This window comes from Mesocricetus auratus, unplaced genomic scaffold (genome assembly GCF_017639785.1).
Source record: "Mesocricetus auratus isolate SY011 unplaced genomic scaffold, BCM_Maur_2.0 Super-Scaffold_100014, whole genome shotgun sequence".
In the NCBI taxonomy this organism is placed as follows: Eukaryota; Metazoa; Chordata; class Mammalia; order Rodentia; family Cricetidae; genus Mesocricetus; species Mesocricetus auratus.
The window spans coordinates 4888510-5031784 of NW_024429197.1; the positions used below are offsets into that span (position 1 = coordinate 4888510).

The following is a 143275-nucleotide window of genomic DNA, read 5'->3' on the forward strand; positions in this document are numbered from 1 at the left end:
GCTACTGTCTAGAGGTTGAAGGTCCCTGTGAGAACACAGATGGTGCCAGGCTGCAGGAACTGCTCCAAAGGAGATGAGGATGACGAAGGCAGAGCTTGAGAAAAGCATCCACTTGGCCTGACACACACAAGTGAGGACATGCTATTGCCAGAGACATGCAGTGACATTAGAGGTCAGCAGTCCCCACATATAACCAGTGAAGGGGCCAGAGCTCACATTTAACCTTGAGAGGCAGAGGTCTAACCAGGGTTATTTAAGTGAGGTCTGAGGGACTTTGAGTAACAGGTGTTCCCTAAGTCAAAGTTGGCTTTTAAGGCTGTGACTGCTCTGTTGGTGACAAGTGTGACCAGTCCTCACTACCTGACCAGCTTTCCTCCACCCCTGCTAAGTCCTCAGTCAAAGTCAAAAGGTAGCAGCCATGGGGAGAGCAAGCTTGAAGGTCAACTGCAGAAAGGACCTGAGGAAGGTGGAATGAACTAGGGCATCTCACCACTGAGGATCCAGATCCTCTGCTGTTACCTTCTTGCTGTGTCCTGTGCCTCAACTGTGACTTCATGGTACCACATCACAGCTAGGCAGCATGGCTGCCAGCATATGAGTCCCTGTGACCCAGGCTATGTGCGCTGGGGCTGCTTGGGTCCCTTCAACCAAAAACTCAGCTGCCGTGTGCTGTAAATGGGACACTGTGGCTCTAATAAGGCACCCTCGGAGATGTGGTATTTCCATTGTGCAAGACACAGGGAAGGTAGCTACACAGCGAAGGAAAGAGTGTGGCCACAGCAGAGGGAGCATTGTGGGTAAAATCCCAGGAGCACAAAACAACTCGAGTCCAGAACTCTCATCATTTTGTGTGAGTAAAGGGCTGACATGGATTGGACAGGGGCCAGGTCTGGGAGAAAAGATTAAGCAGATAGCAAAAGGCCTTGAATTTTCTGTGAGGAAGTGAAACTTTGCGAGAAATCTATGGAATAGCCATTGAAGGGTTTAGGACTGGTTGAGAAAGAGGGGGCAATTGGAGGTGATCATCACCAGACAGTACATAGATCTAGTTACGGCTTGGAAACTAGATTGGGACCAATTAGACTGGAGGAGGAGAGACCAAGCAGGAAGCTGTTAGGAGGCTAGAGTTGATGCCAGGAGAAGTGGGGAGATGTAACTAAGCAATATGGGGCAGCAAGCTCTGTAAAAGGTAGTGAGTGTGTCAGTGAGCTCTCACCAGGAAGGGCTGCCTACCAAATCACTCCAAATCCAGTGACTACACAAGTCTCTAGGTCAGGTAAGCACAGTGGAGAGTGGCTGGACTCTGCTGGGTGGTTGGCTATGCTGCCCCGGGCTTGACTGGAGAAGCCAGACCTCTCAACATGCCCTCGGCCAGCCGACCTCAGCTGGGCTTGGCTGGTGTGGCTTAGTCCTGCTTAGTTTAGCTCTCACCCTCTTCCTGGGACCAGGAGGCCAATCTGGGTATGTTCTTTTGACAGCGGGATCAGACGCATGAGGCAGCAAACCGAATCAGGCATGAGCTCCATGAGGCTTTAGCTGTGACATATGCACCCGTAGTCCATTGGTTGTCACTGTCGCTGAGTTCAAGATAAAGGGGCTGGAGGCACCTTTTACCTTTAGATGAACTGTTAAGTTTCATGATGAAGATCATGGCTGCAGGAAGAGGTGAATAATTAGAGCCTTTTGTGCAATTTCCTGGCACAGATAAGGTATTTGATGAGGTCTCTCTGTCCCCTAAATGTGACTCTCGTCTGTTCAACCGCCTGCAAGTTTGAGTCTTGGACCCTGCAGTCCCCACAGTCATATTCAATGGACCCCCTCAGTAACCATCCCAGAACACAGCCTGTAAGGGACATGGTCTGTGCTGTCAGATCCATTCTCAGAGTGTTTTGCAAGAGCCCTTGACCATTACCCTAGACTACACACACATATACATGCACACACATACATTCAGATACATATGCACAAACAGATGCACACAATACACACAGAGACACATACACACAGACACACAGAAACACACACACACACACACACACACACACATGCACGCACTGTGGGCGCTGGTGCCCTACCAGACCTGCCATGGATCCTCTACCTGCCTGCCCTGGCCCACCAAGATGCCTCCCCAAGGACTAGTTTGTCTCATTGAGTCTCTGTTGATCACACATTCCCCAGACTCCCTTCCTTTGTGTGGGCAGAGAAAAGCGCATGGCTTCCAGTCTTGAAAGGAGAGGGTGGGTGGGGGAAAGAGGTGTGTGTTCCCAGGCAGATGGAATTCTCTTTGGGGTTCCCCACTTCTCCTCTGCACTTACCACCTCCCTTGCTGCCCCGCCAGGCTACTGCCTTGGTTTATTGGGAACCGAGACTGAGAGGAAGGGAGCATGAACTCCCCATACCCTCCCTGTCCTACTGGGTGGCCAGGAGAAGGTGCCTCCCCACTTGGCATCTCCGTGTTCACACCTATAAAACAGTAGCATTTGTGGAAGGAACATTTGGTGTTTAGCAAACACTCATATGGTGCATACTAAGTGTCCTGCTATCTTAAGTGCTTTTCAAATATTAACAGCGGGAAGATTGTTGCACAGAGAGGGTAGGCCAGTCCCCTAAGGCACACAGCTAGAGAATGTCGGTGTCAACAGTCCCCAGCAGTCCAGCACCAGGTCACTCTTAACCTGGTGTGTATGTTATTACCTTGCCTTCCATCCTCAATGAATTTCTATAGCACAGTGACACATAGTACGGGCCCCCTGGTGTCCTGCTTGTTGTGTGTCTTTCTTTAATTACTCTGAATGGATATTGTGGGTTGAACTGTGTCACCTGCCTCACAGAAAGGGATGTTTAAGTCCCAACCTCTGGTCCCTGTGAATGTGACTTTGCTTGGACATTAGTCCTATACACACATCATCAGATAAGATAACGCCGCGTAAGATACGCACACCCGCCTTGGGATGGCTGAGTAGGCAGGAGGATGGTGGGTTTGCATGCTAGAGTAACCATTTCAAAACTGATATTTCTTTTTCCTTTAGAACTTTGTATATGTCCATCCCTGGCTGTGAGTGAAGGCACACCAGCACCAACCTCAGCATACACGCAGAGGTCACAGGTCAACCACTGCTGTTGGTTCTTGTCTCCTACCTTGTTTGAGGTAGGCTGTCTTGTTTGCCAACGTATATACCAGTTATCTGGCATGCAAGCTTGTGGGGGTTCTCCTGTCTCTGCCTCTTGTTTCATCGTGGGTTCACGGGAATTATAGAAGTGCCCTACTAAGTCCAGTGGGTTCTAGAGATCCAAATTCATATCCTTACACTGGCACAGTGTCTTAGTTACTCTACTAGTGCTGTGATAAGACACTGTGTCCTGGTTAAGGTTTCTATTGCTGTGATGAAACACCATGACCCAAAAAAGCAAGTTGGGAAGGAAAGGGTTCATTTGGCTTACACTTCCAAAGCACTGTTCCTCATTGAAGCAAGTCAGGACAGGAACTCGGACAGGGCAGGTGTAAGTGGAGTTTTCCTGACCTGACTGCCTGCTCCCAAATAACTGACACAGAGGCTTAATATTATTTATAAATGCTCAGTCAATAGCTCAGGATTGTTGCTAGTTAATTCTTCCACTTAAATTAACTCATATTTCTTATCTGTGCTTTGACAGGTGGCCCATGACTTATTATCTCATTTTATACACATCCTGCTTCCTCTGGGCTTGGCTGATGTCTCCTTCTCTCCACCCCCTCTTCCCTCCAGTATCCTCAGTTTGATTGTCCTGCCAAACTATGTCCTGCTCCGATATAGGCCAGTCAGCTTCTTTATTAACCAATGAGAGTGATGCATACTCACAGTGTACAGAAGGATTATTCCACAGCAGGCAGGATCCTGGAGACAGGAGCGAATGCAGAGGCCATGGAGGAGTGCTGCCTTACCGGCTTGCTCAGCCTAATTTCTTATAGAATCCAGGACTACCAGTCCAGTGATGGAATCAGCCCACAATGGGTTGGGCCCTCCCCCATCAATTACGAATTAACAAAATGTCTTACAGCCAGATCTTATGGAGGCACCTTATAGAAGAAAGAGCATATTGGGGCTCACAGTGCCAGAGCCATGACATGGCAGCAGGCAGGCACGCATGACACTGGATCGGTAGCTGAGAGTTCCCACCCTGATCCACAAACAGGAGGTAGAGAGGGAGCTAACTGGGATTGGCTTGGGCTTTTGAAACTTCAAAGCTCACCCCTGTGACACCCATTCCCCAACAAGGCCACACCTCCTAAACCTTCCCAAACAGTTTCCCCAACTGGGGACCAAGCATTCTAATATGTGAGCCAATGGGGACCATTTTCACCCAGACCACCACACAGCAACTGTTTTGCCCACTGAGACACCTTCCCAACCTAGATATAATTTTTAAATGTTTTTATTGCCATAATAGTGAATTTTATTATGACATATTCACACGTGTACATGATGTATTGTGATGATATTCACTCCCATTACCTTCTCTTGTTCCTGCTTCCTGTTGATACCTTTCCTCTTCTCAAGTGTGCCCCCACCTTGCTATCTTCTCTCTCTCTCTCTCTCTCTCTCTCTCTCTCTCTCTCTCTCTCTGTGTGTGTGTGTGTGTGTGTGTGTGTGTGTAAGTGGTCCCGAGAGTTTTACTAGGGTTGCTTACAGGATCATGCACACCTCACCAGGGACTGTAGCACTGGAGAAAATGCAACAGAGATCTCGACTTTCATGGGGGCTGAGAAGTGCAGGGTTTGGGGGTTGGGTGGGTGGAGTAGAGTTATAGGTTACTATGTTCCCTAAGCCCTGGTCCCAGGGAACCAGGACTTCTGTACTAGTGTTTCATGAGTATTCTAGGCTGCTGGAGGCCATATGTCATTGCTGCCAGGACACTGGATTTGGGGACTGAGTTTGACTCCCTTTCTTGACTGGGAATGCGGGTCAGATTTCTCCTCTCACCTTCTCATGTTTGTCCTATACTGGATGAGGGTTCAACAGGTTGGCTTTAGGGCTTGGATTTTAGATTTCTGCTTGTCTGGTCATGGGGATTCTAGATCTACCTGGCCTGATCTTAACAAGCCCTAGGCTCTCCGAGTCACCCAAATTTCTACCATAAAGGTTCCACTTCTTGAAGCTGCCTAGGAATTTTCCCTATGATTGACCTGGCCCTGGGTAGCCAGTGATAGCCTGGGACTCACCAAAGACAATGACAGATCTGCTTACTGCCTGGGACCACAGTACCCAGGGCCATCTGCTTGCCTGCATCATGGCCTTTTGGGGGAAAAACAGAGTGACAGCTTGTATCAGTTATCTCACAAATGGACTTGCTGAGGAACAACATTGGGATCTGGGGGAGGCTAGCTCCAGAGTCAGGACCCTGGGAGCTCTGTCCAGCATTGAATTGCCTCAAGGTGAGGTGACTTATTCCCCCTGGGAGGGGCTGCCCAAAAGCCTGACATCCCTAGAAGCCAGACATTTGCTATCAGCCCCTGCAGGAGTTAGCCAAGCCTGCTAAGTGGCCTCCTGTTTCCTCCTGTGCTCAGGAGAAGGGGGAAGGGAGGGCGCAGGGTGGGGGAAGGCTGCACAGCCGTGTGAGCCTGGGGTGATTGTCATGGTTACGCTCTGACAAAACAAATGGCTCTGCTTCCTGCAGGCCACCTAAACAGCCATCGCAATGTTGGCATTGATCAAGCTAGCTGCCAGGGCAGCCAGGGACTGGGCTTGGGTGCCAGAGCCCAGCTTGGGAGCCTTCTCCAGTAGCTTGGGGCACAGGGAGGCAGCTGCTGCGACTGTGGGGAGAGGAAGTGTCCGCCCTCACACATGTTGCTTCTGGGACAAGGTAAGGGTTGGTGCAACCAGTGCCCTGCATTGCAAGGGCAGGGGACTCATCCTAAGTGCAAGGGTGTGCATGAGTGTGTGTGCACGGGGCATTTGTGTGAAAGTGACTGTGTGCTCGCTCTGTGGGGAGGGGCTCAGGAGGTTCCAGCATCAGAAGTGAGGATGTAACCACATGTTGCTCCCATGCTTCTCTCTCTCTCTCTCTCTCTCTCTCTCTCTCTCTCTCTCTCTCTCTCTCTCTCTCTCTCCTCCCTCCCTCTCTCTCTCACCCCCCTTCCTTCCCTCCCTCTGTCTCTTCTCCCTTTCCTTCCTTAGTGTCTGTTTTCTGTGTGTAATTCTCTCGGCGTCTCCTCCCTGTGTCTCTGTCTCTTTTCACTGTCTCTCTTTATCTCTCTGTCTCAGCCTCTCATCTCTGCCACCTCTTTCCACCGTCTCCCTGTCCCCATCATTTCTAATCTGTCCTCTAGGGCTCCAGGGCAGTCAGTGCTCTGCAGGCTGCCCACCCTCACTGCCAAGCTCCAGGCTCATGCCTGCTGCCCTCTGGGTGCCTGGCGTGTGACTGTCTCCACAGCTGCTGGCTGAGTGTGCGTTCTTCTCTGAGCTCTCACGTCCTGGGATCCTGGAGGTAAGAAGGTTCTGAACAGAGAGGGCGAATCCTTGGGTAGTGAGAGGTGGTGGGGGCCGGGGGACTTGGCACTGTGAATGGTGATTTCTGCTAACATGTCAAGCCCCTGCTGGAAGTCCCCTCATGTCTCCTGCTGCAGCTCCGGAGGTCCTAGGAAGTCCTAGTATTTTATTCTGATGTTCCTGTCCCAGCCGGTGACACAGGAGACTGGGGAGTTGGGGTGGGGGAGCAGAACCATCTAGCCCCTCCTCCACTCTGAAGAGCAACAGGCACCTCTCTCTCTCTCTCTCTCTCTCTCTCTCTCTCTCTCTCTCTCTTTCTCTTTTTCTCTCTCTCAACATCACTTTCTCTGCTGGGACTTAAGCCTGTTTTCTGTGCCCACCCATCTAAACCAAGCAAGTCACAGAAACTGGGCAGAGGCCAAAGGGCACAGGCTGACCTGCGGTTCTCTCATTTGGAGGAGGGGCACTCAAGGGCACAGAACTCCTGTGGTTAACTGGGGTCAGACTGGGATCTGAGTCCAGGGATACATGATGTATGTGGATTATGTCCTGGTTTGAAATATAGAGGCACACTTCTGGAGGGAGATGTCCCTGGAAGCAGTGATATGATGTGCATGGAGCAAGCCACATGAGTAGATCCTGGGGGTCCTGGAACATGTATAGTAACATGTTCACGTTTCAGGAGTGCACATGCAACGTGCTCTTTAAGCAGTGACATGAAGGGAATTAAGCGTGTGTGTGTGTGTGTGTGTGTGTGTGTGTGTGTGTGTGTGTGTGTGTGTATTAAGATTGTTGAGCCTGTGGGTTAAGCCTGACCATGCAGTGACTGGGCAGGGCCCCCACGGTCTGACAGATGAATGCAATGTTCTTCAGCTTTGGGATGCAGTGCTTGGACCCCTTCTAACCCAGCTCAGGTGGTAGTCCATGGCTCAGGGCAGTATGAGAGCTGTGTCCCCTGGGTAACCTGTGGACCCCACTGCTTTTCTGCCTTAAGACAGGCCAAGCTGCCTGGCGCAGGGGTGGCTTGGGCTGGGAGCATCCTTCTACCGTAGCTTTAGGAGTTGGGAAGCTCGGGGACCTGTGGCCTCCTAACATAACCACTATCCCAAAACCTGCTCTCTGGATACTCCCTAGTCATTGGCAATCAGGCTGCGGTTCAAATGTCCAGGCTAGGGAGAGACGCACCTGGATGGCAACACTATGCCCTAGTCAGAGGGATCGGGTGCCCACTGAGATACCCTTCCCAACTAACCTGGACAGCTTTAGAGTGTGGCTTTCTGCCTCTCACAACTCTCCTCCCAGAGAGCAGCTCCTCTGCCTGGCTGTTCTCTCATGGCCAGACAGGTGCTGTTGACTGTAGCCCTAGGGAGGCCATGCGTATAGATACCCTGAGGAAAAGAATCCGAGGAAGGGGCACCTGGGGACACTGAGTAAAGACCATGCCTTGGGCTTCTCCACAGTTCAGGTTTTGCTGCATGCTGTGGTTTTTCACATGGCTTCCCTGCTGATTCCTCTCACGGACTTAGCTTCAGAACGTAATGGCCAAGCCCTGTAGACTCTCTTGCTCTCACGGGCTCCCTACATTCTGGCAGCAGAGGGGGTGGGTGTAGAAATGGGTCAGCAGAGTCAGTGGACCACACACGCCCCCCCACGGTGGAGAGAGGGGTACACACGTCTTTTGGTCTTGTTAACTACCCCCAGCTTCTCTCCGTAGCCTCCGGGGCACTTACCTAGCGCTAGAGCTGACACTTGTGACTCTGCATGCCTGAGTTCTTTACAGAAAGGGGATTGGGGTCAAGTGTGTTCAATGAGGGGTCAAGGGTGCTCAGACAGGGACTAAGGGTTCCCAAAGGAGATGCTGTTAGTGCAGAGGTGTGAGGAAGCCACAGAGGCAAGTGGCCACGTGGAAAAAGAGAGGCAGCGAAGCGTCTTTTCTATGGCTGGGATGTATAGATCAGAGGAGAAGGAACAGAAAACTCAAGAGTGTTGAGTCAGTTTGCGCCATCAGGGAGGGCAGGGTGGGAAAAGGGACAGGAATGAGAGTCCCTGAGTCGTTGGATGCCACCTGATGCCAGGTACTTGACTGGGTGTTGGGTTTCTGTTCTCGAGGAAATGAGGACTCGAGTTGGAGAGGGCGGTAATCTATTTCCTAAGCTTATGTCAACCAGTTCCCACAAGAAGGCTCTTGAGTTTGAGCCCTGGGAGCTGGTCAAGAAGCAAGCGATGAGGGGCCTAGACAATCCAGGGCGCAGAAGCCATTGTGTAGATTCATGAGTGGTCTGCTTGACCATTGCAGTTGGACGAAGGTGAGCGTGTGTGTGCACGCACGAGAGAGAGACAGAGAGAGAGAGAGAGGAGAGAGAGAGAGAGAGAGAGAGAGAGAGAGAGAGAGAGAGAGAGAGAGAGAGAGAGAGACAGAGAGAGAGAGAGAGAGAGAGAGAGAGAGAGAGAGAGAGAGAGAGAGAGAGGGAGAGAGAGAGCAGAGAGTTGGCAATGGGAGACAGCTTGAGATAAGAGCTTGAGGGATGGTCACCTCCAGTCCTTTGCCTCCCTGGCCCAGGGAATGAACTTGAAAGAGAGAGAGAAGAAGAAGCTGGAGAGGAGACCAATGGCTAGTGTGCACCTTCACTGTTCTAGACCCTTACCCTAGTGTCTGATTTCATCCCCATTTTGCAGATGTTAAAAGGGCATCTTGGGGAACCCCAAATAGCCAGAGAACCAAGGGCACAGTGCAGATGGCAAAGCCATTTTATTAGAGTGGGGCTAGAGGTGGGGCTGGTGGCCCAGCATCTCCTTAGCAGGTGCTGGGTATTTGAGAGAAGTGACAATAAGACGGGGCTTCATGCTACTTCTAGAGATGTTCAGACCACTCCACCTACAGCAGCTCTTAGATGCAGCTCAGCAAACCTCTGAGGAGGAATCTAGATGGGTTTCATGGGGGCAAAGGGGGGAGTACTTAAAAGAGCCCAGCAGGGCAGGTAGCTTTATAGAAACTCAGATTTGGTTAGAATGACTGAGTGTCAAGGAATAAGGCTAGGCCACAGCACAGAGTCAGAACTAATGGCAGGGCTGGGAATGAGCATACATACACACATACATACATACATACATACATACATACATACATACATACATTCATACATACATGAACCTGCTGGAAGAATCTATGGGATAAGACTTCTGGAGTGCTCCATGGGCTCTGGAGAAAGCAGGAGGATCTTGGTCTGGTATCCAATCTGAAGCCCATTGCTAAGTGATGGGCTGTGAAGTCTTCCTCTTCCTGTGACTACACTGGGAACCAGACTCCTGACTGGAGACTTCTCCCAGAGGCTCTTCTTGTGAGACGGTGTCAGAAAGAAGGTTAGAGAGGGGATCTAGAGACCAGCCTGGAATGGGGCTGGGCAGGCACAGCTATGGAGAAGGGGTGGTCTATCGGGTTCACACTGTACCCCCACTACTTTGTTCAGGCACCCGTGCAGCCTCTGCATAATCTATTGCCTGAGACTGCACACTTGCCAGAGTCTAGGCTTAAACTCATCCCCATCAGGGCCTGGGATGGAGGCTCACAAACTCAAGGGCCCAAAATTTGATACCTAGAACCTGCTTTAAAAAGCCAGGTGTCATGGAAGATGCTTGTAACCCCAGCTCTGGAGGAGCTGAGACAGTGGATCGGTAGGGCTTGCTGGCCAGGTAGTCTTGCCTAATTGATGAACTCCAGGTCAGTGAAAGACCCTGTCTCAAAAGGAGGTAGATGGTGTTCCTAAGGATGAACCTAAGGTTGACCTCTGGCCTACACACACACACACACACACACACACACACACACACACACACACACACACACACAAAGTTCACATCACCGAAGAATACTAATGAGCCGAGTACTTTCAAATGCTCGGCACAAGCACCTGTCCTTGCTCAAGGCCCATGTCAGTCCCTCCCTGCCCATCAGTTGGCTCCTATGGAGGCTGCTGCATAGGAAAAGCAATGGCCATAGAAAGCCAAAGGATCACACCATGGAACCAACATCAATTCAATCGAGATTTAGAGGGGAAGGTGGGCCTTTTGTCCCACACAATGCCATAGACAAAGGAGAACCTGAACACTAGGCCAATGAATGACAGAAAAAGAGAAAATTGGTAACAGTGAAATATAGAAAGTCACAGTGAGCTAAACAGAGAATTCTCTAGAGAAGTCATGCCTATACAACTTGATACTTGATTTGTTCTTTGCTTTTAAAGTTGTTTGTTTTAGTATTTTTTGTTTTGTTTTGATTTTGTTTGTTGATTGGTTGGTTAGTTTGGTTTGGTTTTATGAGACAGTGTTGTTTTGTGTAGCCCTGGCTGTTCTATAACTTGCTCTGTAGACCAGGCTGGCCTCCAACTCAGAGATCCATCTGCCTCTGCCTCCTGAATGCTGGGATTAAAGGCGTGCACCAGCACCACCACCCAGCTTTATTGAAAGCTTTAATACACAATTATAATATTATTTTGACCTAATATAGGATTCTGTTTTCGAGTTTTTAATTTTAAAAAATCCCAACTGAAAACTTCCTTCACCATTTCTGATAAAAGCCAGTAGATGTTTTTCATGGATTCAAGTGTCCAACTCTGATCAGTTTTGGAGGGTGGGGGATGTGGAACCCTTCTGGAATCTGTGTTTTAACACTTGTGAGTTGAGTAAGTGAATGGGTGAGCAGGGAACTGTGAGCTGTTGCCAGAATCAGGAACTTCTGTGCATCAGATTGCTGGCTTCCACTCTGTCCACCACACCTCAGAGCCTCTTCATTTAATCAGCATTTAATGACCACCCACTGGATGCTAGCCACTCTCCTGAACACCGCTAAGAAAATAAAGGTTCTGTCTTCATGGAATTTATATCAGTAGGCCCACTGGTCAGTGTCCTCTTCAGCCACACCTTAGCCTCCTAGTATTGTGGCTTCTCTCCCTGACCATCATCTTAGCTTACAGACCGGAACATTCATGGCATCACTAGCCAGGTTTGATTGTTCTGCAGTAACAATAAGCACATGTTCATGCCACAAGCCCGAGCAGGTCACGTGCCATCGTGGAATGCCATCACTCCTATACATGTGCTTCCAAGATTGCTATGACAGGAAACAGGTCACCACGGAGCACACGCCGACTTTCAAAGCCTCTGGCCCAGAAATGAAGGATGTCACTTGCTCATGGGCAGAGGAAAAACACACCTCAGGTTTTCAAGGAGGCAGGGGCATGCAGCCTGCCCTGTCTCTATGATGAGGAGAGCCCAGATCTTCTCAGCAGCATGGAGATCACTGCAGGCTTAACCGAAAGAACTTGGATGCCTGTCAAAACACTCGGGTCATAGGGCAGAGTGGAGAGAGGAACCTTGAAATAGTCATTAGCGCCTCATAGCAACCCCAGTCACTGGCTCTCAGCTCTGGTCAGCAGATGAGACTCCCTGTGGCCAACAGAGTCCGACTCCAGCCCCTTGCGGGTCCAGGTTCAACAGGGCAGCAGGTTAACTAACCGGAGACTCATCTGAGCCCAGGCCCCTGACCCCTAAGATGGCAATGGTGGGGCTGCTGGCTTTTGTCTCTTGGCTCTTAGCATTCTAACGTTTATGGATGTGGAAGTGCCTTGATTACAAATTGCTTGAGGTATGAATGAACAGCAGTGCTTTTATGACTCACTATTGAATTTGAAAATGTTAATTGGTCACAGGCTAAAAGCTCCCCGGACAACTTTTAATTACATCATTTTTACTCTTTTAAGTCACCCAGTTAGCCCATGGTGACAAGATCACATGCAAGCACTTTCAGATGCCTGAATTTGGCTACCTTGGCCCCTGTCCTCCTACGGCCCCTACATAGGAAGAAGACACCAACATGCTTTCAAAAGTCAGCCAAAACTCTGGGTGTAGACATGCATATCTCCCAGCCTAGCCCTCAGAAGGATAAGGCAAGAGGGCTGATCATGAGTTCAAGGCCGGCCTGCACTATATAGTAAATACAAAAAGAAGTGAGCTGGTCACTGTGTGTAGTGTACCTCAGGCCTGTTGCATTTCCTTTGAACACTCTGGGCAGCAGGCTTGAGTTCTGTGCCCTTCCCACGGTCAGAAAGCAGGGGACTAGCCAAGTGAAATAATGAATCGTGTCACTGGGTAGCACACACCAGAGCCTGGCTTCAAGCTGAAATTCTATAGAGGATCTAAGACAAGAGCTTGTGACTCCCAGGCTGACCGCACAGGAACATCGGCAGCTGTCTCCTCTCTCGCCTAGGACTCTGCTTGGCTTAGTCTGCATTGCTAACACCTCCAGTTGGTACCTCTCAAAGAGAGAGTTTTCTCGTGTGGCTAAGGGATCCCACAGCTCTAGGTGTTGCTGTGACATCGTAGGAAACACAGCCAGGGTGCTGTCCCACATCATCACCTTTACTAACTCTCTGACCCAAATGGGTTTCTTAACTTCTCTTGCATTTACTCCAACCATCTCTAAGTCAAAACAAAGCCATGCTCACAGTTAGAGTCCTGATGAATCAGGTGGTAATCCATGCATGTGGATTAATGTGACGCTTGACCCCATAGTCATCTGAGGTTTGGGGGGCCTCTGAATCACAAATCCTACTTCCATAAGCCTAGCTGGTTGGCACCGAGGGCACTGAGCATCCAAAAGGCAGTAACTTTCTGAGGGTTCACACAAGCCCAAGGGTACAGCAAACCATTTCCCAGGTTGGTTCTCCTGAAGCTTGGTGCCAGTGCTACGTTGAGACCTCTCCCTCCCTTTCATTCAGCCACTCTCCCATAGAGGTCATGTGCCTAGTGCTGACTGCAGGAGGAGAGCAATGAGGCCGAGCTGCATGTCAGCTAGAAACCTTCATCCCACCCCATGACAGGAACCAGGTGACGAGGAATCCTGAAGGTACACCCAGAATCAAGTGAAACCTGAGAAAGAGCAAGCGGTCTGCAGGTTCACTGAATTGTCCACGAGACATGATTTCGTGGAAGGCAGCAAGCAAGCAGAGGGCTATGGTACAAACAGTAAGTTCCCGAACTTAGGTTCAAGTCCTGCCTCTACCACCACGTGGCTGTGTGACCTGGAGGCTTACTTAGCCTCTCTGGTATTGTTTTCTTGCCCTTTAAAGGGATGATCTGCCATATAGAGATCAAATGAGATTATGAAAGTCCTCCAGAAACTCGTCCCCAATCTGACGACCAGACTAAGTAGTAGACAAGCAGTATCCTTAAAAGGGCAGTGTGGTGGGGATGCAAGGCAGGGCATGGCTTCTGGCCTGACCTGTGCTGTGTCTCCAAAAGTCCCTCAGACCCAGGACTGCCCACTAAGGAAGAAAACACGGCATTCACTCCCCTATTAGATGCCGTCTTATCTAGGCACAGCTGGATGGGGGTCATCCTGTCCAGGTCACGGATTCACTATTCTGTAAACAAACATTGAAACGTGACATGGTTCAGAAAGTGACCACCCAAGCCAGAGCCCCACCATCCAAGGGTGTGTCATCTTTGGCAGGGGATGGAACCATTCCAGGTCTCAATCTTCTTGCTTGCCAAATGGAGGTACTAGAGTAGTAACCACGCTTGCTTCCCTGGCCTGGCCTAAGGATTACCCACACCTGCTCATAGAAAGTATTTAAGGTTATAGCTGGCATTGTGCTTGTGTATCATTTTTTAACAGTTTCAGGCATTATTCTGTATGCTGTAAGTGTAACAAAGACAATGACATCTCTGGTTCCTACCCCTAGGCCTCACACTTTTAGAAACAGGCAAAGACAGGCACTAACCCTCCAATCTCCATGGTCCAAGCTCTGCGCTGTGTGTGGCCCCGAGAGACTTGGTCAAGGCAGTTTGTGTGATAGCAGGAGTCCCAGTCTGGGGTCTGTACTAAGTAGGTGGCAGAGCTGGCACTCAGGCCTGGTGGCTTTTACTGCCTCTCCAGTCTTCTCTGCCACCCAGATGGCCTCCCTGTGTCACTTGAAGGGGCAGTGTGTGGTGGAGAGAGGCCTCACAGCTTGTCACTAACTGATCTAGGTTCTCAGAGGGAAGCTAAGACAATGAACATATTCTGATGCCAACACATGTAGCCCTAGGATGCCTGGGTACAGATCAGGGGTGATCAGGGTCACCAGGAAATGTCAGAAGCTCAGGGAACCAGGTAAAGTCTAAGTGGGCGGGGGAGTGAGTGGGATAGCATCTTAAGAAAAGTAATAAAGCTGTCAGTCACCAGCCACTGCTGGGGACCAAAGCTGAGTGAGCATCCTATGCACAGCCTCTCTCCTGCATCCTTGCTATTGCATGGAGGAGAGATACTAAATTTCAAAGACACTCCCAGCTGGGGAGAGGCAGACATGGAAACAGGAAGATTCCAGGAACAGAAATCAGCTCCCTTGTCTGTTTCTCTCATCGTGCTGAGATGTTTGGAGAGGGGCGCAGGTCAATGATCACTCCACGTTCTTTAGCACACTAGTGCAAAGGGCCACCTCTAAAGGGCAGCTTCAAACTGGCCCTTCCTCTGTCCATCATCTGTGCACTCCTCGGAAGGCGGGCAGGTGGGCGTGGCCTGTGCACTCCTCTGCAGGCAGGCAGGTAGGCCTAGGCTGGAGACAGGGACGAGGCTGAAAACTAGGTAAGAATCCATTTAGTGCCTTTCCACAGGGCTCCTGGGAGGGACACTGGCAGCTCAGGCACCGCAGAAGGGTGGCTTACACTGAATTTGTGGAGACAGAATCCAATTTTCCCAGCAACATGAGGCCTTGTTTGAAAAAAAACTACAGCACCGCAACCTCCCTGGGGCCTCAGGGAACAGGCCACCTGCCAGCCAGCAACATTTGCTTGTACTTAAGCCACGCCTCCAAGTAGCTAAGAATGTTGATGGAGATCTTCTTTCTCCTGGAGTTTTCAGATGCCACCTGCTCTGAATTTTCTCTACTACAGCCAAGACCTTAGTCTCACCCCTTGATAAGATAGTCTATCCTATTCACTCATCCACAAATAGAGTACATGGCATCCATTTATTGTGTTTGTTCTCTATGGGGTCTTGATATGTGATTCAGGCTGGCCTCGATCTATGGCCTTTCCTCTTTAGTCTCCAAAGAATTAGGATTACAGGCATGTGACACCACATCCTGCCCATTCACTGTTCAGGATCAACTACGGGTCCCACACTGAGCAGGAAGACAGTGATTGCTTTACTATTTAATTTGGTAGGTTGACATACAAAGTAATGGGCTGGCTGCATCCGGGCATCTTCACAAAGATGTGCTGGTATACTCTGTCCTCCTTGTTCCCCTCCCCCGTTGCCTCCAGTACATTCTCTCCACATCCAGCTTCCTCTGCTTTCATATCCCATAGGCATTCCATTATACTCTATTTCCCACCTCCATCAAGATCTCTTCCCGCCTCTCATAATCCCCTTTCTGGTTTCACAACCTCCACACGTGCATACAGACATACATGTAACTTTAAATCTAGGTTCTGCATATGTGGGAAGACCAGGCCTTTGTCTTTCTGAGTCTGGCTTATTTCACTTAACAGCAAGATTATTTTTTCCTACTCCACCCATTTTCCTACAAATGTCATGATTTCATTTTTCTTTATAAGCTGCATAACATCTGCAGTGATCATACACCAACATTTTACTTATCCACTCATTGTCGATGGACATTCAGGCTGGTGCCATTTCCCAGCTAGTACAAGTAATGTCCACAATCAACATGGGTGTGCAAGTATCTCTGTGATGTGTCAACTGGGAGTACTACAGGGGAATACCCAGGAATGGTGTGGCTGGGTTGCATGGTGCATAATTCCTTTTTTCTTGTTTTTTCCTTTTTTTCTTAAGGACACATTTATACTGACTTCCATAGTGGCTATGAGGGCTTATATTCCCAGGAGCCATGAAGGCTTCTTTTTCCACATCCTCCCCAGAATCTGCAGCCATTTTTCCTTTTGATGACAGTCATTCTGACTAGGGTGAGACAGTCTCAGAAGAGTTTTAATTTGCATTTCCCTGGTAACTAAGAGTGTTGAATGTGTCTTCAACTGTTTATTGGCCATTTGCGTTTCTCCTCATGAGAACTGTCTGTTCAGTTCATTAGCCTGTGTACTGATTGGCTCATTTAGTTTTTAGTGTTTATTTCTTCAGTTCTTTATATATCCTAGATATTAATTCTCCTGTCTGATGTGTAATTACCAAAGATGTTTTCCCTTCATGTAAGTTGTCTCTGCTGATTGTTTTGTGTAATTCTGTTGGTCAGTGCTTGCAATTAGTTCTTGTGCTGTTGGAATCCTGTCCAGAAAAGCCCTGCCTGTGCCTGTAGACAGACTCCCTGCATCCAGTTCTAGGGAAATAGGTCCTGGTTGGGTGACTGAGGAAGAGGACACAAAGTATGAGAACAAGGGCCATGTCTGTCTTGTCCCTGGATGTCCACTGGGCCTGGCACAGAATCTAGCCTTCATCGGGCAAGTCACATGTGTCTTCTGACAAAACACAGCACACCCAAATGAAATACAAGACAGGAGAATTGCTGGCTCTCTCTGCAGGAAGGACTTGGAGATGGGAACTTTTGAGCTGGGCCTTGAAAGCAGCTAAGACTCCCTCCAGGGCCCAAACCAGAAGACAGAGCTCAGAGTAACAGTGGGAGGTCTTGATGAGCTGCAGGAGGAGATAATGTAGTAGAGGTGGAGATCTGATACATGGATGTGTGATCCTGGAATTGGGACGCGTAGAGGATGGAAACCAGAATGTGAGAACTCTAGAATTCTAGAAGCTTGGTACAATTGACTCAGACTCTGGGAACATACCGACTGCGGTCCACTTTGATGGAAGGATTGGGTTGCCAGTCTGTGATTGGGACTTGAGCTCCCTAAAGAAGTGAAAGGACTTTCTAGAGGTAACAGAAGGAATGGAACCCCAAACTGAGGTAAGAGAGTGGCATTGAGCCCAGACTCAAGTGATGAGTTTGTACTCTGTCTAGTACAAGCCAGGCTGAACCCCCTCTGTCAAGGGACTCCAACCCTTTGGAACATGATCTGGAGTAGGGGGACCTGACCAGGTTGGGCTGTGAGGTTTCCAGAATGCCAAGATAGAGCCAAATGGCCATGTCTGAGACAGTAATGGTTTGAGTTGCTATCAGTTAAACAGATTTCATTTCTCAGCATGCGACCCTGATCAGAGACCTGATCGGCCAAGATCCCTGGCAGTGTCTCTACTCTGCAGATGTGGAGGAAGCTAAGACCCTAAGCGTTCACTCAGATCTTCAAGGCACGCAGTACCAGACCAGCAGAGCTGTTGGGCCTATTACTTTGTTAGCAGCTCTCTGGGCTCTAACCCCACAGCAGGGCTCCAGCACTGCTCTGAACACAGGCTTAGCCACACCTAGGAAATTCTTGTCTCTGTGCTTGCTTTATTCTTTGGACAGTGCAAGGAATCAAAGGGCCTGTATATATGCTGGGCATGTGCTCTACTTATATGCTATAGCCCCAGCCCTTTCTAAATCTCTTTTTACAATGCCAGAGTCCTCTAGCAAGAGGTGTGGGCACCCCTGGGTTCCAGGAGCCCTGATGTCAGTGATCCCCATCCTGCCTGTAAGAGTTGGAGATGCAGATTTCAGACGTCTTCTGACTGCTCCTTTCTGTCCCTGTTGTCTCTCCCACCCTCAGCACAAACTGAGAAGCAGCTCAGGACAGGGACAATGGGCTGGCGGGGGCTGGTGCCCTTCGAGGTTGGCCTCTGAAGAGCTGTGACATAATAGGTCTGAATTTGTGAAATGGTGCATAGATGTGAACCTAATAGTGTCAATGAGCACACAGGGCCTTTTAAGGTACCCTACGAGAGATCTTTCTCTGAACCAGGCCTGACAGAGGACACTAGGACAGAGGCAAAGAGTCACAGCTAATGCTCTTAGAGAACTCATCGGCTGAACATGATAGATGGGTTGTTGTCCTGCCTGATGAGATGTGATGGACAGGGGCCATGGGATGTGGAAGCCGTGGAAAGACAGCAGCAGATGGGCTGAGTGTCAAGAAAGGTTTCATGGGGTCCAAGGGGTGGCTCGGCCAGTACAGTGCTTACCATGTAATCATGAGAACCTGGTTTCGACTCCTGGAACCCATGTAGGAAAATGTGTAAGCATGCGGTGTACATTTGTAATGCCAGAACTGAGAGAGTGCAGACAGGTGGGTTCCTGGGTCTCACTGGCCAGCCAACCTAGTCAAATGGATAAGTACCAGGTAACAGTGGGAGGCCTTGTCTCAAAAAATAAGGTAGAAAGTGTCCTTGGGAACAATATCTGAGGTTGACTCTGGCTTCTACACACATGAACATGGACCTGCACACATACACTCCATACACATACACACACACACACACACACACACACTCCATACAGATACATATATACATATTCAATACAGATATGCATACATACACACACTTCAAACAGATACACACTCTCCCTCAAACACACATACACACCCTTCACACAGATACATACACATACACTCCATACAAATATACACACATTCTATACATATATACATAGTCCATGCATACACACACACTTACAGATACACACACTCCACAAAAATATACACACTCTCTATACAGACACACACACACTCCAAACAGAAACATACACACATTTACAGACACACACACATACATACATATATCACATATGCACATATACATATTCCATTACATACATACACACCATACAGATACACACACTTCATATAGATACATAAATGAACATGCACCACATACAGACTTCACACACACATGCACATATACATGGAGAGAGACACGAATAGAGGAAGGAACAGGAGAATAGGTCTTGCATGGTGAATGGGACTTTGAAAGGCAGAGAAGGTGGCAGCCATTATCCCAGAGAAAGGCTTCAGAGTGGCAGAAAACCCAGCCTGTTGGGCCCCAGTGAGATCAGAGTGTCTGAGGGAGGTTGATATACAGGACTTGGCTGGAGGTGACACTTGTCAGAGATGAGGGCCCAGGGGAAAAGCCTTGAAGAATGTGCAAGGAATTTGACTTGCCCCATTGGACAAAGGCAATGGAAGCCAATTCAGGAGAAACGTGTGTGTGTGTGTGTGTGTGTGTGTGTGTGTGTGTGCACTCACGTGTATGGTGATAAAGATGAGCCCAAAGAAAAGGGGCTGGGTTGAAGGACCACTGAGGAGCTTATAGAGGTGGTCCAGAGGACGGCAAGGAAGCAACAGGGTCAGGTAGCAGTGGAGACGTGAGATCACTCGGGTAGACACGCCAAGGCTTAGAGGCAGCCTAATACAGAATGCAGCTTCTCTCCATGGTTAAGCATGTGGGTTCCACAGTCCTGTTGCTTGGGCTCAGCTCCAAGCATCATCACTTTCCAGCTGTGCGATACTGAACAGGTGCTCTCGCCTCTCTGAACCTTTGTGTTTTGTCTATAAAAGAGGGATAGAAAGGGGCTGGCAAGGTGTCTCAGAGAATAAAAGACGGCCACGTCCAAACCGGACCACCTGAGTTTGACTCCTCACATCCACGTGGTGGGAGGAGAAACAGCTCCCTCGGGTTGTTCCCTGACTTCCACAGGCATGCTGCATCATGCGCGCGCGCGTGCACACACACACACTAAATAAATCATAATAAGAGATTTTAAGGAAAGAATAGCTGCCTCTAAGACATGCTGCCAAATTATATGTTCAAGGCGCTCGGAGTGGGTTTCATCCATTCACCGAGCATCTGCTGTGTGCCGACACTGTTCTCTAGGTAACAGATACAACAGCAAACAAGCTAAAACAGAATCCCACCCTTGTAGAGGCACACCCTCGAAGAGCACAGAGACACATCAGACAACATAAACAAAATATACATTTGAGCAGGTGTGTGTACTGACGAGGGGACTCCTCGGGGGAGTCTGGGAAGCTGTGAGTAGTACCACAGAGCAGTCACCAGTGCAGTCTGAAGCTGAAGGCCTTTGAATGAAGGCGGAGACAAAAGAGCAAAGGATGCTGGGTCAAGGCAAATGCTGGAGCAGATTCATTGTCCCCAGAGACGCTCATGGAGCCAGAAGGGCAGCCGAGCCGGAAAAAGAGGCTGAGCCAGAGGTCTCAGAATGTGTGAGTGGGACCTTGGACACAGAAAGCAATAGAAAGAGGGAATCGCCTGTAAGCACTGGGGCTCCTTCAGAGAGTGGCTTTTTTCCATGACACGAGTGGTATTCTCAGGACAGTAAGGGGGACATGAAAGGCATCCATCTCCCCCAGCCACGGAGGTGCCAGCCTAGGGATACAGCAGCCTATTCCGCAGAGAGTACAGGTTAGGTACATCCTAACCCAGGATGCGGAGTTCAGGAGCTGAATGGGCTGCAAGGAGTGGCGGCTGCAGTGGCACTATGGGAGACTCTGTGGTTCTGACCATGGCCAGGAGCTGGTCCTAGAATGACCAAGCATCCTCTCTATGAAATGACGGGCTGTTACCAAAGAGTGGGGCCTTGCTGCAGGAGGAAAGGGAGGCTTAGGGACTCCATGACACACACAGGAACGGAACGTCATGTCCTCGGCCTCAAGGGTTCCTCTGACACTGAGGAATCCAGTAGCCACTTCTCTCCCTCGGGAGGACCAAGGGCCAGTTTGGGATTATGATTGTGAATGAATTCAACATGGATATTTCCTCACTGCCTTATCGGTGGGAGGCTGGTTCAAGGGGTTTGGGATTTGGCAATGGGAAAACCAGTCTTTGGCCCTGCCCTGTGGAGGGCCAACAGATGCTAAAGGATAGCCAAAAAAAAAAAAACAAAAACAGTTATCTGTAATGTGCGGGTGACAAAGCCACAGAAAGCACAAAGAGGAAGCCAAGTGAGTCCTGGGGGAAAGGTGGAGGGAAGGGTTACAAGGTTAAAGAAAGCATTAAAAGGGAGGTTCTCTGATATGTGCCTGCCTAAGCGAAGGCCCGAAAGGTGAGCAAGCCATGTAGGCACCTAGAGACGACTGTTTCTAGGTGTGGGTGGGGACAGCTAGTGCAAAGGGCCTGAGGTAGAAGAGCTGGAGAGAGGAAACCAGTGGGGGAGGGGTGGGTCACGAGGAAAACCAGCTGGTGGGGCCTTAAGAGGCATGGAACACATCAGGGGATTTGAACCATGGCAGTCGCATGACTGGGTCCTTGCCTTCAAAGCATTGTTCTGACTGCTCCACTGAGAACAGACTGTACGGAGCCATGGGGCGGCCAGCTGTGGCAGTGACAAGAACGGGTCAGATTTGAGATGCGCAGCCTTACCATCTGTCCCTTGCACTTGCGTCTCTAGTCGCACCTGCCCTGCTCCCCCACAGAAACCCAGCACCAAGTGTCCCCCAATGTCCTTGCAGCAGCTGATAGTCACTCATTCATTTTTACTTTATAAATATTTATTGAGGCAGGCATAAATACAAACAATGTCCCGGCCAGGCAGAAGGCCGTCATTTGAGATTCAACGTTTCTAAGCCACCAGAGGCCACTTTTGATGCCCTAGAAAGCCACACAGAATTCATACAGGGAGCTCATCCAGCATGAGATCCAGAGAAAACCACACAGAATTCATACAGGGAGCTCATCCAACATGAGATCCGAGAAAAACCACACAGAATTCATACAGGGAGCTCATCCAGCATGAGATCCAGAGAAAACGGGTCTCGTGCCCGTGCCAGTCCCCTCATTCCATCTGTCATTCAGGGAACATGAAACAGCAAACAAATGACAGCTCACAACATCCCTTCTCTAAAACCCTGCTTTCTGCCTTTCTCAGGCTCTCTTAAAATTTTTGTTTGTTTTGAGACAGGGTGTCATTAGCCCTAGCTGGCCTAGAAGTTTCTGTGAAGGTCAGCTGGCCTTGAACTCAACAGAAGCCATGAGTACCCATGTGAAGTCAACTTTCTCCTTTTCATCTGTTTTAGGACCCATTCTTGGGAAATGGCGCCGCCCACTTTTAAGAGTGGGTCTTCCCCCACTTAAAATTAACCTAATCAACATATTGACTATCACACCTTGATGTTCTGAACCTCTAGCCCATACTGGGTCCCGTCTTCAGACCGAGCCAGGGTCTCTCACACACAGACCTGGAGATGTGTGGGTGGGTTTGTCCCTATCTCTCAGGATTGCCTAGAACTTGCTGCCCATTGGAGACCCAGGCTGAGAAAGGAGTGGGAAAAAAAGGACATCCAACATAACTGCTCTCCAATGACCCCAGGTTCCTTCTGGAAGAGCATCAGGCCAGACATGGCATCCATTGTACAGTACATCCTTCAGACACCACCAAACTCACACCTAGGACCAAACATTTCTCTCTCCAGGCTTCAGTGTCCTGTCAGCAAAAGCTTAACACCTTATCAGTTCTGCAGAGGAAACGAGACAATATATGTGCTTGGCGCATTGTCGTTGCTTAATAAATTCTCAGTCATTTGCTGTGTCTTCTTGACTCCCCAGTTTCATCTGCTACAAGATTATAAACTCTCTGAGATAAAGCCGTGCCTTATCTCCGTCTCCTTGGAGGCTGTAGAGGATCTGGAACACAGTAGAAACTTATCAGTGCTGGAAAACGTGCATGAATAAGGGCCCTTGGCATTTAAAATCTACCTCTCCGGGGAGCTTCTTTTTAAAATATATCTGCTATTTTCAAGCTATCGGACCTGTGTATGAGCACCCTACATACTTCCGTTCCTCATTTTTCTCACCTCTTCACTTCTGTTGGTCCCCTTTGTCCTCCCTTGACAATTTTGCTTTCCACTTTCACGATACGTGAGGGAGCATATACTCATACATACATATGATTGCACATATCAACATGAAATCTGGGGACCACAAGTAAAAGGAGACAGGACACCTGTCTTTCTGTAATGTTATTGTGCCTGGCTGCAACAAATGACGTGACTTCATTCTTGATGAATTTAGATTTTCCCACCATGTCACACACCACATTTTCCATATGACTGCCATTCTGATGGGTGAGAAGGACTGCCTCGGCATGGTTTTGACTTGCATTTCTCTGGCAGCTCGGGAGGTTTTGGCTATCTGTATTTTGCCTTTTGAGAACTGTTCATTTCCTTAAGTCATTTGTCAATGGACTCATTTTACTTCTTGTTTAGTTTTGAGTTCTGTGTATAGTCTATATGAGAACCCTCTCTGTCAGATGGATGGAGATTTTCCTCCCATTCTGTTGATCAACCCTCCACATAATTATTTCCTTTGCCATGCAGAAGCTTTTAAATCTCACAGGTCCCATTTGTCAATCATTGGCCTTACTGTGGGCCAGCATCAAGTGGGTCTCTTTAGAGTCAGTCTGGCCTTGGTTAGCAATCTCCCATCCACACCCACTTTCTGGGTGTGAGGCATAGAATGGGAGGAGTGGGCTGGACAAGAACCCTTGTCACACTCTACTCCAGAATGTGCCAAAACTTAAATCCAAGTTCATTGCACATCTGGGGCTGCTTTTTTGTTTCCCCCATCGGCATTCTGGACAGGAGCGAAGTTGGGAGCGGAGGAGGAGGAGGAGGAGGAGGAGGAGGAGGAGGAGGAGGAGGAGGAGGGAGGGCTGCCGATGGCACGGGATATAGGTCACTCAGGAAATGAAGTTCGTCATCTTTGTTTACCTCCTGCAAGAGGCCAGCCTCTGCTCTGGCCACCAGCAGTGTGCTCCCAGCTCTGCCTCCAGTTATCAGTCAGCCTGTCAGGAGATAAGCCTGGCCAAGTTGTCTGGGCTCCGCCACAAGGGAGAAGGTAATTAAAAAGATGACGCTGGCCGGGCCATGGGGGAGCACCTGACAAACTCACTGGGGGCAGCAATAGGACCCAGACCAGAAGCACGACCTTCCCTGAGGAGGGGCAGAGTAATCAACACTTAAATGGTGCCATGGGATGGAAAAGGGCAGCAGTCATGGAAGCTTTGCCTGGCTCAGACATAGAGAGGAAAACCCAGAGAACCCCCTCTGCCAACATGTACCCCACTCCCTTCGCTCCCCCCTCCCAGTCAGCAGCATCTGGCTATGTGGGAGGTCCTCAGAGACCCATCAGATCCTCAGATCCAGTTCCTGAAGACTCCATACCTGGAAGGTCTAGATGTTAAAAGGATGAAGCAATTTGTTATTCTTTTCACTCAGTTGGCCTTGGGAGGCCAAAAGAGAAAAAATTAGGTCCCACATCCATGTACAGAAAACAGTTACAAAATAACCTCATGGGACTAAAAGTGTTCAGGTGAACTGATTACAATATAACACCTGAGAAAAGATGCCCTAAGAGGGAGGGATGAAGGATGCTGGGCACAGATGGTCTGGCCTCTACCATTCAGCAGCAGGAGAAGGAGGAGGAGGAGGAGGACGAGGAGGAGGAGGAGGAGAAGGAGGATTTTGAGGACCAAGAGGAGGAGACGGAGGTTCCTAGATAAAAGATGGGAGTGGGTCCAGACTGCAGGCAGTGTGGCAAGCACATGGTTTGGGGGTGTTTGAATGGCACTGCTAAGGGGCGGTGGGGCTTGGGTGAGGAATGGACCCTGAACTAGTGTAAAGGGTTTAAGTTTGTGTTCAATGGACTTAGGTGGCCATTTGGTAGGTAAAAGAGGATGGCAAGGATGATGGGGACCTGCTCACTTTGTGTGCTGGAATGGGTCTGCTGGCCACTGGCTTCAGCTGGAAAAGCCTGCTGGCCACCGGCTTCAGCCAGGAAGAGTATATTCAATGCCAGTAAGAGATAAAGTCCAGGTAGAGGTGGTACCTTGGACCTGTGTGCTGGTCATAGAGCATGAAGACCATGGATAGAGTGAGTCAAGGGCTTTCCCTGAGAGATGTCCCAGACCTAGCCATGGGTTGGGTATGGGAGATGGCAAGAATGACCCACCTGAAGGATGACCACTGTCCTGATTTTGGTGTCTTGAGTGACTTAGACCCCTTAACAACCCGTGTTGACTGTAGCAAGTTGGTTTTCTGCAGCCAGAGGAAGGGGAGTTGGAGAGTTGTCCCAATCAATGCCTTCATTTTTCAGAAAGAAAAAAAGAGGTGATGCTCAGAGATGAGATTTACAGGGATGGGGTGAGAAGTGAACCCCTCCTTCCCACCCATGCACAGACCCTGGGGACACGTAAATCTAGACTGTGTAGTCAGTCACTTCAGCACTGACCCTGAGTGCCATCGGGTTTTATCTTTTCTACGTGTGGAATGTGATGTCAGTGATCAAGTCCCCTTCTCTCAGGTTGTTCACTAACTCTAAAGTCCCCAAGGTAAATGAAGGTCACGAAGCTCCGATTTTGAGGGCATTCGATTGAGATTAGGCTTGGAGGGTTATGGACTCTCCTCAGTGTACCAAACTACCTTGTCTCCTGCAGGCCCTGAGCTGAGGAGCCAACAGGATGCCTGGCTTGCTGAATTGCCTCACAGGGGCAGCCCTGCCTCTCACTGCATCTGATGTCACCTCCTACGTCAGTGGCTATGCCCTGGGCCTCACAGCCTCCCTTACCTATGGCAACCTGGAGGCTCAGCCCTTCCAAGGTAACCCCATGTGGATTTCCTGGAACCGCCTCCTCCACATCGAGCTCTTCCTTGTCCAGTGGTTCACTAGCCGGCTGACACTGGCCAAGTGTGTGACCTTTCTGTGTTGCTCCCTCATCTATAAAGTGGGATTTCCAGGTCTGCCTCACAGGTCTGAAAGTGAAGGAGCTGAAAGCCAAGGAGAGTCACGATCTGGGGTCTTTGAGGAGGTGTTGATGAAGAAACAATACCTGGGGAAGAGCTGCGTGGGTGGAAGTGTAGCTATGACTCATCACTGGAAAGTAGTCTGGGTAAAGGGCAGGGACTGGCTGCCACACATTCTCTTTCCCCCAAGCAGAGACTAGCAAAGGTTGGCCAGGGATTAACTGTGGGCAGGATTATCTCCCCTAATCCTTTTTTTTGTTTGTTTGTTTGCTTGTTTATTTGACTGGTTGGGTAGGGTTTTGTTTGGTTGGTAGTTTGGCTTTTTGTTTGTTTATTTGTTTTTGGTTTTTGTTTTTGACAGGACATTGCTGTATAGCTCTGGCTAGCCTGGTACTCACTATGTAATCCTAGCTGGCCACATACCCTCAGCAAGCCTCCCTCCTCACCTACTAAGTGCTGGTATGGCAGGCATACGCCACCACATCAACCTGGATCCCACTATTATTCAGGGTAATGGGGTCTCCTAATGGCTAACCCATTCTCCCCGCCCCTGTCCCCAAACTCTGCCGCTGCTTCAGTGCTGCCCTGGAGGCCAAGATTGCCTGAAAGAAACCCACATGGGAACTCTCTTCTTGGGGATTTGGGCTGAACAAACGACCTTGTTCTTCTGTCTGAGGGAGCCTTGAGTTGGAGACTGAAAACAGGGGCTACCTAGGAACCCTGAGGACAAAACTGAAAAGCTTCTAGGCAGCCCCTCAGCTGTCTTCTTTCAGGGGGGACAAGTGTTCCATTTTATAGATAAGGAGACTGAGGCTCTGGAGGACAGGAAGCCAGGGTTTGTGGAGGTCTCACTATGGTCCCAGCACTGAGCTGTTTCCATGTTAAAGAGATGAATTGAAACTCGGCATCACTCAAAAGCGGAACAGAAATGCAGAATCCCAGGCTCTGCCCAAACGAATTCAAACCTAAAGACCAGCAAGACCTCCAGGTGATTAGCATAGTCTTCACATTGAAGTTCGGCTCTAAAATGATAGCCAGGCATGTTGATGCCAGCTGGTAATCCCAGCTACTCCAGAGGCTAATGCAAAAAGATCAAAAATACAAGCTCTGGCTGGGCTGTATAGCAAGTTCAAAGCCAGCCTGGGCATGAGACCCTGTCACAAAATAAAAAGTAGCAAGAGGGGTGGGACTATAACTCAGCGGCCGATCGCCTGCTTAGCTTGTCCAATCCCTAGAACCTCAGGAAAAATAAGGATATAAAAATGTGTGACACCTACTGTGTGGTGCATCCTTTAGTAAATGGTACCATGAGGCTTGCTGTAGATGGGGATACTGGACTTAGAGGTGTGTGTCCTGTACAATGTAGCAGGGTTAGGAAACAAGAAAGGCCTGGGTCTGAACCCTTCTCTAGCTCTTCCATAGGCCCACCCGTTGACAGCGACAGTGGCAAGCCAGTCAGTAATCATGGACCAAATTCACCACCCAGACATGTCCTTTTAGGCCTAGACACAGCCTACACAACGGCCCAAGTTTTTATTTTCCTTGAAAACTGGACTTTCTGGCCCCAGAAGCTCACACATCCAAGAGTTAAGAGCTGGCAGGAGTTGGGCACAGATACACCTTTTCACACCGCCTGCTGTTACCCTCACCTGCCTGGTCCCCGCCCAGGTCTGCTGTGTCCCCTCAGGGGCAGTGAGTACAGTCCACAGATCCACATACAACCCTGGCAGAGCCAAGGTTGACCCCCTTCTGGGAGCTGGGCGTGTAGGATGGGGCTGAACTCCTGTGTCACTAGGCCACACTTCGCCAGGTCTCTTTGTGTATCCGATGGACGAGTACACCACAGTGGTTGGTTTTGAGGCAGTCATTGCTGACCGTGTTGTGACCATACAGATCAAAGACAAAGCCAAGCTGGACAGAAGCCACTTGGATATCCGATCTGCAACTGTCACAGGTAAGAAGTCCCCAGCTGAGCCAAAGCCTCAGGCGCATGGTAAGGCAACATGAGGCATGGTGAAGGGTCCTGAGCTGGAATTGTATGACTTTGAGCCCATCATGGACTTCTGTGGATCTCAGCTTCATTGTCTCTAAAGCAGGCCATTGTCCTTATTTTCACATTCAAGGTGCCATGAGGATCCAAAGAGGGCAGGGTCCAGATCATTCTGGCTCAGAGGATGTGTGGAATGAGTCACACCAGGGTCTGGCTCCTATCCTGTTTATCATGAGTGATGTGAGCTTAGATAAACAAACAAACAAACAAAACCAACACTTGTCTGAGGACTGGGGCCATAGCTTGATAGTAAGAGAACTTGCACAGGCATAAAGACCTGAGTTCATATCTCCAGTATCCAAATAGAAAGCCAGGTGTGCTGTCTGCACTTATGACCCCAGCCCTGGGTGGGAACGGGGACCAGGACAGAGACAGAGATGGGAATTTCTTTTTTTTTTTGTGGTTTTTTTTCGAGACAGGGTTTCTCTGTGGCTTTCCCCAGGGCTTGCTGATGAATCAGCTTAGCTGAAAATCCTCATGCTCCAAGTTCAAGAGTCCTGCCTCAGGGGAAGAGCTGAAAGCAAAATGGAGGGAGGCACTCGGTGTCCCCTCTGGCCTTGATGTACTCCTGAGTGTGTGTACCCTAGTCCAGAAGTACACGAGTGCTCAAACACACACACACACACACACACACACACACGCATGCACGCATGCACGCACGCGCGCACACACACACACACACCTGTAAAATGGAGTAAGTAATCAGACCCACTCCGTGCTAAACAGGGCATACCAAGAACTTATGCCACAGTAAAGTTCCTGCAAGCATAGCTGGTGATTCCTGCTGGTGAGGAAGCTGAGGCTCAGAAAGAGATGGCGGTAGACTCAAGGTCACACAGCATGTTAGTTGATGACCCCATACCAAGTAGCACATAATGTAAGCAAACCAGACCATTGGCTGTCAGATGAAACCGAAGGTGTTAACATGAGCATCTAGATGTACCCTGACTTTTAAATCAACATTCATGACGGCATCTTCTGCTCTGTGTGTGTGTGTGTGTGTGTGTGTGTGTGTGTCTTGTGATCTTTCATGACCCAGGAAAATTGCTAGAACCTTCCCAGGAATGACCATGATGGGCCATCAAAAGTGGCAGTGCTTGGAAAAGGTCCTGATGGCGTTAGAAGAGGGGGAGGGAGTGCTGACTGGGGACTAGGGAGGCTCTCACAAGGCAGGGATGATGGATGGGTAAGATTAGTCCAGTGGCACTTTGAGCCTTTCAGATCAAAGCAAAGCCGGTGAGCAGAAGCGGGAGTGCTCCGGCTGGTATCTGAGTGGGGTCTGTGGGGTGGCCATGTGATCCTCTGGAGGGTGCTCTCTGTGGCTCTGAGTCTTCTAATGGAAATCCGCAGCCTCCATTCAGACCCATGAGGGCACAGAACCCATCCAACGAGCTAATAATCTACTGAGCAGCTTAGGCAAGCTAACCCTTCATGGTGGGCCTCAGTTTCCCCATCAGCAAAAGAGGGCTGCTCAAGGCTACCTCAGAGCAAGGTTAGAGGGGGGGTCAGAGACAAGGTGGTCTGCACTGTCCCTGACGCCAACCTGGCACTTAGGGAACATTCCACAAGAGGGGGTTCCTATCACCCCTCATTCCTGCGCACCGGGAAAGGTGGCCTTGGATGAGGACCTGGAGCGGATTCTGTTCGTGGTCAACCTGGGGACCATTGCTCCCATGGAGAATGTCACCATCTTCATCAGCACCTCCTCGGAACTCCCCACGCTGCCCAGTGGGGCTGTGAGGGTCATCCTGCCGGCTATCTGTGCCCCGACCGTGCCTCAGTTCTGCTCCCACAGCTCTGGCTCCTCCAACCAACAGGCTCAAGGGTAAGGAGCCCCAGCCCAGACCACAATCAAGTCAGGGACAGCAGGAAGGAGACAGGGAGGGGCAGGGGAGGCTTTGGGGCCCTTTTACTTCCAGAGTTTCAGAACAGTCTGCCGGAAATACCCATTCTGGTACTGGCAGAAGCAAGGCTTCAGAATTTCAGGGCTATTTTTCAGTGCACTTTAGAGGGATTTTCCTGAGTACCTACTATGTGGTAAGCCCTATGTGGATAGAGAAGGGATGAAACAACATGATTCATGCCGTTTGGAAACTTATAGTGGTGGCACACGCCTTTAATCCCAGTACTTGGGAGACAGAGGCAGGCAGATCTCTGTGAGTTCCAGGACAGCCAGAACTGTTACACAGAAAAACTCTGGCTCAAAAAACAAACAAACAAACAAAAAAGAAACAAACAAACTTGGAGGGGAGCATACACTTTCAATCCCAGCATGTAGGAGGCAGGGGCAGGCAGATGAGTTCAAGGCCAGCCTAGCTTACATTGTGAGTTCCAGAACTGCATAGTGAGATCCTGTCCCCAAACAACAACAACAAAAATTTGAAGGGAAGAGATCATTATTATCATGCAACAGTCATGTGACTCTTTGTGCATGTGGCTTGAATGCATAACTAATTGTGTAAAAACTGTGCTTTGAGAGAAGTTCTTTGGGCTAAGAAGATGAAGAAGGGGTCCCACCCTGGGTATCCAGAGACCATGCCAGGCCTCATCCCACAGCCTAACGGTGAGGACAGAGCCCTAGGGATGAGCTGGCACAGGCAACAGGTGACAGGCTAGGCTAGCCCTGCAGACTCTGGATCTCCCCCATGCAGCAAAGAGCCACTAGTGCTTTCAGTGGGCAGTAGGGGGCTCTTCTGCAGTGCGGGAAGGGAGGGGAGTGCCATGGCCCAAGAGGTACCTGCTCTGAGACCTCTGTCTCAAGTGCTGTGTGTGGCGGGGGAGGGCAAAGAGGACAGGGTGGTGTGGCTATGTCTCATAGACAAGACCAGGGTTAAACAACAGCTGTCATCTTCCTCCTCCTCTTCCTCTCCTCCTCCCACTTCTCCTCTCCTCCTCCCTCCTCTTTCCTCCTCCATTCTCCCCTCCTCCTGAGCTGCTGGGGGTGGAACCCAGCCCCTTACACTTGCTATGAATGCTCTATACTGCTCAGGAAGCTATAGGAATGCATTCTAGAGGAGCGCTGGGGAAGAGGGTAGACAAAGATCCCGAGGCTGCAGCAGGTTTGACTGGCTATTACGGGACTGGAAAACTGCTATAGCAGAGTGAACAAGGAGGAGCCCACCTCACAGGGTGGTGGAACAGATCATGTAGATCTTGAAGACTCCAGGTGCAGGTGGCAAAGCTGCCCTGGGCAGGTACCATCAGCCCATGTGTCACTTTATCAGCACTGCCCATGGGGCTGCAGTGTGGATTTGAAAGGCAGGATCTTACTGGGATATTCTGGACTTTAGTAGACCAGAGGCCCCCGGTGAGCCAGCCTGTCATTGCACCTGGCAGAGTTGACAGTTACGCTCTTGAGATAGCTGTATCAATCCCCCAGGAGCCTCCCGGCTGCCCAAATCAGACACAAGGAAAATTAGAAAGCCGGGTGATACAGTGTTTGCCAGGGCATGGGAAAGAAGGGGCTCCCGCTCCCTGCTAGGAAAATGGCAATTTGACTACAAACCAGGAAATCCGTTTGACTATGATCAGCATGTGCCCTTTTCCTGGGGACCCAAAGAAATGTTCTTTACAAGGCCAAAGGAGACACAGCAAGGATATGAATGCTGGTGGTGATACTCATGAATGTAGAGAAGAAATGTACCCATGGTAATGGATGGCCCTATGTGGCTTTGAGTGACAGCCACGTGGACTGAGCTTAGAAACAGAATGAGTGAAAATCATCAAGGGGGTCACTGAGATGCATGATAGATCATAGACACAAGGCAGTGTTGACACAACAAGTCATTTCATACCAAAACCAGGCCAACCTAGGCTAGGATGCCAGCTCTGCCAAGTCCTAACCATAGACCCATGGGCGAGTTGCCCCTGTTTGCCAGGCCTCACATCCTCATGTGGGAAACATTGGGTTCTGATATCCTCCTCCTGGTTTGTGGTGAGAATGATGAGGGCTGAGGCACTGGGAACACATGCCTGGATCTTGACCCATCCCAGGTACTCCGCAGTGGTAGTTATAGCTTCTCTCTGTATTAAGGCCCTCCCTGGAGCCAGGCTGAATGAGATGATAGTGGTCCAGGATGGGAGGAGACTGAGCTGAGACTCGGTCTTCTTATGCTGGTTTGCCTCTGTCTGGGTTTCTTCCTCCTCCCCGTCCTCTTCCTCCTCCTCCCCATCCTCTTCCTCTTCCTCCCCTTCTTCCTCCTCTCCCTCCTTTTCTACCTCCCCCCTCCATCTTCCTCCTCCTCCACACACCTTTCTAGAAAAGACCCACACTGCTATGGCATCCAGACCACAGACTCCTGGAATGGACTGTGTCTGGCCACTCTCCTGGATACAGAGGTGACCAACCCAATGGAATATGAATTCAACTTTCAGCTGGAGATCCGTGGGCCATGTCTGCTCGCAGGTGAGAGAGAGCTACCCAGGCCCAGAAAGACAAAGAGGACTGGAGGAGATAGGGCTTCAGGCCCAAAGCCTCGAGAGAGATGGAGAGCGGCAAAAGTTCACAAAGACCACCCAACCCATATAGGAGTCAAACTGAACCACTCAGAGCTGGATGGGCAAGCTGTCCCAAGATAAACCTCTCCCCAGGACAACTTTCAAGTTAACCCACCCCTACCCTGTGACTTCCCTAGGGGAAATGACCTTTTGGAGAGTGGAAGGTTAGTTCGACCTTCTCCAGAAGGTCATGGCTAGAAAGCTGAGCTCTGGTTCCCTCCTGGAGAACATTCAACCCCTGCAGCCTAGCCACCAGCCCAGAGATTCTGTTGTACATTCTGGTTATGGGTCATTGTAAAATCCATTTTGCAGTTCCAACATGCAACCAGGGCTGAGAACTGAGGTTAGGTGGCTCTCCTCCAGGCCAGCTTGGGTTTTAAGGGTACAGGGCGTGATTTCTTATCAGTGAGTGTTTACTGCAATGTGGAGATCCACTCAGAGAGCACCACAAAAACAGCTCCATTCATGGAGCTTTGAGCTCTTTCTTAGCAGCACTGGGGTACACCCTGCACGCCAGGAGTGACCTAGATCCTGTGGTCAGGAAAGGAAGGACCACTGGGAACCATCTATGACACTGTCTACACTGTGGGGAAGTGAGGAGGGCATCCACACCCACACATGAAGACAGGAGTCCATGTTAGGGCCGGCCTGCCAATCATCTGTCTAGGTCTCACGTCCTCCCCACCCCCGAGCTCCTTTCTCTCTTGCACTCCTAAATCTGTCCTTCTTCTGCCCTGTCTTTCTGTGCTACTCAGGGGTGGAGAGTCCCACGCATGAAATCCGTGCAGATGCTGCCCCGTCTGCACACTCAGCCAAGAGCATCATCATCACCTTGGCCAACAAACACACCTTTGACCGGCCAGTGGAGATCCTTCTCCATCCCAGTGGTATGGTACCCATGAGGGGCTCTGCTGCCCTTGTGGAAGAATTGGGGTGTGGGGGAGGTGGCTGAAGAGACCAGATACTGGTCCCCAGGAAATCTGTCTCTTTCCAGCAAATTCCCAACCCCCATTATCATCTGCCTGGGAGGGCCTGAACCCCTATGTTGGCTGAGCAGAAGTTCTTGCTATGACACTTTATAAACTCTTGGAGTCATTCCTTGCTTCCTTTAAAACTCACAATATGTCTGTCCATGAAAAGAGGCCAAGGCATTTGGCCCAATCCCAGTCCATTTTACATGAGGGTAAACTGAGGGCCATGGAGGCTTCCTCCACTAAGGAGTCTTCCCCTGGCCCCTACTGCTTCACGCATCCAGAGATGCCACCCTCTTCTCCAATTAAGAACCCCCACCCACCCCGCATGAAGAATCACCCCTAGACTACAGCCCCACTGTGCCCTCACACCCAGGCAAATGCTGAGTGTCGATCTCGTCTGTGCAGAGCCCCACATGCCACACGTCCTGGTGGAGAAAGGCGACATGACCCTGGGGGAGTTTGACCAGCACTTGAAGGGAAAAGCAGATTTCATTAGGGGGACAAAGAAGAGTAGCAGTGCTGAGCAGAAGGTGAGCCACTGGTGGCAGAGCTGGGTGGCACTGGGGACTAGGTCTCTCTGAACCATTGAGACCTCTGAGCCTGATGTGGAGGGCATGACTCCCCTGAGGTTACATCCTAGGCTGCTGGCGGGATCTGGACAAGAAGTAAGAGGTGTTTCCTTCTGGGGTCCCAGATGCTACAGGGAAGGCAGGAACGAACTTCCTGATGACCCTATCCAGTCCCCCTGCCAGGTCAGCTTCTTCTAGTGTCTCCCAGCATTCCTAAGCTTGGCAAGACTTGCAGTTAGCTGCAGACACCATCTTGGTCTTATAGCTCCAAGCCACTCTGGCCCTACAGCTACCTCTTCACCTCCAGGACCTCCATCTGCTAACTGGCTCCTTGTTCTTCGTCTGTCTGGAGTCCTCACTATCTGCTACAGAATGGTTGAAAGAAGGGCCAGGAGAGCAAGTGAAAGGTCCTTTCCCTCTGCCCTTCCCCAACCCTGACACTGAAGGGTAAAGAGGCACTGACTGCAGGGGGCAGGAGAGAGGGGGCAGAAGCAACAGCCACGCATTGAGGTTCTCCCCTCCACACATGGTCCTCCATGTGGCATGTACCCTGGATGTCAAGTTTCAGCGTGATGACAAGTCTCTTTCTATCGGCTCCTTTGCTGATAAGCAGTCTGAGGTCTGGTGCCCAATATTATCTCTAGAGTTAGATCTGGGGGTGTCTGGCAACACTCCTGGAGCAGGGTGCAGTGCAACGGCACTTAACTGTCCCTCACCTTCTCTCTGCCCTTGCTGGTACAGAATAGATAGGAAAAGTGCTTGTGCCACTGTGGGAGACACCAGTGGAAACTCCTGCTGGGGCGGGGGGGGGGGGAGGGGAGGGGGCTGGAGGAGGTGTAGGGAGCTTAGCGTCATCATTATGATCACAGAGAAAGGTGGGGACACTGCCTTGCAGATGAATTTGCTGGAAACGGAAGTTGAGCTAGGTCTCAAAGATGATGGCAAGCATGGCTTGCCAGAGGTGCCGCCAAGCTCCCAGAGCAAATGATGGTGTGGAGAGGGTAACACCTCCCCCCGCCCAAGACTTAGTGATGGCTGTCCTGCCTGCCAGACCTTAAATCAATTAGCTCTGGGCCCACTGTGGCAAATGAGAATTAATTTGCTACCTTGGGTTAGTTATGCAAATAGCCTGTATTCCCTCGGAGTTCTGAGAATGACAGCGACTAAGAGGAAGCTGCTCGGAAGTGATGAGTTTATTGTAATTGGATAATGGCAACTTGAGGAGCCATTAGGGAATCTGGAGCCAAGCACCCATTCGTCCCTCTGAAAGGCAGAATCGGGTTGCTGGAAGGAGCTCCTGTGGCTGGCAGAAGTGGCTGTTTCTGCTTTGGGCTCTGTCATCCAATAAGCCAAGCTGGGTAGTGGCCTTTTGGCAAAGGGGGCTCTGCATCGAAGGGACAGTGGGACCCACAGGTGGGAATAAAGCAGGGACATTCAGAAGTGGAGCATCGCCTAGGAAGGATAGGTGATGAACTGTCAATAGCTAACCTTAGCAAAGAAAGGGCAGGACACAGAATGGAGGAGACAGAGGGCTTTTGCAAAGAGAGACAGAGACTGAAACAAACTAACCAAAAGTGCACAGAGAGGTCAGCAGCAGACAATGCCCACAAAGAGAGGGGCAGGAGTTGAAGAGAGAAAGATACAGTGTCTCTTTATTCATTCAGCAAACACTAAATGCCCAGCTGATGCCAGGCTCTTCCTTGGTACTAGAGAGACCGCCCTGGAAAGGTCACATTCCTTTCCTCAAGAAGCTTATATCCTAGCACAGGAAGACCAGCAGGTGAGCAAGATTGGCTGGGAGAAGAGTTGAGACCATGGGAGAAGTAGGACAGGATAACACGGTTGGCAGGAGCTCTTTAGCCAGGAGTCAAAGTTCCTGTCTGAGAACAAGATCTGGCGGCAGAAGGCCCATGGGGAGAGGAGCAGGCAGAGAGCAAAGACACCGGAACTGCAAGCCCAATAGCGGGATGTGGCTGAAACATTCAGAGCTGAGTAGCGGATGGACACCTGGGGCTTGATGATGCACAATGTAGACTCTACGCCTTAGAGTAGGGCGGAAGCTGGTGCTGGCTGCTGTGTGCACATGGACCACAGGGAAGACAAATGAGCCAGCAAGAGGTGTCTGTGGAGGCAAGCAAAAGCCAGCACCAAACGTAGACAATGCTACAGAGACCGCAAACAGGCCAAGTTCAGGTGTCTGTTAGGTAAGGAGTGTGAGCCCGTGCTGAAGAATGGGCTGGGGCATGGCGGGGGTAGGGGGGGAGGATCTGGAAGAGGGGAACACTGGGGACAACGGTTCCATCTCTGGTGTCAGCACAGGATGAGTGCTGAGGCTCACTGTTAAGATGGAGAAGGGACAAGGGGACAATGAGAAACACAAAGGGAGAGATGTGTGGATGCAGACATCCTGGGGTGGAGGTAGTAGGGATGGAGGAAATAGATCCAATTCAGAATCAGGTGAGTGGAGAGTCGGGAGAAGGGTTCTGCAGTGGCTTGTAGCCTGGGGCAGGCCCTAAGCCGGAATAAAAATAAAAGGACAGAGGACAAGGGCACTTGCCTGAAAAGCTAAGCTGAGTCCACAGAACCAACATGGTGGAAGGAGAAAACTGATTTCTGCAGGTTATCCTCTGACCTGCACATGCGCAGTCTTGTATGCACATGCGCACAACAGCAACAATACTAACAGTGCATCAGTGGAAAAACAAACGAGAGACTAAAGTGAGCTAGCAGAAGGTCGGCAATAAAGTGCCTGCCGTGTAAGCATGAAGCCTGAGTTTCCTCAGCAGCACCCACGTACAAGCCAGGCACACAGCGGTCACGGGCCTGTGATCCCAGCGCTGGGGAGGCAAAGACGGGGAATCCCTGTAACATGAGTTCTGGTAGGTCTTAATAATAAAATCCTGGAGTCAGATGTTAGGGGATGAAAGGTGAAAAATCAGAGAAGCAGAGCTGCCAGCCACTAGAGCTCTATGAAGAGACTGAAGAGAGCGAGCTCCTGTCTCATCCCGCCTATACTCCTCTCTCCACCCACCATCTCACTTCCTGTCCGTCTGTACAGACCTCCAGACCTCTATGATTAGCTCGTGGCTATCTCCGCCCTCTGATCTTCAGGCAAGCTTGTTTGTTAGATATCGCCACAGATCCCTGTGGTTTCCTGACGAGTCAGTCTACCTGAATGGGTGATATCCAAGTTCAGTGAGAGATCCTGTCTCAAAAGCTAAGGTGGAGGGCAATTGAGAAAGACACTCAAAGCTGATGTCTGGCCTCCACATGCAAGTGCACGCGCGCGCGCGCGCGCGCACACACACACACACACACACACACACACACACACACACGCACGCACACGCACACACAGAGAGAGAGACAGAGAGAGAGAGAGAATAGAAAATAGAAGCACTGAAGCCACTGTCCCTCCTGATCATCGCTGATCCATCTGACTGAACACTATGGGAATCATGGGAATCCCTGGAGACAAAAGGGACCAAGGTGCAGCTTAGTGGCTAGAGTGGAGGCAGAGGGTGGAGCAAAGGCTGAGTTCAGTTTGAGAGGCACCTGAATCCCCAGGGCAGGCGAGGGCAGCCACAGCAACAATAATGGCATTGACTCTGCCAGGAAGCCATCGTCACAGGCATAGCATCCTGTCCACGTGACAATTCCGCGGGGCATGCACACATGCTCGTTTCATGGATGAGGAAACTAAGCTAGAATATTCACGTGGAAGGGTAGGGAGGGTTTTCCAAACATGAAAACTGTGAAGGAGAAGAAACAATTTACCGGTAGGAGGGGTCAGTAAGCAGAGGGAACCAATCTCTTGACCAAGGTGAGCCAGAAAAGGACTTAACAGTTAGTCAGGAAGGAGTTCCTCCGTTTATGTGCTAATGTTACTCATCCTCAGCACCACTGTAAGAGGTCAATGTTTGCATCCCACTGTACATATGAGGAGACACCCAGAAGTGGGACTTACCTGATAACCACATGATTGGATGGTGTCAGGGCTGGAGTTCAAACTCAGAACATGCAAAGATGTGCCTATGCCGCTGCCTGTAATCTAGCAAGCACAGCAGTCAGGAACAGCCAGCCTGGAAGCTTTGGGCATGGAGTATAAGTTTGATCTAGCACATACTCCGTGAGTGAATGGGGCTGGGGGGCGGGGATTGTTGGCTAGCATGAGTCCCCAGGATTCCTCTATTGCTCAAGTGTTATGTGACTTTTTCTGGAGTAATGTGAACGAGTGTCTGTGCACCCAAGATAGGCCACCAACAATGGGCTAAAGAAGTGATTCCATCCCAAGTGTGAATTAGTGAACCAGTGAATACGGGTCACTCACAGGGGCATGGTTGACTCAAAGGCAGCTGCAACGGTAAACCAAACCCAGCATGAGCAATGATTCAAGGAAGCTGCATCTCTGGAGCTCCCTAGATAACTTGGGCACATTGAAGAGTCTCCTCTTCCCAGCAGTTAGTGCTGCCTCTAGAATCCCGGGCAAGTGCTTGTGAGTCCTGTAGGTTTCAGAAGCCCCCTGAGACTTGCGACTTGTGTTGATTTCCCAAGCCTTGTAAGTTTAATTTCCTTCCTGAGACTTAAGGAGCCTCCCTCCTGTGAGAGAACATGTTTTAGTTAGGAGGAAACAGCTACACCCCCACCAAATCTGAGAGTGTTCCCTTCTCCTCCAGACAGAAGTCATTCGGAAGCGTCTCCACAAAGACATTCCCCACCATTCCGTCATCATGCTCAACTTCTGTCCTGACCTCCAGTCTGTGCAGCCCAACCTGAGGAAGACCCATGGGGAGTTCATCTTCCTCATTGACAGGAGCAACAGCATGAGCCGGGCTAGCATCCAGTGTGTCAAGGTACTGTGTGCGGGACTCTGTCCCCAGGGCCAGGGCTCAAGCACATTAGCTGTGCTCCCCTCCACCTGGCTTCCAGAGGACTCTCTGTTCCAAGAAGCCACTTGTTCAAAATCAGTTTAAGAAGAGACACCTAAACTCAATTTTTTCCCAAAATAAATCCCTTGAAGTGAAGGGGACAGACATAGAGAAGCTGGCCATTTACAAGGCATGAGGTTCTTCATTTTCTGCTAACTTGTACTGCAAGCCCGCTCTGGGTTAAGCACTCTCCTAGGTCCTGAGTGGGAAGGAGCACACAGAGGGGGTGTGGGGAGGTTGTACATGTGCTGGGCCCCTGGGATGTGTGGTACTGGGCTAGGCCCTCAAAGTGTGTCTTGGTGTTTAATCCAATTGCCCTAAGAAGTCGCTCAAGTTGTCACTGTTGTCACATGAGAAAATGGTTCTTGAGAGTTGTAGTCACCTGCCCAAGATCACACAACTCACATAGTCTGTGATCAAACCGGTGGCTGCCTGACTGTTCCCCACCCCACCCCCATCCAGCATCACAGAGTCACTAGACATGGCTCCTGGAATATATTAGTAGAACCCAATAGAAACAATATTGGATTTGGCTCTGGGTAGGCAGTCAACTCAGTAAAGTGCTTGGAAGGACTTGAATTAGATTCCCAGAATTCATCTCTAAACTATGTTTTCATGTGTGGTGGTATGCACTTGTAATCTCAGCTCTGGGAGGCAGAGAAGGGTGGACCTGTGCACCTCACTGGTCAGTCAGCCTAGCTAGCCAGTTTTGTTTCAGTGACAGACCTTGAGAACAGCACCCCCAAGTTGTCATCTGTTCTCTGTGAGCATACACACACACACACACACACACACACACACACTAAAATAAAATCAAATCAGTTATTCTTTTTCCTAATGGCTAATGATGGGCAAAGCTCTGCATGTAGCCATCTTAGGAGAAAATAAATAAACTCAAAATGCCAACATAGTCAATGCTCTCACAGAGCTCAGTCAAGTGTGGCATGCTAACTTGATAGCCAGTCAGAAGGCCTGGGAGTTTGGCTTGGTTTCCCTGCTTAGGAAGACAGACAGACAGACAGACAGACAGACAGACAGACAGATAAATAAATAATGAGGAAGAATGTTAAGAGCCCTCCTCACCCACCACGAAGCCCCTCTTCCCTGCTGGGAAATCATTAAGCTTGTTACAGAGTTATCCAATGTTCCTTTGTATTGTGACTTCTGCAGCTGTCTGTCTTCCCATCTGGAGTTATTGAACTCATTAAGGGAAACAACCGTCTGGTCCTCAGCTGTCCCCACGTGGCCTAGCTCTGCACTTTCTCATAAAAACCCCTCAATATACTTATTGGATTGAGGAATGGGTTGTAGCTCAGGAGAAAGAGAGAAGGGGAACCAGAAAAGAGTGGGCTCTCCTGTCACTGGAGATTCCATCATTTCCCCCTTCGAGAGCCCCAGAGCAACAGACGAGAGCAAGGAGACGAGAACGTAGGTGGGACCCATAAGGCCGGCAAGCTCCTGGCCTCTTAAGTCCCTCTAGTCTTGAATAATGGCAGAGGCATCATAGATGAGAGCCGAGAGCCTTCTGGAAGCATCTTGACACATGCATGTGAGACCTGTGGAGACCCCCTACCCCTACAGGAGGTGGAGGCGAGTGGGGAGCTGTCCGGGGTCTGGAGTGCTGAAGTGTACTTCCAGACAGTGTGGCTCTATATGCCGTTCCACACCCACACTGAGATATTCCCTTGATCACCTAAGAGTGCCCCAGCATTATACACCTAAAATAGTATTTGAAAAGCATTTCCTATCCTGCCCTCTCATTTCTGGAGTAAAGAAACTGAATCCTTAAGGGGGTGAAATGCTTTTCCAAGTATCACAGGGCTGGTGGAGGGACTGGGGCCTTCCAGATCTGTGCCCATTTCTCACACACTGCTTATGAGGAGTGAGCCATGCCCTCTGGTGTTTACAAATCTCTCTTGTTTGAGTAAGTCATTTCTGCTGCATGGCATGGTCGAGGGAGCAATCCCAGGGTCCAGAATTGATTCTGTCACAATTGCTATGAGGCTTTGGACAAACCGATTCTCAAGTGTGGACTTCATTCATCCTTTCTATGAGGCGAGAAGAAAGGATTGATTCAGGGAGGGCAAATGTATGTCATGTGGCCCTCTGCTTCCTTCTCCTCGGCCCAGGGAGGCATCAGTAATTGATCCTGACCCTTCCCCAACACTCTCCAACCCCCGCTAAGCCTGGACTGAGTCTGTGTCCTCCTCACGCAAGCACTCCAGGGAGTTATTATCGTTAAAATGAAATTGTTTATGAGCAGGAATCCACTTCATTAGCTGAAGCCCTCTCCACCTTTACTGCTTCAGAAATCTCTTGACAGTGACTTTCTCTGGTCCATCCTTCAGTGCCCTCTCCCTGTGGTGCCTCCCCCTTGATTTTTTCTAGTTCCATTCTCTGGGCTCAAGGTCATCCCTTCACAAAAGGCTCTGTGCTGGTGCAATCCACTCAGCTAAGCATGACCCTTCCAGAGAAAGACAGAAATTACTCGGGGAAAGCCTTGCCAAGGATATGGTTGGTTGGGGCAGGGGGTGTGCTTGAGTCATTCATTATGGTCCATTGGGTAGAAGTTTTAGGGAAAGCAAGGCTTAGTCAGGGAGGAGGGAAGGAGTAGAAATCCAAGCAGCCCACGCCAAAGGGGAAAGTTCAGGCGATTTAATTTCCGGCAGCTGGTCCCAGTCTTCAGTCACCACTTGCTGCCAAAAGCAGGGCTTTAAAATTCTAATAGGTGTGAGTGGAGATGATCTGTACGGATCAGCAGAGTCTCCTGCCAGTAGGAATATGCATTAGTGGCTAATGAAAAAAAGCAGATATTGACTTCTTTCGTGGAGACACAAAATGTATTGACACAGGCAGTGCAGGGAGGCAGCAGGGACATTAATGGAAGCATTTAATGTGTTTGCAGAGGGGGACAGACAGAAGAGGGCTGCAGGGCTGGATGTTGTGGCAATTGCTGGAATCAACTGACAGTGTTTGCTTCCATATTCTAGAGTATTATGGTCTGTTTCCCTGAAACTATGCTGAGCAGCCAGAGGGTGGGGAGCATGAATACACTCTACGGGGTTAAAGTGGAGATGTTTCATTTCTGCCTCTGTGCTGAGGCATGGCCAGCACAAATGAAGACTTCAGCGCTGTATTGGGGGATTATTTTTCTTTTTTATAACATTTTATTCATTTTGCAGACATTCTGGGGTGTGTGTGGATACCAGGGGACAACTTGTGGGATTCATTTCTCTCCTTCCACCACGTGGATCTTAGGGATTGGCAGCAGGTGCCATCCTACTGGGTTTGTGAAAGCCAAAGCCACACACCCCAGTTTTACGACCCAGAACAATGCCTCAGCTCTCCTGAGCCTCCGCCCATTCTCCCCCAAACAGAGGCATTAGTGCTAATACAGAGCTCGCTGCATATTGTTTCCTCTGTGGCACGCTGAGGCTCAGGCAGACCCAAAGCCAAGTGAACAATGGGAAGGTGGGGTTTCCATTTCAAGTGCATCGCTGACCCACTGCGCTATACATAATTCATGCAACAGTGACTAAAGTTGGTTTGTTTTGTTTTGTTTGTTTTTTTGTTTTCCGAGACAGGGTTTCTCTGTGTAGCCTTGTATGTCCTGGAGCTCACTCGGTAGAACAGGCCGGTCTCGAACTCACAGAGATAAATGTGATTGTTAACTGAAATTTCTTTACACTATGGTAGCACGTAGTAGTAGCTAGGTATTGGTCATTGTGCTAGTGATCATTACGGTCACAGCTTCCTCCCACCATCACCTCCGCTGTTTTCCTTTCCTGCTTGCTTGCTTCCTTCCTATGTGTTGGTATAGAGTTGAGATATGTAGCCCAGTTTGGACTGGAAGTTCCTACATAGCCCAGGCTGACCAGTGACATGTACCACCATGCCCAGCTTCATTGGGTCCCCCTTTTCTCTCTCTCTCTGTGTCTTTCTATCTGTGTGGCATGTATGGGTATGGGCGTGGCATGTATGTGAGAATGTAAGTTCATGCACGCATGTAGAAACCAGAGCAGAACACTGGAGTTACAGACACCCACAGCTGCGCTCAGCTTGTTATTTGGGTGATGGGGATGTGAACTTTGGCCTTCATGTTTGCAGAGAAAATACTCTTAATCTCTCTAGCCCCACACGATTATATTTAGCACTTTTATCCAGGTCTCCTAGTGGTGCACAGTTCCAGAGGATGGGGATCTCCAATGTTCAGACTTAGGAGGCCAGGAGGCGCGATTGAATCCCGGCTGTACTGTTTACTAACTGGATACTTTCCACCAATCATTGCCCTCTCCGTGCCATCTTCTCATCTGTAGAGCAGGGATAACAACGGGGCTGCTGCTGGGGCTGCTGCAAGGCAACACACTTGAAGCACATCATTTGCATCTGACAAATGCTAGCCAGGAGACCTCCTAGGGGATCTGTAACTGGCTAGTGACAGGATGGTGCTGTTGCAGGAGCCTTGGATGAGGGCCAGATGCCATGAGATCAACAATGTGACCTCTCCTCAAGGTCCAGTTTGCTTTGGCAGAGGGAAATGGGCAGACCCTGCTCCTTTCACCTCTCAAAGTCAGCACGAGGTGATGGGGAACTCTGAGGTCACTGCAGAGTGGTTTCGATGAGTCAGGCCTGCTGCATGGATGAGGAGTCATATGCTGATAGCTTTGATGGGTCAGCCTCCGGTCAAGAGCGGCAGTTTTTATGATACATAAAGAAGGAGTGCTAGGTGCGATGGGTGACAGGTCCCTGTGGAGGTGGCTCCATGCTGGAAATGGCAGCACTGCTGTGTGGTGACATCGTGGCAGTAGCCCCTGCCTGAGCCCTGAGGATTCCTTTTCTTGCCTGGCAGGAGGCCACATTGGTGGCCCTTAAGAGCCTCATGCCAGCCTGCCTCTTCAATGTCGTTGGTTTTGGATCCACATTTAAGACAGTCTTTGCTTCCAGTCAGATCTACAATGAGGTAAGGAGAGAGAAAGTTTGGTCATGGGTGGGTGATGGGCAGTAGTGAGCAGAAGAAAAGAAAGGGAATAGTAAAGATGTCATGCTGGGGACAGCCTCAGACACTGCCTACCCAGGGAGAGCTCAGATCATCTGGGCCAGTAGATTAAAGCAAAGCCATGCTTGCTGGTGCCTCCAGAAGCCTTCTGCCTATTACAATAAAGTCTGTGAGAACATGGACATGGAGAGCAGGGACAGAGGACACAGTACACATCTGTCACGCCCATGGCCTGCCGTCCACCACCACCTTTATCTCTTGAAAACCATGGGTTCACCCAAGGCTGAACTACAGAAATGAATGATGACAGACAGAAGAACAATTACATGGCCAAGCGACTGAGGAAGTAGCTGAGGAAGTGGCTGCAGGGGTCCTTACAAGGCTAAGGCTTCGATGCTATTTGGAACAAAAGGAACTGGGGCATTCTACCAAGAGCTGAGAGGAGGGGGAAAGAGGGGGACATGTGAGGAAGGAGGAAGGGGGAGGGGCATCGTTGGCTACTTAACTAAAAGTAAAGGATGCACAGATTTTTAAAATAAGAAGAGAAATACATGTTGATCCAGAGGTGGTGACACATGTTTGATCCCAGCACTGGGACAGCCTCAGCTACATCGTGAGTTTGAGGCTAGCCTGGGCTGCTTGACACCCTGTCATGAACAAGCAAGAATAAGAATGCCTGTTGGTTGCTAAGTTTTAGATCTAGATAATCAAAAGGAAAAAATTTAATCTCCTGTGGATGACACCCATCTGACAAAAACAAAAACGATAAGGAGAATAAGTGTCGTTTCCAGATCAACTTCTGTAAATTTGCAGACATTTTCAAGACGGGGACTAGGTCTTCCATACTGTGACATGACCTACTTTCCTAGTCTATCATGAATATATTGTCATGCCAGAAAATTTCCATCTGTGACATCATTTTAATGACTGTCTGACCCACCACTTAGGCAGCCTGGCATTTATTTATGAAGCCTGGAAGCTGGCCTTTCCTCAGCCCCCATGCTTTTATACTTAGTCATTTTTGCTTATAGATTTCCCATGCATCTTTGCTTGTCCCCTGGGGATGAATTCAAAACTACATATCCATCATAAGTCTTGATATCGACAATATTGACCATTGCTGCTATTCTTTTTAAAAATAGGGTTTTGCATAGTCTAGGCTGATTCCAACTCACTATATAGTTAGGGATGATCTTAATGGATCTGGAGTGAATTACAGGCATGCCCCCACCACACCTTGTTTATATGGGGCTTGCCTATTTGCTAGGTGAGCACACTACCAAAAGAACCACACCCCAACCTCAGTATCCACCGTTCCTTCTAAGTCCCTCCAGACATGGATACAGAAAGAGAATCTTCCAGAGCCAGGGTCAGGAGATGGCATCCAGAGAGACTCAGCTCCTAATGCAATACCATCTATCTGATGCCAGTCCCCATAAAGTTAGTCCAGAAGATGGGGAATCTAAAGCCCAAACTGGGAAAACAAGCATCTCAAATTATCATGGGAGTATGTGCCAGAGTCAGATTCAGTGTTCATGTCTGAGGATGCCCAGTACTGTGTACTTTCCTCCATGTCCCCTGCTTCCCTTACCAGGCAGAGAGCTGTATTTGCGCTGAGGAGTCAAGAGCTCAGGATTCCAGGGGTGCTCGTATTTCTAAAGAAGAATCTAGAAAGGGCAATAATATTATTATTCTGCAAATGGTGACATTTTAGACATTGACGGAGGATGAATTACATCAGTGGCTGACTATTTTCCCTATGGGTGGGCAGGGGTGTGGCAGAACTAAGAGCCAGAGAACAGAGTTCATCCTAAGGGGGCCTCTTAGAGTCTCCATGCCACCTGGTGGACCTAGGACCTGTCTGCCCTGCCACGGCCCTTCCTTGCAGGAGAACTTGGCCATGGCATGTGACTGCATCCAAAGAACACGAGCTGACATGGGCAGTACCAACATCCTCTCCCCTCTCAAGTGGATCTTCCGGCAGCCAGTGCACCAAGGTCACCCAAGGCTCCTCTTCCTCATCACGGATGGGGCCGTGAGCAACACGGGGAAGGTTCTGGAGCTGGTGCGGAATCATGCCTCTTCTACCAGGTCAGTCCAGCATGCAGATCTAGGGTCGGATTGCCCCAGGCTGCCTGAGGTTGGGGGAACCCGAACCAAAACGAAATGTGCACTGTGTCAGAGGAAGAAGATGGTACCTACATTTCCCAGAATGCCTTGTTTCCGGGTTGCTGAGCAATGCTTTCCATGTTTGCCCCTTTTTCCCTCTCATAAGATGAGGAGAGGTGAATTGTCCACAGTTCAGCATGCAAGTCCAAGTGTAGCTTGAGGAGAGACTGCTGCCAGTGCTGACTGGGAGTTGATTGATTGTAGTGTGTGTGTGTGTGTGTGTGTGTGTGTGTGTGTGTGTGTGTGTGTGTGTGTGTTTTGTCCACGATAGCTCCTCCTCCTCCCCAGGTTTTTGCCTAAAGACAAAGTCATCTCTGATGGACCACACTCTGTCTCTTATCCCACTGGAGACAATGATACAGAGCTACCTCCCTGTCTCTGTCCTTCAGGTGCTACAGTTTTGGAATTGGACCCAGTGTGTGCTACCGACTGGTGAAAGGGCTGGCGTCTGTATCCAAGGGCAGTGCGGAGTTTCTGACGGAGGGGGAGCGGCTGCAACCAAAGGTACACAGGACCGCTGGCGTCTCCCAGGCCTGCAGCATCACCAGCCCAGATAGGCCGGAGGGTGAGGTTGAGATGCCACCCCAAATCTGAGCTCCATGCTGGGCCACACTTTGATCCCCTGGTTTTCTCTGTTATAAAATGCTAAGATGAAGGTGAGGGCAAAGATCTATTCCAAGAGTCTAAGGAGTTCAGAGGTCTGTCCACTGCTGGACCGGCTACCCCAAGCTTGCTGTGTCTTCCTCCCCTGGAGCTCACATTCTCACCATCTTTTTATCTCATCTCCCCACACCCTCCTCACACACCATCTACTCTGTCTGACCCTCCCTAACAGATGATCAAATCCTTGAAGAAGGCCATGGCTCCAGTGTTGACTGACGTGACCGTGGAGTGGGTGTTCCCTGACACCACAGAGGTCCTGATCTCACCTGTCAGCACCAGCTCCCTATTCCCTGGGGAACGGCTGATGGGATACGGCATTGTGTGTGATGCCTCCTTGTACATTTCCAACTCCAGATCCGTGAGTACCCCAGACATGGAGGAGATTGTGCCTCCTCACCCCACTCTCACGGTTGGTTTTTAAGGACTTACAAACTCAAAGCCTAAAGTGGCTAAGTATAAAATGAACTCAGTACGTTAGAAGGCAGGGCCGGGGGCGGGGCTCAGTCAGTAGAGTGTTTGTCATGCTAGCAAGAGGGCCTGAGTTCAATCCCATGCGTAGAAATGACAGGTATAGTGGCATGCGTTTGTCTTCAGGACTTTACATGCACGTGTACACATGTGCATCCACACACACAGGAACACACATGCTCACTTTCTTGTAAAGCAGACATGTATTTAAAAATAATAAAAATAAAAGAGAGAAGCCGTGAAGGGCAGCAACCATGACTGAACTCCTCCATAAGGCCAAAGGAGCATGGGGAACATGTCCAGCTACCTAGGGTTCGCCTGACTAAACTAGAAAGCCTCCATTCATTGTATTAAAATGGCTCTGTACTAAGACACAGGTCATGTATGGAATGTGTTTCTAAGAAGAGCTTGAATGCTGTTTGAAATGTCCAGAATTTTTAGTGTTTAATATGAACGTGTAATGGAAGGTGGGCTATTCAGCTGCACAGAGAAAGTTCTAAACAAAATACTGGCCTTGTTTTTTCATGGTCCATGTTGTATTTAATTTTAATTACACTTGGAGCCCTGAAAGACACTAGATTATCAATACACATTCCCACAGAGGGACCCAACTAAGTCATCAACTCATTCTCTTGGGCTGTTGAAATAGTGGAGGCAAGGCAAAGTGCCTGCCTCAGCCTCACAAGTGTGAGGAAGCAAATTTCACCCCAGAACCCACATGTTCAGGAAGCGGTATGGCTGCTCGTAATCCCAGAGTAGGAAGGTGGAGACAGGAGGCTCCGTCCCCAGGGCTTGCTCACCAGTTCTTGAGTCTATTGACAAACTCCAGGAGACTGAGACCCTGTCTCAAGGAGGTAGACAGTGATGAGTGATGCTAAGGATGACATCCAAGGTTGTCCTCTGGCTTCCACACACAGACCCACACACGTGCATTCTCATGTATGTGAGCAGACATACAAACATGCGCACATGCGCACACATCATTTTTCAAAATTCTGTTTTCTTCACCCATGAGACTGGCCATGTTGTCTCCTGCTACTGGCAGATGCTGGGTAAACAGCACCTTCATATGGAAGCCAATCTAGAAACAGCTTGTGAAATTAGAAATGCATGAATCTTGCAATCCAGAAATGCCACTCCTAAGTGCTGCCCCGGAGATGGAACAGCAATGTAATGGATTTATGATGACGGATCATATGGTGGTAAAGACAGACATGAAGCAAATGCTTCACATTGAAAGGTAGTGGAATGCTACATAGCCAGGTGTTAAGGACAATGGTTAGCAGGCAGAGTGTTTTAGCTACAACATTCAAGATATTGATAAATACATATGGTCTGGTTTTTGTAAAAGAAAACGTGACTTCCAAAATTGTGCATTGTGCTCTCTCTCTCTCTCTCTCTCTATCTCTCTCTCTCTCTCTCTCTCTCTCTCTCTGTGTGTGTGTGTGTGTGTGTGTGTGTGTGTGTGTGTGTGTGGTGAAGAGCAGAATAAAAGGACACATAGTTCATCTATTAGGAGACAAGAATGAAATTTAGAATTACATTTTTAAATTTTTTCAGTGGACAAAGTCAATGATTTTAAATATCACCATAATATAAGAATAAATCCTATTCTTATTCTTCCTCTCATTTTTGTTTTCGTATTATGTTGTTGAGACAGAATTGTACTTTGTAGCCCAGGCTTGCCTGGAGCTTGCTATGTGTCACAGGCTAGCCTTGTTCCCAAGTTCTGGGGTCACAGATGTGAGCCACAATACCCAGCTCCATGTTCACCATCTCTTGACCAGAGATTCACCTCAGTCCTCCAAACAAGCAAGCAAGCACTCCTTAGCTTTCTAGGTCCTCAGAAGTGAACTCCTGCCCAAACCACCACCACACACCCTTTGCTGCCCATGAAAGTCCTTGCTGAGTCTAACTTCGCTCTCACCCTTCTTCCCCCTCCTGTGTCCAGGACAAAAGGCGGAAGTACGGCATGCTGCACGCTCAGGGGTCCAGCAGCTCTGTTTTCTACCCCTCTCAGGATGAGGGACTTGGCCCAGGCAGTGGGAACTGCGCCAAAATCTTCAACCCGGGCCAGACCAAAGATGCCCAACCATGCAGTGGAGACTCCCCCACCCATCATGGTTGGTCCTCTGCTTTCTGTTCCATTTTCCATGGAAGCCATAGTGATTGCTACCTTATATCGAGCATTTGCCATGTGTTAAGCATTTGATAAAAACTAACTCTTGTTAGCAGACAAGGAGACAGAATCTATAGAATCTCGGCAACTGACTAAGCTTTGGATGCTAAAGGGGGGCGGTCAACCCAACCTATGTGCCTCTGTCGAGTTTAAGGCCATTTCCAAGAGCATTTACTGATTTTTTAACAAGTAGCGTAGTGTGTGTCAGGGGTGGGGGCAGTAGGGTGGCTCCCACCTGGCACCTGCCCTCCAAGATTCCCCCGTTAGACACAAAGGCACAATTGACCTTAACTCTGCTAAAGCAGAGGAACACCGACCCCCCCAACCGTCCCCATACCTGCCCAAGGTCATAGACAGCTGAGGCCTGGTTCTTAGCCGTGGGAAGGGAGAGGAGGTGCCTGCTAGCAGAAGCGCTCAGGCAAAGCCATGGAGGCATGGCACATAGAAAGCACTGGCCATTGGCTGCTCATCTATGGCAGTTTCCGCTGACCACACAGCATCTCTAAAAGGAGACCAGAGGGCGCTGGGGAGATGGCTCAGTGGGTGAAGTGCTTGTTGAGAAAGCATGAGTGTGGATTCCTAGCTAAAGCCAGTGCTGGGAGGTGGAGACAGGAGGATCCAGGGGCATGCTGGTAAATCTAGCTTATCAGTGAGCTTCAGTCAGTGAGAAATCCTGTTAAAAGAATACAATGGACTGCTCACCTCAGCAGCACATATACTAAGACTAAAATGATATGGAGGAGATTAGCATGGCCCCTGCACAAAGATGACGGGCAAATGCATAAAGCATTTCATGGTGTTGAATAAATTCAACATGAAATAAATGTGAATAAAAGTAAGATTGGGGCCAGGGAAATGGCTCGGTGAGCCAAGTGCTTACTACACCAGCAAGAGGGTCAGAGTTTGGATCCACAGAACCCATTGAAAATGAGTTGAATGGAAACAATTGAGGAAGATTCCTGACATCACACACACACACACACACACACACACACACACACACACACACACACACACACACTGGAGAGGCTAAAAGGGATAGTTGTGGGAAGATAGACCAGGACCAGACCTGGCAAGGCTCTGGATGCTAAGGGAAGCAAATGCACATATTTCTGTAAGAAAACAGGAAATTAAGTCATTTGAAAGTAGGGCAAGCACATGTTAGCCCCTTTCTTTCCCTACTACTCTCCACCCTGATAGCTCCTCTCTTACTACCCTTGCCCAGGTCTGGTTGTCTCCCGGAGACGGAGGGCCTACAGCACCAACCAGATCTCAACCCAGAAGGCCTGCCCAAGGGCCACCACAGCCAGTGACCCCACTGGGACTGCCAGGAGACACACACTGCGAAAAGCCAAGGTGCAGTACCTGGCCAATCAGAGCAGCCCGCAGAGCCAGCGTTGTCAGATTGACCTGCAGGTACCTAAGCAGGGTGGGGTGGGAGGGGCTGGGAGGGGCTTGGGTTGGCTATGGTTCACACATAACAACAAAGTTGGGTGTTTATCACACGAGAACATTGAGCATCAGGTAGAACTCAGGTCCAAATCCAGCTAATGCTAAGCCTCCCGATGATATTAGTTTTCATCTGAAGCGTATTTACTGATGACCCCTCAGACAGATCATCTCTGGCTTAGGAAGTTGCCCCTCCATCCTTAACTGAACCTTCTTCTGCCAGCTCCCAATGCCTTCCTAATCATGACACTCACTGGTCAGCATGCTTGCCCAGCCCCTGTACACAGTACTTCCCCATTGGCACAGGGTCTTGTCTTTAGGTTTTATGGTATCAGGGAGAGGAGGGGGCTTGGAGACCATCCACCCTCACTTGATACAGATGTGGCAACTGAAGGTTAGAGAAGTTGACTTAACTGGAACCACATGGCCAGTGGATTTGACCTGGAAGTCCCGGCCCTCAGGGTTCTTACTTCCCCTCCATCGATCCTGCCATGACTGGACAGTCACCGAAGGCAAAGGAAATAGGACTCAGAGCCACCACAGGAAAGGTCACCAGTGTCCTATGAGGTCAGCCCTCAACCACCCCAGCATTGCTGTTGTCAAGGCTCTGCCATAGAGGTTGGTCCTAGGCATGATAGAATGTCTCTGGGGTCAGCGGGATAAAGTCACCCAGCTGAGACCACTATGCTAAACCACATCATGACTTAATCATTTTCTTCAGGTCAGAAACCATGTAGATTCGCCCTAAGTATGCGGGTCAACGCAGCATCCCACCATCCCCAGCGTGCCTTCCCACTTCCCTGCCACATCCTCTCCCAATCTCCACATATGCGAGTGCCACACACCACCTGGCCCCTGGGGACTCTCCTCGCTTCTCCAAGGACCCTCAGTGTTCTTGGTATATGTCAGTTAGTCTTGGAGTCAGGCACTCTTCTCATACGTTTCTGAGCCCCTCTGAACCCCACCGCCTCATCTACAAGATGGGGAGAATGTATGTAGGTGGGCGGTCTGCCATCTACCAGCAGATATAGAGTTGGGGGTGAACTCCAGGTGGAGAAGGCTCCCAGGCTTTAGTGGATTCAAGATGCAGTCCTGGCCCAGTGTCTGGCTGTAGCCGGTGTTCTTCAATGTCACCTGCACTCACTGAGTGCCCCAGGCAAGCTAGCTACCTTTCTTCTTCACATCTTTCTCCATCTCTTTCCCCTCTCCCCCACCATCTCTCACCAGCTCTCCACTGTGGTGTGTGTGTGCGTGTGTGTGTGCGTGTGCGTGTGTGTGTGCGTGTGTGTGTGTGTGTGTGTGTGTGTGTGTGTGTGTGTGTGTGTGTGTGTGTGTAGATTCCCCAGAGACTCTGGCTGGGTGAATCTGAAAGCTAGCTTGAAGATGCCTCTGTTACCATGGAAACTGTAGCAGAATCCATTTCTCTCTGACCCAGTGTGGGTGATGGTAAGGTCAATGGAGGGGTCGGGGAGTTGCGACTGGGTACCTGCCCCCCCAGAAGCACCCTAAAAGTGGCCAGTCTCCTTTTCTTTCATGCCTTGAACTATATAGGTCCTTGACCTAGAGATAGGAAGGCATGTCTTCTATGGAAATCACACCCCAATACTTATTGATACATACTAAATAGTGTGGAGAGATCCCCAATGTTTGCTGATATCCCCCCAAATTACATTACACTGGTAAGTGATTTTGTCTCCTCATCTCGTTCCCCTGCCGGGTCAGGAATGTGGTCTAAGAAACTGGAAATTCATTTTAGCTTAATATTCTTCCATCACAAAAGTAATACAACAGTTCATTTGGGTATAAAGTACAAATAAAGTCTCCTTCCCCTACACCAACGCGCACTTGGTTCCGAGTATGTCTTTCTAGAAATACCATGCACATACACATATATATGGAACAAATGCATATTTTAATAGCTGCTTATGCAAATTATCCTCCAACATAGTGTCTTAATACTTTTTAAAATAATTTTTTGGCACATTTGTTTCCGATGTGTATACATGTGGGTGGGCAAGTGGGCGGGCATGCTCCTGCATCCTTGTGGAGGGTAGAGGACAATTATCTTTCCACCGTGTGGATCCAAGTGATCACACTCCAGATCTCAGGGTTGGTGGCTAGTACCTTTCCCAGCTGAGACATCTCACTGGCCCACTTAATGGCATCTGAATTCACGCTGACATACAGTAAAATCCCTCTAACAGTTCTCTGAGTCTGAAAATCATCAAGTTTACTCTTTGTCATAATTGAGATACAGATCTGTCATAATTTAATATTTAAGGTAATTGTTCTCAACTACCTTCTCACAGCGCTACAAAAAAAACTTTTATTCAGTATTGTGTGATACTTCATTGCCTGGATATACCATAACCTACTTTTTCTCCCCTACTGATGGAGATGTAGTTTCCAGAATTTTTTTAAGTCGTGGTGCCACTGTGTAGCTCTGACTGGCATGGAACTCACCGTATAGACCAAGCTAACTTCAGACTCACAGAGATCTGTTTCCCTTGCCTCCTAAGTGCTAGAATTAAAGGCATTGCTACCTCACCCAGCTAGTTACCTGAACTTTACTCAGATTATCAGTACTGCAACAAATACACATGGCTTGCACACAGACCTTGTGCCCCTACGGTTCCCATGGGGTTGAATTTGTAAGAGTAAAATCGCTGTCTCAGGTACCCATGGATTTCAACTGGTGATTGATAGACAGCCCATTGTCCCAGATTCTACCACTGCCATTACCCTTTACCACCCATAAGAGACCCTGAGACAATGAGACCAAACATTCAGGTACTTACCATTCTCTAATATGGAAAGATGTGACTTGCGTTAACTGCCATGGCTCAGAACATTTCTGCTTAGCTTATTGGCATGCTCAATACAAACGGCTTATGGATGAACGCCCCCACTATTCTAATTTTGTGTTTCCCCTCCAATTACATGGGAGATAATGTTTTTCTTTTCCGTTTAAGACCAGAAAAGGCATAATTGTTTATTGAGCACACTGGAAGAGGGCAAATGGGCTGGGCAGTAGGTACGGTGCCACCTTCCCCTTAGGGCAATGCTGCACGAGGTAAGGAGATGGGGTGTCTTCCTGTGTTTGGGAAACGTTTCCTTGTGTGTAGCTTCTGGGCATACAGTTTGTCATGAGGAGGAGGGCAGTCTGGATTGGCTGGCTGATGCTCCTGGGATCTTAGCACGAGGCACCATGGATGTGCCATGCAGTCGGTGTCTGCCATGCAAATCAGGGCAGCCCTGGTCCAAGGCTAAAGCCGAGTGGCGCTGGGCTGCAGTTCAGTGGGGTCGCGTCCCACCCGATCCTTGAGTCCCACAGGGTGGAAGAACTCCTTCCGTGTGTATCCTCTAACCACACGTGCCCAGTGGCACTGCTTTACACACACAAACACACGTGGTGAGGAAACTAAAATGCACTTTTTAACAAACACATGTTTTCACAGAAGTCAGGGTCCTGAATTCCCTAGAAACCCAAGTGATACTAAGAGAGTTTTCTTTAAAAAAAAAAAGAAGAACTCCACCTCACATGGCACAAGGGTATTTCCCATCTACCCCTTGGCTTTCGGATGCTTGTTTATACCAAGCCCAAAAACAGATAGATTAAATCATCAAAACAGACCAAAAAGCCTGTAAACAGCGCCGCGCACACATACAAGCTTTGTAAGGATAGTATAGCGAGTTGATAAACTGCAGAGAGCCCACTGTATTCAGCAAACAGTACTGAGATCTGCACCATTTGGAAAAGCAAAGTAAAAGCTGGTTCCCATCGCCTCACAGGAAAATAAATTGCATATGAATCAAAGACTTAAAACACACAAACAAAAATAACAAAACTTGTAGAAGATTTTTTGGGGGGTAGGAAAGACCTTTCAAGCACAGCATATGGGGAGACATAAGGGAAAGGGTTGGTAATTTTAACTACACACAAAAAAGGTTTTAAGCTTTATGCCAAAAAGGAAAGTGGGTTTTGGAATTCTCCATGGCACATGGTTCCCTGCGCCTTGGAGTTGACCCGTGGCCTGGGAGTTTTCTGCTTTCTGTTTCTCATGGGAGGTGAAGATTAAGTCATGAGTCCCTGGATCCCTGGGGGGGGGGCTGCCCTGGAAAGAACTGTGGAGCAGAGAAAGGGAGAGAGAGAGGAGAGAAAGTGGAAAGTGTTTCAGGGGCTGGAGAAGGAGGCTAGCCACCAGTCAATGGGCTTCACCTCCTCCTTCATTTTTCCTCTTCTTTCTTCCCCCTCCCTCATTCCATTCTCCTCCTCTTCCTCCCTCCTCCTACTCTCTTCTCATCCCCCCTTCTCTCCCGTTCTCTTGTCCTCCCCCTCCTCCTCATTCCCCTTCTTCCTCTCCATCCTCTCTTCTCTTTCTTCTCCTTCTCATCCCCTTTTCACCACCTCCTCCCTCTTCCCCTTCCCTTCCCTCCTCTTCCTTCTCCCATCTCCTTTCCCCTTCCCCTTCCTTGCCATCCCCTCTTCCTCCTCCTTGTACCTCGCTCTCCATCTTGCATCTCCCCTCCTCCCTCCCGTTCCCTCCTCCCTGCTTTCCTCCTTAGCCCTTACTCTACAGTGGCCATGACATGCGCCAGGGGCCCAGACTGCACGGCCCAGGGGCCCGCAGGCCCTCCCTACTGCCTCAAGGCTGTCAACACTTGCTGTCCTCTGGCCAGGAGCCCCAATCCTGGAGCCCTATGAGGGAACTGGATCCTGGTTCCAGCCCTAAGTCTGCCCCTGACAGCCGAAGCTCTGAGGACCTGGGTAAGTCAAGGTCCAAGATGTGAGGGGATAGAATCTCAGATGGCAGGGACAGAGGACCAGCACCTGCCTCTGTACCTCTGTGACACTCTTGCTCTGAGAACAAACTCTTGCTGTCTAGTCCCACCTTCTCCACTCAACCTGACTGTCCCACCCCATCTATCCAGCCCCTCAGGGACAAGCTTCCTGCAAGGTGGATCTGTGCCTCTGGGACAGACCCAGGCCACCCGTGCTGTTCTCTACTTAAGGGGGGCGGGCGGTGCTAGCATTGTGTTTTCTAGAAGTGACTGACGCTGGGCAAGGGACGATGTCCTTTGTGGGTGGCTCCCCCTCTCTGGCCTCAGGTTCAGCCCTCTTGTCCCTCCGCCCACAGAGCCACCCCATCACCTCTCCACCTTGGAGACGGAGACGTCCTCAGAGTGGGAGCCCGCGGCTGAGTCAGAGGACCAAGGCAGTCCCTGCAGGCCTGCCACCCCAGGCCCTGTGCTGGGCAAGGCCTTGGTGAAAGGCCTGTGCGACAACCAGCGTCTGCAGTGGGAGGTGAGCTTTGAGCTGCAACCGCCAGCCCTGCAGAGGGAGGCCGCGCAAGGTGCGGACATGTGGAGCGAGACCTTCCACCACCTGGCAGCTCGCGCCATCATCCGCGACTTCGAGCAGCTGGCAGAGCGTGAGGACGAGATCGAGCTGGGTGAGCGCCCAGGATGGTGGAGAGGGCAGTCCTGACCCCAGAGTCAGTCCTTTAGCAGCACAGGGTCCCACCCACTGCCCAAGCCCCGCCCCATCCCTTCCCAAAGCCCCGCCCACACCCAAGGCGTGCCCCCTAGCAGCCTAGTGCCCTACCCACCTGCCAAGATTCCCCTCCACAACCTTTTAAGTCCTCCCCACACCCCAAAGCCCTCAAAGCCTTTGTTCTGGGGGTTCCAGTAACCCAACCATTTCCCTAGGTTAGCCGCCTAACCAACCAACTCCATCCAGTGTCGCCTCCCATGCCTGAATGTCACCCCACCTCTCACCAAAGCCTTGCCCATACTACATGATCCTCCCTCTAGCCTTCCGGTATCCTGCCCACTGTCGTGTATATGCCCAACCCTCTTCACAGCACTTCCCTATGCCACCCCCCCAAAAAAGTTCATCCCTGCCCTTCATAAAAGCCCCTCCCACGATCTCAAAGTCTGCCCTCCTGGGCCCAGCACTCTGCCCGCTCCTAGATCTACCCATTCTTCATGGAAGCCCCACCCCATGCCCTGCTCACTCTTAGAAGCAGAGAGGAGGGATCCCCATTCTACTCAAGGCCCTAATATTAATTCTCCCTCCCCTGCCTCCAACCCTTCCCACACCCTTGGGTGACCAAGGCTCTCTGCCTGCCACTAGACGTTTCCAGGGGCCTGCATTCCCCCCCACATATAATGGCACTTGGGGCTCCAGCCTCACCTGAGGTGCCCTGCCTTCCTTGGTCCTGGCCTCCTCCACCTCTCCCACTTTCCTGGTGACACATCCTCCTCTTTTCCCGCCTCCTCTACTCCTACACTCCCTGGCACCCATACTCGCTCACACCCAGCACTTCTCTGCAGTGCCAGGTGCCTGGTTCTGGAGACCCAATAGCGATAGGGCCTCCTCTGAGACAGAACCTTTCCTGCAGGGTCCCTAGACTTAGCTGAGATCCTGCACTCTCTCATCAGCCCCACTGACTTCCTGACAGTCAGCTGGGCACCCAGCTGGGGGGCCAGGCTAGGTGTTTGGCCCTGTAGATGCCTCAGAAGTTTGGCTGGCATAGAACAAAGCAAGCCCTTCCTTTCCCAGGAGCACCTGGCACTGGCTAACAGAGGCCAGCATTAATCAAACAATTACACAGATAATTAATTAAGTGCTGCTCAGAAACACTTGAGTCCACGCCATGTACAAAAGGGATGGTTTGGGAGCTAATTTAGTTCAGGAACTGGGGCAGCCTCTCCCCAGAATGTGACTATTGAGAGCTGGATGAAACAGGCTTGGAGAGCAGAGATAAGGGCCAATAAGAGTTACATGATTCCTTTGTTCTAAGTTTACGCTTCATTTACATACTATGTGGCTTATGTTTCATTTGTATTTTGGGGTAATGTGTGATACTCTTTTCTTCCCATGAATTCTCCTCCGCCCCTCATTTCCCTGGCTTCCTGAACAGCTCTCAGAAGGCAGCAAGCCATAAAGAGGGCCCACTATTTGGTAGAAAGGGCCTGTGCTTCCAGGGCAAGTCACCCCAAATCCTAGTCTCAGGCCCTTACTAACTTGCTGTGTGACCCTACATGGACTCCCTCCCTGGTTTTCAATCTCAGAGAGAGGGGTGGGGGGGGGCTGGGGAGGAGAAATGAGGGCAGATAGGTATATACAGAGGCCCTTGAGACAAGAGTCTCTCACTAAACCTAGGTCCCCCTGTCTCCCCCTCCCTGCATCCCCAGCATGGTGGCCATGGCCACGCCCAGCTTTTCAGCTGTACACTGGGGACACAAACGTCATTCTTTCTTAGCAAGCACTCTTACCCAGGGAGCTGTCTTCCCAGCCTCAGCTTTGAACCCTCGCTCGGCAGTGTAGTAGGTCCCGTCAGTCTGGGAATCCACAAAGCCCTGTAACAAGGGTCCTATTAGTCATCTGTAAACTCCAAATATAAAATACAGACAACACAGAATACCTTTTAAATATCACAAGTTATTTAAGGGAATTAGCTACCTTTTTTCTATGATAATGACTTAATTTTTTTTTACATTAAGACATCCTTTATCTTTGTGAAATGATGTGGGTTTTTTTGTCTGAATGTCTTTAATTAGTACATTCACAAGCCCTTGATTTCAAGACCTATATGATCCCAAAGGTGAAGACTGCTGGGCGAGCTCTCCTTTTAGCTTCTAGAGTCTCCAAGCAATACTTTCTGATCCCAAACAGTAACCCTTACTCTTGCTTCCACAGGGTCTAATCACCGATACCAGGTGAATGCTGTGCACACCAGCAAGGCCTGCAACGTGATCAGCAAATACACAGCCTTCGTGCCTGTGGACATAAACAAGAGGCAGTACCTGCCCACGGTAGTGAAGTACCCCAACTCTGGTAAGACATGTGTGTGCAAGGATGGAGCACGTCAGCCCATGTGTGGGCTTCAGGAGGGGCTGAGATGCCCAAGGTAATGCAAAAGCAAAAAGACTCCCAGTGGATGGGAGAAGAGCAAATGCCTTTACTGTATTTTGCTTTCCTCAGGAGGGACAAAGAATGGCAGAGAGCCCCAAACTGTCTAGATTGATGCACAATAGATACAGATGGGTCAGAGGGACCGTCACTGGGGAAGGAAAGTCTGTCCTTCCCTGTTGCTCCTGTCTTCGTTTCTCTTGATGGGTGTCTAAATGCAGGGGAAGCAAGTGACACACAAGGCTACATGAGTTAGAACACACCAATGCATGCTATGTTTCTCAAAATATGAGTGTGAAACAGTCTAACCCTGAAGGAACAGTGAAATGTATTCCACTGCAGGGAGCTCCAGCCTGGTGACACAGGGCTGTCATTCTCGCTACACAGAAGATTGACAGGGTTGCAATTCAAGGACTACCTGGGCTACACTCAGTCTTCCAGGCTAGCCTGGACAATTCAGCAAGGCCTTGTCCCAAAATAAAAAGCAAAAAAGAGAGTCAGAAATATAACTCAACAGCAGAGTGGTTGCCTAGTGTGGGAGCCCCGAGGCCAGTCCCTAGAACTGACTTCTTTTGTTTTTACACTCAACCCATGTTCTAAAGCATATTTTAGATGGTCTAACCATCAGAATGTGTTCTGAAAAGTAATGGAACACAGAGGCAGAGGAGGTTTAGAAACGTGTCCTAAGGTCACAGAGCAGAACAGATAGAGCTATGCTTTGAATCACAGTGGCCTGGTCCAGTCTGTGTTCTCCCCCACGCCTCCGTACACTCTCTTAATAATTGTTGCAACCTGGGCCTGGCAAGGTGGCTCAGCTGGTAAAGGCACCTGATGCCAAACCTGAGGAGCTAAGTGTGGTCCCTGGAACCCACGTGGTTTAAGGAGAGAACCGATTTCTGAAAGTTATTCTCTGACCCTCACATGTGCCCCATAGCCAGCTCTGTGTGGGTGTGGCGTCTGTGTCCATGAGTGTGTTATCTGTGATGTTTGTGTGTGTGTATGATGTCTGTGTATATCTGTGATATCTGTGACATTTCTGTGTGTGTGTGTGATGTCTGTGTATAGCTGTGATGACTCTGTGTGTGACATGTCTGTGTGTGCGTGTGATGTCTGTGTATATCTGTGACGTCTGTGTGTGTGACATTTCTGTGTGTGTCTGTGATGTCTGTGTATAGCTGTGATGACTCTGTGTGTGACATTTCTGTGTGTGTGTGTGATGTCTGTGTATATCTGTGACGTCTTGTGTGTGACATTTCTGTGTGTGTGTGATGTCTGTGTATATCTGTGATGACTCTGTGTGTGACATTTCTGTGTGTGTCTGTGATGTCTGTGTATATCTGTGACGTCTGTGTGTGTGACATTTCTGTGTGTGTCTGTGATGTCTGTGCCATTTCTATGTGTATCTGTGTAGATCAGTGGTTCTCAACCTTCCTAACACTGTGATCCTTTAATACAGTTCCTCATGTTGTAGTGACCCACCCACCATAAAATTACTCACTGCTACTTCATAACTATAATTTTGCTACTGTTATGAATGTGGATATCTGATAAGTGACCCCCTGTGAAAGGGTCATTTGAGCCTAAAGTGGTTTCAACCCACAAGTTGAGAACCACTGCTGTTACTGGACACTTTTAATGTTTTCTTTTTGCTTTTGTTACTATTTTTCTAACTCTAGAGTTTTTAATTTCTGAATTCCACTTTCTTGTCATTTGCAGGGCCTTGTCCTTGGCCAGTTAGTGGTTTGTTTTGTATTTGTTTGTTTGCTAGTCTTACTGGGGATGGAAGCAGGCCTTGGCTTGCTGGGAAAACACTGTACTCTGAGCTACAGCCTCAGGACTACAGTTCTTCCTCCTCTTCTTCTTCTTCTTCTTCTTCTTCTTCTTCTTCTTCTTCTTCTTCTTCTTCTTCTTCTTCTTCTTCTTCTTCTTCTTCTTCCTCCTCCTCCTCCTCCTCTTCTTCCTCCTCCTCTTTCCCTCCTCCTCCTTCTTTTTTCTTAACCATATCTCCAGGAAGAAGTGTAGAAACCAAACATGCCCTTCCCCTCCCCCTTCCTCTTTCCTCCTTCTCCCCTTCTCTCTCATTTCCTTATCCTTGTTACCAAAATGGTTCCTCATTCCCACCTCCCTGTTTCCAGCTCAGACCTCCAAGGCCGAACGAGAGCTGTGTCCCACTCCTGTTTCAGGGAGGCCTCTCACTCCACTCATCCAATTCTGACCCTGTGATCTGCACATACAGGACAGCCTGAGATATCCAGGACCCAGGCCACTTCTCGCTCTAAATCCTAAAGCCTCTGTAGTGTAGCCCAATGCTCCCCATATGTGTGCAAAGAAACCAAACCCACATTTCTTAGCCTGTAAATAGCTGTCTAGTGCAAAAAATAGAAAATATCAAGTCAGGAAGTACATCCAAGGATCCTGGGTTAAATAAAGCTAGGAGCTTAATCTACTGCTCGAGGTCTCAGAGCCCTTAAAAGTATTAGTTCACATCAAGACACCAGGGGAATGGACTGTGTTCTGCAGCTTTTCCAAATCTACTCCCCAATGAGACTATTATTTAGTGTTTCTTTGTGTATTTGTAGGTGTGTGACCACATGGGTTTATGTATGTGTATGTATTTACATGTGTGTGTGCCCACATATGGAGACCAGAGGTCATCCTCAGGTGTTGTTGCTCAGGTGCTGCTTGTTTGAGATGATCTCGTTGGCTGGAAGCTCAGTGAACAGGCTAGCTGACTAGTTGGCCACATCCCAGGCAGGCATCCTCCTGCCTCTAACCCCCAGCACTGGGATGATAAATGTGCATCCCACACCAAGCTTTTCCATGTGGCTTCTGGGACTCAGACTCAAGTCCTTACACATGTTACTGACTAAGTCGTCTTCCCAGAAGCACAGCTCTTATTTTTAAGGAACAACTGGAAGTCTAATGTTCTCTGGAATTCGACCTCCTAAACACACTTCAGGGAGTTGGCTTTGCCTGGGGCTTCGAGGATCTGTGTAGGATGTGGAGGGATGGGGGAGGCTGGAACATGGGCCATTTTACAATAGGTCAGCAGTTATATTTACTTGGTACGATAGAGATTATTATCCCCATTCTCCAGATAGGGAAACGGAGGCTCAGAGTTCACATCCTATGCAGCTAGTGAGGGATGTGACCCGAGTTCAAACCCAGATCTTTCTGGTTCTGAGGCTCATAGTCTTGCCTACCTTAGGAAAAGGGCAGGAACCAACAGGGTCACACCCACCTGATCCCTTGTCCCTCCTTGTTCTCCACGAAGGTGCCATGCTACAAATGATGAGCTTCCGGAACCTGACCCGACAGTGGAGAGGCTCATCTGCTGGCCTTGGAAAGTCCCAGACCATGCTCAGAGAGCACTCCTCAGCCGCTGGAGACAGCAAATTCCAGACCCTAGGTAAACGACATTTCGTGTGCTCAGAAGCCCAGGCGCCCCTACATCCAAGGCCTCAGGGGCCCCTCTCTGAGTCTGCCATCTCCGACCCCTAAGCAAGGCCAGGCCTCTCGGGTTCTGGAGGACTACTATAGGCGCAGGGTTTGGTATAGCTGCAGTACACAGCTTTGTACAGAGGCAGGATGCAGCCTTTCTCCAAGGCTTCCTGTGCAGCGTCCCTCGTACCCTCGGCTGCTGGCCCTCCAGCCTCCCGGTTCCCCCAGACACCGGGAAACCTAACGAGCAGGAGCAAGTGATGACCAAAGAGGACATTTGATGTGTCCGGGTTCCACCATCTGTTGTTTTCTGGATTCCTAGCACCTCCCTTTCAGCTGTCACCTGATTGCCTGGAGCTCAGAGAACTGCGGCATACATGACCTTTGTGTGACCCTGAGCCTATTGCCAGGCTGGCCGCACTGCATCTTTCATCCATGTCGGTCTTTCTGGCTCTCCACAGATAGCCCGTACTCATCCTGACCCCTTCCCTTGCAACCCTCCATACACAGTGGGGACATCCTGCACTCTCTCAGCATGGGGTGGACACCAGAAACCACACCCTGACCCTAGCTAACTATTCACACTGTGAGAATGTTTCCTCAGAGAGAAGAGATAGTGAAAGAAAGACTAGAGCACTGGATGCCCAGAGTCACTCTTCATAGAATTAAAGGCAATGTTTTGGTCTTTTGTGCCCCAAGTCCTAGGGGACCTGCTGGGAGCAGCCATGGAGTTTCTGGAACTTTCTGGTCTAACCATTCCTTCTCTGCATCTCAGCCTTCAGCAGGCAGAGGCTTCCATTGAAGCTTTGTTCAAGACCCCCAGCCCCAGCCCCAGCCCCTCAACTCTTACTCTACCCCCATACCATTCCCTACCAAAGGCTGCTAATGGCCACACTAAGAGGTCCCTGAGGACATACACGGCTGCGCACTTGGTGAAGCGCTAAGCATTACCTGAGTGGGGTCTCACTGACTCCTTCCAATGACACTACAAGGCCCCAATTTATAATGTTAACTGATAAAGTCACATCACCAAGAGCCCACTGCTTAGTGAGTGGAGGTGTTAGGTCTTGGAGCCCAGCACGGTAGGAAGAAGGGAAGGGGAAGGGAACTCAGGCTCCACTGGCATTCTCTGTTGCAGCCCTAGGAGAAAGCCCTGCTTCGACCTTCAATAAAATCCTGTCTCCTGCCCATGAGAAGCACGCGGCTGCAGAAGGTAAGCGGGCAGCTGGGCTGACCCTCTTACTGTGTTGGTGGGTGTGAGAAGCACCAGGGGCTGGGGGGTGTCTCCGCACCAACGGAGTACCCAGAAGCTCACCGTTGTCTCAGAACAGCCAGCCAGAGATGGAAAGGACTATCCCCAGTTTAAAAATGAAGAAGTCTGGGATTGAAAGGGGAAGCAATTTGCCCAATGTCACTTAGCAAGTTCATTATAGAGCTGGGCCTAGAGTTGGGCCCCCCTAGTTCTAGCTGAGGGGCCACTGTCCCACCACACCCAGCCTGGCATCCTCTGGCAGGGTTGTCAGTGTCTAATCCAGAAACGGTGCGGTTGGTGTGAAACTGTTACAGTCCCCTTAGTCACCTCCTAGACGATGCCAGGGCCTGCCTGCAGGAACCCTATAGGCTCACCTGCCCCTTACTATGCCACCCTTGCCCACGGCACCTGGGGTTCAGACACTTAGCAATCAATTCACATCCTGGCACCATCTTTACATAGACAAGCTCCTGCCTCACTCAGAACCTGTTTCCCCAGCTAGGAGGTGACTTAGTGGACAGGTTCCCAATCAAGTCTCAGTCTGTCATTCTGTGACTCTCCAGGTCTCCCTCATAACCTGTCCACCAGTGCCCTGTCCTCTATGAAGACCTCTGAGACTCTCTTTGGATCCAAGTAAGTGGAACTTCTTCTAAGAACATAGTGCTTTCTTTCCTTTCCCTGTCAAAGGTGGAGCCAGACTCTCTCACCTTAAGGGTGCTAAAAATCCCTGCTGTGTAGAGCTGCCACTGTGTACTGTCTCAAGCTGCCTAAATAGCCCCCATCATTTCCGAGGTCTCTGTGAACACAAACATCCATGGCAAGGCGGGACAAGAAATCGTTACTTTTTTCTTTGCTGTGGAAGACAGTCACCTAAGCAAGGCTGCTTACAGAGGTTTCTCTTGGGCTGGTTTGGTTTGAGAGTGCAGTCCATCACGGTGGGGAAGGCAGGAGTGTGAGGCGGCTGGTCACATCTCATCCGTGGTAAAGATGCAGGGAGATATGAATACTGGGGCCCACTTTCTCCTTTTCATTCAGTCCAGGATCCCGGTCCATGGGATGGTGCTGCCCATGAGGTAGGTCATCCTTCCTCAGTTAGCCCAGAGAGTTGTCTCTTCATTGATTCTAGATCCTGTCAGGCTGATAGTATTAACTGTCACAACCATCTTAGGACTCTTCCCAACCCTGAACTTGGATGGACACGGTATCCATAGACAACCATAGAAAAACACTGACCTGTCTATTGCCCCGTTGCTGCTAACAGATGAGCCAAGCATCAAAAAGACACATCCCCTTTCTCCAGGCCTCCATTTCCCTGGCTGTCAATTGAAAATATTGAAGGATGTCATCTGTTGGGTTCTTCTGACTCTGCCTTTCAGCGGCTGCTGGGCAGGCACTGGAAGGCTAGGATGACCAGAGAACCTGTTTCCACTGGAAGGCTGGGATGACCAGAGAACCTGTTTCTATCTACACAGGTTGAATCTCAACAAGCCCAGGCTGCTAACCCGAGCTGCCAAAGGCTTTCTCAGCAAATCATTGGCCAAGACTCCAGAGCCAACTCCGGGCAGCCAAACTTTGGACTATATGCCACTGGTGAGCTCCAGACCTCAGACCCCTCCAACCCAGCTCAGCCCCTGTCCGTGCCTTCCCCTCTTCAAAGGGAGGGAGCTCTTGTCTCAGTGCTCCTATCCAAAGAAATCCTGAGCTTCCTAGAACTCCCCACCCAAGAAGCCACCAAGACACAGGGAGTGCTAAAGAGTTCCCACTTGGGGTGTGTGTATTAGCCAGTGCCGGTGTTGGAAAGCTTTTCTGCACTCTGCTGCCCTGGTCTTAAAAAGCCACAGGACTTTGGCACTGTCCTACATCATCAGCCACATGTCTGTTCTCAGTACATAAAAATAACCCTTGAAATGACTTGAAAGTGACTGTCACATCCCAAGGACATTCCCAGGCTCTAAAAGTGGCTCTGTAGGTGGCCCAATGTGCCAAGGAACAAGGCAAGTGGGTGCCTTGTGAGTGTCCCTGAGTTTGGGGTTCATGCGGTGTATGAAGGAAACACATCGTTTGGGTATATCACCTCACGTCTCCATCCCTCCACACCCAACTGTGTGCATGGTGTCATTTGGAATCCCCACATGTTCAAGGTAGCTGAGCACTTACACACATAGTCACTCTGCCAGTGTTAACTGAGTCAGGCTCAGTGCAGACCCCAGGAGATGACCTTGAGTTAGATAAATGTAGCTCCTGGGATGAAATATCATGGAAGGCGGACCAGGAACCAGGCAATCCTAACCCTTGGGAGCAGTGGGAAGTTTTCTTTGGTGGGAAATACAGCTATGATCCTGAGGCCTGAGGTGAGGGGTACTGACAGAATGGAGTGTGGCTTCCCAAAGAAGGCAGTGGTTGAGCCAAGACCTAAATCTTAAGGAGGCATGTCCAAAGGCCTAGAGGGGAGACAGATTAGCATCTGGAGAATGGAGTTGAGGGGTGAGAGTGCAGAAAGAAAGGGGGGACCAGGTGGAGCAAGGTTTCATAAATCACACGCTGGGCATAGTCTAATAGAAAACTGAGTAAATGGGAAATCGATCTGATCCTTCGGAAAATGCATGCATGAGCTAGGCTTTGTGGAGGGAGGTCCCTCTGAGTGCAAGACAGATGAGTAGCTGTGGAGGAAGGAAGTGTGAGGGGACAGCGGATGTATGAGGAGGCAGGCAGTGGGCTGCCAAGCCTGTTAGGACTTCCAGAGGGACCAGTACGCCTGCAGGGACAGGGGTGAGCAGACAAGAGTCTACTGGACAGGCCTGCACAATCACAGTGGTCAAGCAGAGCTTGCATATGGTAAGAGACAGGTTCGGAGCTAGGATAGCAAGTGAGTTTGTGGCCTGGAGAGTGATTAGCCCGTGATGCTAAAGGATAAAAAGAGGCCATGCCCAGTTGACTTGGGGAGTCCCCAAAACAGGCAGGGAGGGCAGGAAGAGATGAAAGAGCAGACTCCATGGATCTGGATTTCATGTGACCTGGGACTCTATGGCTTGAGAGGTTTGAGGCCCACTGTGATATTTCTCTGCCCACAGGTGTCTCTGCAGCTGGCCTCGGGAGCCTTTTTGCTCAACCAAGCCTTCTGTGAGGCCATTCAAATCCCCATGGAGAAACTCAAGTGGACCTCACCCTTCATCTGCCTGCGAATGTCCCTGGCCACCCGCCGGCACAATGAGAAGAGTCCTCAGCCCTGCATCCGTCCGTCACCTCCACCCCCAGCCTATGATGACAACCCCCTGGAGTCTGAAGCTGAAGACAGCTCAGGCCTGGAGCCAAGTGCACTGTTGGAGCACACAGGAAAGCTGTGGGCCACCGTGGTGGCCCTGGCATGGCTGGAACACAGCTCAGCTTCCTACTTCATTGAGTGGGAGCTGATAGCCGCTAAGGCCAGCTCGTGGCTGGAGCAGCAGGAAGTGCCCGAGGGCCGCACGCCCAGCACACTCAAGGCCACAGCTCGCCAGCTGTTCGTGCTCCTGCGACACTGGGATGAGAACCTGGAGTTCAATATGCTCTGTTACAACCCCAATTATGTGTAGGGTATGGGGAGAGGGATGGGCCATTTGGGTTGGTAGGGGACTTTCTGAAAGCTATAGCCAATATAGTGTTGCTAGAAAGACTGGCAGTGGGCAGGCCTGAATTCAATCCCAACCTTGCTACTACCTACTAACTTTAGATCAGTTACTGCCCCATCAGGGCCTTAGTTCCCCTTCCACAAAACAAGAGCGTGAGATAAGGCCATTTACTAGATTTTTAAATGGGCCCGATATTCCTTTTCATTCAGACCTTCAGGCAGCTCCAGAACTTGCTGCTGCTGGGGCATGGCAAGAGAAACACACACACACACACACACACACACACAGACACACACACACACACAGAGAGAGAAAGAGAGAGAGAGAGACAGAGACAGAGAGACAGAGAGACAGAGAGAGAGACAGAGGGAGAGAGAGGAGAGAGAGAAGAGTTGAGTTTTCCCCCAGAGAAATACCATGTTGGCATGCACTAGGGAGAACAAAGCCTCCTCCAATAAAAAGGTAAATAAGAAAACCCATCAAATATAAGCAGCCACAACCATGAGCTTGCTCCAGGCACCAAGAGACCTCCTCTGTTTATTGCATTGTGGGATAGGATTGTGTCTCCATGGTAACAGTCCAGGGGTTCCAAATCCCACTAGGAAGCCAACCAAAGAACCATCCCTCCCAAGACTTTGCAAAAGATTCTTTCTAATAGTTGCATACTGCATGATTGGTACTAAGTGTGGCTTCCTATCTAAGACGATGTGGGCATGACCAGGAGAGATAGGCTCCCTTCCAGCCAAAATAGATTGTAGCTGCAGTCTACGGAACTAGTCTAGAATAGGCAAGCACATAGGGGTCAGAGAAGAAACCAGACTTAAATAATTTACATGCCTTCCATTGTTGGATAATATGACTCCATCCATTGGTAAGGATGGGCTAGAGTGCCTCTGTGTGCATTGTATTCTGAGATAGTGGAGTCTCTTATGTGACCACATCATATTATCAGGCACAGAGACAACTTGACTGCAGAGCAACAGGTCTGACTGCAGTGTGTCTGGGGATGGAAGGGAACAGAAGGGTCTCTGTGGGGTCTCCCCCAGTCCAGGAACACCAGGTGATACCTGTGGACTGGAATCAGACTGTCTAGGCATCTTCCCTCCCCCTTCACGCTTCCCCAGAAGTGTGTCTGGATCTCACCAAGAAAGCTAGCCCAGGACGCTAGACAGAATCTGTGAACCCCGTAAGTCCTCTCTTTCTAAGATCTTAACATCTCATATTTGTCTCCAAAAATGGTCCCTACGACCCAGATATGAAGTCTTACATTTGCTTTTTCAGTGAGACAAGTCTTGATTAAACCAACTCACGGGTTATGGGCTGTGACCTGGGTGACAGCTCCGTGAAGACTCTAAGGGACTCAGTCCATGGTGGGAGCTAAAGGTAGGGATGCTTCCACAGAACACCAGCTGAGTGAAGGGACAAGAGACAGGCCCAACGGGATTGGGGTACTCTGCTCCCTGCCCTCATGCCCTGCCCTGCCTCCAGCTACACTGCTGAAACTTCCCAGAGGGTCCCTCCCTGTCTGAACTACCCTTTTGAAGAGGCAAGTCCCTACCTCACCGAATGCATTTTCTCCCTCTGGGGAGAAAACAGCCTACCCTCAAATGGGGCAGAATGAAATCCTAGGCAATGGCTTACTATCAGTGTCACCAAGAGGGACAGAGTTTTAGATTGCCTTGCCTGAGGGCCCAAATTATGAGGAAAGGCATGTCAACTTTCTCGTTTCATCATAACCCCCACTACTGTCACTACACAGCCAGCAGCCCTCCACCCTCCAGGATGGCCAGGGCAGTGCCCCCTATCTGGTCATCATGAGAGGAAAAACCAGTTAGGCTGTGAGTCAGAACACGTAGACGCACATCTCAGTCCCGATGCCCACTCCGTCAATGAGAGACTTCCCTTCTCTCCGTATTCTAGAATTCTTCCTGCTAACATTCCCAAATTCCCTCCTGGTAAACGTGGGCTTGCTCGACTTCTGTGTAACTTTGAACACGTGTGTGCACCCCAGGTCTCTCTCGTCCTCTAGCAATGAGCAAATTGCACTGCCTAGCCAGTCCCTGCCCATTAGCTTGATCCTGGAACCTCAGGACCTGGGGAGGACAATGGCCATAGCTTGGAGCAGTCCAACTCTCACCCAGCATGGGATTAGCACTGTAAGATGCCTAGAGAGATATGCCCATGCACCAGCAGCCAGAGCTCAGTGGTGTGTTTGGTGCGTCAGTCACTGCTGACCTCTGTAGCCCTGGATTCACCCCCCCACCCCCAGCTCCATAGTATCAAGGAACAGATCCCTTGCTATCAATAACCCAAGGACGGGGGGAGGGAGTGTCTGAACAAGAGGCATTTGTAAAAACTACCCCAGTGGCATTCAGATGACTTGCAGCCTCAGTAACCCACTGCCTGGCTCATCAAGCAAATGGCCAAAGAGTTGGACCTCAAGGGGAAGAGCCCTAGGTAGTGAGCACATGCATAGAAACTAAGGTGCCACAAAGACCGAGGGGTACACAGTTCCTACGGTCCGGGAAAATGCAAAGCCATCTCATTCAGTTTGTTGAACTGGCTTTACTTTCAAGGTCATGTGGAAGGGACGCTGATGCCCTCACTGTGTGGAGAAAAGCCCACTGAGACTGTCCAGCCAGCCTCTATACTGCCTTTAGTGGTAAAAAAAAAAATGACCAAGAATTGCGGAACCCATGGGTTGAACCCAACCCAGCCACCACTGCACCGTGTGACTTATGGAGAATTGCTGTCTTCCTCCAAGGCTCTGATTTATTTTTTTTTGTAGAATGATAAGATTCCATTAGATGCACACTTCCAAGCTCTCTGCTCACCTATGAGAAACGTCTGTGTGTCAAAACACACTGAGGCAAACCCCGGAAAACAGCCTTACACAGGCAAGAAAGCTAATCAGTTAATGGCACCACCACTTTCCAAGGAGGTCACCCAGCATGCAGCTCTTTCAAAGGTACCCAATTGAAAAAACGCTGGTCTTTGGGCATTTCCCTTAGTTGGCACTAACATCCAGACAACCTTGATGGAGTGCTTGCTTTATGCATGGCAATGTGAAGTGCTCCTGTGGGTCCCCCAGATGCCATCCCTGTCCCTTTGGAGTTTGGCAAGGAGTATTGGAAGGCTTCCCATGACTCCTCTGTCACTCCTTGGTTCAGGGCTGGGTTTGTCTTGACTGACTGTTCTCCATGGTCTTGCCGTGTATGAGCATAGCCTCAGTTGAGCACTGTCTGGGCGCTACTGATACTAATCTGTAGATCTCTGAGCACTCGGACGTTCTTGACGGTGTGAGACAGCTGGCCGTGGTAACAGCCAGAGAGGAGCACCCCCGTGGATTTTGTTTCCTGGCGGAGCAGGGGAGTACCTGCAACAGGATGCCCCTTGGGATTACCTCCTGTCATAGGCAGATCGTGTCTCTAAGGATCCTCATTTGAGGAGCCCAACTCTGGAGCCTGGGGAGGCCCGTGCTGCACTTGTAAATATGTGGTCTCGGTTTCCAATCAGTCCTCTGCCTAAAGACAAAATGCGTGTCCGAGGTGACTTGTGCTGGCATGGTTGTGGCTGATGAATGGCACAGCCACTCCCAATACCAACTGTTGGCGGTTTTCATCTCCTTTTTGGATGAGTGAAAAAGCAAGCCCACCCCTGCCCCTGCCGTTCTCCTGCTTGCTGGTTCACCCATCAATAAAAGTTTCTAGAAGTTTCCTCTGAATCCTGCCTGCACTCCCACAATTTTGAGGGCCAGAATTCCTCTACTGGTCACTGCCCCTGCCCTCTCCCTTGGCAGGGACTCTTAAAGGACAGAGTATAAAAAAGGGACTGCTTCACCTAAGCACAGTGGTCCCGTCCCCAGAGACTGGCTACCCCATCCCCCTGCCTGGCTGGAATCAGTCTGACACCTCAGTACTTGTCATTCGGGCTTCTAAATCCTGGCCTCTGCTGACACACTGTAACATCTCAGAGTAAGCCCAGGCAGAAGTGCGTTCTCCATCCTTAGTGACCTGAGGCGGGACAGGGAAGGCATGGGGCACGTGTCCATTGCCTCAGCACCTGGGAGAAATCCCATAGCAGAACTAAGGACAGCAGAGGCAATCAAGAGGCACACCCCTCCATTGCTACGTGGCTCTCTCTGCAGTGCAACCAAAACTAACAGGGGCATGTGTGACATTGTGAAGCTGAGTAATCTGACTCACAGCAGAGATCTGTCCCCAGGCGGGGGACTTGGTCACCTTGCCCAGCCAGTACTACAGTTCCGTACTGCGGTGTGCCCTGACCCATGTCCACCTCTGCCCTGGCCTGGTGACACTAGCCTCACCTCACACCAGCACTGCCTACTCCCCAGGTGACTTCTCCCAGGGTCTTGGTCCAGTTGTCCTGGGCTTACAGCCTCTTTCTAAGGCAAAGCGCCTGTCTCTGTGCGTTCATGTGGTAACGTGGTATAATTTCAACTATTTGCTCAGGTGGCTTTGACGCAAGTGGCATGGCCGGTGCTTGTCCCTCTCAGAGCCTCAAGTGCCTATCACGTGCTGCCCTGTATTTTTCTCCGCTCACCCCCAAGGACCCCACAGTGCCTGGGACTCTTCTTGCTTCTTGGAAAATGCATTACCGTCTTGCCTGATGTAGCCAGTCACATTGATGCTTGCAAAGGTCCTAGATACCAGCTGTCTAATTCCACCAACATTTAGCCATGCCTACCCTGAGATTATGTGTATGTATCTATTTTCAAAGGAATAGCTGCTTTGCCATGGTGGCTCCTGTCCTCCTACAGGCTCTTGGCTCATAAAAACTGTCAGTGTGACAAGATTATACTTGTGTCTCCTGTTTTTGTTCTCAGAGCACAAACTAACAGGACAGGGATGCATTTGTCTTCCCTAGTGAGCTGCATCTGTCTTGGCGAGGGTGTCTCAGGGTGGCCAACGAATGGTCTAGGTTTGCCTGGGACTAAAAGGTCACCAGGATATTTTAAAACTGGACAGTCGTGGTCAAACAGAAGTTGGTTCCCCAGAAGCAGAGCTGGAGATACCGATGAATTGTGTGCACATACATGGTTTAATTGGGGATCCCAGAAATGTCTATGAGTTTGTTGGGATTTACTTGCAGGGGCATGTATGACAAAGGGGAAGTCCCCTGTGTGGTTCATGGGGAAGCTATGCCACTGACTTGTCACTTGTACCTGGAAAGCTCATGAAAAACTCAACTTCTAAGTGCTCCCCGGGGCATTGTTTACCTTTTCTATATCCTCGGGGGAAGGAAAGACTATGGGAAGAGCTCCCAGGCCTCCCAACCCCTCTCCTGAGGGAGGGTTAACCCACCAGGTAGCTCAAGGGCCACCTAGGGCCATCACTTCTCCTATGGTTTCAAGATTCCATTCACATCCAACCCAAAGGAAACAGAGAAATGTGGAGGACCACTGATAAAGAGAATGTTGTTGCTCACATAACTAAGGCCATGGACCCTCATCCTAACCAGGAATTCTGGGAGCCAGCATGATGAAAACCTCAAGCCTGCCACCATCAACCGTATGCCCTTGAACTGTAAGCCAAAAAGAACTCCCCCTCCCCCCACTTACATCACTTCCTGTCAGGTATTTTGGTCATGGCAACAGGAAATGTGATTGATACGAGCCCTTTGCAGATTACAGGGGAAACGGTTACCTAAAATAGGAATTCCCATCAGCCCCCAAAACATCGCTATAAGGCACTACAGTCGCTGCAGATGGTGTGGGATGCCAGCAGGCTGAACTAAAGCAGTCACCAACACCCCGCTAGCCAGCAGAGAGCCAACTTTCAGTGCGACCCACAAACCCTGTCACTGTCCCACTTGAAGCCTCTGTGACACCACCTCTGCCTTTGGGACCCTCCTGTAAAGACCAGAATGGCAGCAAGAACCTCCCAGCCCTCACACTGGAAAGGAGTTCCAGACGGATAATAGAGACTCCCTCGCTATCTCCAGGAAGTGACCACACCCTGGATTCCGGGTCTGCTGTCTTCCCTCTCCTGCGGACAGCCTGTTCCCTTCAGGGCACTGCTGCCCTGTCCCTCCACAGTCTGAGCTGCTGGGACTCCCAGCTCACCCTCACCCTGGTCTGCCAAGTGAACTCCAGCTCACTCTGTCAGCCTCCATTATTCTGCTGGAAACCCATCTACACTCCCCACTGTGACCCTCTCCTGGGAGCACCCAGCCCACCCGCACCCAAAGCCCAGCTGACCCAGATCTAGGGCCTTGGAAGAAGAAAGGGCCACACATCCTCTATTGCACAATGAACCCTGAGTCATCTTAGTGACATGTGATGGGAAGGGGTCCTTTCCTATCCCAGATACCTAGGATGTTGGCCAGACCCCACTTAAACCCAGCTCAGGGGACAGCAGCGAGTTTGCTTGCCTTGGCTTTCTGAGCCATCCTAAGACAAACTGGTCCCAGAAAGGCCTCAGACCTTCCAGAGAGCAGATTTGCATCTTCCCAGGTCCTGACCCATTCCTTATGAACCCAGCACCAGTGGCTGCAGAACCAGGGTCTCCACAGTTGGAAAGCAGGGGCTGTTTCCTGGGCCCCTGCGACATTCAAGTCGGCAGTGCTACCCTGACATCCAGCAGAGGGCGCTGTGGGCGTTCACTGCTTTCCCAGTCCAGGGCCGGTGTACCAGCCTGGATGTGGGAACTGAGGAGCGAGCACAGGGCTGGAGGCCAGTAATCTAAACTGTTCCTGCCAAAGGTCTTTTTCCTCTGAAAAAAAAAAAAGCAAAGCACTTCATAGCAACCCAGAAGCCCCTGGAAGAGACGGAGTAGCTATGTGGTCCTTGCCTGCTTGGCCCACCCCTCCCCCTCTCCTCCACCTTTGCATCACTCTCCACAAACTCATGCAGCATGCTTTCTTTCAGACGAGCTTCCCAGATCTCCTCTCAATAGCAACTTCATATTTTACTGGACCTTGGATGGGGAGAATCTGTCTCCTCCACTGGACTGGGAGCTCCCAGCTATCTATCTATATCTATATCTATATCTATCTATATCTATATAGACATAGATATATATTCAGGAAAACCATTGAGGACAGGTGTACCTGTCCAGTGCTCTGTGCCAGCCTGCTCCCATTAGATTGGAGGCCTTCCAAGGGCAGGGCTTTTATGTCTTCCATCAGACAGGGAGTGTCTCAAATAGAGCTCTCTGTCTCCTCCATTGGACTGTCTGTCCTCAAGGCAGAGTTTCTGTAGCTCCCATAGCAACTGTTTGAGCTCCGTCTGCAGACAGTGATCAGTTTGGGGACAGCCTCTTTGCCACTCACTCAAGAAGGGATATGAAATGACCTAAGTCCCATGATCTTTGCCCACCAAGTATAATGACTTAGACACACGAAACATCAGCAATGTAAGGGGAGAAAAAGGAAGGACCGATGGGATTTTAAGAATAGAGCCCCTGACTCTCCTATGTGTGCCACCCTTCAGTCTTCCCTGACAGATCCCATCCACACTGCCGCCTCACTCTGCTCACACCCCTGCATGCCTGTGCTACCTATTCTCCCTGCCTGCAGATGACGATTTTGTATCCTGCCTCCAAACTGCCACCAGGGGAACCTCAAACACACACCATGGCTCCCACTGCCTCTGGAGGGAAAATCCAAACTCAGTCTGACTGACATACAAGATCTCTCACTCACATAGACTGGGAGGTCTCACTTTTTTTGTCACTTCTTACATGTGATACTGAGAGTCATTCCCTTCATCTACAAACCACATTGCCTTTTAAACCACAGGTAAACTTTGAGATACAGCCAAAGGCAAAATGAAATCCCTGCCTGTGTTGCCACGCTAGGCTGTCACAGAAAAGCACCACACGGTGGTGTTTAACCCAGGCAGCTACCATCCCACAGCTCTGGAGCCCTCCCACCCCAAGATCACAGCTCCATTCTTCACACAGTAATCTCCCCAGAAGTTCCTATCTCCACTACCTCCTCTTTATAAAGACACTGAGTCAAGGCCCACCCAGATGACCCCGCTTTAGCTAAATTGCCTCTTTTCTAACTTTATGGTTATTGTTGTTATTGTGAGTGCACGCACACGCTTGTGTGCACGCATGATAAGGGAACAGGCACATGTCATTGCACAGGTTCCAGGAATGAAGTTTAGACTGTCCGGCTAGCACAGCAAGCACCTTTACCCACTGAGTTCCCTTGCCAGCCCTACATTATCACTTTAAAGACCCGGTCTCGGGGCTGAGGAGATGGCTCTCTCATTAAGGTGCTTGCTCCACAAACAGGAGAACCATGGTTTCAATACCCAGAACCCACTTAAGTGCTGAGTGGACATGGTGGCCCTCCAGCCTCCAAGCACGGGGACAGAGGGTTCCCAGAGCCATCTGGCTAGCAAGATTAACAAGAGCCATCAGACTGGGTTTGACTGAGAGAAACTTAGTAAGGTGGGCGAGTGGCTGGGGATGGTTCCTGGCTTCAACCTCAGGCCTCCACATAGAGGCACACATTCATGCACATGCTAACATACATACATACATACATACATACCATATATACACCAAATATTTTTAAAGGAAGACAAAGAAAAGATCTTATCTCTGTGTCAAGTCTCATTCTAGAAGTTAGAATATCAGTGTAGGAATTAAAAGCAACATTGAACCTATGCTGTCTCCATGGGGCTAATGTAGGAAAGAAAGACAGACAAGCAATACAAAATCCAGTAAAAATATATGGACATGTATGTTCTAGTTAGGTTTTGGGTTTTGTTGTTGTTTGGGTTTTTTATTTGTGTGTGTGTGTGTGTGTGTGTGAGTCTAAGAAAGGAAACTCAACTGACAAAACACCCCATCAAACAGGCCTGTAGGCAATCCTGTAGGGAATTTTCTTGATTAATGATGGACACAGAAGGTCCCAGACCACCTTGGAAGTGCCACCTCAGGAAGATGGCCCTGGATAGTAAGAAAGCAAACCAAGCAAGCCATGGGGGCAAGACGGTCGGCAGGGTTCCTCCATGGTCTCTGCTTCAATTTTTGACTTCAGATCTCGGCCTTGAATTCCTGCCCTGGCTTCCCCTGATGGCAGACTGTAACCTGAGAGCCAAACAAACCCTTTCCTCCCCAAGATGCTTTTGGTCGTGGTTGTCACAGCAACAGAAAGCCAACCGGAGCACAGGACAAAGGCTAGAGGGTCGCCCAGGGAAGCACTGTTAGAGAGGCCTCGGACGGCAGAGTGCTAAGGCAGAGCTGTTTGATGACCAAGTTCAAGGCCAACCCAGTCGTCTTTTCTTCAGTAAAAAAAGAATTTTAAACCCAAAACAATAGCCAAGCTATCATTTGAGGGACCCTCAATGTCAGGAGGGCAGGAGTGGCTCCACCCTTATCCCCTTTGCTGGTCATGACTCTAGGTAGTACCATTTGGTATTATACACAGAACCTCTGAAGTTCAAAGATATCACGGATCCTGTCCAGGGGCATCCAGCTAGAAATCTATGCAGGAAGGCATTCAGCCATCATTCTGCCCATCCCTGGGTCCACGTCCTCCAAAGTATGTGCTCCACTCCTGTGTGTGAGCACTCCTCAGCACGCTAAAAATGGGCCGAGGTGACTGGGTTTTGTTTTTTTAGGAGGCAGGCTTTTGACTAAGCTTTTTGCTTCCTCCCAAGTTTAATTAAAGGAAATCTGTTCCTGCTCAGCTACTCGGGCTGCAGGCTCAGTCTCAAGTGGCCTGAGTTCTGCTCCCGACACTGTCCCCAGAAGACAAACGGAAGCCATCTCTTCCTGTTCCCCCACAGGGAGGCAACTGGGACCGGGAGGCTCAGGACCCCAGAGATCAACTGCAGATCTCTTTGCCCTGTCATTGCACACCGCACACAGCTCCCTGGAGCCCAGTGCTCCCTCTCATTGTTGTCCCAAGCAAAGGAAGCAGCAGACAGGCCCTGGCTTGGGGAACTCAGAACCTAGTTGCTCCCACTGTGGGCAGCCTTAAGCTGTCAGCACTGGAGATGATGTGTGCAAACCTCAAGGTGCATTTTATAGCTGAGACACTGCGGCCCCAGGAAGGATGGAGCCTGGATCAGAGGTACTCAGGTCCCCCCAAACAACTGCTGTCATCGAGTTCAAGAACCAAAGATGCCCTCTGGTGACACCATTAGGTAGTCCTGGAGGATATGCATGCACACTTGAGGGCTGGTCGTGGGGTGCTTCAGAGGAGCCATGGCAGAAGCTAGGTGCTCAGAGGGGATCCAAAGCTGGGAATTGGTGAAAGAAAGGCTGGGGCACACGGACATGTCTTGTCAGTTCCTTATATTGTGGAAGCCTCCCCCTGGTACTGTAACAGACACTTAGAAACTGGTTTAGTAAAAAGCATTTGACTCCTCCCTTAGACTCACAAGGAATAGCAACATCGGTCTTTATAGAGTGGAGTGTAGGGAGACACTTCTATGGGTGTTCTTAATACATAGTTCCCAATTCAGGGAGGGACTTCTTCGGGGTAAAACTGACAAGGCCTTTATAAGGCCTGGAAACCAACAGACACCTTAACCCCCTAGGCCCAGTAAAACAATTAAATGGATAGCTATTCCCAGGTTAATTCCTCTTCCAAACAAGGTATGCAACTGCGGGGAGACAGGTGGCCTTGGCAAGAGGGACACGTGAGGGCCTCTGCCCTGGTGAGCAAGATCTGGACAGGGACCAGCCAGCACAGGCCACTGGCTCAAGTCTCCACCGCCTCCGTTTGTCCATTGTTGTCTCTCTTAATCTGCTTTTCTCTCTCAGTTGGTCACCCACCCCTGATCTGTCCCCTCTCTCCTAGACCAGTGGTCCTCAACCTGTGGGTCACGACTTGGGTCACCATTGGAAAACACAGATATTTACCAGTGGGGAAAATTACAGTTTTGAAGTAGCGACGGAAATAATTTTATGGTGGGGGGAGAGGAACTGAATTAAAGGGTAGCAGCATTAGGAAGGGTGAGAACCACTGACCTAGAGCCTCTTCAAGCCAGAGTTTTCTTTCTCAATCTTTCTCCTCCCCCACCCTCCGTCCCCACCCGGGTATGTGCACTCCCTTCGGAACCCAGAGAATCCACAGCTGTCTTCAACCCCAAATCCTGCCAATTAAATAGTTCCTTCCGGCTCCAGCGGCGGCTGCTGACGTCGGGAAAAACGAGCGCAGAGACCGCCGCCTACGCGGGTGGAGCGGGGAGAGGCAGCAGCCTGCTCAGAGGGATGCTGGGGATGCTGGGATTCAGGATGCGTTGCTGTCCCTCTGCCCGCCCACATCGGTTCCTGCTGAGACCCAAACACTGCTGATCTTAGCCTTATTCCCTCCAGCTTTGCGTTGATGGAGGAGGGGCATTCCATACCACACCCCCAAGGTCCTGAGGTCCCTAACCCTGGTTCCCCCACACTTCTTCCTGATTCCCTAATTCCCCCAACCCTACAGGTTACCCATCTGCTTCTTTGATCCATTTCTTGATCCTTAGGTTCCCCACCCTTACTGGACCCTAACCTGACTCCTCATGCCAACCCTGATCCCAAAGTCCCTTATGGGATTAGACCCCTCCCTCAAGACTGCAAGCTGTTCCCCAGACTTTAGCTCTAGCTTCGAGACTCTCACTCAGCACTCCCCGGCCCCCACCCTATGGGCTGCACCCTCTGCGCCCAGACTTCACACTCTGAGTGCCCCCTGCGCTCTGGTCCCTTGATGTGCCTATGCTCTGTCCTTGGCTTCCCTGCTTGGAGCAGCGCAGGCTCTGCAGCCAGGAAGACATCGCTGTGGGAACCAGAAGGGGGCACATTAAAAGCAATTAGCCTGCGCACAGTTGGCAGCGATACCTTAATAAATAATAGTCAGAAAGGCATGTAAATAAATATTAGAGCGCATTATGCGGGCAGGAGGCGCGGTGAGGCAAGGGGACCCGCAGGCCAATGGCGACGCCTCCACCTCTGGATGCTGGCACAAGTCTGTGACTGCCAGGGATGCCCGAACCCTAGAAGCCTGGGATCTATGGCTAGGGCTGAGCGGAGATGAGAGTGCGGCTGAGAGAGGAAAACAGGAAGAGATAAAGAAGAGAAAATACAGAAGGAGCCAGGCAAGTGGTGCACGCATTTATTAGCCTCAACACCCGAAGGCAGAGGCAGTCGGATCTCTGTGAGTTCAAGGCCCAACTGGTCTGCAGAGTGAGTTCAGGACAGCCAGAGCTGCATAGTGAGAGCCTGTCTCAAAAAAAAAAAAAAAAAGGAATAAACTAGTGCAAGGGAATATGGAAGGAAGACCTGGAGGAAGCAAGGATCAGTGACTCTCATTGGCCAGCCTAGGCATCCTCCCTCCCTCCTGAGTCTCCTCCTCCTCCATCTAGAGGGACATCTGCCCAGCCTCTGCACAAGGAGGCTTAGGGCTCAGTCTTTGGGGTTCTTGGCTGCCCTCATGTCTTGCACATCAGATAGCCACAAAAGGCTTCCTGCTTTAAATGCCATGGCTTGAGGGGCTCCCATGTACCCCTCCAGCCAGACCTGGCTCCTCTGACCCGAGGAAGAACACCTTCCTTGGGAGCTAAGATCTTATCCTGCAAGGTCTGAATAGCCCCCATCCCAGCACACCCCACCCAGGTCTTCTGCATTCAGCAAATAGGCAGCTTCTCCCTTTCTACCCTCGAGGCCAAAGCCTTAGAATCATTCTTGACACCTTTCCTCTCGCCTAGTCTGTAGCCTGTCAGATAACCTAGCCATCTCTGCCTTGGTGACGTTTCCAGAATCTTCCCCACTCCTTCTCTGTTGCCTAGTGTTAGTGAAGTTCTTTCAGTCACAACAGCTCTTCCTTGAGCACCCTGCTCCCACCTTGACCTCTCACTGGCTCTCTGGAGCTATAAAAACAAGGGGCCAGGAGCCCACACCTCCACTCAGTGCAATGGAAACGCTGCTGTCCTTAAAATGGCCTGCCAGGCCCTGGAAATCCGTCCCCACCTCCCATCAGCCCTGACCTCACTCTCCTGCCCCAGCCCCCCTCCAGCCTCCTCCCCTGTTCCTCAACCATGCCAAACCTGTTCCCACACTAGCACTATAGCACTGGGTGTTCCCTCTCTCTGGAACATTCCCCAGATGGCATCAAAGTATAGCCCCATTTTGCAAATTTGAAGGAGAGAGAGGGTGGAAGGAGGGGGATGATGAGAGACTCCCAGGTGGGAGAGAACAGCACTGGGCAAAGGCCAGGTGGCATGGGCACATGCCCAGTGGGAGCAGGGCTGGGACGAATGCTCAGCCCGTGGTCTGAGGCTGAAGTGCGTGAACCATCCCCTGACCACCTGGTGCCCAGGCTGCAGAGGGCTGGATTGGAGATCTGAAATTAAGCATCTCTGCCGACACAGCCCCCACCCCTGTGGCATGGAGCCCCAACTCCACCTCAGGCCCCAGCTGGGAGTTGGACCCTGGTGCTGCCGGCAGCACTGCATGGGTAGGCCCCTAGTAACAGCCACAGTAATTACTGGTTGTGTGCGATTAGGGGATAATTATGCTTAATAAGTCCAAAAGTAATTACCAGGCAGGCTGCCTGCTGCTTTGGAAAACAGAGGCCCCCAGTGAGCTGGTGCCAGGGCATTGAGAGGTGGGAGAATGGGCATTGTTGGGCATCCAGGTGCTGGCCCATTTCTCCCGCAGATGCCCACATCCTATGAGCGACGCTTTCACCAGGGATTTGCTCACCTCCGGAGACAGGGAGCTCACTTCACCACAGACAGTTCCCCACCCCCCACACTGGAAGTCTACGGTCCAGTTCTACAAACCACCTGACTGTGCCCAACCCATGGGACCCCTCTGCTTCCTCACTAGGACAGCTCAGCCTGGGAAGGGACACCACACTGTAGTAGTCATTGCAGAGGTCACCAAGATTGTCTTACAGAACTGGAGTTCCTTATTAGTCCCACTGCATGATGGAGAAACTGAGGCTCTAGGTAGAAGATGGCAAAGTCAAAAACCCCATTGTTATTTATGGCTAACCCAGAGCCTCTGCTCCCTGCATCTCTCAGAACCCATCCAATCCATTTCCTAAAAACCCTGACCACGGCTTGTCTTTTTCTAATGCCAGTGCTAGACTGGTAGCAGGTGCCCAGCAAGCCCTAAGGTGCAATGAAAAGCACACCCTGGTTTTGCAACCAATGTACCCTGTGGTCTCAAGCAAAGTCTTTTGACCACTTTGGGCTTTCATCTTCCAGCCTGAGGCATTGCTACTGCTTCTGGCCAACTCCAGAGCCCGTGCTGGTCCAGGATCCCTGAATCAAGCACCAGGGAAAGACTCAAACACAGACACCTTCTCCAGCCCTGGGATAGTTTCCTCCCCTCATTACTAAGCTGCCCTTTAGCAGCTCCTGGGGAAGGTACCATAAATAGGCAGTGAGCAATACTCTTTTCTGGTCACACAGCCCTGCCATGCCTCTACTTCAGACACCTGCTTTCAGCTCATGCTTAGAATTCAATTTCAATTCTCATCAAACACAGCCAAAGTTTGCAGGACTCCAAGAATATCATGTAAAAGTTCACTTATGTGATTATAGCCAGCTACGATGGTTCATAAGTTAACATTTTGTGTCACTTTTTCTATTTGATGTTTGAGGCTCTAGGGGACCTAAGTTCACAACTGCGGTCTGCAGAAGAGTCAAAAACCCCATAATAACCTATGGCCAACCCTGAGCTTCTATGGCCTGAGCCCCTGAGAACTCATTCTATCCTCCCTTTCTTAGGCAACCCCGTCTCCTCATATCTTTTCTTATGCATCAAGCTTTAGGGGTCCAGATAGCGCTGTCTTTATTGTATGCGTTAGACAGGTGGAGTAGCAGAAGTAGAAACAGTTCTCCAAGTTCACAAGGAATCCTAGTTACTTTTCTATTGCTGTTGAGAGACACCACAACTGAGGCAACTTATAAAAGAAAACATTTAATTTAGGAGTCTGTTTACAATTTCAGAGGGTGGGTCCGTGTCTATCACAGTGGAAACACAGCAGCAGGCCCACAGGCATGTGCTCAGCAGTAGCTGAGAGCTCACATCTGATCCAAAAGGTTGAGTCCAGAAGACAAAGATTGGGCCTGATGTGGGCTTTTAAAACTTCAAAGTCCACACCCAGTGGCATACCTCCTAATCCTTCCCCAAACACTTCCTCCAATTAATGACAAAGCGTTCAAATAGGAAATTATGGGGACCGTTCTCACTCAACCCACCATGCAGGATTAGCAAGAGACAAAGACAGGATTTGAACCTAGGTCTGATTCCAAAGCTTGCACCTATAACCACATCTCTATACTTCCTCGTGGCCTGAAAGATACCTGCTCTGGGATATCAGATAGTAGGATGAGACAGGGCCCCAGGGTGGAATCCATTGTTCTCCATGGCATTAGAAATAAGGGATTCCGTCTAGGCTACTGAAGCCTGCTGGTCCCACCCTGTGGTGTCCTTCTTGGTAGACAGCTCAGCACAGCCCTTTCTCCACAAGAGAGAATTTCCCTCAGTGTCCCCTGGGAAAGAAGAATCTGTGGCCAATACCAATCTAACAACTTCTTGTGCCGTTGTAGGGCAGTGTACTGTGGGAACAGTGAACACTTGAGAAAAACTAGGACATTCCAGCTCCCAGTCACTAGGCGTGGAGGCTAAGGAGGGGGTGGAACAGGAATTGCCTCACCTACCTCCCGTGGACCTCCGAGGACCACTCTCATAGGACCAGAAGCTCCCAGCATACGAATAAGTTGCTGCTACTGTAAAACTAAAGGGGCAGCCTGTAAATCTGTGCTTTGAGCATTCATATGAAATAAATATCACTAGCAAACAGTGATCCATAGGAGAGATCCATGGGAATAGATCTGGGAGGCACAAATGCCTATCAAGGTAGCGGGGATTCTAAACCGTTGCGCTCAAAAGACTTTCAACATCCAAAGACAGACACTGAACCCAGACTATTCTGATTCATGGGGTCATATGGGAAGTCTGGGAGATATGGTATTAAGTTGGATGCCCCTCAGGCCCACCCACCCCTGAATATTCCATCACAGCTGTTGCAGTCAGAGCTGGAATTGGAGACCACAGCCCAGAGAGCTGTGCTGTTTCAGCACCATGGACAGAGATGAGGCCTTGGCTATAGGGCAACCATCACTCTGGCAATACAGGGGGCTCTTAAGAAAATAAAAATAGGCCGGGGGACATGGATCAGTTGGTACAGTGCTTGCCTAGCACACACAAGAGGTCCAGGATCTGACGCCAAGAACCACATAAACTTGGCTTGGTGGCACACGCTAGTAATTCTAGTACTTGAGAGGTAGAGACAGGAGAATTAGGAGTTCAAAGTCACCCTCAGCTATACAATACACTAGAGGCCAGCCTGAGACCCTGTCTCCAGAAACAAATTAATTAAGTTCTCTAGAAAGTAAACCAACAGTGGAGTCGACGTAGGGTCTTCTCATATCCCTCTCTGGTGGACAGAAAAGCAGATTCATTCTAGGTGATTGCTCCAGCCCAAATCTCAAAAGAAAGGGGAAAAAACAACTTGTGTTTATTTGATAACAAAGGAGAAAAAAGTAATAAGATGGGCTAGCCTAGGCCTGGAACTCCTACAGAACACTCTTGGTCTCCTTCTAGGTGACAGTGTAGTCTTGGGAGTATCATTCCCATTTCCCTTCCCTGGCCCTGGCCATGACATTTCTGGGGCCCTGTGGTCAGTGAAGGGGAAGCTGGCAAACAGAACATTCGGCCCCAGATCTGTCTTTTTCTGTCTACCTCACTCGAACTAATGAGTCATCTCAAGCCAGGGCTTCTCAAACTGTGACCTTTATGACAGGAGCACCCAAGACAGGTGTTCATGCATGCAAAGAAAGAAAATGGAAAACTGCAGCCAACATCAGTCTTAGGATCATGGAAGTAAATTACATCAAGTGGGCCTTTTGCATATAGAACTTCTAGGCCCTCTGATGTGCTGCTAGTGTGTCTTTATTATTTCTGAGACGGGAGCAGGAAGTATTCAGTGTTCCCAGTCTTCCTCCCATGGAATAATTATAGGGATAAATAACGTATAGTCAATTTTCCTTAAGGGCCAGGCGTTGACACTCTCATAGGAAGTGGGTATTATCATTGTTCCCATTTTGCAGAAAGGAAAACTGAGGCACAGTACAACGAAGGACCTGTCCAGACTCACACATTCAGTGTCCTACAAAGCAGAGACCATGAACCCAGGTGGTCAGGTTCCAGGGTCTGTACTTCCCACAGCCTGGCTCAGCTGCCTCTCCTGACTCCAGGACTTGAAGAATAGTAGCCAGTGTGGGAAGCTTTGGCCTAAATGCATATCTGCTTAGCTCTGGGTATTTTGAGCAATATTTTTTTCTTTTCTGTAATTTTCCTTTGGGTTGATGTTTAGATTACGGGCAAACGGAGGTGGGCCCAGATGGTGTCTGGGAGGTAGAAGGAGTCCTGTGGGCTTTTGAGCTAATTAATTAATTTTAATTAAGATTGGCTTTGTGGCATGTGACGCGGACAACTGCTGTGCTTCTGGTCAGCCGATGGGGGCAAGAGAGGCCACGGGAAGGGTGGAAAGAGAAGACGGGGAATGAAGGGAAGGGAGAGATGCTGTGGGTGGGGAGGAAGGAGCTGGAGCATGGGGAGAGAATGAAGAGACAGAAAGTGCAAAAGAGAGAAGGAGAGAGAAGGCATTGCCGATTCCCAAAGCCCTCTCTAAAAAGGGAGAGAGAGAAATGAAGACAACCTCCACAAGGGTCCTGGACTCTGGGCCCTCTCTAAAAAGGGAGAGAGAGAAATGAAGACAGCCTCCACGAGGGTCCTGGACTCTGGGCCCTCTCTAAAAAGGGAGAGAGAGAAATGAAGACAGCCTCCACGAGGGTCCTGGACTCTGGACACCGCTTGCCCCAGCTTTGCTCCCTCAGCCAAAGGCAGCCGAAGGGTGTCCTTCATGGCAACAGGTGAGACCCTGTTAGTGCAGGGCTCTCCCAGGGTGCCTGGGGCAGCTTCCAAGGCTGGCCCTGCCTGTGAACACAGCCCCCCTCCCTCCCTTGGTCCCCATCCTGGCCCAGCTCCTTGCCAGGTACTTCTCTGTGCTGTTTGCCGGGAACCAGCCCGCTCCTATCGCCCACCACGGGCAGCCTCCTCTCCCCTGTTCTCTGCCTGGAACTTCAAAGGAGCCTGACACAATTTCTCTGCAGCTGCTCCTCACTTGTCAGGTGGCTCAGTCTGCAAAGGACTCAGCCCTGCCTCATATCTTCCAATTAAAAAAAATGAACCCTGGATCCTGCCTCTCTTCATATGGGAGCATGGGCACAAGGACAGAGCTGAGTGTCACTGGGTTGAGCCTTGGGGCTTCCTTAAGGGCATCTGGGTAATAGAACCCTAATACCCTAAACCCAGTGGACTCCAGCCCCATCCAAGTCAGCTGGCCCCCTCATCACAGGCCTTCTAGCCCCTCCAGGAGAAAATTTGGGTTGGTGTTGCCATGGCAACCGTGGTACCAGAAACTGCTGTTCGTTATGCTCAGGGGATAGAATTACATGACCTGAAATCCAAAACGTGCAAAGCAACTGACACTATGGAAGGAGCAAAGTTGCCCTCAAAACAGAGGGATCGGGAAGAGACCCCCATGCCCACCCCCAACACACACACCTTTGCTGGACCTTAGCAGGTCCTCCATGTTAAATGGAGTTTGGGGAAAACCTGAGTGCTGGGCAGGATCTTAGAGTCAGTGATATCTCCGGAAGCACAGAAGCAAGATTAAGCTGTAAAAGGCTCTCAGGGACTGGCAGCATGGGGTGGAGTCAGCAGGGCACGTCAGAAACTCCGGCTTAGATCATGACCCTCTGCCAGAAGCCAGGAACGTCAGCTAGCCTCCTGTGAAAGATGCTGCCCTCTCTGGAGTGAACTAGCAGGACCCCAAGCCATCTTGCCACGCCCCCCCCACTCCTCAATCCAACCCTGGTCTGACTCAACCTCTATCTATGCCAGGAATCCCAAAAGCAAATCGGATTTGAAAATCAAATCGGAACACAAAAGTTCGTCTGTAAAAAGAAAATGCATGACTTAAAACATTATTTTTCCTCCTTGAACTCTACTTTCCAACAATTAAGGGTTTTTTAATATGTTTTTGTATTTTGCTACATGTATGTCTGTGTGCCACATGTGGGCCTAGTACCTGTGGAGGCCGGAAGAGGACATTGGATCCCCTCAAGAACTGTAATCACAGGTGTGCATGAGCTGCAACGTGAGTGCTGGGAACCAAACCCATGTCCTTTGGAAGAACAGCCAGGGCTCTTAACCACTGTGCTAGCTCTCCTACTCCTACTTAACATTTTAAGACAGCATGTGTTGTATTTAGCAATAGTCAGTAAGGCCTACACAGAAGGACAGAAGACCCCCACAGGCCACAGAGAGGGAGGACCTGACTTCAATGTTCCAGCTTTGACTTTCATTCTCCAGCCATGGTCTTTAGGTTTTCCTCGACCTCCCCATCCTGTTCTGTTCTCGTATGGAGGTTGTATTGATGTCTAGAGCAGAAGGCTAGAGTGAGAATGGAATGCATCAGGGTCCTAGAGTACTCAGCATGGGCCCTGACACACAGTAGGTACTCAGCATGGGGCATGACACATAGTAGGTATGTAGTAAAAAAAAAAAAGCAGTTGTTAGCTGATTCCTGATGGTCATCATCTATCTCTCAGTCTGCAAAAGCCCTGTCTATCTATCTATCTATCTGTCTGTCTGTCTGTCTGTCTGTCTGTCTGTCTATCTATCTATCATCTATCTATCTATCTATCTATCATCTATCTATCATGTATCCCTCCCTCTCCCCCCCATGTGTCTGTATCTCCGGATGCCTGTCTCTGCGTATGTGTATATATGTCTCTATGTGTGTGTCTGCCTTTGTCTGTCTTTGCTGGCCAGCCTCCACTCCATATGGAATGTCTGTGCCTCCCTCCTCTGCCACCTGCACCCCTCCTCCACATCCCAGATCCCCTGCATCTTGCCCAAGGAACTGCCCACGAGTGGCCCCAGAAATTCCCAATTGAGCCAGTGCTCTGCCAGCTGGACCAGCTCCACCTTGCCCAAGACTCCTCTGACCCCTGTCTCCGCATCTTACAAACCACTGTGGCCTGTGCTGCTTTCTGGGTCAGGCTACCACCCTCTGCCAGAAGCCAGGAACATCTGGGCACACTCAACCCGCCAAGCTGGCTTCTTCTACACACCAGCCTGGGGGCAAAGAGCATCTTCGGGTGAGTCAGCCCCACCAGGCCTGGTGTCAGACATGCTTTACCTTGATAATTCCACCGTTCTTGGCACCTACGATGCAGAGAAGGGCAGAGCAGGCAGGAGAACAATGAATAAATTTTGTAAGAGCCAGAGGCACCGAAACCCTGGCGGGGTGATGCTGGAGGAGGAGAAAGCAGGCAGGGAAGAGGAAGCAGGCTTGAGGGGTGTCAGTACTGTGGGGGGGGCATCACAAAGGCATAAGCGGAAGCTGTCCTTCCTCTACCTACCTCCGCCCATCTCTTCTTTGAATTTCTCCCTTCCTTCCTTTCTCCTTTTCTTTCATTTTTCCTTTCTCCCTCCTATCCCTCCCTTTTCTCCTTATCTCCCCTTACTAATTTATTTCTATTATTCATTCCTTTTAAAAATCTGCTCTTTCAAGTGATTTTCCTTTTATTCTTGTTCTGTGCTCAGCCACATGCTGGGTACTAGGACCCTGGTCCACACTCTAGCAATGACAACACTCATCTCATCACTCTAGGACCCTGGTCCACACTCTAGCAATGACAACGCTCATCTCATCACTCTAGGACCCTGGTCCACACTCTACCATGACAACGCTCATCTCATCACTCTAGGACCCTGGTCCACACTCTACCATGGCAACGCTCATCTCATCACTCTAGGACCCTGGTCCACACTCTACCATGACAACGCTCATCTCATCACTCCAGCTATGCGGAGACGAGCAGATCCAGGCCCAGCCTCCCTCTGAGAGAGTAGGTTTCCCTGAGGAGAAGTTTGCCAGGTCAAAAACTGAGACCTCTGGGCAGCAGGCATGGCCGGGAACAGCATCTAGGCAGAACACCACAAGTGTGTGAGCAGACGCTGGCCCGGAGTGGCTGGATTGAAAGTGTGGCCCTATAATGCCAGGGCCGCTAGCTGTTTGAACGGTGTCCATGCACTTTGGTAACTTCCCCTTTAAGGATGGGGAAACTGAGGCTTGAGGAGGTATGTCACTTGCCAGTACATGACAGAAGTAGGACTCAAATCTAGATGCAAATGGCTCTTGCAGCCGTGATCATGGCCATTGACTGTGAGAAACAGTTCGGGGGTTCTCAGAGCAGCTGAACCCCTGGACCCTGAGGGAGAGATGGGAAGGCTTGCTGCCCCCTCCCTCAGCACCTGCAAGCTCTATTGTTCTCCTGAAACTCAAGAATAGCTGATATAGGGCTGGCCTGCCTGTCCATCCTCTCTTCCTCCCTCCTTCCTTCCCTCCCTCCCTCCCTCCTTCCTTCCCTCCCTCCTTCCCTCCTTCCTTCCCTCCCTCCCTCCCTCCCTCCCTTCCTTTCTTCTCTTTTATTGAAACACAGTCTCTCCATGAAGCAGCCCCCAGGCTGGACTCAAGTTCTGAATCCTCCAAAGTACTGGGATAAGAGGTGTGTGGCGAGCGCCTAGCCTCTCTGTCAGACACTCGGGGTTGTTTCTTCTCAGGACTGGCCTGAGGACCATCGCATCCCTTCTGAGGGCCTCATCTTCCCCTTTAGCCTCTCTGGCACAGTGCTCTGTCCCCTTACCCTGCCCCCATACTACACCTCAGCTGTACCGTCAGTATCCCTCCATCCCTTCTCCCGTCTTTCCCCACCTCTTCTCCCTCTCTTCTCTGGGTTAGCTAATTGGTTGGTAAATGATTGATTGAATGAATGAATGAATGAGTGAGTGAGTGAATCCAATAGACTTCTAGGCAGATTTATTGATCGACTGATTCTCAACAGATTTCTAGGCAGTCTATAGAACATGTAAAACTCAAGATCAACTATGTCCCAGTCTGTGTTTAGAGGTGACCAGATTCAGCCCAGGAACTGAGGCCAACAGCCCCAAGTCAGAAGACGGAGCAATGAACCAGCCCATGATGCTGGTTTTTCCTCTTCCTTTTTTTATTTAAGTTAGGAACAAGTTTGTTTTACATGTCAATCCCAGTTCCCTCTCCCTCCCCTCCTCCCCAGTCCCCCACCCAATCTACACTCCGATCCCCAGGGAGGGTGAGGACCTTCATGGTGGATCTCCAGAGTCTGTCGTGTCATTCAGGGTAGGGTCTAGGCCCTCCTTCAACAGTCCAGGCTGAGAGAGAGCATCCCTCATAGTGGGAGGGACACTCAAAGTCTATTTGTATGCCAGGGATAAATACTACCCAAGACCCCATAGATTAGCTAGGCCTCCTCACTGACACCCACATTCAGGGGGTCTGGGTCAGTCCCATGCTCTCCACACAGCCATCAGTCTGGAGTCCAAGAGCTCCCCCTTGTTCAGGTCAACTGTTTCTGTGGGTTAAGCCAGCCCACTTTTAACTCCTTTGCCCATCAGTTCTCTTCCTGACACTGGATTCTAGGAGTTCAGTTCAGTGTTTGTCTGTGGGTATCTGCCTCTGCTTTCATCAGTTGCTGGATGAAGGTTCTGTTTCTAAGACTCTCTAGCAATGGGATTGTATGCTGGCACTCCCCTGATTCATGTCTAAAATCCATAAATGAGTGAGTACATACCATATTTCTCTTTTTGTGACTGGGTAACCGCACTCAATGATGCTGTCTTCCAAGAGATATGCTAGACACACTGAGACAGACTAGAGGTGATACTCTCCAGATGTGTTCTCAGAAGTGCCTGAAGGGCAGAACACTGACCCTTTGCTGCCATTACCACTGACTTCCCAGTGGCAAGTGATGGACTTACCTATTCAGTCATTCACCAGCTGACAGTTGGATACCCCCTGTCCTGTACCAGGCCAGGTACCAGATCTGGGCATATGCAGGGGGAGGAATGGACCCAGGATTTGCCCCTACAGAGCTCCTTTTGCCAAGATCCTAACCCAAGGCAAATCTGAACACATCTTCTACATTCCCTGCTTAGGCCTAGAGCATAAGACTCTTAATCTTAGGGTCATGGGTTTGGGCCCCATGATGGGTGCCAAGAGAAGGAAAGTTTAAGGAAGTCCACAATTACCCAGATAAAGAATTATTAGGTACTTATTTGGAGAGCACTCATACAAATAACCGCCAAGGTCTTCTGCTCATGGAGATGCAGCCTTTGCCCTTCAGGATGTTCTGACCACAAGCCAAGAGAGCTCGAGCCAGCCCCTCCTCTTCCTTATAAGGGGTTGTGTCTGCATACACTGAAGCCATGCCCTAAGGTGTGGCCACCACCCCAAGGCCACTGGCAGAACAAGATACCACCACACAGGCCTGCCTCCACCCTGCTGTTCCTAGAGCCCTATGCCCAGCGGCACGCCTCATCTGGTTCTGTGGATGGTCTGCCTCCTTCTAGTCACCAGGCATTTCCCGTGTGCCTCTGTTCCACCCCCTGGGAACTCACCTCCTTCCCAATGCATCTGGGTTCAAGCCCTCACCCCCACTATTTACAATATACATCATCAGGATATTTACTCGGTCTTTCTGTGCTTTGGTTTCCCAACCCATAAAATAATGGCAGTTCTTATCTCCTAAGGGTAAGGATGAAATGAGTCAGTAACCACAAAGACAAGCGCTTAGAAGGGGGTGTGGCCCTGGAAGCCATCCAATAGGAATAACTGAGATGACATGGGTAGCAATGACCAAGCTTGCAAGCCATTCTCAAGGTTAAAGCTCAGCCCCATCCAACACCAGGCATCCATCCCCAAGCACTGCCATTGTGACGCCCCAAGTCACTATCGTGCTCTCCTAGCAGCCCCTGCTTCTTTGGAGGAGGGCCCCAAATTGTCTCTAATTGCGGAGGAGGGCCCCAAATATAGTCTCTAATTGCATTTCCTCCCGGGAGCCATGGGAGTGCAGCATCTGACCTTCACTGTCATGATGGCAGAACCTGCCTCTGTTTTATCCTCTCCCACGGGTCTTTTCCCAGCACAGGTCCCTGGTCCTTCCAGAGGAAGTCAAAGTATTTGTCAAATGAGCAAAGGAACCAGTCGAGTGTAAGTTCTCGGAGCTGGGCCATCTCGCCTCCTCCGGGAAGACAACCTGAGCGTGAGTCACAGCAAAAGAACCTCAGTCTCATGTACAGAAACCTTCAAAAGGCATGTTAACTGCTGTGCTGCCGTCTCCTGAGAGAATGCCAAAAGGTGGGAGTTACACTCATCACTCAGACCAAACAGCTTCTAATCCTTCAGCTCTCCCTCTTGCCTGCCGCAGGCTCTCGGGAAGCAGGCCAGCTGCTGCTTGGGCAGGAGGCCAGACTCAAACTGCTGGCCTGTTTTTCTGACCCAGAGGCCCAGATGTGTGCTTGGGACCCTCACCCACTAAAGGAAGAATCACGAGGAATGCATACTCCCGATGGACTGGTGGACAAAGATCTTGGTCTCTTCCACAGTCCATGCAGGTGCCTCGAAGTCCCCCTTGAGCATGTCAGAGAAGAATGACAAGGAGCCAGGCTCCCACCACTGCCACAGCTGGCCTCCTCCCATTCTTGATAAATGTGGAGATCCTGTCAGGAACCAAGAGGAACTCAGTTCTGCCGGAAACTGATCTTTCCCTCACAGTGTCCCACCATCTTGTTTCCTATTCCCAAAGGAAACCGAGATGTTGGCCTGGGAAATACATGCAAAGGACCATCTGGGCCAGGGCATGCGAAGCTAGAACCACTGCATGACTTCCCTTGGGCTCACTGGACTGTGGAAGACAAGAAGGCTTTTAGATAATCAGAAGTTGGGACAATTTCTTTTTTCAAAATTGTGTGTACAGAACCCCCTCCACCATGAATGACATCTTTCTCTTGGCCCTTGGGGCATCTCACTTTGTAACTCTTACAAGACATGCTCCTTTGTCTTATGTCCCTCAGAGAGCTGTCGAGATCCTCATAGCCGGGAGATACACTCATTTCTGTGTTCCTAGTAACAGGAGGCCCTGTAGCTCATAATAAACATCTTCTGGCTTGAGGCTTGGTGGTGGTGATGGTGATGCTTCTTGTGGGGGTGTTTGTTTGTTCATTTGTTTTTGCTTTATTTTGTTTTCTTTTTTCAGGATAACCTTAACCAGGGCTTGTAAGCACCATGTTGCATAAACTTCATAACTCCTCTGAGTCTGTTCTCTCATCAGTAAAATAAGAACAAAAAGCCGGGCACAGCGGTACACACCTATAACACCAGCACTCATGTAACCTCAGCATTTGGGAGGGTAGCCAAGTTCAGTCTGAGCTAGGCAGTGAGGCTGGCCCAAACAAAAGAAAGCAAAGCAAGAAAGCAAGACTACTAGAAAGGTATGGGCTTCTACGGACGTGTTGAGGATTCCATAAGTATGCACACGAGATATCGGACACCACACCTACCACAGGGAAAGATGGCGACGGCACTAATAACTGATAGTAGTGTTCTGCAGCTGTGAAGGTGCAACGCTGATCACGATCATGAAGATGATGAAGATGGTAATAATGATGGCAGTAACAACGCTGCTGGTGGTGATAATGGCATACATGTAACAGTGATGATCAATACAGCCAAGGTGCTGATGGTGATGGGGTGGGGGGTGATACTGATGATGACAGTGCATGATGTTCTTCCTGGGGGAGATGAACAAATAAGGATAAGGAACCAATAACGGACCAAACGTATGGATACCACTGAAGCCCAACTTGGTGAACCAGTGAGTTTCACTGGAGTTACTTACAGGAATAGAAATGACTCAAGGGATACCTCACCAAAGCCCACGCCAGGAGGGGTAACATCCCATGAAACTGGAAACCTGGAGCTCACTGCACACCCTCAGGCAGCTCAGTATGTTGGAGTGTGTCTCTTCCTGGCATCTCAGCTTGGCTGAGAGTGTCTTTCCACAACTCATACCACCTGGTGTGTCTGGCCAGTTTCAGGAACTCCCTGAAGCCACTGAGCTGTTTACTTCCAGAGCCTAATGAGCTTCCGTGCAGGATGGAAGGTCCCATCTCTCTTGAATATCCTGTCTTAAGGAGTTTCCCTCTAGATAGAAGGCTCTCATCCAGAACAGAAGTGCTACACAGCAGTGATGGTGGTGATCGTGACGACACTGATGATGGTGCTGGCGTTGATGGCAGAGGTGGTGGAGTTGGTGATAATCATGGTATGACAGTGGTGGTTATGGTGGTGGCACTGGTGTTAGTGGTGGAGACAATGATACTGTGACAGCGATGATTTCTCTGCCTGGGTCAGCTCCAGCTAATCCAGATGGCTCCTTCTCAGGCCTGGGGTCCATTCCCTCCTTGGCCTAGTAGGCACTTGGAAGCCTGACAAGGCTTCTGGGCCTCAGCACTGTGGTGGAGGCAGCAGCGGGAAGCAGACACCCACACTCAATAAGAGGCTGGGATGTTTCGTGTGGCATGTTCCGCCAACAAAAGGTGAACGTAATAATTTTGAAAGGAATATGTGTGCACTCAAGCTGCTGAACAGCCATTTAATACGGTTCTCAGCAGGGAAGGTGTGACACGTGGGCAGGGAGAAATACGTATCCATTACACTGAGAGAGGCCGGCAGCCACGCACCAGAACCTAAGCCTGGACTCTTCTTGTTTGAGACAGGGCTGTGTACAGGAGTCAACTGCACATGTACGTGAAGCACCAGCTGTGTACAGGCCAGGGTCTGTGAAGGGCACAGGCGAGTGGGAAACCCAAGCAAACATAGTGTGGGTGTGGTAAGGCAAAGTATTCAACACAAAATGCTGACACCCAGCTACTCACTCAACAAATACAGGCTACAGCTAGTGTATTAGGCCTGTGAGAACACTAAGGAAGGCTCAGTCATCCAGGTACCTAGAGCCTGGTGGGGAGAGAGACATTTAAACACTCCCAAGGACAATGGTGCCATTTACCAATGTTCTGCCTGCCTTGGATTAGAAATAAGCCTCAGATCTTAACTAGAGACAAGTGAGGCCAGGCGCTTCTAGAAGTAAGGGATGAGAGTGCTTCCCATGACAGGTGGGGGTGACAGCAGCAGAGGTGATGGGCACAGTCACAGTAGTAATGGTGATGGTTGGTTAGTAATGGTAGTGATATTCATGGTGACAATGGTGATAATGACAGTGGTCATGGTGATGGTGGCAGTGGGGATAGTGATGGAGGTAGCAGTGATGGTGATGATGGTGGCGATGATGATGGTGGTAGTTTGTTGACAGTGATGGTTGTTGTGGTGATGGTAGTGATTATGGTGGTGGTGGTGGTGGTAGTTTGTTGATAGTGATGGTGGTGACAATGGCAGTGGCTGTGGTGGTCGTGGTAGTGACAGTAATTGTGATAGTGGTGGTGATGACGTGGCAGTTTGCTGACAGTGATGGTTGTAGCAATAGTGATGGTGATGGCAGTGGTGGTATTGATAAGCAAACAGGACCCAACACCCACATCTGCCTTGTCATCCAGCCTCTTGCCCAGCTACCGCAAGGCTGCCTCCAAAGCTGTGCAAACCCAACAGAATCGTAATTCAGTCTCAGCTCTTCGGTCCTAAATCTGGGCCTTCCTGGCCCATTATCTGCAACTTCAGTTGGAGTCTCACCTTCCTATTCAAACCTCAATTTTAATCATACATACACACACACACACTATTCCTGGTGGCCTGCCACACACTGTTTAAGTAGGTCACTGCTTGATTTCACTTCTTCCTGTCCCTCTAGCTCCATGATGCGGCCCTTGCTCCTCTCTCCTGATGACCCTGCAGCCCCTCAGCTGGTGCTCTCCAGATATTATTCACATGCTCTTAATCACATCCTTGCCTAATAGCTCCCATTGCTCCCAGAACAAAGGCACCTCTGAGTTAAAGAGCATCTTCCAGCTGGCAGTACGGGCGGTGGTGGCCCACGCCTTTAATCCCAGCACTCAGGAGGCAGAGGCAGGCGGATCTTGAGTACAGAGTGAGTTCCAGGACAGGCTCCAAAGCTACATAGAGAAACACCCGTCAAGAAAAAAAAAAAGGAACATCTTACAATGACCAGATACAGTGGTCCAGGACTTGGGACCGGGATTTGGAAGGCTGAAGCAGGGGGATCATAAATTCATAGTTTAGTTGGGCTATGGAGAAAGGCATTGTCTCTGAAGGGAAAGGGAGGACGGGGAAGGAAGAGGTAAGAAAATTTGCAGTGGTCCAGAAAGGTCCTGGGGACTTAGCAGCCCTTCCTGTCTGCTCTCTCTTCACACCCTCTCCATTCAGCCACACTGCCTTCCTCTCCCTTCTGAAGCCACCGGCTTTCCCACCCCAGGGCCTTTGTGTTGCCTGGAAGACTCTCCAAACCCCTCTTTACTTACATGACACTTTCTCCGGGAAGTCTCCCATGATCTTCTAGGCTCATTCTGAGCTCCCACAGAGCACAAATGCCTCTCAGGAGTACTGACCAGGTGCAATTGTATTTCAGCTCGAGTGGTCCTTAAAGAAAAGCCAGTGCCCTTGAAATGCTGGGGCCTGGGATGCTGTACTCATAGCTCGAATAAACTTGGAAGACACACACCCTCCCTCCCATTCCTGTGGTAAACACTGGTCACTCCATGACAGGTGCAGACATGAAGGAAAAGCCACCTGTCCACATCATACCGGGACACGAAGCTCCAGGGGCAGAGGCATCCTGGCTTCCTCATCTTGCTGACTGGTGGGTGGGAGATGGGTTCGAGGATCTGAGGGGAGGGGAGGAATTCAGGAGCAGTGGGCTAGGTCAGGGAAGAATGGAGAGCCCTGGTCTCTTTGCACCTGGAATCTGATTCAGAATGAAAACTCCCTGGTGAGAAAAATGTGCTTTCCATGTGTTATACGGGGCCTGTGACACTGCATGCAAATGTATGCAAATTATATGTAAACACATTCTCTGCTTGGGATGAGAGAAACCAAAAGCCCAGTCTCAGGGAGCACCCTCTGAGAGGGGCCCAAGCTGCAGCCCCTTCTGGCCTGGGAAGCTATCTACAACCTTGTTGGCTCTGCAGTGGGGGAAGTGTTCACAGGTAGGAACCCATGCCCCTTCCCTAACTCTCGCCCACCTGACCCCAGGGAACATGGGTACCATAAAGAGTCTCTACCCACAGTGGCTTCTTTTTAACCTCGCCCTGCTTTGTCTGAATCCCCTGGATACACCCTCAAAGACAGATGCCATGCACACCTGCCGAATGGACTCTAGGGCCCCTGTGGCTTAGCTAACAAGATCCTGTTTCTCCCCTAGAGACAGTTCATGTTTAACCACCCTTAGGCCCTTATTCTCCTCAACCAGCCCCACCAGCAGGGTCTCCTGCCCACTTTAGGTCACCCCCAAGCCTGTGTGTCTCCAACCAGTGACGCTGTGTTCACTAGGAGCAGTTCTCCACATAAGGATCTGTCTCCCCCAACTGCCTGGCAGGTCTCTGGAGATCATGACCCCTAGGGATGTTTGGCATATGAATCTATAAATCAATGGAATGACAGGGGCAACAGAGTAAATGTCCTAAAGACATGGCCGATACCTTCTCAGAGGGTTTGAATGTGCCAGTGGAGCTCTGACAGTGTGGACTGGGACCTTCTGCCCCTGGTGACCAAAGAGGTCCTGCCCTTCCTTGGTTGACATCTTCTGTGGCTCCTTTCCCCCCCCCCTCAGTCCCCGCCTAATTGGCTGTCAGGGATGCTTCATACAGAAAGGGAACTGTTCCTTGAAGCCTCACAGCCTGTGATTAGATCTATGGCAGCTTCCTAAGCAGCTCAGTGGTTTCCATGGCAACCCGGCTGGTACCTGCCAGGCAGTGGGCCACCTGCAGGAGAGGGAAGGAGAAACAGAGAAAGGTGTAAGGTTGCTGCCTGAGGCAGGACTGGTGGAGCTAAACCTAGAGACCTAGGGAGAGAGAGAGGCTCAGGGATAAGGGGTGAGCTGTGAGCTTGAAAGGGAGTTTGATGGGGTGGGGATAAGGGTTGTAGGAGGCTGAGACTTTGAAATAGCGAGGCCAGGCAAGGAGGGAGGGTGTGGAGAGTGGCAAGGAATAAAAGGAGATATAGGACAAGCCCTAAGGACAGGTGAGGGTACCTGGTTAGTCTGGGTAAAGAAGCAGGAAGCCAGAGTTTGCATGCTGGAGAAACTGAGGCAAAGAGTGCCTCTACCTCATGCTAGCACACACCTTAATTTTATAAGAAAGAGGACACATCACTGCTCCTGAAGCCCTCAGTGTCTGATCTTAACCCATCCCCAGCTGGCACCTGAGCGCCCTGGCCTGCTCAGTGACAGAGCCTTCAAAAATTCCCCACACGGCTTAAGGACCACAACGAGAACTGCACAGTGTAGATCCTTGGCACTTTGCATCAATGGCAGTGGAGCAGGGCCATCTCCAGATGCCTGTCCAAGGACAACCACTGACGGTGGCACTGAGGTCCCAAGTCAGCTTGTCAGGACAATAAGAAAAGGTGCCAGTCTGGCACTGAGGAGTCACTGACCAGTCTTAGGATCCCAGACAGTCACTCTCATAATAAACAGGGTCAGACTGGGCCATCAGCAGAATGCTTCACTTTTGGCAAAAGGGGCTCACTCAGGTGAGATATGTTTGCCCATGTTTGGGTAAGCCTGCTGGCTTCAGGCTTGGATCCAAGTGCTCCAAAAGTGTCTATGGTAGAGCTGGGGGTATATATAGTTCAGTGCTTGCCTGTCATTCACAACTCCCTGAGTCCAATCCCCCAGCACTGAATAAAAACCAGCTGTGGTGGAGCACACCCGGAATCCCAGCATTCAGAAAGTGGACATGGAGGAACCAGAAGTTGAAGGTCATCCTTAGCTACATAGCAAGTTCAAGACCAGTTTGGGGTATGTATAACCTTGGTTCCAAACAAAACCAACAAGTCTCCCTGTGGCTTCTTCTTTATAGCTTTAAGCTCAGGCCAGCAGCTGGGGCCCACATCCCTGTCCCAATGAAGAGAGGCACTCTTTTAGCCAAATGGTAAAAACAGAAGTCCCAGGGCTTATGTTCATTAGGTAGGAGTGGGTCACATATCTGTTCCCACATTAGGACAGTGGCAGTGCCATGGACTGCTCTAGGAATTGTATAGAGATTAACCCACAACTGCCATTATTCCACTTCAGGGGCATGGAAATTGAGGGATACCACAGATGGAAGTTACCCACAGCGGAGGTGGATTTCTGGCCGTCTCCCAGGCATCATGGCTTTAGGACTCGGAGGCTATGGAAGTCTGGATTCCCGGGTCTTGTCACCAGAGACCCCGCTTCCGAGATCTGGAGTAGCCAGTGGCAGGGCTCCACTGTACTCCAAATGACACGGAGTTACCCTCAACTGCTAGAACCATCCACAGTGACTCTGGCTTTGCCCCACTGCTAACCCGGGTGTGATAGTGCCATAGACCCAGTCCCTTAGCCATGAGGACCAAAAAGAAAGGGAGGCTAGGCATAAGCGAAGATGACAACTCTGGAATCCCAGGAAGCAATGTTGGGAGCCTTATGCCCTCCTTTGCCTCTCTCCCTTACCCCTGGTGTGGGGAGATGAGTGTACCTGCTGACAAAATCGGATGAGACTTGTAAAGCATACAGGATTGTAAGGAACACAGGAAGAGCTCAACAAAAATCTGGCACACTTAACGTGAGCACATAAGTGCTTGTGTCTTTTTGTTTGTTTGTTTGTTTGTTTGTTTTTTCGAGACAGGGTTTCTCTGTATCGTTTTGGAGGCTGTCCTGGAACTCACTCTGTAGACCAGGCTGGCCTCAAGCTCACAGAGATCTGCCTGCCTCTGCCTCCCCAGTGCTGGGATTAACCGCATGCGCCACCAACGCCAGGTCTCGAGTGGTTATGTCAATAGCAAGAATAATTCAAAAGCCTTGGCTACTCACTTGCACACATATGTGTGAGGATGCAAGCACGCAGAACATATGGAACACGCATGAACAGACATGCAAGTGAGCACTACATTGCCTGTGTGTTCTGAGGACTTTTCACACAGCTTCATTTCCTGGAGATTCTGCAGGAGTTGGCTGATGGTGTCTGCTCACAATGGGCCCCGTCGGCGAGTCTGGGAGGGAGGAAGCAGCTCCAGGCAGGGCAGCATTGTGGCTCCAACCTGTTGTTTAAATCCATCCTAGTTCTTTGGGGGCTCGTCCGCACTAATTCCTAGCGGGATTACCTTGTATGCGCTGCTTAACCTCACTGAGCCTGTTCAAACCTTCATAAAATGAGGGTGAGAAGGTACCTATATCTCAGGGTGGCCATGGGAAAGGAGGACTTGAGGTCTGAAGCCTTGCTTCTGGCTGCAGAAAGGGCTGTGCGGGAGAAACTGTGACAATGGCTTTCTATCAGCCACCTCCCCTGGATGATCGCTCTGGTGGGGGGGGCACCAGATATGCATGTTTGCGGGACTGAATCAGTGTTTAAATCCTCCAGACAGCCAGGTCCCCCTCCTGCTACTGTGGCTGTGGCAGTGTCAGCGCTGAGTGACTGCCTCCCTTCCAGAGCCCAGCAGGCCCAGCACTGCTGACAGCTTCCCAGAGCACTCAGCGCCTCCCCCTGCAGTTACAAATGGTGGGCTGCTGATTATAAATTGCGGTGATATGTAATTTTCATTTAGGGGGTTGTGTAAACTCATAGGATCCATACTGGGTATGGGCCGCTGTAATTCACACTGCTCAGTCTCCTTCTGGGGAAAGGGCATCGGAGGCCTGGCTTGGCATGTCTAAAGTCAGTGATGACAACCCCACACTCAGGGGCATGGGGTGTCAGAGACAAGACTGCCCCCGGGGCAGCTACAGAACCTTCCAAAGAAAATTATCTACTGCAGACCTTCAGGCCACCCTCTCTCCCCTCCCCCAGCAGTGGGGACAAGTGCCCAATCTCAAACTATGTGTTCATCATCTTCACCCCTGTGAAACTCTGTGTCATCAGCTCCTAGGATCTCATTACTTCTTCTGTGAAACTGAGCCAATAAGATGCCCGTGTTGGGGCTAGAGAAATGGATCAGCAGCTCAGAGCACATATGCTCTTGCAGAGGACCCAAGTTCTGTTACCTAGCATCACAGGAAGTGGCTGGGAAGTCTTAACTTTCCAGCTCCAAGGGATCTGACTCCCTCTTCTGGCCTCCTTGGGTACTGCACTCACATGCATAAGCACAAAACAGACATACATACACACAAAATTAAAAATAAAATACCTTAAAACTACATCATAGGATGCTTGTGCACAGGGATGAACACATGCACACACAAACATGTATGTGGTGGATTCTTTTTTTGTTCTTTGGCTTTTTTGGGGGTCCACCCCCAGCTCCCAAATAAATCACACACATAGTCTTACTATTAGTTATAAATGTCCAACTGTAACTTGACTTGTTTCTAGCCAGCTTTTCTTATCTTAAATTAACCAGTCTACTTTTTCCCTCTGGGCTTTTATATTCCTCTTACTTTTTTAAATCTTACTCTTACTCTGGGATGGCTGGGTGGCTGGGCGGCTGGGTAGCTAGGTGGCTGGGTGGCTGTGTGGCTGGGCGGCTGGGCGCTGGGCGGCTGGGTGGCTGGGTGGCTGGGCGCTGGGCGGCTGGGCGGCTGGGTGGCTGGGCGGCTGGGCGGCTGGGCGCTGGGCGGCTGGGTGGCTGGGTGGCTGGGCGCTGGGCGGCTGGGCGGCTGGGCGCTAGGCGGCTGGGTGGCTGGGTGGTTAGGTGGCTTGGTGGTTGGGCGGCTGGGCGGCTGGGCGGCTGGGCGGCTGGGCGGTTGGGCGGCTGGGTGGCTGGGCGGCTGGGCGGCTGGCCCCTGAGGTCCTCTTCTCCTTGTTCTCTCACCCTCCTTCTATTTATTCTCTCTGCCTGCCAGCCCCATCTGTCCTTGTTCCTGCCTTGCTATTGGCTGTTCAGCTCTTTATTAGGGCCACAGTAACACAGCTTCACAGACTTAAACAAATGCAGCAGAAACAAAAACCACACACATCAAAATAATAGTCTACCATGTATGTACACACACAAGCACTCACAAGTCTCATCTCCCACATGAATTGTCCCTTCAAAAAGGACTTGTCATTTAGCCCTGAGTCCAACAAGGACCCAGAGAACTGGGCTGGGGCTCCCTGTACCTCCAAGAGCTCTTGAGGACTGAGAGCCAGACCATTCTATCTGCTGCCTGATGAGGACTTTGTTCCAGGTTGGACGTGACAACCACCATCTTGAGGCAAAGCAGCTATGATCACCTAACCAAGGTCATTTTGAGATGGGGTCTTAAGGATTCCCTTATAGAGGAAGGAAGATCCATGAGGACTTCATGAGGTCCTCCCAAGCCCCCCCACTCTCTCCGAGGCCTATCCCCTCTCTGAGACCCCTCACCTCCTTGAGGCCCCTCCCCTCCCCAAGATTCCAGGAGTCTTAAGGGATAAATAGCCAACTGGGTGGGACTTAATGGTGGGGTAGCTGTCCCAGAGGGCTCCAGTGCTGCCACTATTCTGGGGTAACACCAACTGGGGGTGGCACTGTTTGATGACATGGCTATCCAAGAGTCACCTATGATTCTGTAAGAAACCCCAGTCAACTCATTGGCTGGCCAAGCTCGTACTGGACGGAAACCTTTCTTTGGTTCATGGGTAGCCTCTCTACCTAGAGTGAGTAGATGTTTTTCTATGTCTCCTCAGGAGCTCACACAACACCTGCACTCTAGAGTTAGCATAACTCGGGTAACAACTCACCATTCATGACAGCACCATCTGCTCCCAGATGCTCTCTCAAGCTGGCATGAAGCTTTTGAATCCTGTTCTTACAGTCCCCCTTCCTCTGTGATCTATGGACTATGCCTTCCTGTGTCCCAGTTAGCTTCCAGCATGCACTCAAACTGTTCGTGTGCATTAACATCCCCTATTTGGCAGCTGTCTCAAAGGACAGCATTCAGGCTTAGGTCCCAAGGCTGGCATTCAGCAGCCATGTTCAGTCTGGCCTGTTCAGACCACCTACATGGATGGACGGGTGGGTGGATGGATGGATGGATGGATGGATGGATGGATGGATGGATGGGTGGGTGGGTGGGTGGATGGATGGGTGGGTGGGTGGGTGGTGGGTGGAGGATAGGAAATAAAGCATTGATAGGATTAAATGGGCAGGTATGTGAGTGGGCAAAATGTGGGAATAAGTGACTGGGCAGACAGACAGTTAAATGAGCTGTTGACTCCCATTTCGTCTCTCAATTCCTCTTTCTACATCTATCTATTCTTGTGTGTGTGTGTCTGTCTGTCTCTCCTGTCTTTGTTTTCTTCTTTTTCCTTCTTCTGGAGTCATAAAAACCTGAAAAATTAGCCTTGGGTGGCTCATGAAGGGGTGAATGGGTGGGCAAATCCATGGATCAGTACATGTATGTCTGAGTCAAGGGGTGAATGGATAAATGGTTAGCTCTTGGCTATCTTCTCCTGTCTTGGAAGGCTTACCCATCTGAATGTAAAACTCCCTGCACCAAGGCCTGGAAGGGTCCCTGCAGGCTGCTCAAGTCAAAGCCCCCGGAGAGTGGACCAACCCCAGACTCACCCATTCATGCAAACCCCCTGTCAATAACAGCTAGCGAAGTAAAGGCCGAGCAGGACCAGCAGGAGTAACACAAGGCCTGCACCTATAAGCATCCTCACACCCACATTTGACTGACACATTCCTACAAGCACCAGGCCCATAGCCCCATTTCAGAGCCAGCCTGACCCCAGTGAAGGTAGCTTCCTTGAGGTTAACTGTGCACCTCTTGGGAGGAGCCCCAGCGCTGTCTTCTTCTAGGTCTAAGTTTGGCTCCGCCACTCCTCCATCCCTTTCTCCTCAGGTGGCTTTGCTCTCGTGGTGACAACCCTAATCCCATCGCTGTGCCAACTGTAGTGTGCATCTCTGCCCAAACCCTACACACTAGCAGACACTGCTTTCTGCTTCATCCGGAAGAAGCCAAATTAAAGGCAACTGATCTGCCTCCGTTTGCTTTCTCAAGCTTGTTTCTCTTGGCTTAGAGCTACCTTTCTTAAACACTTTCAGAACCGAGACTTTGATTCTGAACCAAGACGGAGTAACCAGGCTCTCTGCCCTCTTTACTACTGAGTACAGACAAGTGCTTGTGTGTGAGGCAGAAGCCTAAGTAGAGACCATAGAGAAGGCAGGCTTGGGGACATCAGGAACTAAGGGGTGGCCAGTTCTTTGAGCTCTTTCTTTGCCTTGAATAGCTCGGGCTAGGCACTGGAAATGCCGACACACTGGTGGTGCCTTTGGGAGAAGATTTTTAAAATAGTCCCAAAGGGATCTTGCTGTGACTAGACCAAGAAAGAGCAGGAGCCTCAGACACAGGAAACTTCTAGATACAAAGCAGCCATGTCAGCTAAGCATCAATGTGAGGCCAAGCAGAGAGGTCCACCTACCCCTCCACACAGAATCAAAGAAAACCGTGGACAGCTACAATTCCCATCACACCAGACAATCACACACTGCTATGGTTCTAACATGAGGTGACTTGGGAAAGGCTTACTCCCCAAATGATGGAAGCTCGAGTTTAGAAGGTTCTAGAAACTTTAGTCTAGTGGGCCTAGTTAAAGGAACTATAAGTCACGGGAACCTATATCTTGTTCCAAGACTGAGTGACTCTGTGTGTGTCTGTCTGTCTGTCTGTCTGTCTGTGTGTGTCTGTCTCTCTCTCTCTCTGTGTGTGTATCTGTCTGTGTGTGTCTGTCTGTCTGTCTGTCCCCCTCTCTCTCTCTCTCCATGATCGCGCGCGCGCACACACACACACACACACACATACACACACACACACACACACACACACACACAGTTCCCACCTTGTTGACTTATATGCCCAAAACCGTGAACTTAAATGAGTCTCCCCATTCCCCTCAGCTGTTTGCTGTTTTACCCTGCCGTGTAAGGCTAGCCAACACAGAGACGCCTCTTCCCCTCTTCCCGCCACATCATAGTGACCACAGAGTCAGCAGAAGCTATGAGGGGACCACAGACTTCCACCCACCCCCAATGGGGATGAGGTGTCCCTCCCCCCCCCCAGCTTTAGTGGAGATAAGGGACTAAAGACCAAACTCGTCATAGCAGTCAGTGGTCCTGAGGCCTCCCTAGCTCCACCGCCAGCTGGGCGCTATTAAAGCCACCCTTCCCCATCCAGCCATAGTGGTGTCGCTGGACTCTTGGCGAGCACCTCAAACCCTGCTTCTGCCCAAGAGCAGTAATGGTCCCGCTCTGCTCTGGAGAGTGAAATGAGGATGCGTGGCGAGGCTGAACTCGCGCTCACCCCGAAACAAATGAGGTGGCACAGGGTCAGAAAATGTAAGCAGGATGGAAACTGCATAACACTCCCAGTGTTCCAGGACACAGGCGAAACCACTCACCTCACCGAGAATCGAGAGCTCAGCTTCAGTGAGAAAAGACAGGCAGCTGAGCCCAAAATAAGAAGATCCGGTGGAGATGCTAGAATCAGCCGAGAATGTTCTAAAAGCGGCCATCATAAAAATCCGTCAACAAGATGGGCCCAGGCAGGTGGAAGACACCCTCAGGCTCCAGGCAGGTAGGCGCCCTTGTATGGTGGAGAAGTGGGAGAGAGGACGGCTCAGGTGCCGTGGAAAGAAGCAGAGTTGAGGAGGTGAAGGTGGTGAGGAACAGGCTGGTGTGGGGGCCTGCTTGCTGCCGGGGCCGGGGTAATGTCTGGGCCCGGGCTGCTGCCAACAGCCATGTGTGAGTCCATGGCTCTACAGCAGCCAGGGTCAGAGTGGATGTCTGTGCCTCCTGTTACCACTGTGCGGATGCCTGGGGTCTGGTCAGCCACAGGAGACTGTGTCAGTGTCTGAGGGCCATGCTGCTGCTGGGGCCATACTGATCTGAGTGGCCTATGCTGCCACCCGGGGCCATGGTGACATCCAGCCCAAGATACTGTCTAGGGCCATGTCTGGGTCTGCGGTCCTGCAGCAGCTGGGATCTGTGTCGATGTCCATGCCCTGTGTTATCACAGGAGCAATATGCCTTGAAATCCAAGGGCTGTGCTGAGCTGGCCTTGCCCTTCACTGGTCCCGGGATAGCTGACTCTGTCCCTCATGGGAGAGCTGCTCCCCCACACACACACTAGGGAGAGAAGGCCCCACTCCTCATCACAAGCATGGGAGAGCTGCTCCCCATACACACACTAGGGAGAGAAGGCCTCACCCCTCATCCCAAGCATAGGAGAGCTGCTCCCCCACACACACACTAGGGAGAGAAGGCCCCACTCCTCATCACAAGCATGGGAGAGCTGCTCCCCCCCACACACACACTAGGGAGAGAAGGCCCCACTCCTCATCACAAGCATGGGAGAGCTGACCCTGACGGCTTGAATGCCGGAGAGGCTCCATCCCTCACCTGACTGACCAACTCAGATAAGACCCAGGCCCATATGCTGTTCCTCGGGTGGTCCACCCTAACATCTACCCCATCTACGACCTGCTAGACCTGGTGTGTGTGTGGGGGGGGTATCTTTGGAACGATAGTCTCAGGATCTCCCTGACTCAGGCAAGAGCAGCAGGTCCAGAGAAGTTTCAGTGAGCATCCAGTCATGATGCTGTGCCAGAGGCCAGAGGTCTTAAACCAGAACTATGACTCATTGCAATGAACATTTGCAGGTGGGGCTGACTGGACAAAAGATACACTGTGTGACACATCGAAGCTCCCCGTGCCGCTACAGTGAATGAAAGAGGTTGGAGATACGGAAAAGATGGAGGAGCCAGGTAGGCTTTTTTTTTTTTGCTTGTTTTGTTTTTAATTATTTTGGGAGGGGTGGATATGGAGGGAGAGGAGTGGAATTGGATACACAATGTGAAATTCCCAAAGAATAAATAAAGAATTATGTTATTCAAAAAAAAGAAAGAAAGAAAAATCCTTTAACAAGACATGTCAAATACACCTGAGACAGATAGGAAAACAAAATCAAAACAAAAAAAAAAAAAACTGAGTCTCAGAAAAGATAGGAAAATATTTAGAATTTAGAATATCCTTTGACAATTTTATACATGTACACACTGTATCTTGAACATACGAATCCCAACTCCCACACACACACAGACACACATACATACATATACACACACTACACACACATACCACATACATACATACATACATACGCACGCATGCACATGCACGTACACACACACACACACACACACACACACGCGCGCGCGCACGTGTTCCTTCCCCACATCCACACCAGTCCAGTTCGTGCTGTGTGATGGAAAGTTGACTGCTCTTGTTGGCTTGTTTTGTGAGGGTTTTGTGCAGGTAACCACACCTGCAGTGAGTTCACGTGTGTAATAGTCATGTTGTGACCAGAAGGCAGCACTTCATGGCAACAAAATAATGTTTACTAACCAAATGAAACATTTTAGAATTAACAACTGACCTGAACAAGGGGAAGCTCATGGATCCCAGCACTTGGGAGGCAGAGGCAGGCAGATCTCAGTGAGTTTGAGGTTAGCCTGGTCTGCAAAGCGAGTTCCAGACAGCCAGGACTATTACACAGAGAGACCCTGACTCAAAATACCAAAAAAAAAAAAAAAGACAAGTTCAGGGCTAGAGAGATGACTCAACAATTAAGAGCACTGTATGCTCTTCCAGAGGACCCAAGTCCAAGTTCAATTCCCAGAACCCACAACTGTTTGTAACTTCAGTCCTAGGAGATCCAATGCTCTCTTCTGACATCCACAAACACCAGGCATTCATGTGGTGCACACACACATATGCAAGCAAAATACCCAAACACATAATAGTTTTCAAGCCCCATGGATGTGGAGAATTATAAAGTATCTGCATTTATGCCTTCACAGAACCAGCAAAGGAGAAAGAGACTCCTTTTGAAAAATTGACTGAAAACTATTGAGGACGATTAACCTACACAGGATAGGGATGTCATATGATATTTTATTAGGGGGAAATCACTTACATGAGAAGCTGAGAGCCCAAGGTCAGCGCTCTGTTGCTCTCCTGACTGGAACTCCAAGAGAAAGGGCGTAGTCAGCACTACAGGTACCTAAGATCTCTCCCTACAGAAAAATTTCCAGTTTGATCAAAGATACAAACCCATAGGTTCAAAAGCCAGGCTAAATTTTAGGAAATCCACTAAGACACACCACAAATCAAACTTCAGTAAACTAAAGACAATGGACAAGATGTTGAACTCTCAGTGTGTAGAGCACTCGCCTGGGAAGGTCCCGCCTTTGAGCCCCAGCACTGAAAAAAAAATGGAGCAAGTGAATGAGGGAGAAGGGGAGAACAGTGAGAGGGAGAGAAGACGTGGAAAGCAAAAGAGATTAAACATCTGGGAGAACAGAGTCCAGATGACCATGTGTTTTTAGGAACCACAGAGCCCAGATGAACACGGTACAGCATTTTCAATGCTGGGGGAATAGGGGAACAGCCTGTCCACCCTAAATTCTATGTCTGGTGAAATTATCCTTCAGTAATAAAGGAAAGGTCAAGACATTATCCGACTGGGCTTGGGGTGTAGATCACTGGTAGAGTAGTTGCCTATTATACACAAGGCCCTGGCTTGAATCTTCTTCAATGACATTATCAGGCAAAAGGAAAACACAGGAATGAGAAGAATGTTCTTAGACTAATGAGGAGACAAAGCAAACTTGAAATATCAGGAAGGAAAAGCCTAAAAAGCAGAAATATATATCTGCATCATGAGCACCTTTTCCTCATGGGTTTTCTAAGTTATTGTTGGTGACTAAAGCAAAAAAAAACATTGTTCTCATTACATGCATAGGAAATATTTAGGATAATTGTAATTTTCAATTAGGAAGGAATGAGACTTCAAGGAAAGTAGCTTCTACATCTCACCCATACCAGTAAAATGGTAACAACGGCAGACAAAAGAAAAGTCACTCTAGAGGTGTACAAGAGATGCACTCAATACACTGCAGAGGTACCAAAACAATTCTAGTAAATGTTTAAATAACCCACAAGAAGGCAAAAAGGAGAATATAGAAATTAAGCACAGAAAGCAAAAAATAAAATGGTGAATAAACCTAACTTAAACCAATTACATTAAATGTAAGTGATCTAAATAAATTCACTAAAAGACAGGAATTTGCAGAGTGGGCTATAAATAAGAATGATCCAACTAAATACTGTGTACAATAAATTCACTTGAACTGTAACAATAAGGAAGGGTATGTGGCTGCACAGTAGAGCCCTGATAATAGCATGTGCTCACCCTTGAATTTAATACTCAGCACTGCAAAATAAAATACAAATCAATATAGTGATTGATGATAAAGGCATGATGAAAGGAAAATATATGGCTATAGTTATCAAAAGGAAGTAGAGATGCATATGTTAAAGTAATATAGAAGGTTTGGGGAGGGCTAGCAAACTGAAAATAATCAAAATGTTTTCTGGCAGGCAGGTGGTTGACTATATTGTGCATCCATCCTTTGAAATACTACTGAACAATAAAAGAGAACCAAATATTTATCCAAACAAAAATCCTAAAATATCATTACATCTATCCATCTGTTTTTATCTCCTTTTTCTGCTTTCAAGTCATTTTTGGACCTCTTTGAACTCTCTCTCTCTCTTTCTCTCTCTCTCTCTCTCTCTCTCTCTCTCTGTGTGTGTGTGTGTGTGTGTGTGTGTGTGTGTGTATTTGTATGCCTGTCTGTCTGTCCTGTCTGTCTCTTCTCTGTCTCTGTCTCTTTCTCCTCTCTCCCTTTTTTGGGGAGTGCTGTGCCTAGAATCAAAAGCCATGGGGAGAAAGGGAGGGAGGGAGGGAGGGAGGGAGGGAGGGAGGGAGGGAGGGAGGGAAGGAAGGAGGGAGGGAGAGAAGGAGGGAGGGAGAGAGGGAGGGCTGCATTAGGAAAAGACCCTCAGTCTAAGTTGTGAAGCTCTGGCTTGACCCAAAGGCAGTATGAGCAATGGAAGAATTCCAAGTTGGGAGCAGGGTGTTTGCCTCTGTCTGCAAAGGCTATGATACGTAGAAGTGAGGGCCTGGAAGTTTCTGGAGCTCCCTCAGGAAGGTCTTGGGAAGAGGCCACAGAAGGACACTGACAACCTTACTTGTGCAGAGCGTCAGCCGTCCTCTCCTCCTTTTCAAGGGTCATCAAGCCCCTGGCAGCCTGGGTGGAGGCAGGAGGAGCAGGCTAAGTGCTGGGCTCTGCAGACGCCCAGGTTCTGACACTTATCAGCTGGATCACATTTAACCTCTCGAGTTTCCACATCCTCATCAGAAAAATGGGCAGAGAAACGGCTCGGCAGCCAGGTGAAGAGTGTGTACAAGACCTGAGTTGTGCTCCCCCATCAGTGGTTCACAACCACCTATGATTCTAGATCCAGGCATCAGATGACCACTACTGGACCCATGGGTGTCTGCATTCATATGAACAAACCCATACACAGAGACACATGCGCATAGGATTAAAAGTAAGTCCTTAAAAATGGCCCCTTGTAAACCTAACAAAATAACTTTAAAAGGGTCTTTGTCCCCTGTCCCCAGTACCTGTAAGTGCTAATGACTTCCCTGGTGTGAGAAGTAAAGAAAGGGAGGCCCAAAAGTTCTCACAACAGTCACCCCTGAGTTTCATTTCATGGTGTTTCTCCTGCATAGGTCTCCCAGAGCTGGGGACTGAGCAGGGAGATTGGCAGGTGCTCCCAGTTAAGAAGGGAGCACTCCCACTGTTACCCCAAGACTCCAGTTTCTCCTCTGAGATTAGGTGGCCTTAACAATGAAACCTGATCCAGTACCTTCTTGAAGCCTCCTGTGGTAGTACAGAACACGGGCCTTACCTCCCCCTCCTGTGGTTTCCCCTCCATCTTCCTCTCTCCCCTCCCCTTCCTGTTCCTCCTCCGCTACTTCCTCCGTTCTCATCTTTAGCCTTCCTATCTATAGGCGAAGCCCCTTTCAAGGAGTAGAGCACCCAAGAACAGCACTGCCCCGTGGCCACAATGGCTCTCCAGGCCGGGAGCTCAGGGTTTGAGTCCTCACTCTGCCACTAACTCACTTCCTCTCCCTACTCTAAATGTGGCTTCTAGCTCCCCAAGGGCCTCCCACCACCAGTCCAGGGCACCTCTGCCTCTGCCCAACCCTCCACCCCAATGCTAACTACACCGGAGTTGTAGTCCCAGACCTGCTCACAGCTTGTGAGAGCTTGGCTTGGACTGCTAGGGCCCCCAGCACTCCCAGGTACCCCTTCCAGTCCAGTGCTGAGCAACCCTCCCCCAAAAAAACCCCACATACAGATGAATGCCATGGTGGGGGACTCCAGCATCAGTGGTGGCCCAGCCTTCTTCTCAGAGAGGCCCAAAGGAGAAAGAAGCTTCCACCTGCCTGAGCCAACTGCAGGGGTTGGCCAGAGACAGGGTTTAAAAATACGAGTGCCTGAGGACCCTCCCTGCCAGCTGCCCACTCATCCCACAGGCTCTGCCGCCCACTCCACAGATGCTCTCGGGCCACTGTGGGCGACACAAAGGGAACACAGTGGGGGGTGAGTCCAGAGGGGCCTGGGGGTGGCTGGTGAGGGGGGGTGGACACTCCTCAGAGCTCAGACCACAGAACAGTGTGTTTAGGCCATCTGGCCATGCCCACTTCAGTCCCCAGAGAGAGCCAGGCAGAGTTTGCTCTGATTCTGCCACGGGTCCTAGAGCCTGACGAGCCTGAAATCACAAACTAACTGCGTGAGTCTGGGTAGGCCACTTGCCCTCTCGAGCACTATTTGTAACAGTACAGATTTCACAGTCTGGTTTTCCTGAGAGTCGGGATAGCACCTGCCGCACCGGGCTGGAGGGAGTGCTCAGCCAATGGTAGTCTTTGCTGTCATGGATGTTAAGATGGGGTGTGGCTGCTAAAACATATCCAGATGTGACTGGAGGTGAGGGGATGAGGTGCCCCATCCTCCTCCTTGCCAACCTCCAGAACCCCAAAGTCCAGGCACCCTAGTTTCATGGAAGCTGACACTAGATTCCTTTCTGGGTAAGTGAGCCCCGAGAGGACAATGCTCAAAGAGGGAGCCAGAGGCTACTGATGTGAGCCTCCTCTCCAAGACAGAAGCACTGTACCCCTGGAGCTGGGAGGGGTGCTGGAGAGCTCCGGGCCACCCAACAGAGGTCCAGAAAGGTAAGGGGATTTGTCCAAGTCAAGAAGAGCAAGGCCCAAACTAGGGCTCTAGGCCCCTGACCAGGCTACCCCACACCAAGCAGCTTATGCGTCCTGCTCACACCAGGCCCAGCTCCAGCTCTAGGCTGGGTGGACTGCTGAGCACCGTGGGTGTGGGAGCCAGGCGCTCTGCTGGGCTTCAGCAGGATCCTGAGGACCACTCTATTACCAGCCCCACCAGGGCCTACTTTACCCTTATGTAACCTGCTGCTCGTTATGTAACGTGCTGCTGCCTGCTGAAGTGGAGCTCCAGAAGCAGAACGGGGCTGGGGAGAGGCCTCACACAGGAAACAGACCCGGTCCCCGGCACTGAGGATGTGAAGGGCTGGAGTCCCACAAGTAACAGTGGGGTCTACCTCTTCAGCAGAGAGCAGGGACTCCAAAGTCCCAGGCTAGTGCAAGGTCCCTAATGGAGTCCCCCAAGTGTCACTCACAGGCGGGGAGGTGAGGATTTTGGAAGTCAGGGATTGCAGACCCTTGGGGCTGAGTGTGAGCTGGACTATCCTGCCCAGTAGCCAGGTTGCTTCTCCCATGTCATTTCACTTACGTGGTCTCAGTTTCCTCATCTGGAGAATGGAATTAGAAAGCCCAAACTCATCTTCTGCTGTGGATACTAAACAAAATTCTTACCTGGTCCAAATACTCAGTCAACAGCATGCATTTGGTATATGGAAAACCTGAGGCCCAGGTAGGGGCACATGCTGATGGACTGTATGACTCCCCAAAACAGTACCTGGGAATAGATGCAAGCATCACTTCCATTTGAACAACAAAGAACCCAGACCCCAGGAAGGTAAGCACATAGACTTCAGAAGTGGCAAGGCCAGGATTTGAACAGGTATCTGGCTCATAGTCTGAGCTCTTTGGGACCAAACAACTAAGTTTGAAGTAAGTGGGGGTAAGATGAGCATGTGCCGGGAAGGCTGGTCCTTTAGAAACACAGGTAAGATGAGCATGTGCCGGGAAGGCTGGTCCTTTAGAAACACAGGCACCTTCTATGCTGCTGCTATGCTGAGTGACCTGGAGTCAGTTAACATCTCTGGGTTCTCAGCTCCACCTCTAAACGGGGAGCCAACAGTTACCAGAGATGATGTGAGGAAGCATTAAGATAACAAGACTGGAAACTGCTTTTTCAGCAAAGAACTTGTCTCACGTGTCCCGTGACTGCCACAGATCATCACTTCCCCGGTCTCCAGCTCCCTCCAACTCAGCATGAAGCGGGCAAACAGACAGCAGGGGCCCCTCAGCTCCTCTAGGAGTGTGAGACTCCAGTTGTGAAGGCAAAGCTCCCATGCAAAGCTCGCCAAGGCTGAGGTCCAGGCTTTGGCTGCATGCCTACGTCACAGCCCCCTACCCATCTTCCATCAGCACAACATATGTTTGGGAAAGTCCCCACTCTGGTTTGTGACCATCCTCACACTTCACGGTTACCCCCGGGCCACTGAGATCCATCTCTCTCGTTTTACAGATGAGGAAGCTAAAATTCAGAGAGGTTGCATCGCTAGCCTGGTGTTAGACAGCTCTACCGAGCAGAGCTAGAATTGGAGCTGGTCCTGCTGCTCCATGGTCTTAGGAGCCCACTCCTCCATGAAACCATGAAACAGGCCTTGGGTCCTTCCTACACCAACAGGGGAAAGGCAGCTGTCACCGAGCCTTAGGACCCCACATGGTGAAAGTCGAGAGCCAACTCCCACATTTACCTCTGATCTTGACATGAATGTCATGGCACATACACATATACAAAGAAAGAGAAGAAGGTTGGAAGGGAACCAAGGAACTCACTGTAGACCAGGCTGACCTCACACTCAGAGTGCTGGAGTTAGAGGACACTGCACCTAGCTGATGTTTTTAAGCGAAGGTCACAAGACTCGGGCTATCTGCAAACCCAGGGTAGATGTCCACTTGTTCATCGCCTACTGTCCAGAATCTTGGCCACACCCACAGTGAGAGTCAAGACCTTCAACCCTCAGGAGAAGCCAGACCTGTGACGCCGTGAACCAATATGGGAAATCTGAAGCCAAAGAAGGCAGGACGCTGTTCAAATCAGAAAGCGAGGCGTGCCATTAGAATACAGTCAGTGCACAGACTCGGGCTCCCTGGGAGGAGAAGAGGTGCCCCACCCTGGGAGAGCCACCAAGACTCCTCCATTACCACTAACCATAAGTCTCCAAGCCTGGCTAATCACCTGGCCAATTCTGAGGTCTTCCCTAAAACCTTAGATGCCTTGCCACAGTCCTGGGAGAGTCTGATGTGGTAGACAGAGACAGGGAGGGGCTTAGAACCCCTAAAGCTTTATGATTAGCCCAGTCCAAGAGTCCTAACCTAGTACAGTTGTCTCTATCCAGATAGCATGATCCACTGCCCACCTTCACATAGGTCACAATGGCGTGCAGGGGTGGGACCTTGGGTTTAGCCATCCTGGGGTGGGTCAGAGGTGGTGTCTAGGGGAACTAAGTCAGCCTGTGGAACTGGATGTTGAGTTAAGGGGGAGATCTCTGAACACCCCCACCCCCTAGGCTGAGTCTACATTTGGCAGCAGCTAACCAGCATGTACTGGGCATCAGGCACAGCTTCCAGGGCTGAGGGCATGACCATGCCTTTGCCCTGTGTTGCTGCAATGTTTATGGGAAGATAGCCATGAAGCAGTCACATCACATGACCCCTCTGCAGCTCCAAGCAGCTGCCCCACCCATGAGCCCTTTACCTAGGGCAGGAAGCTGGCTTTACAGAGAGACCATTGAGGTTCCCAAAACCATCTCACCAGGCTGTGTCCCCATCTAAGCAGGCATCACGCCATGCTTCCCAGCCAACCCTGGGTGTCTCCGCTGATTAGAACTTCCTTGTTGCCACGGCAACCCCCCTGGGGAGGCCTGCCCTACTTTGCATCCCTGGCATAGGGCAGTCAGCCTGAGCCTACCCCTGAGACCAAGGAATGGGATAAAGTCCACTCCCTGCAAGAACAGCACCCCCCCTGAACCCCGGAGAAAATTAAAACTCCCCCATTCGGATGTCGCTCAACCTTGAGCAACATCAGCAGCACACCAGGACACAGCCAGGTCCTAAGGAAGGAGAAGGAGCTGGTCCACACCCTTGTAAGAGAAGTGGGCAAGTAACTGAACTCGCCTGCCCAGACTAGGAGAGAGGCTAAGTGGCAGGTGCCTCTTTCAGCCCTTTCCCAGGAGCCTCCTGTTAGTCTTAGGGAAGTCCCAGGATCGCCCACACACAGAGGCTCTGAAACATTAAGAAACTTGCCCAAGGTCAGCCCCGGAACTCACAAGGAAATGTGGGGTGTGGTAGCATGTACTCATTAACTCCAGTTGTGGGCAGATGGGGACAGGCAAGGCCCTCAATAAACGAAAGTTTGACTTAGTTATAGCTCACAGGCCTTTGCTGGCCAGTTAGCCTGCCTAACTGGTGAGGTCCAAGCTAGTGTCTCAAATAAATAAATATACAAACAAATAAATAAGCAAAGATTGAAGAGGAGGAAGAGGCGGGAAAAGGAAGGGAGAGGGATGAGGGGAAGAAGGGAAGGGGGAGGGAAGGGGAGAAACTTGCCTAAGGTGACCAGATGAGAAATGGGAAGCTGGACCCAAGGAGCTCTAAGCCACACTGTGGGGTCGTGGTAAAGCAGTACTGACTCCATCCAGTCAGTTCAAAAGAGTCCCTGGTGGAGGCATTTGTCCCAAAGGTGACAGGTCTCTGTCAAGCAGAGGAAGGAGGCAAGTAGCATAGGGTCTTGGCTGGGACAATACAGTCCTGGTGGTCAGCACTGGAGAGGCAGGTACAGCAGCCACAGGGCATTGGCCACAGGGTATTGGCCTCAGAGAAAGCTGAAGCACTCCCAAGTGACCTCAAGGGGAGAGCTTGGGGCAGGTGTGCGCCCCCTCAGCCACCTGCCTGATAGTTGTGGGCAGATTTGTCACCCCTTACAAACCTGTGTGGAAGGAAAGACACAGGCCAGGGACTAGCTGACCCTTGAAGTACCTACGCTGAAAGGCATTTGGACTTGGGAATGTGAACTATGAAGCCACTGCCTGAGTTCAAACCCCAGTACTCCAACTACCTCATGATGAAACATTGGACAAGCTATGGGAACTTGTGAGCTTTCAGCGCTGTGACAAATTCCTGAGATAATCAACAGGAGAAAGGGCTTGCTAGGCAGTTGGAGGAGTAAATGTCAGCCATGACATTTACATTGGTTGCTTTGGGCCTGTGACAGATGTATGTCATGACAGGGGTGTATTGTGGGAGGAATTCTCCCCTTGTGACACCTGGAAAATTAAAAGAGAGAGGAGACCTCTCCAAGGACATGTCCCCAAAAATCCTAATTTCTTCCCACTACCCCTTAAAAGTTCATAACCTCCAAACAGCCCCTTAGGCATGTGACCAACTCACGAGCCTTTGGGAGACATTCGAAATTCCAATTATAGCATTATGTAATCTCTCTGGGCCTTGTTTCCACACGTGTGTGTGTGTGTGTGTGTGTGTGTGTGAGCGCGCACACGCATGCTTGCGTGAGCACACGTTGATGGTCATGTATGTGTGCAGGTACATGGGAAGACACATGTTCACACACAGACCAGGGGCCAACCCAGCTACCATATACCTTGTTTGTTAAAACAGTCTTTTCCTAGGCTGAAACTCCCCAAGCAGCCAGCCAACCCCAGGCCCACCCGTGCCCCCCCTCCCAGCACTGAGATTACAGTTGCCATAATGCTACACTTTTTCTTTTTTAACATGGGTTCTGAGGAATTGAACTTGGGCCCTCGTGTTTGCAAAGCAAGCACTTTACCAACAGAGCTATCTCCCCAGAGGAAAATATCACAGCGCTGTGTATAGCACGGTGTCTTGGGGGCTATAGGTATTGACCAAGGTTCACAGCTGTATTTGGTATTTTCGTGGCACATGGACATGCCCGGATCAACACCTCCACGCAGACAGTACCTGCAGACCCTCAGTACTACGCATACAGCAAGCCTCCCCTCTCCCGCCATTGTGTAGGTAAACCAGCCTCCTCCAGGAGGACATTACAGCTATGGGGAGTGACAGGATGTAAGTCTGGGCCTTTGCACTCAGGCACCAGGAGCGGGCACACGTGGAAGTATGGTTTGTGGATGACACATGGTACGCGTGTTTTCACTCTGACTGTTGTGGAGAAAATCCAGTTTTTCTCCTTGTGATGTAAAGAAGTCTCAGCTCTGGAAAACAAAGATCAACTAGCCTAAAGCTTAAAGCTTCTACCTTGCCCCCGCAAACCCCCACCCCCCACAGGAGCCCCAAAGCCTCCCTGAGGAAAGAGAAAGACACTCAGATGAAAGTCGGGAGCTGCAGAAGGTGTGTCAGGATGGTAAGGGCTTCCCTGCTTTGTAGAAAAGAGACTGTCGCCAAGGGAGCTACCTGTCCTTAGATAGACGTAAAAGCCCATGGGGTCCCCAGGTGTCCCTACTCACTGAGGAAATGAGTCTTCTCAGAGAGAAACAGCCCCTACTCTGTCCTCACCAGCAGCTGGGCTCTCCCGTGGGGGTAGAGACTAGAACATTCCAAGGTTATCTTGGAACACTGCCCTGAAGCAAACCCTACCCTACTCAAGGTGAGGGGAGAGGGGACCCGGGAGGAGTAGGCACTGGAGTGCAAAAGAAGTGACCAGCCCTTATGGTGGCCCTGCAATTACAAACACAGCAAGGACACAACAAAGAAGCAGCCCCTCCCTCCTGCTGGAGCAGCCCCTCCCTCCTGCTGGAACAGCCCCTCCCTCCTGCTGGAGCAGCCCCCTCCTGCTGGAGCAGCCCCTCCCTCCTGCTGGAGCAGCCCCTCCCTCCTGCTGGAGCAGCCCCCTCCCTCCTGCTGGAGCAGCTCCTCCCTCCTGCTGGAGCAGCTCCTCCCTCCTGCTGGAGCAGCTCCTCCCTCCTGCTGGAGCAGCCCCTCCCTCCTGCTGGAGCAGCCCCTCCCTCCTGCTGGAGCAGCCCCTCCCTCCTGCTGGAGCAGGCCCCTGACTGCTACCCCAATTAATTGTTTTTCCTTTATAAGAGTTGCCGTGGTCATGGTGTCTCTTCACAGCAATAGAAACCCTAACTAAGACAAGTTGGTTGTGGATTTACAAACAGGACGATGCTCCAACCCTTCCTGATGACAACTTTAGACCTTCCTGACCTAGAGACATCTACATCTGCAGGCAAGGCTCTTCCCCAGAGCACCAGCCCTAGAGACCCAAGCCCTTCCCCATTGCCTGTCGTTATTTCCCTAAACATATGCTGTTCCTTGTGGAAAACACAACATAACCAGGACTTCAAAACTGCTCATTCCCTGGACTTCGTCCGTGTTTTTCTCCTGATGATCTATCTTTTGAAACAGGGTGTTTCCTAAGTAGGAACACACAGAAGAAGCAAGCTTGCATGGATGGATGGATGGACCCCTGGATGGATGCACGGATAGACAGTGGAGGGGCGTGGAGGGGTGTGTATACGTGAATGGATAGCAAGGGGTAGGAGAGGCCAATAGGACTGGAGGCGGAGGAGAGAGAAGGGAGGCTGCTTCGCCTGTGGGCCTTACCTCCCCACCCGTATCTCCCCGGGGAATCCCACGGTTCTCCAGGCCTTTCTAACCTGTGGGGTTTGGAGGTAGAAGTGGGTTCTACCAAGTATCCAGCAGCAGGGCTGTGCCCAGTTGGTTTAAAAAGTGCCCACGTAGGAGGAAGCCACATCTGAGCGTGCAGAACCTGTGCTGAGACCCAGCTCTGCTGTTAGTCAGGGGTCCCTTCCCGTCCCTGGACATAAGTTTCTAGCATTTTAGGGTTCTGCGAGACCTGTCTGAAAGCCTGGATTGAGAGGAGAGAACAGCCCCGCCCCAGCCATCCCTAACCCCGCTTAAAGGAGCTGAAGTGACTTGGGCAAAGCACTTATTCTCACTCCTGGAATTCACTTTCCTGGCAGATAAATGGGGCAAAGCAGACACCGCAGCTGCATTTAAATGGAGTGCAGCACAAGAGAGTTTACGAGATTGGAATATGCTTTGGGGCGGCCTTTGAATATTCATGTGCCCAGGGGAGGAAATTGGACAGCTAGATCTATGGGCCTGGGGCAGGGGGTTATTTAAGGTTAGGGGAGGAGGGAGGCACAAAAACAGAGTTGGCAGGAATCCCTATTCTTCAGCCTTGCACGGGCAAACTGTGACTCTCCACCAGCTAAATGTCACCAGCGCCGAGTAAATTCTGGTAGTTGACACACCTCCTAGTTACTGTTGCCATAGCAACTGCCTCCCTATCACCATGCATACCAGCAGATTATAGCCAACAAACCCATGAGGTAAATGATGGGGAATCATCCCAGGATTCCAGCAGGCTTCCTGAGTTCTAAGCAATGTCCCTAGAATGCCAGAATACAGCCCAGGCTTCCCAAGCATCCTTGAGAATTCTAAAGCAGCACAGAGTCCTGGGACAGGCCTGGGATTTTCAAATCTATCCTTAATCTCCAGAGCATTTAACCCAAAGTCCAAAGAATACCCTCCATTTCTGGCAGTCTCCTGCATACATTCTAGACACACACACATCCCTAGCCTCTGAAATATGCCTCTAGCCCTTAAATCCTTACCCTCGTCTTGAATGGATTCTTCCTAGAGATAGTATTTTTGACCTGCAAGGATGATGGAGTACTCCAGCCTGTGCTGACAAAAGAGGTCAGAGGAGACCACCTGCAGAGCTCTCCCAGGAGTAACCATATCTCCACACTGTAGAAATACAGACCAGCAACTGTGCTAGGCCCCATGGTCCAGAGCAGGCCCTGGCAATCCCAGGGCATTCCAAACTGAGCCACGCCTGGGTGACTGACTATGAATACATTAATCCTGAGGTCTATGGGATGTGGCTACCAATGACTTCCCCAGCCCAGGCTGCTTGCAGGCAGGGGGTGGGGTGGGAAGAGCAGCTGACCCTCAAGCTCAGTGAGTGGTTTCTTCCTGTCTCCAACCCAGCTCTCCGCCTCCACACCAGCCAGCAGTGGTCTAGAACCATCCTAGATGTTGGCATCATCCCTATGCTGGATCAGCAGCAGTTTAGACTCCATCTCTCCTCCCCCACCACACTAACATCAGCTCCATCTTCCTTCCTGCCTCTCCTAGGTCCCCTTCCACGCTCCACCCCTACCACCTTGGCCCAGGCTGCCTCATTCACATCCTCCGGCTCTCCCTGCTCAGCCCTACCTTCTCTGCTTCACTGCCCGGATGCCAGGCCCCAGGACCTCACTGCCCTGCACAGAACTTCTGTGCCCGCTTCCAGATCAAACCCAGTCATCTGCCCTTGGCATCCCAGGTCCCTGAATAGCCATCCTTGTCTCTTTCCACATTACCTCCTCTGGTTCCTGCCAGTGTGGCTGGCTCTATTAGCTCCCAGCTACTGGAAAAGCCCCAGATTCCTCCCCTCTTCTTCTTTCTCTGCAACTATCTCTAAATCTGCACACCATTGTCAGGACCACTCCATTGAAGATGAATAATGCTATGGACCACTGCTTTTTTGAAATACCTGCGGAATTTGGGGAACCCAAGAACTGGTTCAAGTTCAAGCAGCTTTCAGACTTGGCTTTGTAGTATCCTCGTGGTAACGGTATGGTAGCGAATGGACAGCCCCAAGTGGTGGCCCTGGATACACAGTCCTTCACATGTGTTCAGCCCAAGAAGTCACATGGGGTCTGTTTTGCACAGTCATTCATTCGTTTGTTCGTTTGTTCAAAACCATCCACCAAGCATGCAGATGTGCGGGGAGCCCCTTCCCTGCATCCGCTGATGTAACAGATAAGCATACAGCAGGATGAAAGCCCCCTCTCCTCGGGAAACTCGCAAGGCAAGAGACAAAACAGTAAATAGAGACTTGAGACACTGTCAGTGAGCAAAGCAGAAGACAACATAGACTGGGACAGAGCATAGGGGCGGAGTGAGAGTCTGGGGTCAGCAGACAGGATGTTAGAAAATAGGTAGGGCCGGGGAGACTTTCTGAAAAAGTCTTTCTGAACCAACCCCTAGGGTCTCCACCCCTATGGGGGTTGAACAGCCCTTTCACAGGAGTCACCTAAGACCATCAGGAAACAAAGAGATTTATAACAATAGAAAAATTACAATTATGGGGTAGCAATGAAAATAATGGTTGGGGGTCACCACAACTTGAGTCAAGCCACCAATAAAGGATGAGAGCACCGGTCGTTCAGACAAAAGGAGAAGTCATGCAAAGGCCCTGGGGTAGAAATATACTTGCTCTCTCAACCACAGAGAGAGCCAAGCATATAAGGGTGCATCTATAATCCAAGATTCTCCGGAGACTGAGGCAAGAGGAGAATCACTCAAGTCTAGGAGTTCAAGACCAGCCTGGATTCTATGACAAGGCCTCTCTCTGAATTAATTAATAACTAATTAATTAATTACTTTTAAAAAGAGGGAAGCAGAGTAGCTATACAAGGTGAGACTTCTACAGCCAGATCTACTTGGGAAAACTGGACTTTGTTGCTAAGAAAAATGGATGGAGATAGAAAATAGATGATCGATGGATGAGGATAATGAAGACAGGCAGATAGATACAGACAGACAGACAGACAATCCATCAACATAATCTATTCTTGCTACTTTACAGAAGAACTGTGGCCCAACCTACCTTAGAGTCATCCAAGGTCGAAGACAGGTGGCAGGTCTCAAGATGCCACCCGGACACCATGCTTCACCTATGTGCAGAACCCCAACACTAGCCTGCCTGGCTTCTGCTTCTCCCACGTGGCCTCCAGCTGCTGGCAGCACACCCAGCCCCGCCCAGTCCAGCACACAGGTGAGAGTGAGATCAGGCCTCCCAGGCAAGCCAGGCTCTGGGAAGCCAGAGCCAGACAAATCAAAGGCTTTATTGGATTTGTTGAATGATCGTCCTGTGGCCAGGGGTCTCTTGGCATCAGCCAGCAGTGCAGAAGGAACAGAGAAGATCTGATGGGTGAATTAAGAGGCATTTCATTTTCAGAGCCAACACCGACACGCAGAAATAGAGAACGTGTCTCTGCCTGGCTTCTTACCCATCCGGCCTCCACATCTGGCCTCTGTCTTTGGTGCTGCCTGTGGGAACACCAGACCTTGAGCAGAGACCCACTTCCCCTTCTGCCTGGGAGTAGGCAGCTGTAAGACAATGTTTAGTAAAAACATGTTTACTAAAAATGATACAATAAGTTCCTGGGAAAGGCCTTCCCACAGAAACCACCCTGACCTCGACCTTGTCCAAAGACTAACCGCACCTTCAAAAACCCACACACATCCACCTCTGGGTCAGAGCAGAACCAGCCAGGGTAGAGGAGAGAGCAGAAGCTTCTCTGGTGGGAGCTTTTCTTAGGAAGTTTTTTCTTGAACCTTTTTGGAGCCTGTTTAAAGTTCTCTTTATATCGTTGAACGAGTCTCTGTGTTGTCAATCCCCGACACCCTCCGCACGTTCTCGGACACAGGCCACGCTGCAGACGTGACAATTGGAGGTCCCACCGAGATCGTGAAAGCAAGGTAAGTGGACGGGGTCATCCCTTTTGCCAGCCAGGGACAGATGGAGGAAAATAGGAAAAGAAACAATGGGAAATAGTCCCTGGAAGTTTAAATTACAGTATCACGTAAAAAAAGTTGCTTGAAGAACAGGGGACTACAACCATGGCAGGCTTTTTAAAATGGATTGAACGAGGGAGCCCATGGTTCATTACTGGGGAAGGCTTAAATGTCCCAGATTGGGAGGATGTTTACTATGATATTCAGAGAGCCGGGCGGTGGTGGCGCACGCCTTTAATCCCAGCACTCCGGAGGCAGAGGCAGGCAGATCTCTGTGAGTTCGAGGCCAGGCTGGACCGATAGCCTCCGAAACAATACAGAGAAACCCTGTCTCGTAAAAACCAAAAAAAAAAAATGGTACTGGTATTAATTAAAGAAAAAGACAAAGACAAAGGTATATGGAATGGAAAATTTTGTTTACATTTAAGTTCTATTTTGTGAGTCATCTCTAAAAACTTTTGGCCAAAATCCTGGCCTCTCCACCTTGCATCTACAGAGTTACAAGGAGTAGGTATGGCTGTACCCCATGACTGTAGCTCAAATGGAGGAATGATAAAAACATATAGGACTTTTTAACCTTTTTAGTTCAAGGATTGGCTGGAGTTGTTCTTTTACATAGATTTCAATTAAGGAAGCTTCATTGCAGCAGACTAATCATGACCTAGGGAAAAAGGATGACTGAAAGATGCATGTATGTTCTGAATGTATGGTGTGGCCACACCGGTATGTATGAAATGTGATTGTGAATGCGTGAGTGTGAACTGCTTATATGATTAAAAGGATACTTAAATCCCTTCAAAAATAGTTAAGAAGCTACCTAGATTGCTTTAAATATAGCCAAAAGGAACATCCAGCCAGTCTGTTAATGTTTTAACAGAAAAATTTAAGATGCAAATGAGGCCTTGTCAGCTAGTGAGAGCTCTACAGGTTAGGTTGGGAAAGACTGCTTACAGACTTCAAATAATTTTCAAAAGTTATTTGGACACAGTATAGTTTACAATCTTTGAGTGATTTTCAGAAGTTTTTGGGAAATATTCAAAGGATATGTCCTTTTTAATGGACATCTACAAATAATCTAAGTAGTAATCCCAATTTACCGAGATAGTCAACCAAGGAGGGTAGACAAATCCTTCTACTGTTATGGTCCAGCTTCAACAGTTCAAAAAAAACTTTTTTTAGAAAATAAAAAAGGGGGAATAATGTCCCCAGTCCCCACATGACTCATCAAATAATACACTCCTCATTTAAAAATTTTATAATGTGAATGCCAGTGAGCTTCAGACAGATTCTGGCATGATGGAACTTGAGCAACCATTGCTCAGGTCAAATGGAGACATCCATACACTAGACAGTGGAGAAGACCCTAATTTGGGGTCGAGGGCATGTTTGTGTTTTCTTGCAGGAAAAGAATAAAGCTTCGGCAACTGTCAGACCATTTAGTGAGATTCATGGAGCAGAGAAAAACTGGACCTGAGACCATGGGAGCCTACCTAAGCCAGTTTGAGTGAGATCTCCTAAATCAGTGTTCCTGATTCTTGATGTCATCGAATCTAGAGCCCAAGAAAGAAAGAAAACAGTCGGTTCGAGATTTCCAGTTTCTCAACAGACCTACTGCATCAACCTTCCGGACCCAAGAGTTTTCATCGTGAAGCCAACAGAGAAAAAAGGACCCATTTAAAGCATTTGGACATTGATATGGACTATGATGAGTGGCAAAAGCCTCTTTTCAGTATTTGAACAGGACATGGTCATTTAAAATATCAGACTTGATGGTTCCTGTTTCTGGAATCACGACTAGGCCAGTGTATTTTTCTGGAGAAATGCAATGTGTCCTAATGCGACAACTATTGTTCATATTTTTCGTAATGCTACATGTGTAACATCAATGATTGTACCTAATATATCTGTGCAAGTGCACTTTCTAAATGCTTTCCTGAGCAGATCTTAAAACGATTGGAAACTTTATCAAATTGTAAATGTAAATCACATGCGGGTTACCCTTGTAACAGACGAAGGCTGGTAGAATGTTATGGCCCAGATCTGGTGATGGGTATGGTAATGGAGAGGCACTATGTCAATGGGGGTCCTGGAAATGGTGGCAGTGGCGGTAGGCATTCTGGCTTTATGCCGAGCTCAAACGTGCCTTGTTCCAGAGACAAGAGATCCGTAACCAAGTATTGCTTAGCTTAGCCCATGGCAATCCCGATAGCCATGAAGGTTGGTTACAGATGATTTAAGGTTGGGGTATCTCCGATGACGGGCAACCTGTGGGGAAGACCCCTCCCACCTAAAACAGGGGTTCAAGGTCCCCCAAAGACGGGAAAGGGAGGGTGACCCTACTTGACCTAAGCCAGGAGTGCCTCATTTAAAAATAAAAAGGGGTGAATTGTGGGAACACCAGACCTTGAGCAGAGACCCACTTCCCCTTCTGCCTGGGAGTAGGCAGCTGTAAGACAATGTTTAGTAAAAACATGTTTACTAAAAATGATACAATAAGTTCCTGGGAAAGGCCTTCCCACAGAAACCGCCCTGACCTCGACCTTGTCCAAAGACTAACCGCACCTTCAAAAACCCACACACATCCACCTCTGGGTCAGAGCAGAACCAGCCAGGGTAGAGGAGAGAGCAGAAGCTTCTCTGGTGGGAGCTTTTCTTAGGAAGTTTTTTCTTGAACCTTTTTGGAGCCTGTTTAAAGTTCTCTTTATATCGTTGAACGAGTCTCTGTGTTGTCAATCCCCGACACCCTCCGCACGTTCTCGGACACAGGCCGCGCTGCAGACGTGACACTGCCCATCCACCTAGGGACCATGGGGCGCACAGTGCCAAGGCACCTCCTGGGCAGCCATCCTGAGCTGAAACACCTCACCCAAAAACTAAGGACCTCAAAGGGATTCTGAGGAAGAATACAGAGGAATGAAGTCACCCTCTCCCCCACTGTCTAGACATATAATCTGAACTAGATTACTTGTTTCTTCCATATGAAAGAGCAAGCCCCAAGACTGGCAGGGAGAGCACTTGGGCAGAAGCTAGGGAAGGAGGCAGTGGTGGGCTGGGGCTGTATCTCAGCTGGTCAAGTGCTTTTGCCTAGGATGCATAGTGTCCTTGGATCAGTCCTGGACCCCGTAAAACCTGGATTCAGTAGTGCACACCTGTAATACTGCACTTGAGAGGTACAGGCAGAAGGATCAGGAGTTCAAAGTCATCTGCATGAGCACACAGTGCCTCAGGCAAGCCTGGGCTAAAGGGTCTATGGAGGTGGGGGGAGCGGTAGATACAGAGGAAGAAAGGAGAAGCCTAAGGAAAAGGAAGCAGACAAGCAGCTTCCAGTCCAGTCCAGCTCTGCAGACCAGACACTCACCTTCATGTGCCTCAGTTTCCCCTCCTAGAATGGCCATGTTGGAGACAAATTGAGCTATTTGGGCATAAAGCTCTGGGTGTGCAGCAGGCACCAAGGGCTATTTTTAGTGGTCCCTGGAGCTGACGGCTTCTGCAAGCCGTCCCTGATGAAAGGAGTCTGGTTTCCACTCCCCCCCCACACCACCAGACTCTCTGCAGTTTCCCCAGAGCCTCTGGTCAGAGCAAACTCTGTGTGCAATTGCATTAAACGGTATGATATTGTCACTGCGTCCCTTTGAGAGCATCACCTCCTCTCTGCTCATTCCTGTCAGTCGGGCCACTAAGACACCGATGCCTGTGTGCAAACACATGGCATCTCCTAACCACGACTTGGGAGGACCAATGCATGCATGTGTCTCTGGGTGTGGCAAATGGATGTTTTAAGATCATGGCTGCCCTTAAGGAGGGACCAGTGGGGACCAACAAGCACCCTGGGGTAATGGCTTCATTTGTAGATTTCTGTACAGATTGCTCCAGTCTCTGATGGGTTTCTTCTTATTATTACTTTTTGACAAGCATCTATTCTGCACTCAGTGTGTACATGGTGGTGCCAGACAGAACCTCCCTCTTCTCTGATTGAGTCTTCCTGTCAGTACTTACAGATCTACAAGCTTTCAAATGATCCGATTCAGGGGGTGCTGGGAAATTACCCGGAGTCAGCCTGTGAGGTCTCGGATGGCATCCCACAGAGTCTGTCTTTGGTCTTTCTCATGGAGGATATAATGACTGAGGGATCATGGATACAGGGGAGTTCAAGGTATTCATGAACATGTTTTTGCTTATTTGCTTGCTTTTATTATTTTTGAGACAGGGTCTCTTGTAGTTCAGGCTAACTTCAAACTTGCTATGTACTGAAGGATAACCTTAAACTTTTGATCCTCCTGCCTCCACCTACTGAGTGCCAGGATTACAGGCAAGGGCCACTGTAGCTGTTCTTATCTAGGGCTGGGGACCGAACCCAGGACATCATGCCTATTAAGCAAACACACTATACATTGTAAGCTCTTACACACATATTTTCAGAGTACCTGCTCTATGCCAAGCACAGTTCTGGGCACTGGGGCCTCTAATGAACATGGCAATTCAAAATGTCTGTTCTTATGGATTTCATGTTGTAGTAGAGACAACCATTAACCAAGATACAGAAATAATATCTCATCAAAGGAAGAGACCTCCCCCTGGTGATATGGGGCATCCTAAGTGAAAGGGATGTATACACAAAGTCCTCAAGGTAATGACACATATGGCCCATTGATGATTATGGACTCACTGTCCGGAATTGTAAGCCCCAAATGAAATGCTTTCTTTTCTAAGCTGCATTGGTTACGGGTATAGAACACTGAATAAGACACTACCTTCTGTAGTAGTTAAGGCTAATACATGAGCAATGTCACAGTGACGTGTGGCTGCCTGTCCTTCCAATGAGCTAGCAGGGGCCTCTTCACCCCTGAACTATACCCTCCAGACTCAAGAGGAAAGCATCAGGTTGACCCAAGTTCAGATTCAAAGCAAGGAAAATACGGATACTGTCAGGGACCAAGGGATACCAACTCTGTGCAACGAGAAACTCTGGATAAATACCAAACCAGAAAAGGACATTGGTGCAGAGCTGGGAAATCTAAGTTCTTCCAGACCATAGTTCATAGCAATGTGCCCATGATGTCCTCTTCATCACAATCAGTGTACCATGGCCACAAAAAAATGTGTTAGCATCACAGGAAGATGGGTGGGAAGAGACACAAGCTGGCCTTTCATTCTTCAGGGGCCAAGATGAACTCTTTATTATTCACTCAATGAACATGTAGCAGACAGGCTGTAGTTGAATGTTTGTCTTTGTGCCACTGGTCCCCCTGGACTGGTTTCTGTCCCATTCATAGGTCCCTGCAGCCGCCTATGAAATAATCACTCAGAGGCTAATGTTAAATATAATTGTTTGGAAGCCGGGCGTTGGTGGCGCACGCCTTTAATCCCAGCACTCGGGAGGCAGAGGCAGGCGGATCTCTGTGAGTTCGAGACCAGCCTGAACTACCAAGCGAGTTCCAGGACAGCCTCCAAAAGCCACAGAGAAACCCTGTCTCGAAAAACCAAAAAAATAAATAAAAATAAATAAATAAATAAATATAATTGTTTGGTCAATGGCTCAGGCTTATTATTGGCTAGTTCTCTCTTATAAATTAGCCCACTTTTAATAATCTGTGTATGCCCTGTGGCTATGGCTTACCAGTAGTGTTCTGGCATCTTACCCCTTCAGTAACTACATGAGATCTCCCTAAGTCTGACTTTATTCTCTCTCTTATCTCTGGATTTTCCATCTAGCTAATTTCTGCCCTGTCATAGGCCAAAACAGCTTTATTCATCAGCCAATAAAAGCAATGCATATTCTCAGCATACAGATGGACATCCCACATCACCAGCCCACTCCTTCCATCTTCAGAATAGCAAATAGAGGCCAGCAAGGCTGTGGGTAGAAAGGGAATATGCTAAGAATCAAAGCCGTGCATCCCTACAAAGGATGCTTCTCCATGGGAAGGGCTCAAATAGGCCAGAGAGACCATCGCCTTGAGACCAGCTCCCAGCATCCAAAAGGAGCTGGCCCAGCCGTGAAGCACTTGCTAGATAAGCCTTTTGACATTGATTTAGTGCCTGGAATCCGTGTAAAGCGTGGAGGCTGACTACGTGAATGGACTCTGTGAAGTTGTCTCTGACCTCCTCACACAAGCTGTGGAATGCAGAACCCCCTCTCACACATAGTAACAATAATAATATAAATTTAACTTTTAAATGCTGCCCAAAGGCCTGGATATTCTTGTCCCCACCAGAGCATCTGACTATCCAGTTGACCCTAGGTCTGATTCCAAACAATGACTAGAGTAGCCCAATGACACTCTCCCCTGCTGCCCCCTACAAAGGCTGAGGTGACAGAATCAGTTTAAACCCTGTTGACACAACTCCCCACCATTGCCAGTTATCCCTGTTAGTCACTCAACAAACTAGCCATCGGTGTGTCATTCAACTAACTCTTACTCAGTATGGTAGATGAAGTATGATGCCATAGCTGACCACAGATATGTCAAAAGGGATGGATCAGGAGTGTCACCTCTAGCTGCATATCATAGCTGGACCCTGAGCCTGTTTTTTAACACCAAAATAGAAATTATAGTGTCCTCAACAGTGATATGAGTGCTTACTAAACAATGACTATTGTGTGCTGCTGTAATTAAAAACACCCCAACTTTGAGGTATTTTGGCAACTTTGGGTAGGAAAGGCTTGTTTTATCTTAGAATTCCATTCCAGCATACAATGAACCCTCATGGACAAGCCACAGAGGCAGGAGTTTGAAGCAATGGTCTACATCACAGTTACAACAGCAGAGAGAAATGAATGTGCGCTTATCATTCAGGGGGGCTTTCTCCACTCCTACACAGTCCAGGGTCCAAAACCAGTGAGTGCTGGTCTCCACAGTGGGCTAGATCTTCCCATGTCAATCAAAGCAAAGAAGACAATCTACTCCACTGCCCCCACCCCCCCCCCCCCCGTCCCAGGCCAACTTGAACTATAACCATCTCTCACTGAGACCCCTTCCCAGCTAATTCTGCAAGTGTCAAGCTGACAATTAAAATTAAGTATCATGCAGCTGGAGAGATGGCCCAGTGGTGAAGAGCACTTGCTGCTCTTGCAGAGTACATAGGTTTGGTTCCCAGCATCTATGTGGCATCTCACAGATGTCTGTAACTGTAGTTCCAGGGGACCCCATCTCTTCATGTAGCTTCCATGGGTTCTATACACACATAGTGCATATACATACATGTGTGCAAGCAAAACATACATAAAATAAATAAATCTTCTTTAAAAATAAATAAACTAGCCAACATACAATCCATTATAATATAGGAGACATACACTGTCAGGTCACAGTTTGCACCCTAGGAGCAACACAGCCTCAAATTTCAATGCTTCAAGGAAAGAATCGTAGGGTACCTTCCTGAAAGGCTTAGGGACCCCGATATGAGCTAGTTGACAATCTGTCAAAGAAGACTGACATTTGAAATTGACACACCAAAGGCCTGGGGAGATGGCTGAGTCAGTAAAATGTTTGCTGCACAAACGTGAGTACCCGAGTTTGACCCCATAACTCACATCTAAAACAAAAGAAAAACAAAGCAAAAGACGAGCAAGGTGGTGCACACATGTAGCCCAGAAGCTGAGAGGCCGGGGCAGGTCAGTCTGGGGGCTCACTGGCTCACCAGCTCGACTGCAGCAGTGAGATCCAGGTAAAAGTGAGAGATCCTGCCACAAGAAACAAAGTGGAGAGTAATTTAAGAAGATATCCCAACCTTCAGGTCAGTGCACCCCCTCTTCTCCACATTCACCCTGATCGCCCCAGTGGCCTTGGAATCTTGTGGCAGCCCCAATCTCATGGGCATTCTGGGTACTATGCCTCCTCTGATGTCTTCTGACCCCCCTGAGGAGACCCCAGGGATGATCCCCATGTGGCCAGCAGGTAAGGACATCATGTGTCAGTGCAAAAACTTAGAGTGTTTAAGCATCAATATACTCAAACTACTTCTGTTAAAAGGTAGCTAGCAACTCCAGAGAAATAAAAGCCTTAAATGAGGAAGGGAGGAGGAGGAGGAGGAAGAGGAGGAGGAGGAAGAGGAGAAGGAGAAGAAGAAGAAGAAGAAGAAGAAGAAGAAGAAGAAGAAGAAGAAGAAGAAGAAGAAGAAGAAGAAGAAGAAGAAGAGGAGGAGGAGGAGGAGGAGGAGGAGGAGGAGGAGGAGGAGGAGGAGGAGGAGAAGGAGAAGGAGAAGGAGAAGGAGAAGGAGAAGAAGAAGAAGAAGAAGAAGAAGAAGAAGAAGAAGAAGAAGAAGAAGAAGAAGAAGAAGAAGAAGAAGAAGAAGAAGAAGAAGAAGAAGAAGAAGAAGAAACATTGGGAGTAAGCAAGGAACAGGAAAAGACTGACAAGGAAGACAAAAACTGAAATCAACACCTCCCTTAGTCAGCCAGCTTTCTGCTCCCCATCCAGCTCACAATACAAAAAGCTCTACAGAACATTCCCCCCAGGGAAAGTGCTGAGAATTACTTAAAAACAACCACTTAAAGTCTCCAGAAATGGCCCTAGGACTTGAGCAAATAAAGAACTGTTTATTCAGGAAAACCTACCACAACTCTGTGAGAACAAGAGCCCAGAGATGCCTTGTGGTGGTTAATCATGATTGTCACCTTGATTGAACTGAAAAGCTTCTGGAAGATTCCTAAAGCACGCCTCCCATGAGACTGTGGGAGTGTTCCCAGAGAGGGAACTAAGGCTCTGAGTGTGGGCTGCGCCATGAGACTGGCTGGGGGTCCACTGGGTAAAATAAAGGGGTGATGGGAGGCTGAGAAGATAGCTCAGCTGGCAAGGGCTTGCTGTGTGAGAATAAGGGCCTGAATTCGATTCACAGAACTCACATTAAATGGCTGGAGAGATAATGGCCTACATTTCTAATTCCTGCAACACACACACACACACACACACACACACACACACACACACACATACACACACACACACACACACACACACACACACACACACACACACACACACACACGGAATAGGGGTGGGGAGCCAGCTTGAAAATGCATTCTTTTTCTCTTATTCTTCCATCATACATCTGGATTGCAGCCCCTCCCCCACTCCTCCCAATCCCCAGATCCACTCCCATTTTTTCTCTGTGCGTTCTGGCCAGCAGCACATGACCACACCCTCGCTGCCATGATGATTTGAAACCATGAACCAAAATAAGTCTTCCCCTCATGCTGTCCTCCAGGTGTTTGTCACAGTCAGGAATGGCCAGATATGCTGCTCCACATTTTCCCCCACGCCATCTCAGCTTTTCAGAAACTCCACCGAGGAAGGTGTAGCCTGAAACGCCTCTCCTGGTCCCTCCAGCTTTTAGCTGCTGTCCACTCCCCACTGCTTGATGCTCAGGAGTGTAGCTGAGAGGCAAGCATCTTTCTGCTGGTCTCTGCCAGTGAGATTGAGGATCAAACCAAACATAGTGTGCTGAGAAATACTGAGACCCAGTTGTCCTCCTCCCCAAAGCTCAGTGGTAACGATGGAGGTTTTCACACCAAGACAAGCAAACCAGAAGCTACAGCTAGAACCTGCTTCACCAAGTGCCAACTCCCATAGGGGAGGTTTCACTGAGAAAGTAACATGCCACTGTCCCCAACCTCATCTCCAAAACTCTGACTCGGATTTTATAGAGGGATAGAGACAAACTTTGAAACAGAGAACTGGAATCCTGTCTCAAAATAACTGACTTCATTTACAAGTTCAGGGCTCCAAAACAACAGAGTTTATGGTGAAAACAATAAAGACACAGATCCATGTGCAATTCAAACTAAACATAAACTGATTAGTTTTGCAGAGGGAATCTGAGAAGGAGGCAGCTAAGGCCACTAAGAGTCCTATGGGGCCATAACAAATATCTAACAAAGATCTCAAAAACCTAAAGCAGCATGGGAGGCCAGAATTTCTACCACAGATTATTCAAAATCTCTATTTTCCAACAAAAGAAAGGATGAGACATTAATAGAAACAAGGATGTTCTACCCATTCATGAACAACAAAACAAGCAATGGAAACTGCCCATAACAATGACCAGATGCTATATTTAAAAGGCAAATCACTATTTAAAATATTTTCAAAGGTCTGGGAACACAATTCACATGGTAGAGTGCTTGCTGAACATGCACAAGGCCCTGAGTTCAATCCTTAGAACTGTAAGAAAAAAAAAAGTGCTGTCTAAGAACAGCAACAAAAACCCATGTTTCAATAAATAAAGGTTCGATGATAATACCTCATCAAATATAAAATATGAATAGATGTGTGTATGTGTGTGCATGTGCACACACATGCAGATGCCCTCAGAGGCCAGCAGAGGGCATCAGATCATCAGATTCCCTGGAACTAGAGTTACACATGGTTACAAGGTGCCTAATGCAGGTCCTGGGAAGTAAATGCAGGTCCTCTGCAAGAACAGCAAGCGCCCTTAAGCTTTGAGCCGTCTCTCCACCCCTAAATAGAGCATGGTTCTCAAAAGTGCAATAACTGAAATGAGAATTGACTGGAGGAACTCAAAATAGATCTGAGAAACATACTTAGCAAACATGAGGACAAACAGTAGAAATGGCACCATACGAAAGACAGAAAGAGGAATGCGAGCAAATGAACTGAGCCTCGGAAAAGTGTATACTGCCAAGCAGCAATACCAATACCTGCATAAAGGAGCCCCGGACGGAGAGGAAGCAAAGCAAGGAGAAGGGAGGAAATCTGAAGAAATGATGGAAAACTTTAATCTTCAGATTGAAAGGAAAACCTCAGGGAACTCTAAACAAGATAATTTCAAAGGAGTGAAAATGTTCAAAGGTAAAGAGAAGGTAGAGAAGTTCAAAATCAGCAAGAGAAGGGAACCACCACTTCCAAGAGAATTCAGTGAGACAAACCGCTGGCGTCTCTTTGGAAACAATGGGGGTTAGCAGGAAGTGGAGTCCTGTATCCAGAGTGGTTTTCTGGGATCCTTTTTTTTTTAACATTTGTGTGTGTGTGTGTGTGTGTGTGTGTGTCTGTGTGTGTGTGTGTGTGAGAGAGAGAGAGAGAGAGAGAGAGAGAGAGAGAGAGAGAGAGGGAGGGAGGGAGGGAGGGAGGGAGGGAGGGAGGGACGGACGGACGGACGGACGGACGGACGGACGGACGGACGGAGACAGAGAGAGACAGAGAAAGAGGAGGGAGGAGGGAGGGACGGAGGGGTAAGAGAGAGAGAGGGGGAGGGAGAGAGAAGACAGTGTGTGTGTTTTCACTATGAGCTTTCTAGTGCAAAGAAGGGCTGGGAGGGTTCCGGAAAAAGGAGCCCTCCTTCTCTGGTCAACAGGAGCCACATTCAAGCAGAGCTCACTGGAGGCTGTAGGTTGCAGTGGGAATGCCAGAGCTATCAGGAGACAATGAGGCTGTAACTTATGCCGCAGATTTGGGCCCCAGAAGCTGGTCCAGCCTTCCAGGATCCTCACCATGGCTAGTTGGTTTGTCCATCGTTCACCTCTGTTTGGAGACATTCAAATGCAAAACCAATTTTAGGGACACCCTTGGGCCTCTGAGAGCAATTATGGCCATCTTACATGGAACCCGCAGAAGAGTCAGGAGTGACTGTCAGATCTGGAAGGTTTCAGCCGCCATGAGCTTCACTGTTGCTCTCTCTGGTCGGTGGTAAGACAGTGGGAAACGGGGGAGCTTTCTAGTCAAAGTGATACCCCTGCTGCCTCCTCCACCTGGTCCCCGCCCTGCTGTTAGTGCCGTGCCCACACAGATACCCTCTACTCTCAGTTGCTGGGGCATCATATTATCTTACAACTTCATTTCAATACCATATAGCTAAGGATTGGGACCAAAGAGGGACTAATGGGCCTCCACCAATCCAACTGTCCCTGTCTGGCTCCCCTGTGACTTGCACCTCCCCCTCCCCCATTACCACCTTGTTCATTGCTGGCTGAGAAGACTGGACTTGGGTTCCAATTTGAGGTCTGACTCAGTTCCTCCGCTCCCTGGGAGCAGCCACTCAAATTGTCCGAATCTGTGTCTTGGTCTATAAAATAGGGACAAGAATCCCCGCCTCACACTCCCATGGCTAAGCACTGAGCTGAACTCAAGAAAGCCAGTAACAGAGAGGGAGGACTGATGACCAAAGGGATTAAGACTGTGCTGGTTTAACCCCCAGAAACAGCTGACCTGACAAAGGTTAACTCTTGAATCCCAGGCATCAGCCTGGGAATCCAGCATGGGACTGATCAAGACCCCCTGAATGTGAGTGTCAGCGAGGAGGCCTAGGTAATCTATTGAGCCTTGGGCAGTAGATCAGTACTCATCCCGAGTATACACATGGACTTTGGACTCCCATCCAACAATGTGAGATGCACTCTCACCCTGAACTCTTGGGGAAGGGTCTAGGCCCTGCCCTGGATGAAATGACAGACTATGAACACCCCCATGGATGGCCTCACCCTCCCTGGGGAAATGAGGGGATAATGGGGGGGGGTTGGGGAGGGCGCAGGAGGAGGGGAGGGAAAGGGAGAGGGACCTGGAACTGACTTGTGAAGCAACCTTGTTTCTAATCTAAATTTAAACTTAAAAATAAATAATAATAAAATTAAAAATAAAGAATCCCCGCCTCTGGAGAGCATGGAAGGGTTAGGGAGGTTGTGCGTGTAATGAGCAGGGGACACACCCGGGAGTCAGAGCTGTGGGTAGCTGACGAGGTCGGTGCTGGAAGAGATGACAGAGGGTGCAGAGGGCATGTCCTGGTCGCAAGACCACGCTGTCTCCTGTGCAGGACGAGCCAGCACCAATAGCTCCCTGCCCCTCAGGCTGTCACACACCCACACCAAGCCTAGGGTTTATAGCATGGCAAGGCTCCTAACACCAGGAAACAAATGTGAACGGAATAGCTTCGACACAGCAGCAGGGCTGGGAGTGTGTGGCCAGCCTGAGCTAGATACGCAGAGTGTTTCAAGGGACCTACCTAGAAAAGGAAAAAAGACCAAAAAGCATCTCAGGACAATGCACGGTGTGGGCAGCCCCATTCTCTGGGGCGGAGTTCCACGTGGTCTCCACTCCATTTCACAGATGCGGTGAGGATGAGGTGAGGACGTAGCCTAGATGGCAGTGACTGAGGCCCAGGGTGTTGGCTCTTGCTACTCTTCTTCCAGCACTGAAGGTTGTCCCAGCCTCCCTCCTGGCTCACGCGGGTCCCCCCTCTATCCACACATGGGTCCCAGGGACATAATGGACCCTGAGATGCTTCCTGGGGACTGCTTAACTTTTAGATGATCTAAAAAAATTCTTGGGATGCAGGAAGTTCCCATTTTCCTTCAAAGGCTGCATGTCCCCATCACAGGAACAAAGCCGGCAGAGACCCATCGCATAAAGTCACTTGCCACCAAGCTGACAACCCGAGTTCCGCCATGTGTCCAGGGCTTGGTCCCAAGAGTGGCACTATTAGGCAGTGGTAGGAGGGGACAGAATGGAGAGGTTCCACCATTTTGCAGAAAAGCAAAGTGTAGCTTGTACAGATGATGCAACTGTTCCCAGGTCACAACTCAAGGAAGTGTGAGGGCTAGGACGGAAGTGGGTTCTGTCTGGTCCTAAGGGAAGCCATTCTCTCTGAGCCCCCCGCCCTGGCATAGCAGGGCTCCATGGAAGCCAGCTGATCTAAGAGGAGCACCAACCTCACAGGCAGCCCAAAGCCAACCCCAGGCTTAGAGCAGGCCAGAGCAGCCCAGAAGCTGGGAGGTCTTCCCGGCCAATCCATCCAGTGCCTGCCCCACCCAAGGCCCACCAGGTACCCCAGTGGGTACTCCTGGGTACCTATGGTACCTGGGCGCCCTCTAGTGGAAGCAGGAAAGAGTCTATGGGGAAGGGGAGCAGCAGGAGAGGGGAGACGAGAAATCCATCTACTGAGAAAGAAGTGGAGTCAGGAAGTGATGACAGGAGGCCCATATGGCAAATCAGGTCCTCCCAACTCCAGGGTCCTTTTCCCTGCTCCACGACCCTGGGCTAGCTATGTCCTGGGTCTCTGTCCTCCAACTCTGCCTAGGCTCTGAGGGCCTCAGAGCCACACCCCTGCACTTGCACGGGTGAAAATAATCCCTAAAGAGGGCAGTTTATCTCCTGAGAAGGAGCTACCACCCAAAAAGGCATAACTCCACCCTCATCCTCCTCTTCCGCCCCATCATGGGCACAGCCACCTTAGGTTCTGCAGGTGACATCCCCCTGTCCTCCAGGGCCACACAGACACACCTGCCCAGCTAGGTCCCAGTTACCCTCTCACACAACCACACCCCCCCAAAAATCCCAGCAGCTGTGGTTGCCATGGTGACAGCATCTCCACCCCACTCCCACCCCTTGCACATAAATAAACTGCAACCTGGGGACGGAGAGCTGCTGGCAGAGGCCGATTTGTGCCGAGCCAGCTCATTTCCCACTCCTCTCACTTCGGGATAATTAGTGCAAATTAAATCTCACACCCCTTCCCTGGCACAGTTAGCTCGCTCTTGGGGAACATGGGAGAAGGCTCCTCTGGATGTGCAGATGTCAGAGAACATTTCTCAGTTGTGAGCTCTCTCCGAGGCAGCACAAGAGGCACACTGATTCCCCCAGAGATGGGACGTTTCCATCCTTCCCAGCTCTGACAGTTCTGCTCAGCTGTAAAACAAAGGAGACCCTCTGGTCACCAAGGCTTCCAAACAGCCCATCTTTTTCTTGAAGCCTGGTGTGAGCGTGCCATCGTCCCAGCCTTTGGGAGAATCAGGGGTTCAAAGCCAGTCTGGGCTATATAGAGTGTTCAAGGTCAACTGAGCTACATGATACCTTTTTTTAAAAAAAATAATAAAAGTTAAAAAGTAGTTCATCCCCATCCATACCTGGGTCTAGGCAGCTTCATGGCCATATAAGCTGTGGAGTCTCACAGGGTTCTGCACACAGGAGTGTTGGGACTTTAACCAAGAGGCCTGCCTTTGTTCTTTTTAGATGCTGGCACTTCTGTAACCAGGCCTCCTGCATCTGTATTTTCACACTACGTTTCTGAAGGCTGGGGCTGTAGGGGCTGGGGCTGTACTCAGCCATAGAGTACTTGCCTAGCCTGTCCCTGCACCCCCCCAAAAGGACATGACTAAGGGGAACACCCAACCCCCTCAGCAGAAATAACACAGCAGCCACTGGGGACAGGATGCTGTTCCAGAGACTGGTTGCCCTTACGGGTGCTTCAGACCCCTCATTCGCCACAACACTCGGGGGTGCCACTTTTACAGAGCTTGTCAAACACTAAGTCTCCAGGCCTTGGGTCTTGCTAAAATGCAGGGACCGAAACCACAGCTCTGAGCTCCAAGGCCTTGGACTCTGCATGTCTAGCAAGTATCCAGGGGAGGGATGGAGCAGGAAAGCCTCTGATGCGCCCAACCCCCACATCCCAGCTGCCAAGTTGGCTTCCAGCAGGGACACTGGCAGCTTCTATGGAGTGTTGTGGGACCCAAGCTGCTGCTTTTTAAAAAACGCCTCAGGGACTCCTGCTTCTTCAGCTGAGAGACAGGGGACACAGCCAGTGACAGGCTGACAGGGGCTGGCCTCCTCCCTGAGGTGAAAAGGCCCTGTGAGGTCATCCTGGCTCCAGGCTCGCCACTGAGGTTAGAAGCCAGCTGACTCTACATTTCCTCCAACCCTGTCCAGCTTCCTTCCCTTCCTCCCAGGCATCTCCCACAATCAATCTCTTATGTAAAAAATGTCTGCTTGGGGCTGCGCTTTTGAGCGACCAAGACTGAGACAGGAAGACCCTCCTACTCCCAAACATGCCACCTTGGACAGCAGGTTTGAGTCTCCCTCACGCTGGGTCCGCCCAAGTCCAACCCTGAACCCGTATTCACCTGAACGTGCACACAGGCAGATGCTGACTCACACACACACCTGCTGACACACATGCCCGTGCCCCTGAGGTCACTGTGGACATTCAGCCCACAGACATGGGCATTCAGCCATTGACTCACTCATTGGCTAAAGACCTGCCACACCCACACATTTTTGCCTTCAAGTCTGAGCTCCTAAGCTGTCCCCTCCTAGAGCACCCCTGAGGCACATACAGTTCAGAGTCCCAAAGGCTCTCCCCCTCCAACCCTCCCCTGTTCACAGGCCCTTGGAAGCAAAGACACAGGGAATACCCAACTAAATTGAACCCAACTTTGCTGTTTGCTGGTCATGTGACCTTGACTAAATCCCTTTCTCTGAACCTCAGTTTCCTTATCCCCTCTTGTTCCAGAGAGGGATGCTATGGCGGGGGGGGTCAGTAGAAGATGCAAACAGCCAGACAGGAACAGAGCGGAGGGTGTGGTTCAGTTGGTGAAGTGTTTGCTGGATCCCCAGCACCACAGAAAACGGCATCCCAGGTGCTTCGATAGCTCATCAGTCTCATGAAACAGAATCCCAGGACTCAGAAGGTGGAGATGGAAGGATTAGAAATTCAATGTCAGCCAAGCGGTGGTGGCACAAAACTTAGTCCCAGCACTCGGGAGGCAGAGGCAGGTGGATCTCTGTGAGTTCAAGGCCAGCCTGGTCTACAAAATGAACTCCAGGACAGCCAGGGCTACACAGAGAAATGCTGTCTTGAAAACAAACAAACAAAAAGAGTTCAATGTCTTCATCAACTACATGAGGCAAACCTGTGCTACAAGAGACCTCTCTCTCAAAAAGAAAGGGCTGGAGGCAGGGACATTCAACCGAAAGCCAAGAGATGCTGGGAATGAGACGACAGGAGGAAGAATTTGGGGCAGATGGAAGAGCCCATGCAAAGGCTCAGAGGTTAGGGACTGTTGTTCCAAGACTAGAAGAAGCCCATGTGCACAGTGTGTAGAGAGAAAGGGCAGAAAAGATGCTGAGGGGTTTTGAAGACTATGGAGAGCCTGTTTCGGAGCCTGAGACAGAACCCAAGGCCTTATGACCACTGTGTTGGTTTGAATAAAAACGGCCCCCATAGGCCCATGGGGAGTGGCACTATTTGGCCATAAGACCTGGTTGGCCTGGTTGAGGGAAGTGTGTCACTGAGGACAGGCTTTGAGGTCTCAGAAGCTCTAGCCAAGCCAGTGGCTCATAGTCTTCCTGCTGCCTGGGGATTGTGATGTAGAACTCTCAGTTAACTGTCCAGCGCCATGTCTGCCTGCATGTCACCATGCTTCCCGCCATGATGATAACGAACTAAATCTCTGAACTGTAAGCCAGCCCCAATTAAATGTTTTCTGAAATAAGAGTTGTCATCATCATGGTGTCTCTTCACAGCAATAGAAACCCTAAGGCACTAACCAGTTAAGCCCTAATCTGCCACCTCAGCCCCCAATGTAAAAGCCCATGAGGACAATTGACCTAGGGCTTTATTGGTTTTTAGATTAATTTATATTTGTTTAATGTGTGTAGGTGTTTTCCCTGCATGTGTATCTGAGTACCATGTGCATGCAGTATCTTCTGGAGACCAGAAGGATGTGCTGTATCTCCTGGGACTGTGGTTACAGCCAGTTGTGAGGTGCCATGTAGATGCTGGGTACTGAATGTAAACCCCTCATGGTGCAAAAGACTAGGCCTTGCCCCCTGACTTCTTTAACAGCCCCAATGGCCATTCCGAGACCCTCAAGACAGTAGAGTGGCCAGGTCCTACCCTACAGAAAAAAGCCTAAGATCAGACCACAAAATCCCACCAATCCCTGAATTTGCACCAAGATCGGACTACAAAATGCCTCCACTCCCAGACTGCCCTAGAAAGCTCTGCCCTGTCCCCAAAGAAACCCTATAATAAAGCTCGCCTCCCGCCCAATTCTTGTCAGCTTCTCTCAGAGACATCCACTCTCCCTCCTGTGTCTTTCCCGAAAAATAAATCCATTGTGTGAGGTGTGTTGTGTGGTGTGACTTTGTGGCATTCCTTGGTTCCTGACTACCAGGATACCTTTCCCCTAAGAGCATAGACCCTGGGTCCACTGCACAAGTTACCCAGCAGCTGAGCCATCCCTCCAGCCCCTGACCTGGGACTTGAAAAGAGCTCCCCGGCTTCTCTCCTGAGAAGCGGGGAGGCCCAGGATGGAGGGCAGCAGGCTGTTACTACAGCCGGGTAGGATGCAGTGGGGGTAGAGATTAGGGTAGGGACAGTTGAATCAGAAAGAAGGGACATTTCGGGACTATTTGGCTTGGGTATAGAAAGTCAGGAAGTAGGAAGCTGCACACACAGGCACCGCAGAAAACCCACTTCGACAGATCTCAGATCTCCAGCATACTCAGGCCTGGAAGCCAGGAACCTGATGATGATGTACTTCCACTTCCGCCTGCGGCTTAAGCCTCCGCACCACAACTGCTAAGTGTTCAGAGCAAGCTCAGACACAAAGTCACTCCCGCAGCCTGTCTGGTCCCTTCTAGCCTTGTCTCCAGGGGGCTCCTCCAGGCAGGGTTCTGCCACAGTGTCCCTTCAGGGGTTCTGACGGGTGCCAGCCAAGCCTATGCTGATCTAACTGGTCCCCAGGCACCAGCTGCAGCCGAAAGATGCCTAACTCCAAGTGGCGGTCCTCGAGCAGGGTCATGTCCCCTCTCGGTACCAGGTCTCCATCTGTCAGAGATGCCTGCAGAACAGACCAATCAGAGCACCAAATTCCCTTAGGCTGCGGGGATTGGCTCTAAAGTGAACACCTGACCCAAGCTGAGCCAATCAGAATCCACCTTGGGGGCTTCCTTTGAAGCATTAGAAAAGAGGCTGCTTGGAGAATGAAGCCGAGGGGTAGGGGGGCAGAGGACGAGGTTCAACCACCTGGGTCCAGCCATGCCTGAAATCAGTTACATAGACCAATAACTCCCTCTTTTTGCCTAAGCCAGCCTGAAGTGCACACCTGGTACTTGTATCCAAGGGCATCCTGCCCTATTTAAGTCTCTACTAAGTCTCCAATGGTGATTGTAAGAGGTTCTCATCTGACGCCCCCCCTCCTTGAACACAGCAGAGGGGCCTTTTGTTTTGCTTTTGTTTGGGGGGTATTCGTTTTGTTTTGGTTTTGGGGGGTTGTTTGCTTGTTTTTCGAGACATGGCTTCTCTTGTGTAGTGCTGGCTGTTCTGGCACTCACTCTGTAGACCAGGTTGGTCTCTAACTCAATGATCTGCCTGCCTCTGCCTCCCAAGTGCTGGGATTAAATACTTGCACCACCACATGGCCTAGGAAAGCAGCCAAGCTACCAGAGACCTCTTATCTCTAATGGGATTGGGAGCTCATGTTCTCAATGTGGCTGGAGAATGAATGCTCTATACTGAGACCTTGCTCCTGTCTTATATTCCCCTCGTGAGTCCTGGGATTAAAGGTATGAGTTATAATTCTCTTTTAGACTGACTCACTCTTGTGTAGATCTACTTGGCCTTGGACTCACAGAGATCCATCTGTCTCTTAATCCTGAGTCCTAGGATTAAAGGTGTGTACCACCACCTCCTAGCTTCTGGATGCTGGGATTAAGGGTGTGTGCCTGGCTTCTATGTCTTATGACTGACTTTGCTTTCTGAATCCTCAGGCAAGCGTTAATAAACCATAAATAATGCATCACCACAACCTGCCTCAAAAAACCATGATGGATAGCTCCTGAAGAGTGACATCCAAACTGACCTCTGTGTTACCCGTATGCACATGAGCACACACGTGTCCACAGAATCAGCTGACCCAAGCTAATGAGAGATCACTGACTCCAGTCTGGCAAATGGGGAACCTGCATAAGACCTAACTAGACTCCCTGAATATAGGTGACAATGGTGCAGCTGGGACAATATATGAGGCCACTGGCAATGGGTCCAAGATCTAACACCAATGCACAAACCAACTCTTCTATATGAAGAGGTACTTGCCTAGCCTAGACACAGGAGTGTGGGGGTGGGGGGTGCCTTGGTCCTGCCTCAACGAGATGATAGGGCAGACTTAGTAGACTTCCTAGGGGAGGCCTTAACCTCTCCAAGGAGCAGATGGGAGGGGAGGCAGTGGGGGAGAGTAGGAGGAGGGAGGAGGGAGGAGGGAGGGGGAACTGAGATTGGAATGCAAAAAATAAATAAATAATTTTTAATTAACCCATTTCTATTAATCTCTGTATTGCTACATGGCTTGTGGCTTTACCTGTCCTCTAGTATCTTGCTTCCTGGGTGGCTGGCTTACTGCCCAACTACTGGCCTGCCTGCTTTTGTTTTTGTTTCTGTCCTTTCTCTCTGCAAGAGCAGCAAGTTCTCTTAACTCCTTGGCATCTCTCCAGTGCCCTTCCTCACCCCCACCACTTTCTCTTTTTATGCAGTCCAGGATGGCAGCACATGGGACAGTGCCACCCTTAATTAAGTTGCTTCTTTCCACCTCAGTTAACCTAAACTAGACAAACTCCTCCCAGATGTGCCCAGGGGCTTGTCTCTGGTGATTCTAGAGCCTGTCAAGTTGACAGCATTAACATCACACCATGTGATTGGCACTTCTCACTGAAGTCACCTTAGTGTAGAAACATTAAGTACTTTCCCAAAGTGACTCAGAGGGCTTGGGAGGCAGATCTAACATGGCTTGGACCACAGGCTATACTAATCATGACACAATGTCTAACTTGTGCCTCGATCCAAGCTAGTCTTTGGGCTGTGTTTGCTTCACAAAGAAGACAGAATATACAATACGCTATTGGGAACTCATACCCCAAGTACACTGACTTAAAACAAGAGAAAAGGTTAAGCTCCCTCTCATGTGACAGCTCAGAGAGGCATGGTCCAGGGCTGGGAGGGACAGTTCCAACAGCTCCCATACGCAGTGTCCACCTGGGCAGCAAAGGGCCTGTGGCAGCCACAGGAAGTGAGAGAGGTGGAGATGGAGAGACTCTCTGTGTCTTACAACTCCAACCAGCTGTCTGCCTCATTTTGCTCCTACCCTATTGACTGAATCCAAGTCATATGGTCAAGCTACCACTAAAAGAGGCTAGGAAATGTAGTCCTGAGGTCAAAGGCCATGACAACTGGAAGACAGCTGGTTGACTCTACTACCAGGCACGGTGGCACCAGAGGAGAACCTCAGGTTGTCTCCTGAGAGCATTGTCCTCCAGAGGATAAAGTAGTGACATTACTCCCGGAGACAGCATGAGCACCCTGCCAAGACACACACACTATAGAGATGAAACCTAATCTGTGTGTGTGTGTGTGTGTGTGTGTGTGTGTGTGTGTTCATGGACACTGGAGGAGAGGAGGGGAATGCACGTGCCACACACTCATGTGGAGGTCAGAGGACAACTTTGTGCAATC

At 49.9% G+C, this 143275-nt stretch overlaps 1 protein-coding gene, 1 long non-coding RNA gene and 1 other non-coding gene across 7 annotated transcripts; 2 read left to right on the forward strand and 1 right to left on the reverse strand.

The window, feature by feature from the left end:
• Positions 1 to 5663: 5663 nt before the first annotated feature.
• Positions 5664 to 72081, forward strand: Vwa5b1 (von Willebrand factor A domain containing 5B1). 4 transcript variants are annotated; one of them, XM_021233558.2, is made up of 23 exons: positions 5664 to 5841; positions 6156 to 6465; positions 25796 to 25958; positions 27913 to 28056; positions 29707 to 29977; positions 32412 to 32557; positions 33405 to 33536; positions 34029 to 34153; positions 38869 to 39045; positions 43970 to 44080; positions 46005 to 46207; positions 46675 to 46789; positions 47121 to 47306; positions 49368 to 49539; positions 50821 to 51011; positions 55611 to 55812; positions 56183 to 56497; positions 58750 to 58887; positions 62237 to 62371; positions 63542 to 63616; positions 64219 to 64288; positions 65128 to 65245; positions 66727 to 72081. In XM_021233558.2, the coding sequence occupies exons 3-23, from the start codon at positions 25820 to 25822 to the stop codon at positions 67225 to 67227; spliced, it is 3666 nt and encodes a 1221-aa protein (XP_021089217.1). In that variant the 5' UTR covers positions 5664 to 5841; positions 6156 to 6465; positions 25796 to 25819; the 3' UTR covers positions 67228 to 72081. The 4 variants fall into 4 exon arrangements, with proteins under 4 accessions (XP_021089217.1, XP_040612207.1, XP_040612206.1 ...); XM_040756273.1 differs by lacking the exon at positions 6156 to 6465; XM_040756272.1 differs by lacking the exons at positions 5664 to 5841; positions 6156 to 6465 and adding an exon at positions 17259 to 17380.
• On the reverse strand, positions 43942 to 110680 carry LOC121143876. Of its 2 annotated transcripts, none has more exons than XR_005881163.1 (4): positions 110579 to 110680; positions 58326 to 58409; positions 45708 to 45783; positions 43942 to 44070 (listed from the first exon to the last, which is right to left on the reverse strand). It is a non-coding gene; the product is annotated as an uncharacterized LOC121143876 (long non-coding RNA). The 2 variants fall into 2 exon arrangements; XR_005881164.1 differs by lacking the exon at positions 110579 to 110680 and adding an exon at positions 62204 to 62328.
• LOC121144229 lies at positions 50290 to 50396 on the forward strand. Its single transcript, XR_005881547.1, has one exon. It is a non-coding gene; the product is annotated as a U6 spliceosomal RNA (small nuclear RNA).
• Positions 110681 to 143275: the final 32595 nt, after the last annotated feature.

Excerpts from the sequence above, each read along its gene's own strand:
- Vwa5b1 (XM_021233558.2), top strand. The coding sequence starts at position 25,820 with ATGCCTGGCTTGCTGAATTGCCTCACAGGGGCAGCCCTGCCTCTCACT. Across the intron at positions 28,057-29,706 it reads CCGATCTGCAACTGTCACAG|GGAACATTCCACAAGAGGGG; the intron begins GTAAGAAGTCCC and ends CCTGGCACTTAG. Across the intron at positions 46,790-47,120 it reads GGGAGCGGCTGCAACCAAAG|ATGATCAAATCCTTGAAGAA; the intron begins GTACACAGGACC and ends CCTCCCTAACAG.